At 38.1% G+C, this 107,926-nt stretch overlaps 5 protein-coding genes across 12 annotated transcripts in view; 3 read left to right on the top strand and 2 right to left on the bottom strand.

The window, feature by feature from the left end:
* Positions 1-31,771, bottom strand: part of fcho2 (FCH and mu domain containing endocytic adaptor 2) — a 45,892-nt gene extending 14,121 nt beyond the window's left edge. For all 7 annotated transcript variants that reach the window (XM_079256470.1, XM_079256471.1, XM_079256473.1 and 4 more), the window contains exons 1-17: positions 31,615-31,771; positions 22,140-22,231; positions 18,818-18,892; positions 18,587-18,728; positions 16,190-16,342; positions 15,867-15,971; positions 14,949-15,047; positions 9,779-9,875; positions 6,700-6,744; positions 6,537-6,606; positions 6,419-6,443; positions 6,125-6,181; positions 5,237-5,294; positions 4,914-5,089; positions 2,422-2,446; positions 430-469; positions 218-303 (exon numbers count right to left, since the gene is read on the bottom strand). In XM_079256470.1, coding sequence (XP_079112596.1) covers positions 218-303; positions 430-469; positions 2,422-2,446; positions 4,914-5,089; positions 5,237-5,294; positions 6,125-6,181; positions 6,419-6,443; positions 6,537-6,606; positions 6,700-6,744; positions 9,779-9,875; positions 14,949-15,047; positions 15,867-15,971; positions 16,190-16,342; positions 18,587-18,728; positions 18,818-18,892; positions 22,140-22,231; positions 31,615-31,647 — 1,378 coding nt within the window. In that variant the 5' untranslated portion in view covers positions 31,648-31,771. The remainder of the gene's footprint in view (positions 1-217; positions 304-429; positions 470-2,421; positions 2,447-4,913; positions 5,090-5,236; positions 5,295-6,124; positions 6,182-6,418; positions 6,444-6,536; positions 6,607-6,699; positions 6,745-9,778; positions 9,876-14,948; positions 15,048-15,866; positions 15,972-16,189; positions 16,343-18,586; positions 18,729-18,817; positions 18,893-22,139; positions 22,232-31,614) is intronic.
* Positions 31,772-36,539: 4,768 nt separating this feature from the next.
* Positions 36,540-57,045, bottom strand: tnpo1 (transportin 1). 2 transcript variants are annotated; one of them, XM_079256610.1, is made up of 25 exons: positions 56,935-57,045; positions 56,714-56,825; positions 55,227-55,302; positions 54,435-54,584; positions 52,013-52,119; positions 47,892-48,025; positions 47,435-47,516; positions 46,960-47,082; positions 46,282-46,400; positions 45,885-45,945; positions 45,453-45,624; positions 45,152-45,304; positions 44,830-45,055; positions 44,536-44,707; positions 44,201-44,287; positions 43,995-44,102; positions 42,533-42,691; positions 42,357-42,444; positions 42,173-42,271; positions 41,979-42,074; positions 40,049-40,124; positions 39,052-39,151; positions 38,898-38,972; positions 38,034-38,173; positions 36,540-37,912 (listed from the first exon to the last, which is right to left on the bottom strand). In XM_079256610.1, exons 2-24 carry the CDS (start codon positions 56,816-56,818, stop codon positions 38,066-38,068), a joined length of 2,676 nt encoding a protein of 891 aa, XP_079112736.1. In that variant the 5' UTR covers positions 56,819-56,825; positions 56,935-57,045; the 3' UTR covers positions 36,540-37,912; positions 38,034-38,065. The 2 variants fall into 2 exon arrangements, 1 of the variants encoding a protein (XP_079112736.1); XR_013771655.1 differs by lacking the exons at positions 36,540-37,912; positions 38,034-38,173; positions 40,049-40,124.
* A 1,310-nt stretch (positions 57,046-58,355) lies between these two features.
* On the top strand, positions 58,356-67,102 carry LOC306768488 (MOB kinase activator 1B). The gene is made up of 6 exons (XM_079256866.1): positions 58,356-58,636; positions 60,624-60,790; positions 62,807-62,900; positions 63,314-63,447; positions 64,820-64,983; positions 65,068-67,102. The coding sequence occupies exons 1-6, from the start codon at positions 58,623-58,625 to the stop codon at positions 65,143-65,145; spliced, it is 651 nt and encodes a 216-aa protein (XP_079112992.1). The 5' UTR covers positions 58,356-58,622; the 3' UTR covers positions 65,146-67,102.
* A 1,612-nt stretch (positions 67,103-68,714) lies between these two features.
* Positions 68,715-73,055, top strand: dck (deoxycytidine kinase; the record flags this gene model as incomplete). The annotated part of the gene is made up of 7 exons (XM_079257017.1): positions 68,715-68,805; positions 69,098-69,213; positions 70,823-71,016; positions 71,217-71,364; positions 71,487-71,602; positions 71,796-71,895; positions 73,029-73,055. 7 exons carry the CDS (start codon positions 68,715-68,717, stop codon positions 73,053-73,055), a joined length of 792 nt encoding a protein of 263 aa, XP_079113143.1.
* Positions 73,056-74,084: 1,029 nt separating this feature from the next.
* LOC306768259 (electrogenic sodium bicarbonate cotransporter 1-like) lies at positions 74,085-106,717 on the top strand. Its single transcript, XM_079256536.1, has 26 exons — positions 74,085-74,194; positions 78,394-78,467; positions 79,388-79,549; positions 85,814-85,946; positions 87,049-87,209; positions 87,312-87,491; positions 88,663-88,739; positions 92,094-92,251; positions 92,341-92,428; positions 94,787-94,941; positions 95,995-96,141; positions 96,570-96,744; positions 98,522-98,655; positions 99,535-99,797; positions 100,124-100,176; positions 100,305-100,490; positions 101,357-101,470; positions 102,070-102,231; positions 102,345-102,523; positions 102,840-102,912; positions 103,668-103,736; positions 105,487-105,660; positions 105,741-105,905; positions 106,078-106,171; positions 106,456-106,523; positions 106,636-106,717. The coding sequence occupies exons 1-25, from the start codon at positions 74,175-74,177 to the stop codon at positions 106,497-106,499; spliced, it is 3,240 nt and encodes a 1,079-aa protein (XP_079112662.1). The 5' UTR covers positions 74,085-74,174; the 3' UTR covers positions 106,500-106,523; positions 106,636-106,717.
* The last annotated feature ends 1,209 nt before the right edge of the window (positions 106,718-107,926 follow it).

Below are 107,926 nucleotides of genomic sequence, written 5' to 3'. Positions count from 1 at the left end.
AACTAAGGTCGACTGTACGGCTCAACGGGTAGGGCTAACATGTTGCTCCATTATGCGGCACAGTTAAAGTTTGGTTCATATAGTTTTATTTGTAAAGTAAAACCTGAACAAGAAACTCTGAACATTCTAATAAAGTCTGATAACCTACAGGAAAGACAAAGATCATTTTGAAAGTGGAGGAAAATGTCTGCGCACAATCCTGGACTATGGAGGTTACCTGCTGACGATGAGACAGAGGAGGCGGATCCAACTTGCACGGTCGGGCTCAGTGGGTCCAGAGACAGAAGGTCATTATTAGTCAGTCTGCCGGAGTTTGAGAGAAGCAAGCAAACTTAGTTACATTAGAATAAAAGCAGTACATATGATACAAGGAAAAACAAATCACAAACATTGCAATGAAAAGGCATGAAGGACGAATGTTTGACTCACTCATATGATGGTGGCACTCTGGACTTTGCTAATTCATCACCTGTGGTGAAAGAAACACAAACATAAAGTTTAGACTTTTGCACAAAGAGGGAGATGACTGAAAGCATAAACTTAAGAAAAGTCCCACGAAAAACACAAACATGTTTTTTTTGTTTTTTTTTAACATCTAGGGTGAAAGGGTTTATTTTAATGTGCTTGTTTCAAGTCCTTAAATATGACTTTAAAACAAACCTTTTAAACATAGATGTTAAAAAAAAAATAAAAATCCTGTTTTGGTCCAAGGTACCTTAAACACAAAACACCGACTTTAGAAGAAAAGGAAATAAATGTTTTGTTTTGTTTTGTTTTTTTAACTGGCACTGCATATTTGCATAAATACAGCAGATATGAATGCCAAAATCTGTTATTTCTAGCTCATAAAATAAAACTTTATTTACAAGAAATAATGTGCAAAGGGTTAAGACACAGTTATACTGTGTTTTTATCTGACAGAAGCACTTTAAAACATGGGCTGCAGTGATTTTACAACTTAAATGAAAAAACAGAGAGAGAAATCAGCAATTGATTGTTATTTTATACCCCTTTTTAAAGTGTCACTATTCATCTCAAATATCCACATAATCATCTTAGGCTGTACTTAAGCACCACAGGTAGGAAGATGAATCCGGAAAAAAAAAAACAGATTTAAAGCAACAAGTGTCAGTAAATTTGTCAAACTGAGACTGTGAAAGTTTGTTGTGAGAGGACACAGTGTCAGTCATGTTAGCTGGAGTCGGCTGGCTGCAAAAGCTGCGTGAAAGGTTGAGGGCTGTGGCAGATATTTGGGGTGAAGGAGAAGGCAGGGTTGGAGGCCAACTACGGTAATGAAAACATACTCACCCTTTGCCTTAGAGCTTAATGTGGGTACTCCTGTGATTCCTGAGCGTATGTAAAGTATACATCTATCAATCCAGTTGGTTTGTGTACATTTTTCCTCAGTTGTGTCATTGTTTCAGAAAGTAAGAATTACTTTTATTTTGCTTTATATTTTGTTTCATAAATATTTGTACAGAGAAAAAAAAATTATTAATAAAAAAAAAATCACAGTAACTCAGGATTTTGCAGGATAACTCAGCTGCTTAAATATCTAAACAAAAAAAACAACAAAAAAACAGTAATGTTAATATAATTTGAATATTTTATTTAAGTGAAAGCAAAAGTTTTCTATCTGTCCAGCTAAAGGAAACATTAAATAAAAAATATTTAATAGCTTCGGCTGGTATGCAGATTTGACATTGTAAAACACTAGACAGTGCTCTGTGGTGCTGATTTAAATGATCAAACTAAATTATCATGCTGCTTTTTGCTGTGGTAATAACTGCAGGGCACTGCAGACAAAGCTCCAGAATTTGGTTCAAAACATCCTGCCTGTAGACAAAATATGGGACTAAACTTTAAATTGTTTTTGTTCATTTTCTGCCCCGAAAGGCCAAGATAACCCTCACTGGTCGCTATATTTGGCAAGTTTTTTTGCAAAAAAAAAATGTTTAAGGAAATAGGAAGAGAAAAAAACAAAAATGCAAAGATCCCAAACTCCTTGAATGACAATAAAATGCGTTTTCTCTGAAAACCTTTAATGTCTTATTTATAGAAAATAACTTTTTTCTTTTGAATGGAGCAGCTGAAAAGTTTAAAAAGTTTTTTTTAGGGCAAATCTGCCTGTTTTGTGCAATCTTTAAATAATTCCATTAAGGTTTTCATGAGAGTGTCTCTAACATGTTAAATATAATGAGCTAATTAAACAACATTAATTCCAGCAATGAAGAAAAATATGCATGAAGAATCACATTTACAGGAAATGAAAATCTTTTCTTTTCTTTGGTAAATATATTGATTTTGGTTTAACTTCTGCTGTTTCTTTCTGTGAGACAACCTCTTTATGAACAAGCTGGGCCAAGAAAAATGTGGTTGAAAAGAACCCCCTCTTTCTTTTAGAAAAAAAAAAAAACTTACTGGACTGGTTCCTCCGCATCTGTCCCTAAAAACAAAACAAAAAACAGACATAAATTACTCAACAGGGTCCAAAATGAATTTTTAGACTGTTATTTGCCAGAGATTTGTTAAAAAAGAGAGAAACGACTGCTGAAAGATGTGATAATTCTCCACACAAGGCATTTTAAATGCTTTTTTACTAAGTGGAATGCACCATTTTATGGGTCATTGATCTTCTCTGAGGAACTGTGCCACCTGTTTAAGCTCAAACTTATCAAACTCACACTTTTACACAAGATGTGTTTTTTTTTTATAGGTTTTATAACTCAGGTCCTGAAATTATTCCCATAAAAAAAGGTATATGTTCATATAAAATCAAAAGGAATGCATTTAGGAGCTGAAAATAATTTTATTAATTATTCCCAGTGGTAGAGAGAAGTTTCAACTTCAGAGCTGAAGGCAGTAAATCACAGGACTACTCTGGACTCTCGCATACCAGACATTAAACTTAGGATGAAAAATTCAACAGCAAAGAAGCGTGTACCTAAGCCCACGCAACGATCAGTTAGGGACAACAGAGAGCATGCCCTCAACACTTCACCAACTTCCTACACAGAGCCGTTTTTTTTCCCCCAGACATAAATCTGCCACGTCCTGCTGCGAAACACAAGATATGCAAGATATACTCCAGAGGACGGCCAAACTGAGAGAAACTAAGAGCATCAGTTTTAATAAAAAAGCCATTTCTTACAAGAAGAAAGGTTAGGGGGTTTGTCAAGGGAGGAGGGGGGAGAAAAAGAAACAAAATGGGTTTAAGGAACATAGCAAAACGTTTAACCACCGTAGAGCTGTGAGGCCGGGGTTTAGTCCCACAGGCGCTAAGCGGCAAATGGGTTCAATTACTGCTCTTGCTGGCCACACACACACACACACATATATACACACACGACTTCCATTGCTATTTCAATAAAGGGAACACCATGGAGAGAGAAGCAAACAGGAGGAGAAATGAAAAAGACAGAAAAATGAGCAGAGAGGGAAAAAAAAAAAAAAAAAAGAGAACATCGCTCAATAATTCACTCCAGATGATGCAACAGTCGGCACCACCTTGGAGGAACGTTTTAACTTTAATTCTTAAACTTCTCCATGAATGTAAAATAGGGGGGGGGGGGGGGGGGGGGGGGGGCAAAGACACAAATCTGAGCAGACAGAGAGGAAGGCAAATATTAGCTAATGACAAGGCTGGTTTTTAATTGCAAATCAACGGGGGAATGTTTGTTACTTTCAGGATGAGAAAGTTCTTGTGGTTTTGAATGAAGAAACACCCAAAGCTAAGCTGCAACAAACAAAGTCAAATATTTATAATAAAAAATAAAAAGAAGCATATCCTTAGGTCTTGAAAAAGAAATCATCTTTTAGCTTGTAAGTTAAACTGATCATTTTTTCACCTTGAGAAAAAAAGCAAAAAATTTGGATAAACTAAGCAGCTAACGCCACAAAGAATTTATGTACAAACCACAGAAAAGTTCTGTCTAAAGCAAGTGGGCTCTAGTAGAATACCTCAAATAAGGAGGTAAAATAAAAACAACAAAAGCACAAAAAAAACAAAAAAAGGCAGTGAAAGCAGAGAGAGGAAGAGGCTGAGGAGGAGATGCCGTGACATTAGTTCAGTAAAACCCAGGAGAGTTCCTTTGTGACACCGGGTATGCCCCCTCAGCTGCTCTACAACATCAGCTCAGTGCACACACACACACACACACACACACACACACACACACACACACACACACACACATACACAGAGTTATGTGTGCACACAAGCAGTAGTGGTTTTTAAATTTTAATGACTGCAGCTATTTTCATCGAACAGCAAAGTGTGATTCAGAGATTGAATGATGGTGGAGGACAAGGAGCTGAATGAAGGCCTGCAAGAGTGAGGTCACAGACCAGATTTGGATCAGTGTGCATGTACGAGTGTGTGTGCGTTTTGTGTGTGTATTCTGCAAAAGCAAAAAAAAAAAAAAAAAAACCTCCCTAAAGTAGCTGCACAGAAAGCTGAGAACTTGTGTGCGAGCCCAACGTAAAGGCCAAAATCATCAGATGTTTAACTCTGAACTTGATCCTGAGCTCTTAATATTTGTCTTTAAAGAGTAAGAAAATAAAAACTGATCCAACTTAAAGTTGTTTGACATGAAACCAAATTCTGAGCAAAAACAAAACAAGAAAAGAGTGTGAACAGGACCCTTAATGAATCAGAAACCAGTGTGGCATTTAAGCTAAATTAGACATGACATATTGCGTCTAATGTAAATAAAATCAGCTTCACAAAAAAGCCAACTAATGGCGTATGTCTAAGGCTAAACGGTTTTCCTCCTCCCTGACAGATGTTAGACATTCTCCTGTTGCCCTCTAGTGTTGCAGCGTCAGAGCAGACCGCTGCTGCACCACAGCAAGATATCAACAGGTTTCTTTTTGGAAGTATTCCGTGTTTTCAGGGTGTCATGAAGTCATACCGAGGTCGAAGGCGACAGGATGATATTTCCGATGGAAGCCTTGAGCTCGTCAATATTTGCCCGGTTCTGATGCGTGCCATTGTTTGGCTGCACAGGCTTGATCTGTACGTGAAACTTCCTGGGCTCGTCTTCATCCTCTGAGTCGCTGGATGAATAAAAGGAATTTTCTTTGGCATGTAAGCATCAATGTTAAGGAAAGAAAATACGAAGCGGGGGAATAAAAGAGAGAGATCATGGATTAGTCCAGTCGTCTTTAGCTTCGCCTGGAGACCACAGGTGGGTCTAATGTGCCAAACCGAGCCTGTCATGTGAAAAAAGGATATCATTTTCATTTACTTCTGGCCTGATACAGAAACCCTCCTCGTCAACTTGAGGAACATTCTGCAACAAACACAAGAACAGAGCAATTTTATCAATATGCTTGATCAGATCACAAAGTTGAACTAAGTGTGTGTGTGTGTGTGTGTGTGTGTGTGTGTGTGTGTGTGTGTGTGTGTGTGTGTTTCTCATCTAATTTTAAAGCAGCTAAATAATAACTTTAATATTTATTTTACACATTAGCAAATATCAGATCACATCAGAATTTACAGAGCAAAACAATGTACAATTTAGAGAATATTTATCAAATACTGGTTAAAAAAACAAAAAAAAAAAACCCAAAACATTTTAATGAGTAAAACCTGTTTAAATTCACTGCTTAAATTACACAAAAATTTGTTTCAAACTACAGGAAAATGAAGATCAAGTTACTGAATAGTTTGTGGACAAACCATCTCTTATTTATTGCTTGGATTTTGAATAAAAGCAAAACAATCACTTGCTTTTATTTTATCTACATGATTGCAAAATGAATATTGATTAATTTAATCATCTTACACAGCTTTTACTCAACTGAACTGATGCAATCATCAAAGGCTTAGTAGTACAATGTTTCATTTTTATTGCTCAAATATTACAAAACAAACAAAACAATATTAATAACAAAAGTAATAAATGCAATTTCATATTTTAATAAATAAATTAAATAATTTGCCCAAGGTTGATTAAATTGTGTAAATCCCCTCTTACATTATTTTTAATACATTTTAAAGCAAATACAAAACATTTACTTCCAGTGTTCTGCTAAAAAAATCTGCATGTTACTATTTACTGCATGTGTGTATGTATGTATGTGTGTTTATTGGCAGGTGTAATGTTATTAGCTTGCTTACAGCATTCTGGATGTCTATGGACCCATAATATCCAGGGGGAGCACCATTGGCTGTGTTCTACACGCACAAACAGAGAGAAAATGAATGAATGAGCAAATCTTCAAAACAAACTTGAACAAACAGAGAGAACAAACAAGAGTCACGTGTTAAGCAGCAAAATGCAGAGCAGAATAAACTGAACAACAAGTCTTGTCCACCTCCTGAAGTCAATAACCCAGCTATCCAGTATAAAACAGCTCCAAAGGAGTCAGCTCGAACAATGCAGCCACTATGTTAGACAAAAATTATACTCACAGCAGCTTCAACTTCTGTAGACTCCCTGGAAGTCAAAAAAGGACATGGTGATGAAAAATTTACACATATGGAGTTAAAAAATGTGATATATTGGGTTGTGACTGAAGTTGTCACCCACGTGGAGTCTGTGTCCTTCTCTTTCCTTCGAACTGGAATGCCAAATGGTTTTCTCTTTCTGGGTTTGGCTCCTTAAAACCGAACGAAAAGCATTTTAGAGAGATTAGATTTGTTAACGTCACAACTTACATTCCTTTAATTGCAAATATTGCTTAGAAACCCACCTTCTGTTGCAATAGCTGCATTGCACTCCTCAAACTCGATGGGTCCTAATGAGAGCAAAGAAATTCATTTAGGTTCATTTGGCACAGAAAGGGTCAATGACCCACTACTGCGAATGCTATGAACGTGCATCACGCAATCGTCACACACACACACAGACACACACAGAAAGCACTATCACACAACATGCAGTCTGGCGTGCCGTGCAGAATGTGTGTGCAAACAGGGCCGGTCCCAGAGGGCAGACAGGGTCAATAGCAGAGTCAACTGTTTGTCTGGTGGCCCTCACAGAGACGTGATCGTCCCTCCTGGTGACAAAGCACTAAGATTGTATGTGTTGATTCTGAAGGCAAAATGCAGTCGTGGCATACACGGCAAACTGCAGGCGTGAAGGCGTGGAACTTAACTGACCAACATGAGACATGCAAATCTTATAACCCTATTACAGTAAGACAAAAAAGCCCATGATTACATGCAGCAAAGTGTTTAAAGCCACATGGACAAATCTGTCCCTCTGGCTTAAGAAAAGCCTTTTTTTCTTCTTTTTTGTGGTATGCAAACAATTCCCAGGAAAAAAAAAAAAAAGGTAAAGACTCGAAACAAACAATCTCAATTTTAGGCACACTGACTTACAGATGAATTATCATCTCTTCCAACTGATAGTCATAATATCACTCTGAGCACAACCAGCCATGACTTTACATTAGCATAAAACAACATTTCTTTTGGCTATTCAAGTACATCAATCACAAGACGAGAAAACTGCCAAAAACAACTAAGTTTACACTTAATTTAATGCCCATTAATTATGCATGTTTACCCCCAAGGCACCGCACTTCACTGTCACGCTTCATGTGCCACTTCAGAAATATTTATTGAGGCTTTTCCAAAGAGCGGTGGCAGAAACAAGCTCGCACAAACTCTTATGCTAAAAGTTGCAAGACAACTTGAGGCAAGACATGCGATGTGGATCCAGGATGATTCAGGAGACACGGAGGCTTCTTGCTTCATTTTGTGCTGCTGGTGTGCTTAAAAGCCAGACACCTCCACTATAGAATGAAACAAACTAAGAGCATTGACCTTCGTGTAATTAGTGTGCTTTGCATTTACGCTGCAGCTTCACTGGTGCTGCAGCTACGTCGCTGAATCACGGGAAGACGTGCAGTCTGTGTCTCCAATCAGACCAGACATATACAGATACTCTGCATGCTTTATAGTTCAAAAGCTAAGCAGCGAGATGAGCAGGAGAGTGACACAGACAGAGGCAGAAAGATGGGGCAGAGCCCCTGCGGCATTACTCCAGCTACACTGACACGACTTGACCTGAAAACAACAAAGCTAATGATATTTTAACTCAAAATGTATACAGCAGCAGTGGTTCAATGTGGTGTCCCCAGAGGATGCCAGTCGCGAGCAGAATTGATGCATTGTTTGGCGTGTGCAATGCTGAGTGAAGCGCAGGGAAGCGGCGAGTCACGAGAGGCATGCATCACGCCAAGTGAAGTGGATAAAGTACACCAATGACCGATCTACTCTACTGTGCAATATCCGGCCTCTTCACCACTGGCGAATACACAATGGCAGCACGAACAAACGTGGAGGGAGTTTCATGCCAATCAAAACAAAATCAGCATGCTCATTCAAGAACTCTGTGTCACTGCAGCGAGTGGGACGGACACGGACACTATAGTTTCATCATTCCCGTTCAGGCGCAGCAGAGACAAATAAACAGACGCAAATACTTTGGATACATCTGTGCTCACATGACATCATTTTTCATTATTGCATCCGCTGCGAGATTTGTCAAACAAAGGTATAACAAAAGGTCCCACAAGTGGAAGAATGACTGGAAAATCTAAAGAAGACCCAGGCGGAGCAGGAACCCTTTGCCGCTAGCATCCTGCAATTGCATCTGACAACATTTATGCTCACCAACGGCACACATGCGAATATTACGGAAATCTGGACAGACATTAGGAACTGTTTAAACATCTCCCAAACAGACAGACGACTGTGTTTATACAGGGGAAGATGTTTCTTTTCTTTCTGCTCTCTGTGAGGGAAGCAAGCAGACACGCATGAGGGGAAAATGTTTTTTTTTTTTTTTTTTTTTTTGTTTTTTTTTTTTAAATTGCATATGCTTCACATGGCACTGGGAGTGGAAGAGGGGCGGAGGGGGTTTGCGTGTCTGGCTCACAGCCAGTTGACAGCTCAGCTGGATATCGTTGAACACTCCGAACCCCCCTGCCTCGCAGCGTGTCACTTTGGGATTGTTTCCGCAATAGAAAGTTTATTCAACCTCTCTCTCTCTCCAAAGGCCCTGGACCGGCCATCCGTTCAGCTATTTCATCAGGGGACAGACAGGTTATTTTTCTGACAGGGCCGGAGCTGCTTTGCAATCCCTAATGAACAGCTTGATACGGGAGGAATTTTCTGACCGTTTTTTCAACCTCAATTAATTCTGATGTCCAAACAAATGAAGGCCACCACTCGTTGGATGCAGTGTTTGGACACAGGGGTCACTATTTGTGTACACACAAACACAGTGGAGGTGAACCCTTAATGCTCGTGACCTGACGTAATGTAGTACAAGTACAGGGGGCTGCTGAGTCATTGATTTCTCTTTACATCCTTTAATTTGCTCAGACTAGCATCACAGATATGGATTTGTGGGTGTGTGGAAAACAGGAAGGTGAGGGGGGGGGGGGGGGGGGGGGGGGTAGAGCCAAAGTAGTCTGAGGAGTATTCCCTTGATTATAGCAGCATGGCAAAGTTTACGCAAGAGTCACTGTTGAGCTCTGACCTCTTCGAAAAAGTTGGTTACGCCTGCTTAGTCTACAAGCACAGCAAAGCCGTGTTTGTCACATGCTTACTGGAATGTCAAGCCGGCCTTCCTTTACAGCAGATTACTATGATTGCCTCTGATGGCCCTCTTTTACTTCTAATTGCCCCTCTCTATACACCCCTCCCCACTACTCAAAGCAGGATCAGGCAGAAAGCTTGAACACTTAGACAGAATTTGTTGACACTCAGGACAGACACAGACAAACATCAAACACTGAAGTGATTCTGGCGGCTTACCTGGCCTCTCCTTTCCCGTTCCTTTGCTCTCAGATAGTTTCTGTATTAAACTCTCCACCGACGTATTTTCTATGTTCCTCACAAATTCATTGTGGACCTACAGAGTTTAGAGGAAAACACGCGAAATTAAAACACGTGAATTAGTTCAACATATTAGCCTGAAAGACCACATTTTGGCTCAACTGACTGACTTTCACTGTTATCAGGGTTTCATTCATGACATAGTCACAGGTTTGCCACCTGTCATTATTTGACAAATATAAACTTGTATTGCAAAGCTGCTAAAAAATGCCTTGTTTATTCAAACTATAACTACTGCTGTGATGATAATCTAATGATTTTAAGAGCTTGGTATTAGCTTAGTATTGCTTTCGCTTTTGAGTCTGTCTGATTGTCTGTTTTCTATATAACATAAGCCCCTGAAGACACAATTGTACCACATTTTGTGTGGTAGGTGTCTGTAAATGGATTTTAACAGATGCAGCTTTAAACCTCTGCAAGTGCATAATATTATAAATTTAGATATAAATATTTATATAAATATAATTTGTGTGTTAGTTAGTTTTTTTGTTTCCAACAAATGAAAGAAAATAAGAAAAGAAAAATATACGTACATACCTATACATACATATGTACATACACACACGTATACACATACATATACATACTAATTAAGAAAATAATAATAATAATCACAAATATTAACATTGATAACAATAATAATAATTCCTCATCAATTTGATAATTAAATAAATTTGTGATATAAAAGGAGTGGGAAGAAGTGTACACTTATGTGGTATTCCCACCCCTTTCTACTCATCTAGTTTTCCATTCTGTCACTGCACGTCACAACATACTTATTCAATTTACTATCTACATTTACATTTACATATTTACACTTACACACACATTTCCATATACCTCCATTCATATAAACACATCCACACAGATATACCACATACATGTACTTACAGCCATATCTACAAATATTACATAAATATCCATCTACTTATAATATTCCTCATATCATTTTTTCATCTTTATCCCTCATCCACGTACTTTTTCAAAATGAAATTTTTATACCTCTTTTTGAATATATTAATGTTTATGCTTTGCTTTAACTCTTTATCCAGCTTGTTCCACAAAGTCACCCCACAGCTTGATATGCACATATTTTTCATTGTTGTTCTTACTTTTTGCTTTCTTAATTGTAGCTTTCCCCTTAAATTATAATTTCCTTCTCTTTCTGTGAACATTCTCTGAATATTTTTGGCGGTAAATTATTTCTTGCTTTGTACAATATTTGCGCTGTTTTAAAATGAATCAAGTCCATGAACTTTAATTCATGTGATCTTATAAAAAGTGGGTTTGTGTGTTCTCAAAATACTACTTTGTTAATGATCCTTACAGCTTTTTTCTGCAATGTGCATATAGTTACCCCAGACCTCCACACATTATGATAAATACGGTAAAAGGAATAGAGAATATACAGTGATTTAGTGTTGATCATGTGACTAATATAATATTGTTCCATCTATAAGTACTGATGAAGACTGGAATATGTAGGTAAATCTTATCTTAGACACTGCAAATTCAAGCTTCAGGCTAGTTTTCTTGGTTTAGGGCGGCTTTACAGAGATTACAATTAACAATAAAAAATAAATGGAGCAATCACAGCATCATTCTAGTTGTGAGCTGCTCTTCTGAAGTATCAAGTTCAGCATTTGATCACAATTATGATGGCTTGCCGGTTGTTTAAAAAATGCCTCAATATTTTCTCTCACTCATTTCTGCTTTTTAAATGAGTTTATGTGATTTATGTGAGGTGTTTTGAAACCAAGCCTTTCCAACAACATGTATTTTGTCAATGCTCGGGTGATTGACTACAAAAATCCTTTATTTAACCACTTAAATCGCTGCATTTTCAAACAAATACATGCAATATTTAGCTGTGGTTATAGCACTATTGACACTATTTTGACCTATTAGTATTTCTGTTGTGTCTTTTTCTGATCCTACACTCCAAGAATAAAACACTTAATTTTACTTTTAGAGGTACAAAGGATTCTCAGTGGGGTACGACCCTAAAAGGTACTGCTGTGGTGGCAGTATTGTACCTCTGGAGGTTGTCTTCAACTCTAATTTAACAAAATTGGTCTTAATAGGATACAAACTACAAGGATACAATTAACGATCCACTGTTGAAGGTATGACAGGAACACCTTTAAGAGGCATCACCATAGTGGCAATCGCTGAAATACCGAAAGGTACAACTACATACTTTGTTTTCCGAGTGTGAACTGTATAAAACCTCCAAGATAGCTGAGAAAGAAAGGTAGGTTTCAGTTTAAAAACTTTTATGCAATGCAAGCGATGTAATTCCAACCCAAATTTATGTCTCATCTTCCAACCACTGTGTTCAACCAGTTAATAGATTTTCTTTGTAAATTGGAATATAATATAATTTACTCTTATTGACTGATGAAGCATAAAATATAAAAATCTGTTTATTGCAGAGGGAAATGGAGTCTGACTATCCCCAGCCCTTTAAGCCAGCCGTATGAATACTTCCCAGAAAGCAGAGTTAGTATCTCCTCTTTCTGAGGGATGCGTCATGGAATCAGAAATAGATGCAATTATATGCAGTTTAACTTGAGCTTCTCAGCCTTTTAGTTAATATTTATAACATTTATCTTGCATGTTTGATGTGTGAAAACACACTGAACTTCACTGTCAGTCTACTGTAATTGTTACTGGCACTCTCAGCCCATGGGCACGATCAGATGAGGGTCAACGTTTGTTTGCTTGTTTATTTTTGATGTCAGTGTGTTTAGTGGGGGGTGGGGATGGGGCTATGTATAGGCACGTAGATGAAGAACAGTGGCTGATTGTGCCATCTCAACAAACCATTTAGATGTGCGTGATACTGTAAGCGCAGAGTGACTCCATTATCAAAGAAACACGCACACACATGTATGTCTGCCTAACCCCCACCCCCTGAGCCCCAGTGGTGAAGTGGAGTGCATTAGCCTTCTATGTCCTGGCAGCAGAGGATGTTGGGGGAGGGGTGGGAGTGATGACGGTGAAGCGGCGGGGAGGTTGCCACGGTGAGGAAGCATGCTCAGTGCAGCACACGCAATCTGTCAGGTGCTGCTGCTATGATGGCGGCCACTAATGTCATCGACCTGCCTGGTCCATTCATCCTATACACATACATGCACACACATACACCCACACACACACTGAGAGAAAGACCTCATCCCTCTGAGACTCTGGCCCACATGCTCAAAAACATGCATCTGCCTTGAAGGTATTCCCGCTCACACCCAAATGCTCACTTACAAAAACAAACACAGCACGCACCCTGACAGGCACACCTGCCTCTGCACGACTTTCATTCCACTAAACAGAGAACAGCAGTTTACACCTCGCTCTGCTCAGAAATAAATTACTTTCCTTCATAAGGTGCTGTTCTGCTTTACCATGCTTATATATACACTACCAGTCAAATGTTTGGACACACTTTCCCATTAAATCGAATGGGAAACTTATGACTGGTACTATATATATATATATATATATATATATATATATATATATATATATATATATATATATATATATATATATATATATATATATGTGTGTGTGTGTGTGTGTGTGTGTGTGTGTAGATAGATAGATAGATAGATAGACACACACACAAGTGTTCCCCAAAGATCTCAAAAATGACAAATTATTCTGATTTTCCCAAATTAACCTTATCTGGTACACGTGAGGCAGGACCAACAATATTTACACTGATGATGCTGCTGCCCTGAGTTAAATGCAATCACAAACTGATCAATAAGTTGACTGACACAAATGTGCCTGGATTGAAAGCTCAACAGCTTAGTAAATAATCAGGTGGGGCTTTATTGATCACTGAATACAGGTTATAGTTTTGACTAACACTTAATCTTTAATTATGAGGCCAAGCAATTAGTTTCTCTTTCTAACTCTGCTGCCTAATTCCTTCTACTGTTGATAATTATATATTATCTACTGAGGGAGATAAAAAATTATTTTGCCTCATTAAACATTTGTTATTGTTTATCCATATTCTATCATATAATTATTCTTGTAACAATAACTGTAAAACTACATTTCTAATGCCTAACACCTCTTCCCATCCATTTTTTGTTTGTTTTTAAGCCAATGCACATTGCTGCTATGACTGAATGAAAATAGAGGTTAAATTGAAGGGTTGCATGAATATCAATAAAATGATTCCTGACAAGGCAACTACAGAGCTGCACATGGAGGGCTAAATACGGGAGCATGTGGTTTACATTTGAAACAAAAATGCAGGCAAACGTCTTCATCATTAAGAAAGCTGGCAGGCAGAGCCTCTTCCCTCTGCCTCCTTCCTCCTCCAAACTTAATCAAATAATGGTGCTCCTAATGTTTTATTTATCATTGAACCACAATATCTCAGACACCTCAAGAATTTCTGGTTTAGAAAGTCTAACAAGCTGCTTATCCAAGCAGCATCTGAAGCTCAGAGGCAGTTTCCTGCCACACATCATTCTTGCAAACTTACCACAATAAAGGCAAGACTGAGTTTATTTGGTGGAGCTGTGTCGCCCCCTACAGGCATCAAGAAGCAAAGTGCAGTGAAGCTGCAGACTAATAGAACAGAGCAGCAGGCTGTAGTTAGTCTTGATTTATTCTTTGGGGCAATAGTAAGTATGATTGCTAAATAAATAAATGAAAAGAAATCTCTGGTTAACATTAAAAACTGACTAATGTTGTTCTGAATGATGTTTGAAAGACTTCACAACTGGACTTGATGCAATTTTCTCAAACCTAAACACACTTTTCTAAAGACAATGAGACCATTGGAGAACTTCTGAGTCTCAGACACCAGATCTGGCAAGTAACTGCACTTCTGGAGGTGCTTTCAATAGGCCGAGAGGGAGTTTTGATCAGTTTCTAATTGCTTGGCATAAAAGGATGAATGGAGCATTTCCTGCTTCTCAGTTAAATGATTAGTGAGATCAAAGATGACACTAATTGATATGACACGCAGCGAACCCAGTGAGCACAGGCTCAGGTCAACAAAGACACCTACTCCACCCACAGGAATGTCTGAGAGGACGTATGTGCGCATGTGCGTAGACACGCTTACCTCCCCAATCTGGATGTGCGTTTCGTCCACAGACTGTGAGTAGGAGTGAATTATCTCCTTCATATGGAGAATGTGGTTTTCTTCAATGTCTTGGAATCTCTGGAACACAGATTGATGATATTTACGGTGCTGCAATGCAACAAATCAGTCAATTGAAGGCAAAGTAACTGCATGCCGACACATTTGCATCCTTGTGTCTGTCTTACTAAACTGACAAGAAAACGCGGTCAAGGAACTTTTCCATTTTGTTATTAGGAAGCCATATCTGCCAGTATGGGTGGTCTGTGGCAACCACACAGATAGATAGAGGAGCTTACATGAGATGTTATTTCTCGTCATGATATACGCTGATGGACACTGCAAGGTATTTGAAGGCATTAATGACATAATAATCAAGTGAAGATTAGTTTTAACCATCACAGAACAACACTCCCTTAAAAACTATACCATCCCAGTCTTTTACTAGTTAGATACTCGCATGCTGACATGCTCAAACAAAGAGAACACACATGTAGAAGCCAAGATGATGTCAGAAAGCACATGTGTTCAGTGTTTATAATATATGTCCGCATGTGCGGCATGGGAGATGAGCCGTAGACCGATCCTAGGGAAGCAGAGCTACAATGCCGCTTTCTTCAGGGGAAAACAAAACGCTGGACTAACGGGAAATTCTGTTGATCTGATTTTAATTTGGAGTTTATCTAATCAGCCTTTCAGATGGATCCAATTAGGGTTTTCCATAACGATTCCATTACGGAGGAAAAAACACAATCTGGAGATGATACAGGCCACGAAATGTGGAACAGGCGCGCACCGAACTGGTGGATTACACAAAGTGTTGCATACCACAACGACAGACAATAAGCAGGGTTTGTCAGAGCACACGGAAAAGGGAAAGTCAGTCAAGTTTTATGATACCTGCGCAGTTTCTGCCATCTTCTGTTCAAACTCAGACTTGGCTGTGGCATATTTCTCCACGTAGGATTTGTAAGCCTCTGTGGCTTTTTTGGCTTTCACTCCAGCCTGTAAAGTGTAAACAAGTAGACAATGACTTTCCATTTTTCTGTAAAAGTAAAAAAAAATACCATCATAAAAACAGATCTCCACTAAACATCTAAAGACAAGAAGCTTCCAGGTTTAAATGTTTCTGTCTAGAATTAAGCATTGACACATTTCGTCATACCTTTTTAGCATACCGTGATTGCATTGGTGTGCATGTATGTGTGAGTTTGACCTCCCACCTTGTCCACATCTCTCTGGGTGGCCCCTTCTTTGCGGAGACGTTCCTGCTCCACCGTTTTGGCATTGTAATTCTCCTTGGACTTTTGAAGCGCCTGAGAGATGGTCTGGATGCTCTGGACGGCTTCCAGGGTTGGTGCCACTTCTTCTTTTATCTTAAAGCATGCACGTCTTGTTAATTAACTCATTTAACAACCCAAACAATATGTGCAAGTCTCACCCATTGCACCTCCTCATAATAAACAGACAACACTTGTCCTGGAACAGCCTTTGTTTATTATGAGAGTTTGAGAAAAAAAAAAAAGTAGACAGAGGCCTTTTATGGCGCTAGTAAAATACTACATCAGCTTCTCCGGTTCATTCTCACGCATGTGACACAGACCCTTGGCAAGGCACAGCGGGGAGCAATTAAAACTATATAACAGCTATTAAAAAATGTATACAAGTCACCATTTGATCTGAATGCAGAGCCCTTCATATCAGCTCCAAACATTAAAAGGACATAAAAAGAGATGTATAAACACGGTAATTGCTTACAATTACAGTGACCACACAGTACGCTGAGTTGATTGTGTCGTTTAACTATCAGCATCATCAACTCTTGTCTCAGCTATGACATACTTAAAATATAATGTAAGCATCTCCACAGGGCAAAATATACATTTGGTTATTCACACTTTTTAAACAGATCATGTGTTTGGACATCACTGGAGAAACATTAACCAGAAAAGAACATGGAGTGTGAGGAAGAACTGTCTTTTTTTGTCATGTCAAAAGCTTTAAGACAACACCACTAATCCTGTGCAACTATATGAGTTTGTGTTTTGTGACTTCATGCATGAAAAATAGGCTGATAAAGTTGCTCCGCAATGACAGAAGGGTGAGGTGTAGAAAATAGAAAGAAAGAAACCTCAAAGGAAAACCTCAAAAGACTGCATTGTTATTTGAGAAAACATAACTTTTTCATGCTTCTTGTGTATGCTGTGGTCTGCTGCTTCTGCTCAACAATTAAAAACTGGAGCGGAAAACCACTTGGAATAGCAGAAAAACTATTAAAGAAAAAGTAACTTATGTCGAGGCTTTAACATTTCAATAGGAGCCAGCCAAACCCCACCCCAATCTCCCACACCCGACATAAACCTGATAAAGAAGAAGCCATGTATCGACAATAAATGCCAAAAATCATGAAAAACCAGGATGGAGTGAGAACAATTCTGGGTGTGAATTTTAAAATCAAGTGTCAAAATCTACAGCATATGTTTGGACTTAATAGTGATACATCATATTTGTCAAGTTTTATGAGTTAAGATTTGGGAAGTTTTTGGTCAGATAAATATATATATATATATATATATATACATATATATATATATATATATATATATATATATATATATATATATACACATATATATATATATATATATATATATATATATATACATATATATATATATATATATATATATATATATATATATACACATATATATATATATATATATATATATATATACATATATATATATATATATATATATATATATATATATACACACACATATATATATATATACATATATATATATATATATATATACATATATATATATATATATATATATATATATATATATATATATATATATACACACACATATATATATATACATATATATATATATATATATATATATATATATATATATATATATATACACACACACATATATATATATATATACACATATATATATATATATATATATATATACACACACATATATATACACATATATACACACACATATATATATACACATATATATATATATATATATATATATATATATATATATACACACACACATATACACACATATATATATATAAATATATATATATATATATATATATATATATATATATATATATATATATATATATATATATATATATATATATATATATATATATATACACACATATATATATACATATATATACATATATATATATATATATATATATATATATATATGTATGTATACAAACTAACATGAAAACAGCGAGCAACATTAACCCTGCCAGGACAGAAGTACTGATGAAATCTGACTTACAGAAACAACATAATGTGTAAAAAGGCAACACATTCATATTTTTTAAATCTTAAGTGTGTCACTGATAAATGCTTTGGAAACAAGTGGATCACTTAAAAAATAAGAATGTGCGGCTTATTTTCAAGGAATGAAATAAAATTAGGCGATTTTATTTGAAACAAACAGTGAAAAAGTAAGCCTGGTACTTGTATTTATGTAGTTATGTAAATCTAATTGAGAGAGAATGCTCCGTCTTTTATCAAATTGTTATTTCATCCTCCCAATTCTGCAGCTCCTCACCTTTTTGTGTGCTTTGGCCTGTTCTTCCACATACTTATGAACTTCTTTAATAAGTTCCTGTAGTTTCCTCACCAGCTCCATGTGACAACCTGCTAGCTTCTCCGTTGAGCTCTTGAACACATCCCACACTGGAGCAAATGTCCTGTGATAAGGAACGGCGGAGGAATATCAATATATGTATTAACGAATCAAACATTTTCTTTCTAGAGCTTGTTATATGCACAAACTCACCCAAGTGGAGAAAAGTTGCCCGCCGACTTGGCAAGTTTGGTCATTGACCTGGCATAGGCCTCTTCAATGGTACTCCTACAAGACACAATTTACAGATTATTGTTAGATCTCACTTGAAGAAAGAAAAAAAGCCATATTTTCCACAATGTTCCCGTTAAACAATGAAAACTTTGTCAAATCAGTCACATAGTATTTACAACAATGGTTGTGATCAAGTTTATGAGGACACCAGACAAAGAAACACAGCATGAATGTTTCACCACATAAAACGTGTGTGGTCAAACTCATGTGCTTTAGCTTGTGGTGTGAACCTCAAGATAAATATGACAATGTGAAAACGGATGTTTGAAACTCCTGTCTCCCACAATTTATTCCTTTAATTCTTTATTCTGCAATAAAGTGACAGGGGAAAAAAAAGAACTGCTGCAATGTAACGGCGAATGCCTGAATTATGCATGCCTCCTCCAGCCAGCTCCTCTCTGCAGTTATGTCTCAGGAACAAGGTCAGCCAGGGGGAAACAGGACAACAGTGCACATGCACACATATATCTGTCATAGACATTTGCAAGTATGCACAATCATCCCCCAAATAAACAACCTCAAACACGACCCTGAACAGTGCAGAGGATGTGACAGAGATGCTTCCACCCCCACAGCATAATGGCAGTTTATTTTAATACTTAATCAGGCTGTTAACATTGTGAGAGTTTCAGCAGGAACTTCTGACTTCTCCTCGCCATTACCCTAAATGAGCTCAAATCATCATTTCAAAACACTGCCAATACAAATGTTGATCACATATGTTTGGTGTGGTAACTAACTACTGTGTTATGCATGTAAACTGGTATCATTTCCAAGCAGAGATTGTATATTCAGATGTCTCTGCATGATGTTTATTGGCAAAAACTATGTGTATTTGGCTCTACATATTGTTTGCATGATGAAGTTAAGCGTGACGAGTTTGTTTGCATAAAATTACATAATTATGCAGGTTTGATTTTCAGAACTATTTTTTTTACCACCTGCCAAAAAGCTATTTTGTGATATTTTTGTCTAACAAAAGTGTTAACAAAGTATCTCTCCAGGTAAAACAAGTTCACTTCTACAGTCATTTTTGCAGACGCTTTTATCCAAAGTGACGTACATATATACCCCGATAGGCACATCAGAAGGAAACTTAGGGTTCAGTGTCTTGCCCAGGGACACTTAGGCACACAGTAAGGTGAAGCCTGGAATCGATCCCCCAACTTTCGAGTTGAAAGACGACTACTCTTCCTACCGAGCTACAAATTTTATACGTGAGGGGCTCTTTGGGCATTACAATTGTCTTTTCCCTTTTTGCATTAGCTGACTAAAGGAAACCCACTGGAAATATTAACTTGTTGCACAGAGTATGTTTTACCACCAGAGGGTGCCATAGAGCACTTTTTGAGAGGAGAGACCTCTGAAATGAAAAATCCCAGGAAGCTGAAAAAGCTTAGACTTTGTAGACATGATTATGACACCTCTCAGTAATAGTAACCAATGAGTAAATCACTACTCAACCTTCTGTCTCCTTCATAAATAATGCATTTCATCATGGTATAGTTATAGGTATAGTAGACTGTGAGGTATGTTAATGTTTAAGCAAAATGTAAGCTAAAGTCCAAAAAAAAAAGGGTTTAAAGAGACCATTTTACATCTAGCCCCGGTAAGCCCTGTTGCCTCAAAAGAAGACAGTTCTCTGAGAAGATACATTTTGTGTGTGTGGAGTTAGCTCTCCTCATGCATGCATGGACTGTTGGTACTCAGGTGTCTTCCCACAGCTAAGCAATAAAAAATAGAAGTTAATTAAAGTTAATTAAAGGTAATTTGTCATTTTAACTTCTCCCTAGGAGTGAGAGTGAGCATGTATGTCTGTTTTCTGTGTTGGTCCAGCAACCCGTCCACTGATGTAGCCTGCCTGTCACCTTAAAGCAGTTACCATAAGATCCCCCACAACTAAATAAAAGGAAGCAACCAAACAGAATCACCAGATCTTTTTCCTTTGAAGCCTTCTGCTTCTCAGGGACTGTTAACGTGCACAAGGACAGCTTAATCTAATAAATAAGAGCAACCAAGGAGATGAACAGAACCAGATTTTCGGCAGGATTCAGCCACAACTGTCGTTGCTTTTTACCAATTCTTTAAAGTCTTTTTTTCAAGAACATTTAAATTATTTTACACATTTTAGTTTGCTTATGAAAATGTGAACAATGTGCCTGAAAGGTAGGCAGACATTGGGATTTACTGCGAGATTCCAGTGGCAGACCATGTATCATGTGGCAGGTTATAAACAAACACCTTCACACAGTGAAGTAAATCTCCATGGAGGTGGGAATCGTTTTAAAAGGAAGCTGTCATTATGGTATTATCAAGCAGCAGACACAGATGGTGTGTAACATAATGCCAGGTTGCAGAGGAGCTCACATGTAAACTCTGTTGGCAAACAAATTAAGTTTGCATAATATACACAGTTTTACCAGGGATTTAAAGTGCAGCACTTCCTGTTTAAATTCACAGGCGTATATTTGACTTGCAGTAACCAAATTTTTAACTTTTTGTTGTGAGAGACATATCTGAGATTATTTGAGAATCATAGAGATGATCTGTTGACTTTTCATTTATTAGGGGTGGGAAAATCTAATTGAAAAATCAAAAATTAGATTTTTTGCTTCACAATTTTAATTAGATTTCTTTTAAATTGATTTTTTTTTTCAAATAAATAAAATTAATCCAAAAAATAATAGTTTTTATTGATCTTTTTACTTGTCTTTTTGGGCATTATAGCAGCAGAATGATAGTCTGGCTACTCTGTTGTTTTTTCCTAGTTGAAATCAAGAAAAATGACGAGCAAAAAAAATGAGTTTTATAATTTTTTGGGGTTTTTAATTTACAAAAAAGAGCAATATCGAACAATTGTGAGAATCGCAATTTAAACTGAATTGGCACACGTAAAATTGTAATCGAATCGCATTGGGACAAAAGCATATTGTCACAGACCTATCATTTACTACCAGCAATCGTTTAATTGACAAGAAATAAATCAATTTTAGGTTGCAGCAATGTAAAAATTTCAGCAATTCAGTTCAATCAAGTGATTACTAGTAGTACTGACAGAGAAAAGTTTGACTCTGATGAGAAGCAAAACCAACTGAAACTGCAGGTACTGACTTGTGCAAATTGCACAACATTTAAACAACTTAAAAAACACACATGGACAGGAAAGACTTGTAAGACTGAAATGAAAGTATTCTTTATAGGTTTTCTTGCAAAAACAACAAAAAAGAACACTGTGTCCTACCTTTCTCTGATAAACTCCGTCAGCTCCTTTGTGGAAATTTGGCCATGCTTCATGTTATGATACAGCACATCAAAGCCATTATTTTTTTCTCCCTGCATGTTTAGAGACAAAAAAATTTGGGAAAAAAAACATATTAGAATATGAAAAGCAACAACAAAATATCTCTTACATCATACAATAGTCGCAGATCTCTTTTACCATAAATGCCTTTTCTACCATCAGCATTCTCACTGTCTGCATAGCCTCTAGTTGCATCTGCAACAGCTTCTGGTCAATCATACTCATCTTGGCCATGTTTGAGATAAAAAATCTTTTTAAAAGGATTAATAACAGGAGCAGACTGGTCTAATGCTGGAGCCTACAATGCAAGAGTTTGTTTGTTACCATGACACTAGCTAACAGTGTCCAGTTGCACCAATGCTTTAAAATGCAAATGTAAGCCTAAATAATTAATGTATAAGAAAAACAGTACGGTTTAAGTTTGATAAGTGTTCAACGGCAATAAATACTTTTTTTTCGGCAATAAATACTTTTTATCACAATTATAATTAGTTTTTAATACTGCTGTTCATATTAGATTATTTTTGTTTAGTTTAAAATGTGGCATTTTGGGTAAAAAAGGACACAGCACACTCAATAAAATATATTTTTCAAGTAGTGGAATTATTTGAAATAATAATAATAAAACAATGAAAACATTTTTTTGCCATTTTGCCATCCATTTCTCCATTTATTTTCTTAACCTAGTCCAATTCAGGGCCACGGGAAGCAGGAGCCTATTCCAGCAATCACTGGGTGAGAGGCAGGGTACACCCTGGATAGGTCACCAGTCTTGGGCAAACACAGAGAGATGTACAACCATCCATTCAGTCCTAGGAACAATAAACCTAACATGCATGTCTTTGGGCAGTGGGAGGAAGTCAGAGTACCCAGAGAGAACCAACGAGAACATGGAAACTCCACCGTGCAAACCTCCTCCCAGCTGATGCTCCAACCAGCGATCTTCTTGCTGTGAGCCCAGAGTGCTAACCATCGTGCCACTGTGCTATTTTGCCATTTTCTAAAACATGAGTGAATGATATATTGCTATCAGTGCATTTTAAACTCCCAAATGAATGTTATTGTAATAATTTTGATATGCAAGCATAAATCACAGGCTGTAATATTTTAATGGTCCACCTACAGCTTTGATTATGAGCCACATCGACAGTGAAATCCTCTCATAGGCTTCTGCACACAGCATCCATTTCACAAAGATCCTGCACTGATGACAAGACAGTTGCTGTTAAGGTAGGACTATATAACATTCTGACTTTAAAGATATGTTTCAAAATCAGGCACAATGACATTTATTATGTGCACTATGGAACCATTGTTGTCCAGCAGCGTTCCAACTTCTTTTTTTTTCCCATGACGCTGCATAACTTTACGGCAGCACTTCACTTTATAGCGGCCCTGTCACATGATAAGCAAAGCAGCAGCCTATTTGAATCCACAACGTGGCTAATTCATCAGAGAAGTGCAAAAAGATTATCAGAGGGAGAGAAGAAAAGAAAGGGAGAAGGGGACAAGGCAGAAGATAAGACAAGAGTCCACATCGGATTGAATTTTGCTGGCTGGAGAGCGCTCAGAGTACTGATAGGATGCAAGATGGATGCTGAATTTGTAATCTTTACGGGCACAAAGTTAGAACTGGCCAACAAAAAGTTGGTGCGGAATCACAAGAGACGCTGCCGAACTGGACCCAAAAAATTGTGGTTTTAAATCGTGAACTGTGACAACGTTGATGTTTAAAAGCCGATTTCCTTTTTTTCCCCCACTGTCCTGTCTAACTTAAATAAAAGCTGATTAACCCACACGCCAGAGCGCTGTTACTTATCTTTCAATAAAATGAAGAAAGAAAAATAACTGCCAGAGCACTAATGGCACTCGCTGTTTATAAGAGTTGTATTACTCATGCTGTTTCGATAAAGTCACAAACACACACAAACCACAATGCCAGACCAAATAATCATTAAGCTTCAGACTGGAGAAGGTACGCAGTGACAATTAGAGAAAAGAAAATGGACATGGTATCAAATGTTCATCTTCAGCTGCAGGTCAAACTGCACAGCAGCCATTCCCGAGTATCTCCTCCTTCCCTGGGGTCTTGCCCTTATTTACAGTATGTAAGCTTGTGGTGACATCCTAACATCTCATGAAATTCACTCAGTCTTCTGAGTATATAATTCATTTTGGGAAACTTTGGATTAAAATGAAGCCTGATGACTTAACCATAAACTTTTTTAACAAAGTCTCCAAAGTAATTATGTTTATTTTTGCTAAGTAAAGACTGTAAAGGCCGTACTACTTTGGTTCTGGTGAAACTGGTGTGAAAACAGGGCAGTTCACAAGAAAGCACTGAAGTTCTGACACACCAGAACCAGACCAGAGTCTGTCTGAAAGCACTAACGGTCCATTGGTTAATATATCGGTGTGTATGTATCTGATCGGTTGGTTTTTCATACTGTTTCTCTTTAAATGCTGCTTGTTTGCTGCTTTGTGATAATCTTGAAAAAGGTCACAAGCTTAACTGTGTTAGGCAAACAATCAAGTTTAATATGCAGCACACAAGTGGTGCCAAGGCTCTGACCTCTTCAAGACATGGAAGGCAGGGGTGTCCAGCTCCAGTCCACAATCCTGCAGGTTATCCATGTTTCCCTGCTCCAATACACCTGACTCAAATGATTCATTACTTATGCAGAACTTCATTGTCTGCTGGATCCATTTAATAGAAGCCAGGTGTGTTGAAACAGGGATACATCAAAAACCTGCAGGACAGCGAGGACCAACTGTGGACATGTAAGGTAATTTGTACACAGCATTTCGTCCTCATTCCTTTATAAACTCTTGTTTCAACTGAACCCCTGGCTATCACAGATATTTCCTAGTTCCTGGACTAATCCAATGTCAGCAGTTTGGCCTACAGCCTACAACGTGGCTTTAGCTTTGTTTTTCCACACAGACAAAGATGAAAGTTCAGGACATTTGTGCCAAATAGCTCAATGCTAAATCCAAACAGAACTACAGTATATTTGCTGAGCAAACAGACATTAAAAGGAAAGCATCCTCCTTTACAGCGACGAGTCAGAGGCCTGCATTACCCCGCTGAGATGAGACCACTGAAATGTGCTTCCTGCTGCAGAATGATGACTAGAAGAAGTCAACTGTTACACCCACATGCAAACTACGGCATGGGTTAAATGTCAAAAGTCTTATTTGAGGGCCTGCACTACACTGTAACCCATAATAAACACAATGAGACAGAAAATGAAAATTGGCCAATCAGACCACAAAACAGGGAAGTGACGACTGTAAGTGAAAACACACGGCTCCAACTAGGGTAGAACAGAAACAGGAAGAAAGTCCATTCTGTGCAGCAAGTCTGTTCATGTGGAATGTGATATCAATGGACACAAACGAAAAATAAAAACAAACACAGGAAATACCTAAGGGCGTTTTTTACTTTTCATGAGCTACAACATTGGAATTAATTCTGAGGGGGGGAAAAAATCCATTGCGAAACAGTAGCTGAGTATTTGTAAAGATAACACCTTGAGCAAATTGGAAAAGTCCAAATCTTTGTTCCTAATGAACAGAATGGTATTGTCCATGAGCAGCAGGTGACGGAAGTGAAACCTGTTTCCTCAACATGCTTGTCAAGATACTCGCTGAGGAAAACCCTCATACCAACTGTTTAATATCCAAACCGCATGTGAAGAAATTCATGTCTGGACTAACATTACGTGGGTTAAACTGTCTGCTCCACCCTGAAGGCGGGATAACCTGCCAGGAAGTTACCACACGTCAGTGATGGTTTGTTTGAGCAATAGCTCTGTTTGCAGCTGAGACAGCATTTGACAAAAAGGAAGGAACCATAAACAATGTCAGCTTTCCAACATTCAGACTGTGCCTTTGCTGCTGCAATATGCTGCATTATGTCTGCTTTGCACAGACTGCAGGGTACTCCAGGTCTTCATTTGCTTAAAGCCAAAATAAAAATGTAAGTAATGACCTTGCTACTAGACAGCTTACGTCATGGTTGACGTTTTTGCAACATCAATATTCATAACAAGCAGAGAGAAGAAGAGCTATAACTTAATAAACAGATATACAGCAATTCTAAAAAAATAAAAAAAAATAAAAAAATCCATGCTTGCAAACCCTGTACAACAGAAAGCCAATAATGAACATTTTCCACTAGTTTCTATCATCTAAAACACAGGTGTCAAACTCAGGTCCTCAAGGGCCGGTATCCTGCAGGCTTTTGTTGTCTCCATGCTCCAACACACCTGACCAAAATTAATAAATAGGTTGACAAGAAGCTGGATCTATTTGATTTGAATCAGCTGTGCTGGTAGAGGGAAACAATAAACACCTGTTTGATCCCGGCCCTCTAGGACTGGAGTTTGACACACCTTAGATTAAGGTCCTTAGATAAAGGACCAAATAGCAAAATTACTCAGGAATATAGAGAAATAAGCAGAATTTTATCCAATAACTCATTATTGGAAATACTTTATTAATCCCATCGAGAGTTTTCTGCATTGCAGTCCTTAAAAAGACTCATTAATAAAGATATGAATACCGAATCGATAAATAAGCATACTGGAGCATTAAGCTTTCTCTTAAGCACAAAGGCAGAAGAAAGGACATCAACCAATGGCCTGCAGCAGACTTCATTTTACAGACATATGTTTGCAGGACAAACCTTTTATAGACTTTGCAACTCTTGAGTGTATTTGCACACAACAATGTCAATGATGTGATAATAGAGTTAAAACAAAAACACAACTTGTGACAGAAAATAACTGACATCCTCAATCTGAAACACCACCTTGAAGAAAAGAGGCAAAACCACAGAGCTGCAGTTTATCATCGAACATCTGCTGGGCAGAGCAGGATAGGAATTCGCTGTCTTTCTTTTACAGCACAATGCAAGTTGCAATATCCTGTGTGTAGGGAATCAAGTGTTTATTGCCTGACAGGCAGTAATATAACCTGTGATGTGGAGAGAACTCCGGCTGTCTCTGTTTTTCCCTGTAATAATAAAAGAAAAAACTGCAGTGAACTAAGTTTGAAGCCTCTACTTTATTTCAGAAGGCTTGTTTTTATGACTGTTTTTGCATCTTTTCAGTTTTGGAGCACTCCAGTCATAAACTCTGATGATGCATCTGTTTTTCAAGTTACATAACATAAATAAAAAATCTGATTTGAATTTTTTTTTTCTAAGATGATTGACATAAGTTATCCTGAAAGGTGGGCCATGCTGATCCCACTTCTTATGTTAGGCTGAATGGAAAAATGTGCTTTCATTGGGTTCATTAATTCAAGGTTGTGTAAAATGTATAGAAAAAAGAAAGGTGGGTGTTATTTAGGGGTGTTTAGTCAGACATTTTCCACTCACAGTAGAAAGAACGAGGGGAAAATAAATGCATAAGATTAGGAATGTCTCAGCTGAAATGCCTTTCTCTCCGTTCCGGGTGAATGTTCAGGTTAAAGCAGTGGAAAGTAGATTGTCTGGAAACCTGTGCAGAGGAATTTAGACTGAGTTTAACATGACACCCTATTTGCACAAAATCATAAACTCAAGGATCTTCAAAATGTCCACATAATGGTTTTGTTAAGTTTCTTTTCTCTTTCTTTTGGTAGGTTAAAAGCACTTTGTTTCATGCAAATGGTCTGCACAGTTGTAAAGCTTGAATTCAGGCCAATTGGAATTATTCTGTGCTACAGAGAACATTATGTCTTAACATACTAAAATGCCATTTATGTCGGTCCAGCAGTTTCAAGCTCTACTTCTTTACCTCATTATGTAACACATTCTCAGAATACACACCTAGCAGCCATTTTGGCACACCCTCCAACAAAGCTAGTCAAAGTGTGCAGTCATCGTAATTTCTTCAAAAGAACAAAGCTGTGAACAAAGGCAGAAAAATGTACGTCTGTTGCCTGCAACACACTCCTGGTATCAATGCCAAAGCCATGCCACTAGGAAATGTGGAATTAACCTGTTGCAGCCAACGTGGCTAATGGTTCCCTTTATGTCTGTTTTCTGATTTGTTGAAATCATAGCAGAAACTATGTTAAAGACAAAATGTGAGTTTAGATCCAAAGTGAGAACTTAGGAGTGACTTTTCTGTCCTACAATCCCAGACATATGAAGCTACCTTAACACAGAAATAACATTTGTTTTGATTTATTTATTTTCACAGAGTTAACGCGGCTATCTTTGCCATTAGATTTGGTCATGTTGAAATGCTTGCTGTTGAAATAAGTTTTAACACCAACAACAAGAGCAGGGAATGAGTTACTGTTTTCATGTCATCTTTTGTGTGTTAGAAAATGCGAAGTAAATGTCATGCAACAGTGTATAAATCTCCTGTTGTATTTGCATTTGCTCTGAGTGGGTTCTGTATGTGCAGGACCTGAGTTTTGACATGAGCATATATTTATTATATTTATATACTATATTTATTATAGCATATTCCAATGCTTAAACTGCAGAACAAACCCCTAAAACCATGTCTCAGACCACTTCTACCCTTCATAACCACATGCTAAACATCTGTCATTTTACTTCTTCTCTGAGGTCCAGAACAAGTAACCCAAGTGTGGCTTGGGTTACTTGATGCTGAGTCTGCAGATCAATCAGAGATGACTATCTTTATTAGAAGAAGGGTTTAAATAGACAGACGCCACAACAGGGTGTTTAAAATGCAATGGGATAAAGGTAACTACAGCAACACACAGTAGAAGAAGACAGGTGTGTTTAAAAAAAAAAAAACGTGTGTAAATATATTCTGGAAAACATCTCAAATAATATAAATAACATCTAAATGATCATCATATAGACTCTTAGGCTCATGCAACAGAGCAGAATAAAATCAATGTTACATGTGACCATATATTGCAACTCAAGCTAACAGCAGGCTGAGCTTTGTTATTGACAAGTTACTGTTTATAGAAAACCAATAATGGATACAGAAGACCACATGATGTGATATCAAGAGTTAAGGAGCAGAATAAATCTTAGAAACAGGTTGGTTTATCACAATTTCTTAATCTTAGCTCACATCGTACGTATGTGTTTGAAAAATGGTAAAACAGCAACCTTGAAATAAATCATTTCTGTTTTCACCAAAACCAACAAGATGAACCAATCTGCATGGGTTTTAACAGTGACCTTGCAACTTTGTTCCACTGCAAAAGTTAAGCAACATTTTCTTAGAAAGGACAAAATGGAAAACAACATGGTTCCTTCTACTTGTGTATCACAGGCAACCTGAGGAAATGCATCATCAACATACAACCATGTCTTGCTCCAGTCTGACACTTGTCAAGTCTGACCATAACTTATAGTCTTAATTGGAGACTTGCTCAGTGAACTGTGTGCAAACCTTTCAGACCACACACACAGCAAAGAGACGGGGGAGAAAGGGCTATCCTGTCGGCTGTATCAACACTGTTTGCTTATCACTCTGCCATCTTATTTTCCCATGACATGCTGCAGACTCGCACCCAGCACATTAAACATGAGCTCATAGTTTTATGTAATAAAGTCTGCGACCACACCGGTCCAAATACTGAGACCTTTCTGCACATGTCACATACACTGAACTAAAGTTAGACAGAGAAAAAAAAAAGGGAAATGAGACTGGGCCTGCAAGTGAGTCCACTGAGCAGAAGTGCTGTTGCCAGCAACCAGTCAAGTACAGCAATTTTAACAGAGGAAACATTTCTGCTCCATGTCTGGAACTTGTTTTTTCAGCTGAGGGGAAAATTTACATCAGATTCAAGCCAACAATACAACCTAGGGAAAAAGCCTAGAAAATGTAAAATAATAATAATAATAACAATAAACAGTAACAGCACTGGATTGGGAAAATCTGTGAGTTTTTGCCTCCTTTGCTAAATTAAAACAAGCAAAAAATCCTTCCATCTGTGTGTGTCTGCTTGTGGTGAAGATTTGTAGTCGAGTCAAAAGGGAAATGGATGCATCCACTGATGCCAAGTATGTGTGTGTGTGTGCCCTGCATATCAAACACACAGCTGATCATTGGAATCACTGCATTCTCTTGTGGCTCTCTGCAGGGCACAAAGGGCAGATTGAAGAATCAGGAGTGTCTCATTTCTGCTCTTCAACAGTGAATGATGGAGTCTCCTTTAGTAAAAAAAATAAAAACATACCAGCATCTGCATGAGAAGTTTACCTTAATGTGATTTTCATATTGTATCATATCATCTTTGCACCAGTGGTAACTGTGGTCAGATGAAGCTTAAGTCTCAGTTTTTACTTTTCCATCTTACAGAAGAGCAGCTACAATATGTGTAACTTTTCATTTTCACAATACAATGTAAACAGTGTATACTTTCTTATAGTGTAAAAGCCCAACTAGGGACGGGCATTGAAAATTAGCCTTGGCTAAAATGCTGTAATAAGTGCCTTCATTCATGGAGCATACTTGTCCCTATCAAATAAAAAAAAAAAAAAAAACATATAAACAGAGGTAATTTCTATTTAAGTTACCGGTTAACCAACACAAAGCAATACAGTAGCTATTAAAAAACACAAATTTGTACTATTCTATTTCAATTAACCCCCCCTAAAAAATCCATCCAGTATGTAAAGATGTATTTTGGGAACAGGTAAATGTAATTTACAATCCTGAGGGGCAGAGTTCAGGGCATTTGAATCAGCTCAAATATGGCTTGATGTCAGAGGCATGACGTACACTGGCTATATAAGAGAGAGCTGTTTTCACGTTTAATGGCAGCTTTTCTTGTTTCAATTCTTTAATTAACAAGTAACAAAGGAGGTTTGGTGGACAGTCTGCACGAAGACATAGCCACGTCAAATTATTATCGGCAGGAAGATGACCTTTAAGCAGCACACGGACACACAAGCTGTAATATGCATAAACTCGAGATATGACCAGCTGTATAAATTATATGCCAATGCAGCAAGAGGGTTTCTCAATTTTTAAGGGTCTTCTAACTTACTAAAACATCTGGACTCTCACCGAAACTTTGTTACGGAAGAAAATGACGCGTACGACGAACGTCTGTGAGTGACAGCGGAAGCGTCCAATAGTATTCAAGGAACTGACCGTAAACATTCCAAGCGATCCTGACGCAGCCAGTTAAAGGAAAGAAGGTTGTACGTTTTGAGCTCTCAAGTTAGATTGGTTCACAGAGGCCCAGACCCCTGGGCAGTAAAATAATCGTTGAGGAAAATGAACGATGGCCGCGGGGTTGTTCACCGGTTAGTCTGGCGGCACCGGACAGTGTCATTACTGCAGGATAAAGCCTTCAAAACAGACCACCACCTCTGAGGTCTGAATAATACACGATTCCCAGCTGACATGAGCATGATAAAAAAGAAGAATGAGGAATCTCACCGGTGTAAACACCATGATCACAAAACACCACCTACCCAGAAATTCTCTAGGAAGTAGGGCGTTATCATCTTGTTCTATTCCTGTTTGCCGGCCTTCTTGAGTTGGTGCTAAGGCAACTTTAAAAGCGTAAATCATCCACGTTCTCCCCCCGTTTCTGTCCTGTCTGCCTTTCCCCGTTTTCCTCCTCTCCCCTTTCTTGTCCCTCCCCACCGTCAGACTCCACCTCCAGTCGGCTGTACTGCGCCTCTCCCGACGGTGTCTTGCGACTGGACGAGCGCTGCCAGCGACTTGTCGCTGGATGAAATGCTGCCTTCACGTGCGCTGCGTAAATTTCTCAATATGCATTATGCATATAATATAGGCCAGCGGTTCTCAACCTTTTTTCAACACAGTACCCCTTGTAAAATGTTTTTTCAGCCAAGTACCCCAAAACCCCTGCAAAGTATTTTTGGTTAAGAAAAAACATTAAATAAAGCACTTTGTCATTTGTGTTTATTTTGTTAAACTTTAACCGTGCAAAACATCTCTTCAACCAGGACTTAGTTGTTTGTGTTGTCAAGGAGACAGTGACTGACGGATGTGATTTGGCTTGTTACGTGTGGGGTTCACGTCGGAATGTGGGATTTTGGGAAGAATGAAATGGTGTAAAATCTACATCTAAATTCAGTTTATGAATTTACACTTACATTTATTGAAATATATGAAATATTTATGCAATATTGTATTCATTTTTTTTAATTAAGGATGTTTTAAAGATAAAATTTAAATATTTTTTAGATATTTAAATCTTTTAGATTTAAATATAAAAATATATATGTTTTTTTTTTTAAATTTCATGTACCCCCCTGGAATGCCTTGAAGTACCCCCAGGGGAAAACGGACCCCCATTTGAGAAACAGTGATATAAGCTATCTATTATTGTTTAGTGTTGGGGGATTTCTTGTTGTTATTTTGTTTTGTTTTTATTGTTTTTTGTTTGTTTCGCTTCCTTTTTTCTGGCACTTGCCAGGCAAACATTGCAAATAAAAACCTACTGTTGACGTTTTGCCTAGTAAAATAAAGACTAAATCATAAATGAAGTACTAAAATTGTTTTCATGGAAGGATAGTTGTGGGAAAACAATGAGAAAAGGCTCAAGTATGCCAAATCAATTGGACTGAGAATAAGCAGCCACAAGTTTTATGGAGGTACAAATCCTCTCTAAAGTCTAGAACTCAATATTGCTGAAGCAGTGTAAAATATAATCTTGACAAAAAACAGATGTAATGGGAGTCAATATAGAAAGAAGACTTTTTGGAAATCCTTCAAGTCCAAGACCATTTGGAGTTTACTTGTTCTAACAAAGCCATAAAAAACTGGTTAAACAAATACATCAATGTAAATGAAAATATGATAAAGGTGTGCATTATCATGGCTTTGACCGTACCTAAAGCTAACAATGCACTGCTAAATATCAGCTCTAGCTACAAGACAAGACTAGTTTTACTTGTACTGCAAATTTCATGCATAAGACTATTCAAAGTGCTTTACATAAAACAAAAGCCTTTTCTGTGACTCAACAAATAAAGCATTAGAAAGTACTACGAGGCAGTAATAAACTGTAAAAATCACAATAAAACTATAATAAAATCGTAAATCACATTAAAATGAATAAAAGCAAGAAAAGTTTAAAGTTAACGTGCAGATTTCATGCATAGGCGCATGGGAAAAATGTTTTTAACCTGGATGTAAAAGTGTCCACATTCAGTGAAAGTGTAATCTCCACTGGCAGTTTGTTCCACTTGTTTGCAGCTAAAGGTAACAGCAGAATGCTGCTTCTCCATGTTTAGTCTGGACTCTGGTCTGAACTAGATGACCCAATTCTTTGGGTCTAAGAGCTCTGCTTGGTTTACATCCTCTTAACATGTCGCAGATGTATTCTAGGCCTAAACAGTTCTGAGATTTGTAAACTATGAGAAGGGTTTAAAATCTGGCCTGTGACTGACTGGGAGCCAGTGTAAAAATATTAAAACTAATGTGATGTGTTCATATACATTAGTCCTAGTTAAAGCTCTAGCAGCAGTATTGTGGAAGTTAAATGCTCTCTTTAGAAAGTCCTGTTAAAGTATCATTACAGTAATCTAGTCTACTGGAGATGAATGCATATAGGAGTTTCCCCTGGTCTTTCTGGGAAGCTTTTAATTCTGTTGATGTTTCTGAGTTGGTAAAAAGTTACCTTAGTGACAGCTTTGACATGACTGCTGAAAGTCAGATCTGAGTCTTTCAACATTAAAAGATTACAAACTTGGTCGGTGATTTTAAGAGCCAGAATTTCCAGATGTTTACCAGTGCAGACTCTTATATACCAAACAATAATCTCAGTTTTGTCTACGTATATTTGCAGACAGCTAGCTCTCCTCCATGTGTTTATTTGCTCCAAATACTGACATATTTTGAACAAATCTATTGCAGTGCAGTTGCCTGGTGACAAAGAAAAGTTCTATCTCGTCTGCATATCTTCATAATTCATTATAACGTTCTGTAATATTTGAAAGGGGCATATACTGTATAAATTGATCCACAGTACCAAACATAAACAAACTTTTTCAGTTATTGCACAACAACAAATTTCCATTTTCTTAGAGAGATTCTGCACTGAAAGTTAACAGACCAGTTAACAAATACTGTGATTCCATAGTAAACCCGTGTTAATGTGTGTCTAATTCTTGGCCTGTAAGGAATAAAACTCAACAATAACTGAGCGAAAAAAGAAAAGAAGTCTGTTTCCAACACCTGTGACCAACTCTAAAGTGTACCTTTCCTCTTGTGTAGTAGTTGCTGGGATAGGCTCTGGTCCATTCATGACTGTGCACTGGAATAAGAGGATAGATGGATGGACAATGTGCAACACAGTAGATTTATCTGCTCATATTTCATGTTGATATCTTCAGGGAGATAAATGAATTCATGTCAGCATTTATGTTTACCCTCCTTAAATGACAAATAAATGTATCATTTGAATGATATGCACTTACTGGGTCTTACAAACCTTTAAGAGCAGCTTAAATGCCTATAATACAGCATCAGTTCTCTGAACACCAATAAAAAAAAACGGTGAGGATGCCAGGTGAGCTGGCATTGTTTCAAGACCTTCCTGGTAACACTCTCTCCAACTCTTAAACCTTTAATAACGACCAGATTTATATAAACTAGTAAAAAACAAGACAAAAGCCCAAAGTAATGTAAACAATTTATTGGAACAAATGTACATATTCAAGCAATGGTAACCAGTCACACCCACTATGTCATCTTACAAATATTACAAAATTACTACAGTACAATATAGAGTCTTTGCATGATCCAAAATATTTGGTGGCCCCAAAAGTATTCTTTAAAATTCAGCAGCTTATTAAAAAAAAAACAGAAAAGAAAATAATAAAAAAAATCAAGTCTATCAAAATTATGTCTTTGCTTTTATTAGCAAAAAAGATGAAGGCAGATAATCTAATCAAGTTTAAAGGCTAATTGAGTTACAGAATACAGGAGCTCTTTGACCAGACATTCCTTACTATTGGTGGGTGCTTTATAAAATACAAATTTTCAATAAATCTTAATAGAAATTCAAACTTGTATTTGCAAACATTACATTATTGACTTGTCAACCCATTTCTCTGCTTTTTAATTGAATGTTATTGGTTGTTTAAATACAGTGTACTGTAACTATTGCAAAACATCAATGTAACCTAAGTGTATTAGTTTCCATGGAATTGTGCAGAGATAAAACTACTTGCTGAAATTTGATAACAATCACTATTGATAGAAAGTGGATAAAGTATGTGCAAGTTACCATTTCTGAATTATTCTTACCCCTTGTCACAATTTGACAGCTCACAGTGTTGCACACATCAACACTAACATCGATTAACACCCACAGTTATCCATACCTAACATGAAGGGCAAGTTTTTCTACTAGTCTTCAGTTGTTGAGGAGATGCATAAAAGGCATACACATTGGGGAAATGATGAAAACACTGGAACAAAAGAAAAATCCTGAGGTGAACACTTAAAAAACACATATTCAAGTGATGAAACACGACAATGTATAGCAGCGGTTAAGTCAGAAAGACAGCACAGTAATAATGGGGATTATTTTGCATGTTTTACAGTCCTGCAATCTTCTAATAAAAACAAAGAGCAAGACCTTCAACACGCCCCATCAAGGCATGATTACTCCATTATTTTGCATGCCAAATAGCTGGAATGTGACAGACAAAATCACTTTAAAAACACTAAATGTTGGGACACACAAGTATTTGCCTCTGTATTCCATGATGCATTACATCCTGTATTTTACCTCACTAAATATTAACTCTAAGAGATCAGTTATGCATTTCATATTGTTTAATCAAACATGATGGACTACCTCTACTGTCCAATAACTTAATTGCACCAAGACGCTTATTGCATTAGGTAAATACATTTTAGCAGCAATAAGTACTTAATTATTTGTGTGAGGGTTTTGGCTATGTCACTTATTCAAGCACTTTCTATGTATATATTAGGTCATGTGCGTTACAAAGGATTAAAATACTGCAGTTATTACTCTGGCCAGCAGAGGAAAAATGACTGGCTGGGCATTAATATATATATAAAAAAATAAAAAAAAAAACCAAAGAAAAAAAAGAAAAGAAAAGTTAATATCTCTCCAACCCATCATGGAATACATTCAGGCTGTAACTTACAGTTAGACACTTTTTAAAAATATAACAGCGCAAAACAAGCAGACATCAACATTCTTGTATTTTCACAGTATTGACAAATTACATCCAGCTAAAGGGGGGAAAAGTTCAAGGGGATCACTCCAGCAAGGTTTGTGTGAAGTTATACAAGTCCCAGTGTTGCAGATACATACATGTTTACTATGTACTTCTTAAAACTTTGAATTGAAGCTCCCCTCCCTCCCACAATCCCCTTCCCACTAAATGCTAGGGTGCAAGGGGCCACCAACATGCAAGAGAAGAAAGCATCCAAGTACCCCACAGTGACAACCACCCAAAAACGTTACACAGTCACCCTCAAGATCATGCTTTGAGCACAGGAAGCCAAACAACCAGTAACAAAACTTCAGTACATTGAGAAAAAAACCTATTTAACATTGATTTGAAATAAATATATTGAACACTGATCTAATGTTTTGTGTGGTTTCTGACATAAAAAAGTCACAAAAAAAATTGGATTACGTGTCATTATGGTGCTGAATCAGAGAAACAATGATAGAATGACTTACACACAGGACGCTAACCTGCATTGTCTCCTTCATTTTTCCATCACAAGGCTCGGAAAACATTAAAAAAAAAAGACTGTAAGTAGCTCCAGCTTTGATATGCTTGCTGATGAATATCCATGACACATTCACACCACAAAACCAAACAGATTCACTCAAATGTTACATCACAGCCAAGATTTTACACATCATGAGTGTGTAAACCCTGTCATGCTACATCACAGCCGATTGCTGTAAGTCTCTGGTAGAAGAGGCAAAAGTATAGTAAATGCAAATAACATGATCAAAGAAGAATCTCATCAAATGGCAATGACGGCTGTCAACACATCACTTGTGCTGAACAGCCTTCCAATAGAATAAAAGCATGCTACTTATTTCCAGAAAAGCTCTTCTTAAATTGTGCTTTCTGGTTACACAATTGACTGTTTCTGCCCTGCTTACTCAAAGGAACTCTGAAATAATCTGGCAAATATACTTGTTTTTGGTGATATGCAGTGCGATTAAATAATATTTTCCTTGGCTGGATCCAACAGAACATATTCTTAACATCAGCTGCTAATCATTAGCTTTAAACTCAAATGCATCATAAACAATCGTGAGTTCTATTCGTAGGATTTCTGCTTTTAAAAAGGACAGTTTTCTAATAAATAAACAGAATTTTAGACATAATCGTGTCTCCTCATCTTTCCATCCGATGGCAAATTGACAAGATTTAACAATGATTTTCATCACTTTTACATACTTTTTTTTTTTTGCCAGTAGTCCAGAGAGGAAATGTTTGGAGAATTAATTAAAAGAAAAACTGAAATAAAAGTCATCATTTCAATTATTTGTGACAAAGATTACATGAATTATCATCCCATAAGGTTGCTCTGCCAATCTCTTTCCCCCTTTGCTTCTGCAGAGGGGCACGGAGAACTGCAGCTACTGTCACTTCCCTCCCACCCCGTCCACCAGGTAAGGAAGGGGTGCAGACCCCTTCCCTTCCCTCAACAGGCAGACCCTTCCCCCAGTACAGGGTAACGTGTTCCCTGGGATGGTTCCCTATATTGTCTCCCATAGTGAATGACCTGTGCAGACAAAGAGAGGCCTCATTAAAATGCAGTACAATAATGGTGGGTTTTCTCTTACATTTAAACTGAGCTAAGAGTGTTTTGTATCCACTTTCTTCGAATAGGATAGTATACTGACCCCAGTAATGAGGCACAGTGCTGTGGAAACAGTTACACTCCATAAAAGGTTGCCAGCCGTTCCTTCAGTGGCATTGGGAACTGATCTGAGAAGCGTCTCCAGTTCTCCTCTCCCACCTGGTTCTTGAATCCATGAAGAATCTGAAATAAAACACCAGAAAATGTTTTAAAAGAGCACTGCCCTTGAAAATAGATGTAGTGCACGACAGGATCATCACATGTAAAACTTGCTATTCTTGCCTCAGCCCATTGGGTGGCAGACTATACAACTCTGCTTTAAAGTGCCACTGTGTAACTTTTGACTCAGCCTAATGGGAGTACTGTTGTATGGTTTCTGGAGTCACTTTACAGTGCTTGACGTGTATTGGTGCTCTGATAGGGGTGCCCACTTTGGAAACCAGAAATTGTGACTTTGCAGGAGAGGATCAGTCTCCCGTGGTAACATGTGACCTGGAGCACTTTGCTTTAAGGCTCCCCCTCTATAAACACTATAAACACAAAATGTGATGTATTTTTTCACATCTTTAAGCCAGTTTTAATTCAAAATAATGGCATTAAGTGCCTGATGAGCTGCAGAATGTTACGATACACATCTGTGTCTTTGTTTTGCTGTTCTGTTAATTAATTGACTAGAGACTAAAGCTAACATACTCCCCAAATATTTTGTAAAAAGAAAAAAAAAACAGATGGAGACCATTTAATTTGTGGGTTTTTTAAAAATTTTGCTGGTGTTATGTTACCTATCGGAAGTTACAAGTTTAGCACCCCTTGTGGCCAAAAATTACAAATAATCCCTTTAAATAGGTCACAATTTCTTCAATTAATTCAATTCATGTCATTTGCTCAATATATTTTCAAATGTTACCTTGTAGAACATGTCTCTGAGATCATCTTTTGGATTGACCCAGGAGGCCACTGCATCACAGAAGAATATAAAATCCTGTTCCAGAGAAGAGAGGTGAGGCAAAGTTTCAACTTCAAGAGCCACTGACAGTGTACTGACCACTGCTGGAGCTCACCTGCACCACGCCTCCTGGATTTACACTGATCATAGTGCAAATTCCTCTGAATGCAGAGTCTTTCTCCTCATTGTCTCTTATATTCCGTAGAGAAGTGCACCTGACAACAGGGATGTGGCAAATTCAACATCAAACTCCTCAATGAATCTTACAGTGACAATTTAAGGTACTTGCATAAATCTGAAATAAATGGCTTCCACTATTAATGACTTCAAAATCAAATACAATACAAATAAATACAGCCTGTCTCCCTAAATACAAATCGCTTTTCTCAACACTCCTTTTCTTTCTTAAGTAGCAAAACATCCATGCGAGTAGAAATCTGTGTCTATCATGGCCTGAGATAACTACAACACATTCAGCATGCACACAAAACAGATTAAAGTAAAACAAATCATCTTAAAACACAGCTACAGCGATCTCTAAACAACTTCACTTCAGTCTATGAGCAGTGTGTTCAGCAAAACCTCATGTATAGCACCATGAATATAACATTACTTTCCGAAAGATTGACTAGAGAGGGTTGGGGAAATTTTGGGACAGGCACATGCAGCTGGGTGACTACGAAACGAGAAAGGGATTTAACAATGCTCTTTGGCATTATAGACTGCATCCTTTCTCTGTTGTTGAACCAGCAGGCATGTGACAAATCTGATCCCATGCATTTTATAGGTTGTTAGCGACAGTTAACGATGACAAAAGAAACACTAGAAATTAAACAAATCAATGTATAATACATGAAGGTGCTACTGAGGCAAAAAGAAAAGAGAAAGAAATCACAAGTAGGACCTAAAAGAGGACAGGTTTAGTCACACGGTTGGCAATGATTACAAACTGATAAAAAGAAAAAACTGAAAAAGCCTTTTCTTGACAGGAAAAGTAAGGAAGAGGAGGAGGAGGAGGAGAGCAACAGGGGAGATAAGGGAGGGACAGGCGACAGACGAGAAGAAGAGAGCAGAGAGAAGATGAATTAAATAAAAGATTGAATAATACACACCAGGGTCTTATAAACTGCTGTAGCATGGGTGCCACCTCTTGAGGACAAACGTAACCAAGACGACCAATTGTTATTGCTAAGGTAACGCAATCACGGTTACACACCACCAAACGCCAACCAAGACATGAGCAATGAGGAGGGGAGGAGAAAAATAAAGAAAAAACAAACAACTCAGAGACATAAATCAACAGAATCTGTGTATGATAATAAAACAGAAGATTTTTACTAGCGTTGGTTATTACTGCCCCTTCAGTCATGGGGAGGAATGTAAAATATGACACTCTTAAAAAAATACATAGAGAACGTTTAAGGGAGAACACATTGACAAGTTTGACAGGACATTCATAGAAAAAAGCAAACATGGCATCTGCTTTCATAAATCTTCAACAAACTTTGCAAATCTGATGTGAAAACTTGATTTAAAAAGGCAGGTCTCCAGACACAGGCTAGCAAAGCGTGTAGCATGTGTGAGTGACTGACCTAAATGAAAGCAGCTAACTTGGATCATCTTTCTTCTTCTTTTTTTTTTTTTTTTTTTTTTTTTTTTTGTGGAAATTTCTCCCTTAAACTCACAAATGTTAATTTTCATAAGAAACAGAAATGTTTTTTGCTTTCTTTTTTTTTTAAAGGAAATGATAAGATTACTCCAAGCCAACTACATGGAGGGAGACTAGTATCCAGCACAGCAGGTTCTTATGAGGCAGAGAAGAGGGAGGACCTAAGTTTAAGAGACACAAAACTATGCAACATTCTCATTAACAAACAGGCATTTATGAACAGTCCAATGACACATGCAGAAAGCAGATGGTATGCTCATCAGAGTAAAGTTCAGTGCAGGATCAACTGATTAGAGACAAACTATGGGGCGGCAACACTAGAAATTCACAGCCAAGCCCACCTTAAATTGTGCGTTTTAAAATTTTGTTCCAGTCCTAAACTGGTCGTCTAAAAATCTGGAGCAAACATTGTATTTATACATGGTTGAATATTTGACTTTGCTCATTAATTTAGTTCCTTTTGGCTCACTGTGATGTTTTCAGTTGATACAATGAAAACATGCAACAGAGGCTGGCAATGTTTACTAGTCAGTCAGACATAAAAAAAAAAACAGATACATTTCTATGAGCTTGAAGCAGCTTTAACACTTATAATCATCTTGTATCCTGCATCAAACATTGGCTATTCTTTACAAACATTTAACATCTATTGGCAGATATGCATTCACATTTAAAGAACAGTAAATAAAAGCAACACGTAAACTGACAGCAAACAAACAGGAACACATCTACAGAGTCCCTAACTTGTCTCTTATTTTTTGGCAGGTCACAGTTCACCCTTGCATGCTCGTTTGTGTCAAATGCCAATTCTGTTCATTCAATTGTAGATTTCAATTCAAATAATAAAAACAAAAGCACTTAGAGAACTAAATAATCTTTTATGCTAGGTGCTTTGTGTTTTCCAGTTTAATCATTCTGGATTAGTTTCTGTTCAGATATGACGTCGGTGACTATGTGATCCTATGAAATCAACTTTGTGTCTCAGTGATACCCTGAGCTTTGCATTTGTTATCTTTCTATCACCTGCTCCACCTGTCAGTCAACCCAGATTAGTGAACGCCCTCAGACTGGGCTCTTACACGGCTTTCATCATTTTCAACAGTGTCAAAAATTTTGCACAAGGCTTGAAGAAGGTTTCCCTTCCTATTATCTCAGCTTCGAAGCCTCCGTGCTTGGTTGCAAATCAATACCTGAAATCTCTGGACATACTTTAGCAAAACATGTGGGGCTCATTCTTTAGGAAGACTAAAGGGGATGACAGGCATCTTAGTTAGTGTGGTCAGTACTGTCTGAGAAGGGACCTTGGTGCGTGACAACCTCCCTGTGTGTGTGGCAACCTGGCTGGCTGGTTCAACACTACCACCGTGTGGTACCTGTATTTTCCAGTAGAGTCTTTGGGGTGTTGGGCCTGTTAATGATCTCCACCAGCTGGTGCAGTACCATGGCAATGTACGGCTGCATTTCAGGCCCTGAGAATGGGAACATTAAATTACATTTAGATATAACAATGAATAAATAAATAAACATTGTGACATTGTGAAAATGTGTTGGGAAAAGAAGCACTCACCCATTTGTATAGATATCTCTCCTATTGCCCACGTTGCATTGTTACATACTGATATTAACTCTGGATTTAAATTTGTGCCCAGTATGGGCATAAAATCAGCTGAAAAAATAAAAGTCAACAGCTTAGCGACTGACCAACCACTTACTGCAAATCACTGCTTCAGAGACAACCGCACAGGACATACCGATGCACGGCTTGACATGCTGGAAACAAGCCTTGGTGAGATCCCCAAGCAGGGCAAAAGAACTCTGACGCACTTCTGGCATTTTATCCTAGGCAGATGGAGGGAAGAGCAAAACTTTGAGCAATACATGTCAGCTTACCCAGCTTATCCTGCAAAGCACAATGACAGCTAATCACCTGCATGCACTGGTACATGAGGGTGAGGATGTTGCTGCGAGCAACCAGCTGCTCAATGGTGCCTCCCAAACCCTCAGCCAGTCCACTGAGAAGATCCAGAGCCACAATCATGAAGTCTTTGTCAGGGGCCTCATACTGATCTGGCTGTGACTGATGAAGCTAAGGAGTGAACACACAGTTGGAAAGACAGTAATTTTGTAATCAATTTAATAACAAAAGCAATATTATTGTCACATCCTATTAAAAAAAAAGTCAGGAATATTTCGCAAAAGAACTGGAATAATTTTCCATGAACTGGAGGATTTTAAATGCTTCTTTCCTAGACCACCTCAGCTTCCACACAGAAAAGAGGAGGTAACTAAAATCCCACAGGGATATGTTTCACCCAGAAAAATGGTGCTACTTTTTTAAACCTTCTAAGTCAGTGTTCCCCTTTCCTCTGACTCTTGACTTGCGGCTCGTGAAGCAGCCGCTGGCTTTCTGAAAATGCTATCTAAACAAGTCATAATGATCCTCAACGGTGCAGTTCTCTCCACAAACAAGAGCTGCAGGCTGCTTGCTCAAACTTTGCTGTCGTAGCGGCCTTAAATGACCCTGTCAGAGTTGCCAGTTTGGGCTAATTTCAGCGGCATCAAACTCCGCCAAAGAGCTTCTCCGTCGGTAGCTCAGTTTTTATATTGAAAAAGAAACACCCACATTCTGGAGGCATTATTGTATTTTCACCATATACTGTTGCATAAGAATGCCATTAATCCGTGCAATATTTAGGATCACAATTCCTTGCTAAAAAGCTGAGTGTTACTGATTTGGCAACGTAGCAGGATACGTAGCATGTGAATGCTTTTTTTTGGGGGAGCGGCTCTCCTCTTGTCTTAGTATATTGAGTGTGTCTCTTGTTGAATTAACAGTGAGGATCACTGCTCTAAGTGGTACTTGCACAACTGGTCAATTCTGTTTGGTCAAATTTTCCCAGTCTCTGTCTTTCTATTATAATAATCTCACAATTAATTTCCCCCAAAATGCATAAAATCTTTTAACCTTAAGTTGTTATTATTGAGAAAAGTGCCTTGTATCTGTGAAATAAGTTACTATGCAAAGTCAAAGGGCTAAAGTTCGTCTTTAGCTAATAAAAAAGTCCCAGTTGGTTGAGACATGGAAGTTGGGATTGACAACAGACACAAGTCACTGGTCTCGCCTCTAAATGCTGTTCATGTTGAATGCAGTTCCCTTTCTCTCCATCTGGGGGCAGTTTAGGAGCCTAAACACAATGTTGACCTAGTACAAATCAAGGAAGTTCATAAAGATGTTAATCAGCTCTGAGGAGTTGTGCAGAACCAACTTCTACGTATTTGTCCCTGCAGGTCTTCTTTTACATTCACAGAGTATTTTTTTTCTTTTTTCATTATTCTAAACTTCCTATTGACATTGCAAAGAATATCCTTTAAGAGTCCTACACACTCACCATAGCCTGAGCAAGCGTCTTTTGGACCAGGTTGACACAGCGTTGGTACACAGGCTCACAATAGGGCAGGAAGCCACTCTGCAGGGCTGTGGCTACAGATGACAGACACTGATGCAGGCAGATATGAGGAAAGAGGAAGGTACAGTTAGTGGCCTGTAAAATTAAATCATCGTGATCAAACTTGAAATGAAGCACAGGAAACTCACCTCTAATAACGGGAAGAGATCTTTGTCTTCATCTTTCAGCTGGTTCCACTTCTGGATTAAAGGTGGCATTAACATCTGGATGTACTCCTAATAAACACCACAGATCACAAATTATTACAATGATGAAATTCAACCAAGCACATGCAGCGAAGAAGTGTTGTCAATGCTTTTTTTTTTTTACCTTCTCAGTAGGCTGTCTAAAAATAATGACATCTGAAAATGCATTTACCACTACTAGTACAATAAAATGAGGAAGCAGAGGTGAACGGGCTGCTCTAACGTTAAATTCACACAAAACTGTGAAGTGAAGCTGCACGTGGATCTGTTCTGCATACCGGTTTATTGAGATGATGCCCCACTGAATCTGCGAGCGTTCCTATCGCGTCATACAGAATGAGCAGGTTTTTGTGCTGGTATTTGCTGAAAGCAAACACCAGTGTGTCCAGAATGAATGCCAGATAGGGCACCAGCTCTGTACAAGCCTCTTCCTCCAACGTGGCAAAGGCACTGGTGGGAAGATATTCACAACCCACAAAAAGGAAAACATGTCGATGTCACAAATACAACAGCGGAGCAAAGTTCCTTATATGTTAGAAAATGACATATCTGTGTAAGGATTTCTTCCTTACCTGCAAGCAGCCTCCTGCACACGCTTGTTGCTGTCCAGAATACGTTTCAGCAGCTCTGTCATTAAAGGCTTCAGGTAGATATCTGGAGGTTGGCTGACAACCCAGTGCGCATAGCGACTCAGCGTCCAACAGGTGATGGATCGCACCAACGCCTTTTTGTCAGACAAGCACTGGATGAGATGTGGGATGAGCTCAGGCAGATATGGGATCATGCCTTGCATACAGCCTAGAGAAAGGAAAATAAAGTAATTATTTCAAACATGAATTTCTGCCAATTCATTCTTCTGATCCGCCTTTCCTCCCCTTTACCTTCCCTTCTTACCTTCAGCTATAGCTCCAAGAACAAGGATGCCAGACTCTTTAACCACCCACTCTGGATGGAAGAGCAGCTCTTTGAGCAGAGGCAGGATGTGCAGCAGCAGATCATCCCTGAACACGTTGGCCAACACATCCAGCGCTGCTGCCGAACACTTGCCTAACATTTGGAGAAACATACACACATGCATAGAAACAGAAGTGTGCAGACAAGCGTGCACAAACACAAACAGAAAAACACAAACAAAACATCATTTCTCAGCTCTCTGGAAATGGAGACAGCTCCATATGCACAAGCACCGACTCACGCAGGTTCCAGTCAGAGATAGTATCATCATCGTCATCCAGCTCGTCATCCTCATCTTCCTCTTCCTCAATCCCATCTCCCTCATGTTGCTGGGCAACCGTGCGGGAGCGGTGGAAGCGTGGTCTGATGTCTTGCTCGTTGTCTGGGATGTCCTCGTCCTCCTCAATGTCCCCCTGGCAACGCCAACCATGTTGGAATCATGACTTTTTTTTTTCTTTTTTTTTTCTGAAATAAACACTGGTTGGACTTTGTGTTGCATGTGCAAAATCATAACTATTCTAATTATACAAAAGTGTTTGAAAAAAAAAAAAAAAATCAACACAATTTAAACTATTACAGCCTGGATGACTTCATTCAGCTGCTTGTCATCCTGAGACATGGAGCGATTCGTCAGTTTAACTCCAGGTACACATATTACAGTATATAAACTAACCTTGAGCAGGATAATGTCAATCTCAGAGTACTTCATCCCGTTGACAAGCACAGGAGTGAGCCTGGAGCAAAATCCACAGGGAAAAGGAAATGAAAAAAAGAGCAAGGATAGGTCAGAGCTCACAGGCAATCACTCACATCCGATTCCTACTTTGTGCACAGTTTAATGTGACCGACTGGTGACAGATGTTACAACTGAGGTCAACAAGATGGTGGTGGTGGTGGTGGTGGGGGGGGCTCTTAATCAGCCCCCATGAGGACATGAGGCAGACTATCATTCTGTTACAAGGCCTTCACTAACTCACTGCCAAGGCTGCTATGAATCAACTGCTCATAAGATTACAGCAGCACCAGAATAACAGTTTGTGTATTATATGAACTTGTGTGTGTGCTCTTACTGGGAAAGGTGACCACACAGCACCTCCTTACACACCGGCTGCTCTGCCAGCGTAAGCCAGAACTCACACGCCTCCAAGGCAACGTTCTCGTCGTGGTCCTGGGTCCTCTGAAGCATGTACTGTGATAAAAATCAGGGGGAAATTCAATTTGGCAAACTTTATTCGTCCTGTTTAGGTAAAGTATACCCCATTCAACACACGCATCACATCTGGAGCCTGAGACACAAGCACAAGTCCACAGGGGATCACCAAGAACATCTCAACAGATCTGGGATGTGATATTCTATCTTTGTTACCATGTCAACATCCCATGAATTGATTAAAACCAACAGAGAATTAGTTTCTCAATACTTACTAATACTCTGTTTGTGACCAGAGAAAGACATGTGCACCTTTAAAAACTGGCCTCTAACATGCTGTATATTTTCAGACTTAAAAATGACATCACAAAAAAGACCAACACTAAACTGCAGCTAAAAAACTAATTAATATGTAAGTAGGGTTTTAGGTGAGACTCACTGCTGCTGTTTACCACAAAAACAAATCAGGGTGCATCATTATTTTAAGGAAATGTTTATAGTTAGTTGGATTCTTTCCTTTCGGACACTTATTTGTTCTTTACTTCTCAGTTTCAGTCCCCCACTGTGGGCTGTTTAAAAAAAAAAAAAAAAAACTCACCTCAATGATGTTATGCATGTGCGGCAGGAGACGATCCATGCGAACCTCCAGCAGCATAACAAGAGCTCTGCAAACGTTCTTCCTCACTTCAGGCTCCTCATCTGTCGCCAGTGCAAAAAGGTTCTATGGAAGACACTTATATTATTATATTATCAACTATTTAATTATTAACAGAACCCTGAATGAGACAGCACAGTGTGGTGATACATTACATCTAAATAAGCTGATGCAGATCTTGCATTAATATTTCATATGAGAATGTTAAGCAGGGTTGACATGGACAACTAAACTCTTGACAGCCTCTGGCTGATTTATCGTATCATCTTATGTTTCAGCACCACATTATACTTAAAACCCAAAGACTATTTCACAATGCTTTCACCCTACCTCTGACAGGAAAAACACAAAATGAAGACTTTTAGCATTTTTAAATTGAGGACTGTGTGCCTAAAAGATGCACTGAACTAAGACTTGCCTCAATGAAAGGGTCGATGTGAAGCATAAGAGCCTGAGTCCTGCTGATGATGAACTGATTGACGCAGGCAATGGCATGAGACCTGCAAGACAGTAACCGCCACTTAGGAGTCACACCAGCAAGTTTTTCCTCACATGTTGCACCCTTTGAATGCAGTCTCTGTGTTTGTCTTCGCCCCATTTAAATGCATTTAACTGCCAAATATAGGGAACTCTTTTCTTTTGTCTAATGGCATGAAGCAATATATAAACACAAATGGAGAATTTATATTTAACTTCAAACTGAATTTGGCATAATTTCCAGCAATAAATCTGTCAGGAAATATTTCTTTTTATTTTCAGGATAATAAAGGATGCATGAACATTTCAAATGCAAGGCAAAAAAGAGGAAAAAACTGTAATTGGAGAGTATCTAAAAATTTTTTTTATAAAACTGGGAAATATCATGTTTATGGTACCTAATCTTAGGGCTGTTGTGCTTGAAAAACTGCAAAAATTTGGGGATCATGATGTTTAGAGGACGGTCTAGCATGTCACTGTCTAGGATCTCAGCAGAGTCTTCACAGATCTTCTGCAGGGCTCCAAAAGCTCCCTGAGGGACAAAGAAACAAAAAGCAAAAGAATAAACAAGGTAAATACTGAACAATTATACCATATAGACACAGTGCAAAATATATTTACTGTAGTACTGCAGTTAAAGATGAAAACAGGCAGCTTGTATCCCAAAACAACACTATTCTTTAGAGATTTCTAATAAAGAAACAGCAGACCAGACTACAATGATGGCCTGTGGATGTGGAAGGCATTTGGATTTCTGTTTACTTTTGTGATTTGCCATGACGTTATGACATCCTGCCGTACTTCTCATTAATTATTCAACACCTTTTGACTATGCTTTACAATAGCACATCTTTTATTTTGCAGTCATCCCATGCAGACGGTACATAACGTCTACATCAGACACGGAAGATCCAGATCTAAATTATGTACTAAAAAAGTCCTGAGCTTGATCATCCATAAACTACAAAGAGATTAATATTCTTCTCCTCTAATATCCTGAGCACACACACACACACACACACACACACACACACACACACACACACACACACACACACACACACACACACACAAGAACACACATTTGCATATCAGTTCAATGATATAATCAGTTTGATAAATGTTTAGTATGCATGCTCACAATATCCTGCAGAATTCAGTGTCTCACAGAAATGCAGCCTGGAAAGCAGATACAAGAAACAGCGCAGCACCGACTGACGCTATCTGAAATGCGTTTCCATGGAAACCGCTCCCGTGTCGGCATTCCTTTTAGATGACAGATACAGAGCGGTCTCAAAAAAAAAAAAAAATATGTGAGGGATGAAATGAGACGAAGTGTCAAGGTCACATGAGGAGGAGAAATAAGAAAATTATGGAGTTGTTTCCTTAGTAGAATGTCATGTGTTTATAGGCATGGAAAAAAGGCTCAGGAAATGTTACTGAATAATAATATTTCATAAAATAAATAATTGAAAAACATGTTTATTTGATGTGGATGAGACTAGTAATAATGAAAATACATAGCTAATTGTTTAGCTAAATAAAAGCATGAACAAAAATACATGTAAACTCCAACAAAGCCAGACTGAGCTCTAGCAAAATGCAAATGGAATATAGGCTGAAAAATGGCTCTATCAGAATTTTATCCTACGGGAAAACGTGAGGAGCAAAACAAAAGACTGCTGCCAGTGACGTCAAAACATAATATAGGCATTAGAGCGCCTGTTTGGCAGCGGAGAAGGACAGAGAAATGGGAGTGTCCTGAGTGTAATCCTCCTTTCAACTCCTGCTGCTGAAGGTCAGCCACCATAGGAATGTAAGTCATGCAGATGACTGCAAACCAGCGCGAAGAGAGATATGCATTTGTCAACTAAATTGTTCTGGAAATTTCAAGAACGCTAACAGCACAAGCAAGCCCTAAGGTGACAAGCATTAGCATACATATTTTTTCCCCTCTAAGGAGGGATCAACCTGACCCTCACAACACTACTGCAGCCACTTGCCAGCTGCCATTAATCAAAACAGTAAAACCGTTCAAGCAAAACCTATTTAAAGGCATCCACAACCATCAGACTTGGCATCCGACACACCTGCTTGTTTCTTTTTATAGAAGTAGAGAGGGGTAAAATGTGGCAACACAAGGGGGGGTTCTTCCACCAAACACTGATCTTAAACCCTTAACATTGGATATTTTTGAGTAAAAACAGAAAAGCTTGATGTTACAAATTATATTCACACCCTAAAGCACCATTTTAAGCAAAAATATTACTAAATTTTCATGGTTTTGTTTGCACATGGGCTGAGGACAGTTCCCCAACAGAGCGAAAAGGATCATATAACATACAGAAATCTGCAAATGATGCAACATTAACAAATGACACATGTAAATGAACCTAATGGATTAAGAACAACATCCATTACTCACTGGTAAAATGACAAAGCACATGCAGTTTGGAAACTGTACACTGTCACCAAATATACTCCTAAAATAGATATCAAAGTCCTAGTGACAGTTTGGATGTCGTGGAATCAGCAAAATGACACAAACCACATGTTCAACGTCTTCTTTGCTTGTTTCCCCAACTTTCCAAACAAATTTCACATTGCTTTTGTTGAATTTTAATAACAAACCTTTTAGAAGAATAACTTGTTAATTTATGCTCTTTTCTCTATTTAATGATCTTGCAAATGGGATAAAGAACTCTAGGAATGCATGGAATGTGGAAAGAATCCCAAGAAGTGCGAATAATTTTCACATGGATATGATTCAAAGTAAGGATATGATTGAAGTTGTAAATAAATGTAAAAACAAAACATCAAAAGACTGTAATGAATTTGACATGGTCTTAATAAATAAAAAAAGATAGAGATAAATAAAAAAATTATTCAATGTGCATCATTTGAACAGGAATGTAAGAAAGCAAAAAGGAGAGTTTTAATGACTGCCTGGATTACTTACTGTTCTAATGACACTGCTACGTGGAGCAAGTAGGTCATAATGGGTATTTATTACATTTCCATGGAAGCAAGACTAATGTATGTCTTTTATCTGCAGCGAACAGAAAATTAAGCTGCAAAATACTTCACATATGCATATATTTCAGTACCAAGTCTATGAAATCTGAATCATAGTCTGAATCACATTTTTTCTAAGGGTATAATAAAAGTCCAAAAATAAACAGTTGTTTTTTGTTTTTTACGTATATCTACACATTAAACACATCCAGCACCAACAGAACCATCTTCAGCATCAGACATTAAGAAGCTTTCCCGTCACCAAGCTGCTTTTCATAAACATCAGTACCCTGCTAAGGAGTTTTTACATTTGGTCGCCGCTCAGTGCTAAGCCTCACACACACACGCACACACGCACTTCAAGATCCTCTGCAGTAAATAGCTGACCTAAATCTGAGCTTCTGAACAAGCTTTGTGAGAGAGGCTGACAGTGGTGCCACAAGGGAATACATACTTTTTCTATCAACTCTTTCTTGAATTTCGGCAAATGTCGCTCACTAGAAGTCATGCGGACGCTCCTGCTGCGAGCGCTGAGAGTAATCCTGTCACGACACATTTATATCATCTCTGGATTCAGCTTAATTTAGCATGACACTTCAACATGCTACCTAGATTAAGCATGTTCTCTAATGTAATGTACCCACATCCCTATAGTAGCTCATGTCACAAATCCAGCTGACAGCATATTCACGACCAGGAAGCCTGGGAGCTAGCGTATGGATGTGCCGGCACTGCACTAATCAGATGATCTAACGGCTACAACAAACTACTTCACTGTGATTTATGCTGTTACAGTAAAGGAGTATTTAGTCTCCACTTCAGTGTGCTATGTGTAGAAGCGCTGATTTCATCAAAAATGATGTCATTAAGAGCTTTTTTTTCCTTGATGCAATCAAGTAGAGATGATAAGCATTATACTCTGGAGCTATCAGGTGAGTAATGATATTGTACACAAAACAAAGAAGTGGATAATGATGGATTATAGTTAAAAAAAACACTCATGAATGGTATGACAAAAACATAACTGCGTGTTCTTTTTGCACATATGCGCGGCATAAAAGCCAGTCTGGGTGATTATACGCGACATGCCAGAAAATGGGGTCATATGGTTTACTGGTAAGGACAGAAAGGGAATGATGATTCCATGTTGAATAATCTGCAGTAGCTGCTCCGCCAGCTGTGAGACTGCCTTTAGCTTATCTGGCCAGCAGGATGCCATCCAGATGCTGCTTTATAGATCCCCGCTTTCCACAAGAAATACTAACAAATAAACAGAGACAAATGTGTATCCTGGGCAAGTAGTGGGGCCATTTATAAATTACTGATGGAAACATGTGCATTTAATATGTCTACTCCAGTTTTCCTCTCATTTCAGTGCAGATACCCAACACAATATCACTTTGTGTTGGGTAGAAGGTGCACTGCTGAATCTTTACATTCAGGTGGTCATGCATATACATAGAGTCCACCGCATATGCATTTATATGTGAACTTTCCTCCTTACCTCACATGTATTGTAGTCCTCAGAATCCAACAGCAAACAGAGTTTAGGCAGAAGCTCTGGCCAGTTCTGTAGCTCTCCCTTTGAGGCAATTGTGGTGATGAGGATACCTGTTAAGGGACGGATTTATTAGCTACGTGGGTGTAACAAAACTACCAAGCGTGTAAGTGGTTATTACTAAGTGATCAAAGCTGGATTTGGCAATATAGAAGAGAGAAAAAGGCTTTCCCTCTTCTGAGTCCTAAACCACCCCCACGTGGCTAGTGCAGGTTTATGCACACGTCATATGGCTACATGAACATGAAATTGAATTAACAACAGCTGCTAAGAGCTAAGCTATAATCAACACTGATTAGCCTCTGCTCCGTGTTCTCCTGATGTCACCAGAACCAAGCACAGCATATTTAGGTATGTTAGGTTTGTCATTAACCAGTCCAAGAAATACGCAGAAGGTGTAGAATATCATAAGAATTTAATTTAACTCTTTTTTTGGGGGCGATTATTCAATTCAATTCAATTCAACTTTATTTATATATAGCGTTCAATTCACAGCAATGCCATCTCAAGATGCTTTACAGACAGAAAAAAAAGAACATAATGAAAGCCGAGTGAGTCTTTTCTTAAATGATCTAGTGACTTGTCATGGTGTTGTTGGAGACTTTTGGAAACATAATGAAGGCCAATTCATTATATTGACCCATTTACATCGATTTAGGCACACTGTATGATGTCAAATGTCAATTAATGAAATAAATTTCAAATGTTTTAGCAATTATTTGCTGCACAGAAAAGAAAACAACTACATACATAAACATTTTTCCTTTTCCGAAACAAATTTACATAAAAAACAGCCTGACGGATCATAAATTTCATCCAATTAAATAGTTCTACGCAGCAATAAATCAACATGTTTTTAATTTTCTATTAGAGCAGTGAAATGTGTCGTTTTAGCATTGTCATTGCAATGTGTGTGTATCCAACAGTCACACTGTGGGTCGTGAAATGTAGGAGGTAAATGAACTCAACATGTTTGCATCAGTTTCAAAAGGTAGTGACGCAAAGGTTTGTTTATTGCTAATGGCCATGGTAAAAAACACAACTCACATTTCCACATGATGGAACAAAACATTTACTCAGGACGCAGCACAATGAGCGAGCCGTAAATGATAACAATAAGAGTAACTCTGACATGCAGGCAGAAACCAACATTCACAAAAAGAGATCAAATCAGTGCAGGTTGATTGTAAACAAGACAGCAGGAAGTCCTATTCAAGTCATCTGTTCAAAATTCAGGTATTTAACATCACAGTATCTATCAGAGGGTTAGAAATTGTGCATTTTCTATGTAGATGTATTTTACAGTGGAACTAAAAGGAGCTGTTCTTATTAGACTGGTTTAATTTGAAAGAAATTTGCTCAGGTGGTCTGATTATCTTTTTTTTTTTTCATTTCATATTCAGGAAAATAAAACACCACTTTGTCAACTTCTGAATATTGCTTTGTAGATCATCTAAAGACTTTTAGTCATCCTTAACACAAAAACACGAAAAACACTTGAAGAGCGCAAACCTCCGCCAAGGCCTTTTAAAAATTCCTTGATCCAAACCGTGATCTGGATCATCACCTAAATTAAATCACTTCTTCCTATTCCCATTTCTAACAAGTCCTGAAAATCAAAATCCGTTATCTTGAACACAGACAAACTAACAGACAGATGAATGCCGGTAAAAACATAACCTCCTCGGCTGAGGTAAAAAGAAAAGAATCAACTGTTTTAAAACAAACACTAAAAAGAAAACAAAGCCAGAAGCCCCAACAATGCAAATGCAGACTTTCCATAGTGAAGAAATACACTTTTAAACAATCCATAAAGATCCAATGCAGGAAAATATTGAATACCTCTCAATGAGTTAGAGTACCTTTGTAGCAAAGTTGACATTTGTCTAAACGGCAGGAAATGAGTTATTTAAGTCAGAATGTTCTAGACATAAACACAAAGAGTGTTAGAAAGCTGGCATTCATCATATGTCTTTAAAAAGAATGCAGCATGGTGTTCAGTGTCTGCTCCTGTCCCAAAGAGGACTGATACCAATGATGAGGGTTTTGTCTGCTTCTTTTCAGGGGAAATTAATTATCCTCAAACTAGGAGGTACAAAACCAAACTGCTTCTTAGAATTATCACCGTTCCCAGCTGTCATCTAGTCTCAGTTTTTATTAAGTCCTAAATGACAGAAGTAAGGCTGTTGTATTAACTTTAGGTTACAAGTAGCTGCAGGCTGTGCCAGCCAAAAAAAAGTGCCTTTACAAACCCAATGGATTCCATGACAACCAGCAAACTCGACAAAGACAGACATGAAAAATGCACATTTAACATTTCCTGGAGAAAAAAATGCTGTCACCAGAAAGAACCACGGAAAAAACTTACCCACGGTGGCCCGGATGAGGGGCGAAGAATCGCCAATGTTTTGCAGGCACTCGCTCTTGATGAATTCGGACACGCCATTTGGAAAGTTCTGATAGTGGGCTTTCACATTGTTTTTCAGTATCAGTCCGCTTAGGGATCGAGTCGGTTCGTCTTCGGAGAGACAAAAAAAAAAAAAAATTTAGAAAAGCCGGTAAAATTAAGAAGTTCAACGTGTTCTGATGCTTCATTTCCCTCCTGGGGTTTTACAATTTTCCTGTGGGATTAATAAAGTACTTTTCACGGTTTGTTACTCAGCTGTTACACTGTTCACGTGATTTCATTGTCATCACAATTTGTTCAGACGACACAGCAAAATCCACAAGCAGCAGAACATTTGGCTTGAAAAATTCAAAATGCCAAACTGGATATTAAAATGGTGACTATGGCACTTACAAGAAGGCTAACTAATGTCTGTATTTATTGTTCTTCCTATTTCTATATATTCAATGTATGTGCTTTGCAGCATTTGAGCTAGTAGAAGTAGTGCAGCAGTACCACCCTAAAATGTCTTAACACCATTTAACATTTGGGTCATGTACTGTGCAGACAGTCAAGCCAAAAGTTGTGTCTATGCCAGGAATTAGGTTTAAAATTAGAGTGACCCATATTCTGAGTGCCACATCATCTGTGGCGAAGATGCCATTGGGTCACCCAAGTCATGGCCAAATGGACCTGTCACGGCACAGTTACATACAAACGACAGGCTAGTACACAAACACAGCACGGCACAACTATACACTCATCTCCGCTTACCTTCTGATTTCAATTTTGTCAAAACAAATATCAGGTAGTTGTTAAAGTCTGGGTACTGGTTCAGCTGCTCGAGTCTCTGGAAATAAATGGTTAAGGATACCTGTGCACGCAGGAGATGATGTTAAAGGTTAGTGAGCACGTTACATCTGCAATTTATGAAGTGATAATGATGCCGAAAGAATGAATTGGTATTCACATGAGGGGCAGAAAGAGCAGTATTAATGTGTTTATGTGGTGGTATAGTATAACAGCCTCATGATGCAAGTTTGTACATGTTTGTAAGGGGTCACGAATAAGCCATTTGGCCCGGGTGAAAACCATAAGCACCCAGCCAGATGGCACCTTAAGGGCTATAAGAGCAGCATGCCTATAAGCTAATGATGCAGCACATATGAAGGGTTACATAAGCAAGTCTTTTAGGATCCGAGTACAAACTCACAAAAAACACATTCGGGCAAACTGCGTGAACCATAGAGGATTACCACTTTTCTCTAATACGAAGCTAAGTGGTGTTATGAGTGAAAAACTGAAGGTAATTTGCATCTGACCATTTACTGTGCACAGACTACAGAACGGAAGTAATAAAGCACTTAACATGGTATCAGCTGCAATTAGTAAACATCTGTAAGGCATATTTTATGCCAGTTTGTGCTCAGGCGTCTATACTTTACTAGGAGCCTGGTGCCAAGGCTTGCCCTTTCATCTGGCTCGGGGTCATCAGAGTAAAATGTCAAGCATGTTTGGTTTTTACGATTTGAATGATGATTATTTGTGGCACCCCCTTTGAAAACTGAGACTAGAGTCTCAGCAAAAGCTCAAATAACAGCAGCATCACCATCTGAGTACAGACACACATTTCTTTCCTCCATAATTTGTCTGCATAGTAAAAATGTATTCAGATTTTGTTGGTCATGGACTTTGTGTGGATGCAGCACATATTTTACATATACCCTGATTCTTTTGATGTCTTCTTTTATGAGAATATTTTTGAGTCAAATCATGGTAATTTGTTCAAAATGATCAAGTCCATGTTGTAAAATTATTTAGTGAAGGTCATAACAGGTGTGAGTGGTGTAACTGTAATAATAATAATAATAATAATAATAATAATAATAATAATTATTATTATTATTATATAGTAATAAGAGTATAATGGTTCCTATTATACTGTAGTACAAGCCTTCTTGAATTTGCAAAGCAATCATATGACGCTTGATTTGACAAAAGGAAATTGTAAACCAAATACACTTCTATCTAATGATATAATCGTCCAGACCTAAGCATGGTCTGATCTCCCTGAAGCATGCTGAGGTCATGATGTTAGTGACAAAAAGCAGCCGCCGATCAGCACGAGCCTACCTGTCTGTGACGGTAACCACCCTGGCTAGTATTAGCAATCGCTAGCCTGTTGAGTCTATAGCTTTATTAAGCAATACCAAATAAAAACAGAAGCGTTTTATTAGCACGTGCAGCTCAGGAAAGGATACTTGCTGGACGGATCTCTGAGTGGAAGTATCTGGCGACTGAGACTCTTTCAGCAGCTGTAATATTTGTTGGAGTCCTTGCTCGTCTGGCTTCCACTCACACTCCATCTTGCTGCTACGGATAAAGAAAATAACATAAGCTCAGTCAGAGGTCTTGTTTTCCGACGGATCTTAAATGCGTCCTCTCACAGGGGAAAAGGCGTAGATACAGATAGGCATTTTACCTGGTTCGACAATCCCAACAAACTCGAGTGTAATTATCTTTCTGTTGAAATATGAGCGTCTGTCTGGATTTTCAGACATGGGCCCGTCACAGCAGACACATCCGTTCTTCCAGCCAGACGATAAAGCTTCAGGTCATACGGCTTCGCTTTGATTATAACTGGCTGCGTCGTCAGCTGACAAGCAGCTACTGGGTCCTAATGCTCAACAAGTCAAAGCCAAACCTTTTTACAATTCAGCTGTTTATTCGTCTTTATTATTTGACGTCATGACGAAAAAATAACTACGTACACTAACCCTAACCCCTGTCCAAAAGATTTCAGCATTTTAAAGACATGGGTTAACCTAAAGAAAAAATATGGCTTGAAAAAGAACTACCATTATCAGGTAAATTACAAATTTCCGACAGTACATGAATGCATTATAACAGCATCGCTTGCTCTCGGGGCTTCGTGATTCCCTGCGCAGAAAACAGCGTCACCGAGAGGTTTGTTTTCAGTTCAGCAAACACAGTCGTACAGGTTTACTTTGATAAATAAATCCTTAATGAATAAGCAGCTTGAATGACAAGTGTATTTTGTTGTTTCCTTTTTCTTTGTTTCCTCTCTTACAAATAAATCTACATATACATCAGGAATGTATATATTAGATATATATACTTATTCACATAAATTTGAAAACTTTAGTTTGCAATAGTGCTAACTCGAGTTTGTTTTGCTTTCATGTTGGGTTTTTTTCCGTTTTTTTTTCCTTCTTCTGTTACAATTTTACTGCTCAGTTGCATTAAATGTACCTCGAAAGCTCTACACCTGTTACAAGCTATATTGTTATACAATCTCTTTTTTTTTAAAAAGTTTTTTAAAAAATCCTTAAAATGCTACTTTAATGTTATCCTTTATAGTACATTACATTATCACAACCTTACCGGCGTGAAAGCACGAACAAAGGAAACTCAAATGCAGCACTACTGACCTCAATATTTATAGCTTTAAATAACACATTTTCAGGTCTTTTAAAAAATAGTTTGTTTTATTTATCAGGGAAAAGAGTTAGTTGTATTTAGTTAGTTAGTTAGTTGTATCAGCAGTTTGGACATGAAAGATATAGTTATACCACAGTGTATGTGTGTGTATTGATATTGGTACCACTAGCTGAGAGATTGAAATGTCATTTCATAGTGTATCTTTTACAATTTTTACAATATTATGTAATGGAATGGGACCCCTGGAACACTCTGGACCCAGGGGCCTGTGCACTTTTAGACTGGTTACAACCAATGAAAGTTTTCCAACAAACGCCACCAAAGCAGAATCCCGTTCCCCGGAGACCCAGTGTTGAACATTTTAAATCCACTAGGTGGCAGCAGACATCAGAAATGCCTCTGGTGCGCCTTGAATAGCCAATGAAGAAGTCTTTAGCAATCAGTACGCTGCTGCTTCTCAGCGTACAGAGCAGTAGTCTTTCACTGGAGCCACTGCTGAATGAACCTGTTTTTCTGTAGTCGCGTTAATTTTATATTGGTTACAGTAGTATTAAATTGGGATAATTTGCTCGTGCCGTCAGAGAAATCCAGAGAAAAAACGAGGTCAAGAGCGACTTCGGAGTTTTTGCCTCACAATCCCCTTGGTGTGCCTCCCCTCTGTTCGACTGAAATTTACCAAGAGGGATATTTTCTGCGCACCGAAGAAACATGAGCTTTCTATTGTGAGTTTTGATTGTGTTAAAAGCTTTTTTGTTTTGAGATTTAGCTTTAAATGTAGATCTCGTTATTTTGACTTCAGGGCTATGAGGCTAGCTAGCGATAGCATGTTGGGGCTTCGTCTACTTCCTGGCGTTTGAATTCATATTGGGATTTGCATTAGTTCTAAAAATTAAAAGTTTGGCTGTAGCCCTAATACTGTCTTAAATGTACAAACAGATGTAGTAAGTGTTAAGTCCTGGGTCTTTACATTTCTAGCCTTAAAGAAACCTAACGTTAGGACAGTTAACAGTGCACAGTTTTTGGTTCTGCATATTTGCTGGAGTGTAGACGCTTGACATGAGCTAATTTAGCTTCATTGGGACAAAACGCGGAAATATATTCGTGATTCTGTATTAAAACTACAACAATGCAGTTTTTAAAAAAAGGATATACAATATTCTTTGTTCTGCTTTGCTTCATATTGTCATTCAAAATTATGTATTGAAATGAAATCAGATGTTAGTGCAGAGACATTAGATTGCTCCTGTTGGAGATATCAAACTGTGTTGGTGAATAAGGGAAACAATTAATAGTCGCCAGCAAATCCCTGAAACATTTTTTTTTTTACTATATCACAAAGTATATTTTTCCCTTCTTGTATTGATAGCTAAAATAACTGAACTTTGTTGATGAGAAAATATTGAGTTGACTTGGTCATGCATCTACCAACATCCTCTTTTTGTGGTGGACCGACATGTCCGACCAGAAAGGTTTAAATCCATGCAGATTATCATGTTTTGTTTTGTTTTTTTGTCCCCCCCCCCCCCCCCCCCCCCCTTTTCTGTAAATATGTGTTATTGGTAATAAAAAAAAAAAAATTAAAAAAAAAAAAAGGGGGGGGGGGGGGGGGGGGGGGGGGGGGTTATAGTTCCTACTTGGCTTTATTCTAAAGTTTAGTCATTCAATGCCCAAGTATTGGATCAAGTATACACCATATCATATTTAGAATATCCAGGTTGAAAAATAAAATATCCTACTTCCTTCGTTTATGTCTTTTCAGCTCCTCAGATGTTTTTGTTTTTTTGTTTTTTTTTTATACAGCTTTGGCTGTATGTAAGGTAACATAACTGTTCATGTTCCTTATTTTGAAATGAGGAACAAGGTTTGGCTTTTGGGGCTGATCTAGTCTAAATCCAGAATTTGTTTTACTATGAAGAGATAAGGAACTTTTTCCCATTTGAGCTTTTAACAAATAACTGATGCCCACAGTCAATGGGAAAACACTTTTTTTTTATTTTAACAATGACTTGGCAGAGATCTATGTTGTCTGACAGCTTTTAGTTATTGTTGATCATTGACTTTGACCTTTATATTAATGAAAGAAAATCAAATTGATATTATTGCTTCATGAAAAGGATGTCATAAACGTCCTGTCAGGATTGAAAGGTTGCATATATTTTGCACTTAAAAGCTACATACACATTTTGATGTGTTAAGTTTAATAATAAAAGTCTTCTGTGTAACTCAGTTTTTATATTTTTGCATTGCTACTGTAAGTAAAGTCTGAATATGACTTCTACCAATGTGGTATAAATTACACTGCTCTGTTTCACCTCTTGCATTTGAACTTTTTGTGCCAAAGAAAATGTGAAGTAAATAATGCATTCTCTTCAGATTTTGATGTAGCTTTTTGTTAGCAGATACAAAATATTTTAGTGTCAAATCCATTATACTTCCACGATTAAAAAATTCCTGTTTATTGGGGGAGCAGGAGGGCTGGATACAGTACCTCTTGAAATGACCTCATTATACACAGAGACATACTGTTCTGATCCCCTGCTCTTATACTGTAAATTAACAAACTACAGCTCTTTTGTCAGATTTTTTTTATTTGTATATCTTGACGTTTGAATAGTTTCTTACCTAGTGGTTCTGTGAACTCATGATTTCTCATGTCTGCCTCCTTATTTATCATACCATTTATCTATCTTTTTGAAATGTGACTCACAGTGGAAACCGTTCATCCAAAACATTCAAGCCCAAGAAGAATATCCCAGAGGGTTCTCATCAGTACGAGCTGTTGAAACATGCAGAGGCTACGCTGGGGAGTGGAAACCTGCGCATGGCAGTAACATTGCCCGAGGGTGAAGATTTAAATGAGTGGGTCGCTGTCAACAGTAAGCACTGGCATTTTCCCATATCACCCTCCTTGAGAAATTACTTTATCTGAACATGTCTTGATTTTTATATCTCTTTTTATGGTCCTTAAATTTGCATTCTTTTTGTTAGATTTGTTCTGAAAATGTCAATTAGTCCACATCATGAATCAGCTGATAGTGGACTAAAGGATGTAAGATCTTGGCAGTCCTTCTAATGACCGTGTGCATTCATGCTGGACAAACCGCTATGAATGTTAAATAGACTTTATTGTCTGCACTGTGAGAGCCTTGTTTACTTTCCTCTAAATTGTGACAAATGGCTCAATTTAGAGAAGCTTAAATTCCTCTCACATCACTCTGCCTGTAGGGTTTTAAATGTTCACTGGACCAGTTTGCTCACAAATAATTAGATATCTTGTGTTGTTCTCACTCTTTACAGAAAGACACCCCTCTCTAGCTTAGTTAGCTGTACCACTTTTGCTCTATAATCATTTGATTCTCAAGCTTTGCAGCTCTTTGTTGGGATGGTTTGATTTCCGTCACTGTTGCACAAGCTGCTTTGGCTTTTATAATAAAGGGAAGTCAGAATAGCAGTGCCGAGAGCAGTGATTTCTCCACCAGTGTGTTTAAATGACTTTTCACATGATCTCTGTCCACGAGAAACCGCTCACTTCTTTTTCTTTTTTTTTTTTAAGATTAAATAGATAGTGACATGAGGATAAGGAAGGCATGCAACACAGCTCTCTAAGCCAGAATTAAACAGAAGTTATTTTTGATGCATTCTCGCCATCAGGCTTTGGTTTTTTTTTTTCCCCCACGCGAACTGCAGCCCTGATATTTTCTTAAAACGTTCTGTCGGAGCTTTAGATGCGAATGTCAGTGTCTACATTAGCTTCAGCCTCTTAGAGGTGTTTATCTTGCAAGCTCTGTGGTAATAACTTAGAAAGTGGCCAACTGAGATGGTGTAAATGAATGCAGCAAGTAATTCTCCAGAGTATTTACAGCAAGCAAGTATGTGGGAGTGCTAATGACAGGTGCTGCTTTATTCCGTTTCCTGCTAGCCTGCATGTTTTTTTTCAAATCATATAGTGTTGTAGATACATCTAAGCCTTAGGTGGCATTTATAATGCATTAAAACTGGAATAACATGTTTGATGTTTCTGTATGCAGTTACATAGAATACAGACTTATTGTGTTGTCAAATACTTCTGTTTTGTGGGCGATTATCATCATTATCTTCAACTTTGACATTCTAGTTCATAGGAAGTATTGGCAAATTGTTGGTATCTGATATGTGTCATGACACAGTTAGCTTGTAAAGTTGTTGAATCACTGCAGAAATTGACATACCTCATGGACTATATGGTTTCGGCCTTTTCTCAGTCTGCGTTTGAGTCATTCTCTGAGGCATTGTAACTTTTCCTCAGCTATTAGGCAAGAAAGTAGAAACATTGAGTAAGAAAAGTTTGATTTCAATTATTAGCAGGCCTTGAAATGAATATTTTAAGTACAGTACATTTTTTTTTTCTGGTGAACTAGCATCAGATCTCGGGTGTAACAACATCAACTCTAACTCTGGATTTGTGAATATCCAAATTTTGATCAGCATCTCATGAAAATGACAGAAATGTACTGGCAAAATTCTGTAAATCGAATTAGCCTTCTTCACCAGGTAATGGGATTAAATATTTTTCACAAATATTTAAAAAAAGCAGCTAAAATGGATCTGACTTCTCCTTAAAAACAGCTTAGCAATATATATACCATATCAGCTCTTCAGTGTAGTTCCCTTTTCTCTTTTCATTGGCAAAATAAGCTCTTACATGCCCAATGCTTAAATAGTTCATCACAACTGATGGGAACCAAACCTGGCTATGTGCCTCTGGTGTGAGCTGGATAGTACACTGGTCTACAGTTTGGACTCATCAGTGAGTCGGTAAAGGCAGAGAGAGACTTCATGGCAGCCATTTATGCGAGTACACACTATATCTGCTAATTTGAATATCTTCTTTCTCCTTTCTTTTTGCCCCCCAGCTGTGGATTTCTTTAACCAGATCAACATGCTGTATGGAACAATCACAGACTTTTGTACAGAGGAAAGCTGTCCTGTCATGTCTGCTGGCCCAAAGTGAGTACAGCAGTACAGGCCTGTGAAACTCTTATTTTAATAAATCACCTTAGCAGTAATTTTATTCACTCTTCTTTTTCTGGGAAGACTGAAGGTTTTTTTTTTCTGTGCTTGAAATGAATTCTTGCTATCAACATAATCTTTGTCTGGAGTTCTGCTGTCAGTCTCTGCTGGTGTTCCAAGGAATGTTTAATGTTGACAAATATGTTAAGTTGACTTTTGCAAGGTTTAGTATTTAGTAACTAAGGAGTACAGAAAATGAATTGGTGTATATTTAACTATTTTAAACAGCCAGTTATGTAATCTGAATCTTGTCAACCCATCTACACAAACATAGATTTGTCTTACATACAAGAAGAAGTTTAAAATGAACCATTTTAGATGAAATCCCTGTAAAATTGTCATTTCCGCAGGTACGAGTACCATTGGGCTGATGGAACCAACATTAAGAAGCCCATTAAATGCTCTGCTCCGAAGTATATCGATTACCTCATGACCTGGGTGCAAGACCAGCTCGATGATGAAACACTTTTCCCCTCCAAGATTGGTAAGGTGCACGGTTTGGCAATCATTGTCAGCCTCTTTCTGATTGGCCACTTTAGTGGGAGTGATATGCTTTGGACTTCTCTTTAATGTCTGAGAAAAACTAGGCTAAAATAAGGAACAGGATTATGGTCACAGTTAAGTGGACAAGTAGATAACTTCTCTATGATTTCAACTGCCATGCAAATTAAATGCTAAAAGTAATAAAATGGAAATCCTCCTTTGATGCAGCAATTATATGGCTCATCGGTTTTCCATTTGCATGTCTTTTGGCTTGTCTGTACCAATGTAGCTAAATACTGAATATTTGCTTTATGCATGTATATACAGTCAAAAGTTTGTCACGTAATTCCACCACTGTGCTTACTTTGATGTTTCACATCTTACCATCATGTCACACAACATTCTTCAAAGATAATTTTGGGAATATTGTATAACAGATTTTCAAAAAGATATTGTAATATATAGCCGGTTAACAGTATGCTAACTCACAGCAGTGATGGACAATTTGCATACTTGCTTGCACAGTTGTTTTTACTGGCTAAAGCTTGTGCCATCACAGGTGGAGGGATATTTTTTCCTGACAGCATAAATAAATGTCAGATGGACTGAAGGACTAACAGCATAAACAGAATTTAATTCATTGTACACAATCTTTAGATCTCTTATTCCCTGTGCCAGAAGTACATCATAGCTTTCCACTGGGTTGTAACTAATTTTGTGCAAGATTTTGTTGCACTTATTGAACATATTACAGCCATCAAGAGTTTTTGAGTTGTTTAAATTCTGTAAATGGCCAAATATATGTCAAATTAAGTTAAAGAATTAGTGTCCAGCATAAAAATGTGTCCTTTTTTCTACCTTACTTTGAATAATTGATACTAAGCTGCAACTGTAGGTGGCCGGCTATACGCCTGTACACTGTCGCAGAACCTCCACTGAGCTTCTGTACTTTACAACTGTAGATAACTGTTGAATAGATCAGAGGTTGTTTGAACAAGAGCAAGTACCTTCCTACAGATGTCTACTTAATGTGACTGCCATGAGGTGGGATTGGGCTGCCTTGATGATTGTTTGCACCTCTTCACTGTCATGCTGTAGCCGGCCAATTTGCAGTCCAAGACAATAGTACTGAAGTGCAGCTACATCTAATTCATGCTTGTTTTAAGTTTTGCAAAAGCAAAGAAAATACTATACAGCGCAACATTTAGTTTGTATTTATTTCATGCACAGTATTTTTAAAACCTCAAATTCTTTATATTCCATTTTAATGTTGTGTTATGCAAGTCATTAGCTACAACATTGGCTCTACTATGAGATTGTTTATCTTTATATATCTGATTTATGTGATTAGTTTTTAACTTCTTGTTCCCAAGGCGTCCCCTTCAAACGCAACTTCATGTCTGTGGCGAAGACCATCCTGAAGCGCCTGTTCAGGGTCTACGCTCACATCTACCACCAGCACTTTGACTCTGTCATGCAGCTGCAAGAGGAGGCTCATCTCAACACATCATTCAAACACTTCATCTTTTTTGTTCAGGTAAAGAAACTGAAATATATTAAGAGGTTATTTCTTTTTTTCATGTTTAAAACATGATTTCCCCTATTGTTTGATCTTTTCCAGGAGTTCAACCTCATTGACAGAAAAGAGCTGGCCCCACTGCAGGAGCTTATTGAGAAACTGACAACTAAGGACAGATAAACAGCAATGCAACCCTGATTTTATTGTTCTTCTAGTTTTTGCACAGATACCCACCCCACCCTGGCTGTATGTATGCAGTATATACTATATTTCCATTTGGGGAAATGTTTTTAATAATGCCAGGAAGAAGGAAGGGTTTTTATAGGTTTAAGGCACCGCAACTAATTTTTATCAGGGATTACACACCTAATTGACAAACCATAGAGAAAAAAGATTTAACTGTATGGAAAAACAAATCCCCAGTGCTTATATTTAGATCATTAAAACTCATATTCATTAGTGTTCCACAACAGTCCAGATTTTCTATTGTTTTCACTTGGATTTACAGCAACACAGGGCATTTTCATGCTCTCAGATGCCTATATCTAACCCACTTAAAAGGGAAAATGGTGTTATGCTGTACAAAAGGGTGTAATTGGTGGTAAGAGCATGAATTTAACAGTGGTTTCTAATTATTTTATTTGATATAGAGAGATCAGAGTTTTGGTTTGCTACTATAATTGCTGACATGTCAATAGAAAATAACCCAAGTGCCTAGCATGGCTCATAATTGCCCTATATCAATGAGAACTGTCTGAAGACGAAGGCCATATGTCACTGAAATTTAGCTGACACAATGTTAACATTTCCACCAAACGTCCCTTTAAGTTAACATACTTCTAAAATCCACCCTTATAACACATTTCAGACACTACTGTAAATGGGTTAAATAACTTTGTTCAAAAACTTTCCTGTTTTTGTTTTGTTTTGTTTTTAGTTAGCAAGTCTCTTTGCTGAGTGTTCCGTGCAGGTTATGATAAATGAATGTGTTGAAGGCCATAGAAGTGAGGATAGAATATTGTGACGTCGTAGCAGGGACTAACAAACATTTAGCATTGCCTAGTGACATGTTCCTGTATGCTAGTTACCCCCCCCCCCCCCCCCGAAACATTTAAGTAGAAACATTTCTTTTAGGAAAAGTCTGCAAGGGATCTAAAATGAAAACTGTATAGACGTAGAGATGTGTTGAACCTCCGCTGTTAAAGATGCAAGCATTTTGAATTGGATAATGCTGTGTCCCTTGTTAACTCTATAGCCATTAAGCACTTTGAACTATTTTCCTGACCTCTCTTGCCTGAATGTTTCTTCTGCTTAGGCTGTGCTTTGTGAGAAGCTGTATCATGTGACTGATCATTTTTTTTCCTCCTCATATTTCCCCAAATGAATGTTGAATGGCTTAACCTCTTTTGAAATCAGCTACAAGGCACAAGTGAGGTTTTCTGGCGCTTTTATGTGGTTTGAGTTGTTGCTGTGCTTTTAAGCAGCAGGCGCATGCACCCTTCCCTAATGTCAAAGTGTAGTTTACTATGCAATAATTGACTAAACTAAGAGGGTTACCAGTTGGCTCTTGGATGCTTTATATCCAGTATTTACCGTTTTGTTTATCGTGCTTGGATTTGGGTGTGTGTGACAAAATTGAAATGCTTCTCTGTCAGCTTTAGTTTTAAAATAATCACAAGATCATTTTATACCTAGAATGTGTCGAAGAGGTGGACTACTTTGATGCACACGTGTAAATACTGAGGATTAGTCCTGTCTTGAAAATGATTTTCAGCAAGCATGGAGTGGTAGCTTTTGGTTAAATGAATGCATTGAGTCTTTTCAGCAGCTGCTTTTCACACATTTGAATATCAACACTATTTGTTTGACTTGTTCAGTATCTCTTTTTCGTTTATTTTTTTTTCCCCTCAACTTTGCTAAATATTATGAATGTTACTGGTTACCAGATGTCAGATATTGCAATACGAAAATCAGTCATCCTGAAAGCATCTCATCAATATGAAATGCTCGCAACAAAGCCTACTGCCTACAGTTTTTCCTCTTTATCTGTAATGATTGATGAAATGTTTGTAAATAATGGCTTGGTAGGGGGTTTTCAATGCTACTGAATTGATTTATGCTGTTAAGGCAAATAAAGGTCGTCGTGACTCTTTGAATGGATTGTACATTCGTTGAACACCACAAGGTAAAAGTAAGTATACATAGTAAAGTACTGTCTAGAGTATTATTTTGAGTTTTTTTACTTTTTATTGCAGCAGTTTTATGTACACTAACTGGTCGTGTTATTAGGTTTAACTGCTTGTAAACACAAATAATCATCCAACCACATGACAGGAACTCAACACGTTCAGGTGTGCAGTCATGGTCAAGAACTTCAAACTAAGCATCAGAATGAAGATAAAAAGGTACTTAAGCAATTTAAAACAGGGCATAGTTACTGGGATCTGATACCAGTAACTGGTGTGACTAATTCAGAAACGGCTGATCTACTGGGATATGAAAAGAAAAACACATCTCTATGGTTTACAAATAACGGTTCAAAAACTAAAATGTCCATTGAATAGCAGTGAACAAAAATGCCTTACACATGTCAGAAGTCAAAGAAGAATGGGCGTACTGGTTGGAGGTGATGGAAATGCAGCAGACACTCAAATAACCGGTAGTTATAACAAAGGTATGAAGAAATAAGGTCTAAATAACATGTCCAACCATGAAGTAGATGGGCTTCACCAGCAGAAGACCACACCAGGTACCACTCCTGTCAGATGGTAGGGTTGGAATTTGGTGTACACAGTCTGAAGGCATGGATCCGTCCTGGTGGTGCATTGGTGTGGGGGACAACTGAGCATGGTTTAACCACCACAGCCTACCTGGCCATTGTTGCTGAGCATCCCCATCCCTTGATGACCACAGTGCACCATCTTCTAAAAGTTTACTTTCAGCAAGACAAAGCACCATGCCACACAACTTGATCTCCAACTTACTACCTGAACATGACAATGAGTTGAACTCCAATGATCTCCGCAGTCACCAGATCTCATTCCTAAAGAGCAGTGTGATGGAAGGTGAGATTATCATCACAGATGTGTAGCTGACAAAGCACCAGCAATTGTCATGTCAATATGGAGCAAACTATACGGAATGTTTCCAGCAGGTTGTTGAATCTATAACACTAAGAATTAAGGCACTTCTGAAGGGAAGAAAGGGTTCAACATCAACTAGCAAGGTGTTTTTATAGTGTCAAGTCAGTTTTTTTCCCCTTTTTACTTCATTACAATTTTTGCTCCTACAGTTGCATCTAATAATATCAGTAAGTGTGCGGTATTTAATTTATGTAGCTTTATGACATAACTTCCATTTCAAAGTGATGTAGCTCAGCTGTAACAAAAGGAATAGTTAGAAAATATTTTGCATAATTACAGTGTAATACGCGCTAATCCGAACTATTTCCCAAATAAATAGCTCCACCGACCGTTCATGTATAGCCACATCTGCAAGAATTTATTTATTTATTTATACCTTCGAGGATTAAACTAGTTCCGTGTCTGCCGTGTGAACGTCACGTCGACACGTGACGCCCAGCCGCCGTTTTGTGGGCGGGGACAGCTGTGCGTAAACCTGCCGCCACTTCCTTATGTTTGTTACCGCCAAACTTTAAACAGCAGGAGGAACAAATCGTGTTTAGTTGCAGCTGCTGCAGCCACTTTTATTGATTAATTAACAAAGAAAAAAATCATATATATCCGGAGATGTCTTTTAACTCAAAGAGACCTTGCCCAGACCCCATGAACGACTCCATGGAGAAAAGAATGAAGCGCATTTCAATCGAGGGAAACATTGGTGAGTGTTGCTTTTACTGAAGAGGAATTTTCCTCAACGAAAGCAAACATTAGTCTTTTATTTGATGAAATGCGTAACGTCTTGTGCTCCTGTCATATTATTTATCTGCCAGTGTCGATTTACTCTTAATTGATTTTTTTGTTTTTACCGCTAATAAACCTAGAACAATAATTCTGCCTGCTTCAAATAAACATATTTTTCATGTGAGGATATTCCCAGGACACGTGAAAGCGTCTTGTAGTTCTGCTCTTTGCAGCCTAAAATACTTTATTTTTGCATCCTTTGTGCTTAGCGGCGGGTAAATCCACCTTTGTGCGCCTTTTGGAGAAGCAGAGCGCAGACTGGGAGGTGGTGCCAGAGCCAATCGCCAGATGGTGCAATGTTCAAACAACAGGAAGCGATTTTGAGGTATTTATTTGCAATATTGTCAGACACAAGCTACTGGAAAACCTGCTCTCTTGATAGCTTGAGCTAAAATGAGCTTCGGTTCAACATTACGCTAGAAATGGGGAATAAATGTTTCTTCTTCATAAGCATTCACTACCTTAAGATGCGCATGTATGCAACCCAACTGGATGTATGATTACTAAACAAAGCTTCATGTGTATTCAGAGTGCAGCTACTATCAGTCTAAATATCTGCACTGGTTGCTATAAAGCCACTACCTCACACCCAAGGGAACAGATGGTGTCCAGCTGGCAAACATCTCTGAAGTCCCACACAGCTGCAGGCATGTAGCCTCACCCCAGAAATGAGACTCTTAAGTTCAGCAGGTTCACATATAGGTCTTAATGCAAGTGATGCATTTGAGTCTGTTACAATAGATTTAAATCAGTGTTTTGAAACAATGTCATATAGAATAATAATAGAACACTGTAATGCACAGGCAAATGCTATGACTCTTTAAAAAATATGATTTGTTAATGTACTATTAAGCATTAAGACAAATAAGTTATCCTGAAACCAGCTTGATGAGCCTGCCTGAAGAAGCCAGAATATGTATATAAAATGCAATTTTAATTCCTAAAGGGAAAATTGTGATTTTATTTATTTATTAATTTTTTTGTGTGAGTGTGTGTCTGTAAAATAAGCGTTTGCACATTTGTGCTGTTGCAGTGTAATTTGAGAGCACAGAAGCATTAAAAGAATGCCCTACTTCAGCTGAGCTGTTCAGGAGTCCACTAACAAGCCTTTCCGCTGTTACAGGTCTGACCGGAGTTTTGGCAGAAGCCCTCTGCTGGTCATTGGGCATTTCTATTTATTTATTTATTTTTAAATTAAAATAGATGAACTTTCAAGTAAAAATCCATTGTGGGTCAATATAACCCATCACCTTTCCTGTTTAGCTGTGGTTGAAGATGGTTTTGGAAAAAACTCACCTGCAGTTTAACTGATAAACAGTAGATGGGGATTATAAAGGGGCACATGACACATAATTACATTTTATATGAAAAGCCTGTTCATGTAAACGTTTAAGTAGGGCCTGATCTTACCTTGTACATAAAGGCCTCAGTCTTGCAACACAAAATATTAACAATTTAAAATAATTTTTAAAATTTTTTTTTAAAAAAACAAAAAAATAAAAACAATTAGCATTTATGTGTTGCCAGTGGTTGTAATGTATAATACAAGCAGGTAACTTGCAAGTGTCAGAAAGACTTGCATATCATTACCATCATTTTTTTTTTTTTTTTTTTTTTTTTTTTTTTGCTGCTGTAGGCTGTAACATTACCTGCTCTGTGTATTATACATCTATAAGTAAGGTTGACACGATGGGTATTTATTTAGAAGGTTTTTAGTTTCAGCACAGTTTTATCAATTCCATCTAATAATTTAAAGATTTAAAACGCACATACACACACTGAGTATATTTACTTTCAGCCTGTTTTTTTTTTTTTTTTTAAATGAAAAGCAAATCATTTTCATTCAGCTGCTGTTTTAAAAAGAGAAAAGCTTAACACACTTACATCACTGTATTCAAATAGCCTTTCTGTGCTTTTTTTCTTCTGTTTCTCAGGAGCTGACCACATCTCAGAGGAGTGGGGGCAATGTGCTGCAGATGATGTATGAGAAGCCAGAGCGGTGGGCTTACACCTTCCAGAGCTATGCCTGCATCAGTCGGGTGCGCTCCCAGATCAGATCGGCCAATGGGAAGCTCAGAGAAGCTGAAAATCCAGTGCAGTTCTTTGAGAGATCCATCTACAGTGACAGGTATCGATAACCACGCTACTTGTTGTCTAACTCTAATGTAAATGAATAAATACTTAAAGAACATTGTATGCTTGTCTGTTCATGGTTATGAAATTGCTTAATGGAGGGAAGTCCAAAATAAGTTTTAAACCAAGTCATTCATGCATTTAGCAGACCAGCAGACTCATCTAACTCCTTTGCGTGTGAATGTCACGTTGCAGATACATCTTCGCAGCCAATCTATATGAGAGTGAATGCATGAATGAGACTGAATGGTCCATCTATCAGGACTGGCATGGCTGGCTGCATAACCAGTTTGGCAAGCACATTGAGCTGGACGGCATCATCTACCTCAGAGCTTCGCCAGAGGTATTCTGCCTGGTTTACCATCATCCAGTTGCATGTAAATGGGAGGAATTTGTGATGGGGAATTTGATATTTCTATATTTAAACTCAAAACACCATTTCCTTTATTTGTTGTATGAGTGTAGAGATGTTTGGAGAGATTACACCTGAGAGGCAGACAGGAAGAGCAAGACATTCCTCTGGAGTACCTGGAGAAGCTCCACTTTAAACATGAGAGCTGGCTGCAGCACAAGACCATGAAGTGAGGAAACACACACACACACACACACTTTTGTTGTTTGCCCTGCAACATTAAAGCGTCTTTGTCCTGGATATGGATTTTCTTCATTCAGAACTTTTTCTATAAAGTCAAATGCCTTCAGTTTAGAAGGGAAATGTTGAAATGTGCCATTTCCTGGAAAGAAAAGGATTAACATCTGTGTCTCTGCCTACAGCATGGAGTTCGAGTATCTCAGTGAGGTTCCTGTCCTGACGATAGATGTTAATGATGAATTTAAAGGAAACAAAGTCAAGGGTGCCAACATGATTGAGAAGGTGAGAACCTGCCTTTGTGCTGTTGGTAATAATGAAGAGATAGGAAGGGACAGGAATGCACTAGAGCCAAGAAATACTTCTTGATTTCACAAGTCTTTGTGCCAATTTTCTGATGTAGAGATTTTGTCAATATATTTATTTATCCCATTTAAAAAAAAAAAAAAAAAAAAAAAAGTTAACCTACGTTCCCTATCAGTGTGTTTAAACATAAAAACTATGATGGCCACTACAGCATAAAGCTAAGACCCCCACCATGTCAAAACAACATCATTATGTGTAAAAGAAGTCACATAACTACTATACTACTATATGTACTGTATGCATGTAGCATACAGTACATATAGTAGTGATATAAATGCACAATGGCGTCAAGAAGTCATTGGAGAGCATGATCATTTGGCGGGGCAGCCACTGTGATTATCAGAATAAACCACAGATTAAAAAGAAAAGAGTCTGCAGTTTATCATGTGTTTTCAGATAGTTTAGGCCATTGGCTTTCAGTAGTTTTTAATCACAGTTAAAGTTATATAGTTTGTTCAGTGTGTGTGTGTGTGTGTGTGTGTGTGTGTGTGTGTGTGTAAATATTTATAATAGAATAAAGTTTGGGAAAGAAAATCAAGTACAAAACTGCTTGCAGAGTTTCAAACTTTTTCTTTTTTCTTTCTTTTTTTTTTTTTTTTTTAAACATTCAAAGTACTTTTAAGGGTTGCAAAATTTAATCAGACTTGCAAAACTTAATTTCAAGTATTTAAACACTGACTTTTAAGGTTTCAAAATGTTTCTTTCAGTTTCATTTCATGGCAGGAAATTAAACTGAGTGTCTTATGTAATAATACTTCCACAAATATTTATCATGTTTTCAATCTTTTTAGAGAAACCTTTCAAACGACTCTATGCTGATTTTGTTTTAGAAACTATCAGAAACTGATTGGATTGACATGTAACTCAGAAAAAAAACATTCACACACCAAACACTGTAAAAAGTGCTTACTGAGCAGTTTCCATGTTGATAGTAAACACCAGCACTTATTAAGGTTTCGCTTCAACTCTTCTATAAGCAATGAAATAACAGTTTTGAGTTGCTATCGTTGCACTCGCTGGTAAAGCTGATGAGTTGTTTGCTGTTTTTCCAGGTGAAGGAGTTCCTCAGCACGTTATAAGCAGTTGATGGGGAAACGTGGACAAAAATGGAGTTGTTTTTGTTTTGGTTTTTTTTGGGGTTTTTTTAAACAATGAATTTCCACAATGCTGACCACATTCTTTAGTTTTTAAAATGTGTAGCAGATTTTGTTATGGTGTATATTTATCAACGCTGACATGTGCAAATGAGAATGTAATTATTGTCCATTTGTATTAAAGACAGTAAACTTGAAATACAATAAATCATTTTACCGGTGTAATCTGTTTTGTTTTTTTTCCTGTAAGAATTTATCAGTCTTTGTGCAAATGTTAAGACTTTCTCTTCCAGTAGGTGTCGCCAGTTTCTGTTCCAACCACTCAGCTATTTTTGACTTCCCAGCTTGCCTTTACTTAGTAGTGCCAATAGGATTTGGGTAAAGCTACCTGAAATAGCTGCTTCAATTTTCACATTTAGTGCCTTTAAAAGGAGGTCAAGGTGAAAATTTCCAGACCATTTGGTCGAAATTTATTTGTAGAACGGGGTGTATATAGTTTATAATCACTTTACTGCGACATAAGTTACATGTTAAGTGTTTTTATTACATATTTCAAGTGAAAATGATTAGATTGTGATCCTGTAAGCAGATCTAAGGATGAAACTATTTCCTCAGACAAAGTTAATCATAAAGCCCTTTTTATGTCTGTAGTTAAGACTTTTTATTTTTCTTAGTAACAATAGATTCATCTGTAAAGTTGAAACCTTCGGTGCGCAACCCAGAAGTAACATTGTGACCTCCGCCCCCCTCGTGGCGTCACGCAGGAGGAGGGATGGGACTTAAAATATGGAAAACTACACGCAGCGCGCGGAGAGTGTCCACGCGCTTCCAACGAGCCACTGTCTCCAAGATGTTGCCACGCCACGAGCAGAACGAGTCCGACTAGATATGAGGAGTGTGTGTTATATGTTAAACTTGGTTTGTAGAGTGGAAGAAATCATCCCAGCGAGATAGCCGCGGCTCTTCGGCCACATTTCTTTCACTTTTCAGTCGCTTTGGAAGCAAAGAGGTGAAGATTTCCAAACGCAGCTTGCAAAGGAGCCAGAACCAAAAGAAACTGCTTGCGGACCTTCATATTGATCTGGTTGGAAGAAGGTTGTCACCATGAGTTCCGACAAGAGCAAGTAAGTTCATGATCGCTCCTTTTCTCTAATAAAACGCAACTCTGTGTGTTGGAGGCTTTTTTTTCCTCGGCGCCTGGAATCGAATGGTGTGCGCAGCTTCCCTGACAGGTAGAGGTGTAAACTAAGCATTAACCAGACTATATTGATTTCCACGCGTTTAAAATATGAGGAATTTTTCTCTGTGCGTATAAATTCTGTCATTGGTTTGGTTTACAGGGCCACGGTGGCACAAATAATATATTTTGACTTTTTATTTGACTGCAGATCACGTTGGAAATGCGTTTTATGAATGTTAAACGACTCCCTCAGGTGCGTAAGCCACAGTTCTGGCTATGAATGGACGGTAATCTATTTTCCAATAACCTGTCACTATCAATTAGTGAGAGGGAATTTGAGCGCATGCTCCGTGGCGCATATATCATCTGCAGCGCATCCTTATGAAGCCGTGTGTAAACTCCACAGGTCACGTGTTCTATAAGCTGAAACCCCAAAAATATATGTCGCGGTTCAACCTCTGCGCGCTTATTGTGCAATGGTTTCCAGGGCACGTCATGGTTTCAGTCCAGTGTGGAAATTCACTTAGTCGGAATTGACTTTCCTTGTAAGCACATTGGAGTTCATCACTGTCTTGGCATTTCTCATTTTGCAGGATTAAGATAAGGCTATATATATAAGGTGAGGCTCAGTCCTCCTTGAAAGTGAGTGAAACAAGGGGTGGACATGGGTGGATTCTCCTGTCTACACTACCTTAACTTGGCAGGAAAAACGATTTAAAAAAAACCAATTTAATTCCTCCTTCTTTGTCTTTTGGGTAGATTGAGAGGTTTGTTTTGAAACAAGGAAATGAGTTCCTAATTTCCTTTTGATAATTCTTCCTCTGGGTGCGAAGTAGAAAATGAGAAGGTCTGAGTTATGTTATGGGAAATTGGATATCTTTCCATTTCCTTGTCAGGTCATCTTGGAGGAAATTCTAAGCGAACTTGACAAGATGTCACTTGTTGCATAAAAGTTCTTCAATGATTATTTTTTTTGTTCCACAAACTCAATGTGGGGTTTTTATTTGGCAGTTCTGATTACAATTTATTTATTGTGTTCCATTTATCATTAATGTAATTTATATTTATATTATATATTTTTATATTATAAACATATATTTATATTTAAATATGTATTTTATATTTATTTTCTATTTATGATTTATAGTTTACATTTATCATTATTAATATAATCCAAAAAGCACACCAAAAACTTGTCCTATTCCCAGAAGCTCTTTGCACATAAAAAGTGCAGAGAAATTCACACTTTTTAAAAAAAATTTTTATCAATAAAAACTCATTTCAGCTCAAACTCATCAGCTGCTCAGGATTATACAAAGTGTTTTACAGCTTCCTTCTGAATATTGACACCCATAAGATAAATGTGACCTCTTCAAGGCTCGTAATTCATCACTGTGCTGGTCGTTGCACTTGTTGCCCTCATGGTAAACCCAACTGGCTGCTGAGAATGGGTGCGTCACTCTGTAAAGAGATGGGGATGATCCCTGATCCCAAGCAGCTGATCCTGGCTCCTCACGCGCTGACAGGTTTATCCAGCCTCATGAGGTTACCAGCATTGAAGGAAAGGTGGAAGTTTTGCATTGTGAGATAAAGAGGGGAAAAAAAAGATTTAGGCACAAGCTGTCATAACAGGAAAAAAATCATGCAATGACGTAGTTAAGGAGACATACTGTAAGATCTTATCCTTCACACATGCATGTGTACAAGATATGCATTTTTGTATTGTTTTGCTTTCAGCAGAATGATTTTTAACTCAAGTGAGTAATGTCGGCTTTGCTGAGTAATGAATAGCTCATTTTAAAGTTTCCTTTTATTCCCATATCCCACTTTATATAGCAGTCAGACCCTTTCTAGGAGAACCCCATCCAGAATGAAAATGCTGGATTATTGTGCAACCCTGTGCCATCTTTTTTTTTTTTTTTTTTTTCCCTTGTAATTCACATTTTATTGAATTTTCATATTTTAATCAAACATTTAGAACAATAACAATTATAATGAATAAAAAAATACTAATAAGAAAAATAAATAACTAAAATAAAAAAAAAGGCAGGTCTTTCAGGAGGCAGAGTCTATCATAAATGATCTAAAACAAAATTGAGAGGGTGCAACAATCTGGCTTGGATGATGGGTGTTCAGCAACCCTGTGCCATCTTTTAGCTCAAGAGGAAGAGCAATCCTCTGCCAACCTGAAAGCTGTTGGTTCGGGCAAGCTGACTACATGCCGAAGTGTCCTTGGGCAAGATGCTGAACCCCACGTTGCCTCCAGATGTGTCGAGTTGGTCATATTTCCAGCACATTCTGTTCCAGAGAAACAGAAGATAGATCAAGCAGAACATAACATAGAATGAAATCAGCAGCTGAATGACCCATTCTATTTGGTACAGTGTGGGAACTTGATGTCTTTTTTTTGTAAGCAACAATGATCAAGAACAGGAGGGTACAGAAGCTGATAACTGCATTACTACTGCCTACGCACTTGGCAACAATTTCAGCATCTTCTCATCGCTTATTTGATCAAGTAGCAGCAATAAGTCTGCTATCAGCATTGTACTGCTGTCATTCTCGGGGCCAGATATCATATCCACTGGGAAAATTCAAATTAAAGCGCATTGCAATTGGAGGAAAAAAGTTATATCCTTCCTGACTTTGTTTATTTAGCAGTTTTGTGCACTGACCCCCACCCCCCTCCTTATTTTATAAACTGCGTTATCCACAGCTGAGGAGTACTCAGTCACAAATCACTCGTGTTTATTTACATTCCTGATACGCATCATAAATCAAATATTTTTCTTTATATTTGCTGCATGTCGATGTAGTTTTGGGGACAGTTTGGGGGAATTCATTGAGAATTAGCTGCTTTGCAACACCTTTTGTTCAGTGGATTAGAGCACACTTTGCTGGACTGGTGGGGAGCCACATTCCTTGCAACCTTAGAGGGACCCTTTAGGCAACAAGATCAACTAAAGTAGGACATAAAGCCCAGAATGAGATACCTTTTAACCTTGACCGAAATCTGTGATGTAGTCTGCTTGACCAAGAATTCATGTACATGTACTCACTGTGTACAAGTACAGCATTTAGTTGGGGAAATGTGTTTTTTCATATGCATTCAAATGTGCAGGATTGTTGAAATATGAGAGCAAAATGAGGAATACTTTTAGCTGACTGCTTAATGGTTGAAGATTTAGCAGTCATTCTTAGCTAAAAGAAAAGTCACACTCCTTTTGCGTGTGTTGTACCTCAAGGTGCTGAATTTTATGATGAAGAGAACAATTCTGTGTAACTGGTCAGCTTATTGTTACATTAACTTGCCATAATTGGGACAGTTCTTAGAGAACTGAAAGCGATTGCGTAGCTGTGCTTATCAGGGCCACATTGTTAGATTGTCAAGCTTGCATGGTTGATTCATGAAGTCTTGTTAGAGTGCACAATGCACATCATGTACAGGAAATATTTCGAACAATTTATCTCATTACAGGCGAGCAGGAACTTCTAAAAGTAGATAGCAACCAGCTTTGTTTTCATGCAAAGGATATGGCTAATATTAGCATGTTAGTGAACCTACTGGCACTTAACTGGATATTTTGTCAGTTCGACATTTTCTTCTGTAAAATAAGTTTTTTTTTGGATAAATACTGAAAGTATCATACCAGAGTTGGCCTTGCTCTAGTTTTATATAATACATAGAGGTCAATGAGCCAACAGGAAGTTTTTGTTTTAGCTCTGTTTGTTTCAATCAGTTGAGAATTTTTGCATTAAATTCATCATTGTGTCTTTATTACAAGCCAGGTTTTGCATATGAGAGGACAATGCTGCCTGATACTGATTAGGCAGCTTGCTAATGTCAAGTATCCAATGCCTGAATGTTTATGAATGAAATGACCAAACCTTAAATAAAGCCAAATTCATACAGTGTATGATCGTCTCTCAAAGATCTGATTATATGACAACAGGGAGTTATGTTATGAAATGAAATGATAAAAAAATGAAAATGAAAAATACTTTATTAATCCCCAAAGGGAAATTCAGTATTGTAGTATTGTAGTTGTAAACTGTTACATGTATATTTTTTTCTTTTTTTTTAAAGTGATTTCTTCTTTGTCTCCTTCCCTTTTCTTTTTTTTTTTTTTTTTTGCTGTGGAGAATGGAGGATGAAGCTGTCTTGGACAGAGGAGCAGCTTTTGTCAAGCATGTCTGTGATGAAGAAGAAGTAGAAGGTAAGATTTTCTGATGATCCGTTGTCTGGTGTGTCATCTTCCTTATCTGCACAGAAATGCTCAAACGAGATAAATAATATCCAGCAAATATTTCTGTGCAAGAAGTTTTATCAGATCCTGTCCACTGCTGGATGTCGGCTAAAGCCACACAAGAATCTATCTGGAAACACCCACATGAATTTACTGGGACGCTCACATATTTCTCAAACCACCACTTTAGACTTCACACAATGAGAACCACATCACTGTCCTGGGCTTTATGTTTAGCTGTTTACACACAGAAAACCTTTTGCTTTTTGCATGGAAGTCTGATGATAGTTTGTGCTCTTTTTTTTTGACAAGGTTAAGCACAGTTAACTTTCATACACCGCTTGAGGTATCAGCAAAATCCAAAAGCACCGCATGCAGAGGTGTGTAAAGTAGAAGTAGAAGTAAACATAAGGTAGAAGTCCTGCCATGTTTTTGGATCTACCTGTGCATTTTGAACAGGTGTTTTCTACCTTGCAGGGGAGCTGAGCTAATTAAATTTACCTGGTTTAGTGACTGGTTGGAAAGCACTGCTAGACAGGACTTTTATTTTCTACTTCTACTTTCCACACTTCTGATGCAATTGATTCAGCATCAACTTGGTAAGTTAGTCTCAGTGTTTGCGAAAGTTTTCTCTCACTGCCGTGTCCCTAATCACTTCCTGTAGACGAATGCATGACCAGCTCTGCAGGAAGTCGTTGGCATTACAGTAAAGTGTCGTGTTGTTCCTGAGAAAAAGATAACCGAGAGAAGGTGCACGGAAGTTGTCTCAAGAGAAACAAACATTTCATACAACATTAAATCCACATGGTCTGTGTTGTTTTTCTTCTTCCATGTGAAGACATAGATTACTTCCTGATCTGCATTCCTGATATTATGTTGGGTTGTCACAGGCCACCACACTGTGTACATTGGTGTGCACGTTCCTAAGAGCTACCATCGGAGGAGACGCCACCGACGCAAGTCGAACCACAAAGAAAGGCGGGAACGGGCCGAACAAGCAACAGAAGCATTGAAGTACGATGGAGAGAATGTCGACTTCCTCAAACCTTTAAGTGAGTAATCCTAAAAAAGATTGCATTGTGAAGAATATGATTCATAGTCTGGTGATATTTCATGTCGTTTATTGGATAAATTCCAGCAGCATTCTATAAATCACATCCTACAGGATATAAGTGCTGTTAGAAACAGGGAGGTGGCAGCCAACAAAGCAAGGAGAGGGAAAAAACAAACAAACAGAAATCTCCACTCAACACAAGTATTGGAGCATGGGAATGGGAATGGGAAAATGCTACAAACTAATCTGAAAATGACACTGGATCAGCCTTAAGTGTGTAAAGTTAACACAAAGAGGGGTATAATCTGTCACCTTGGTGATTAGCACTGTGCTCTTCGGGATTTGTGAGAATGGATTCTTTGGGGCTGACGACGAGGTAGATGAGAAAAAAGAAGTTTTTCTCTCAAATGCAGGAATGCACTTGCAAAAAAAAAAAAAAAAAAAAAGCCTGTGGATAAGATAGATAAGCATGTACTAAGAGGAGATTGAGAGGAGGAAAATGTAAGGTTACAATGTGTGAAGTACTCTTTCAGAATGTGTTCCCTTGGACCTACTTGTAGATGTCAGTGGAGTTGTGGCTAGAGATCTAAACACACAGATATCTTATCGTGCATGTTTGCACAAGAAAGTTGCATTGCCATTTCCTAAACTTCAAGATATTTTTAAACTGTAGATCAATTTTAACCTTAATGACATTTCTAATGTGATAATGCAAAAAAATCCATTTGTGTACAAACAATGAGCTCTATACTGTAGCTTTATAGAGAGCTCATGTTGTATTGTTGTTCCAAAGCTCTAGGTTGAGTCTAAGTCTTGTATCACACATGCAAGACATGGAACTGTCTTTTGCAGTGGAGGAGCTTAGCTTAAAAAATAGTTCAGTAAAAAACAGTGGAATAATGAGATGGTCTTATTGCTGATAGAGGTAACTATTAAGATATCATAACAAGCTTGAGATGAGAATCAAGCAAAAGGATTTGCCTGCTGACTCTTCAGGAGATGTGAGAATAACGCTGCCTACCTGAATACATCTCAGATCACGGTAAACAGGCAATTTAAAAATTCTTGAAGTAAGGCTGAATGATCTTTGTATGGAAAGTTCAAACATGTTGAGGCATGGATCTTTCTGACGTTGTACTTAAGAAAAGATACACTACTCACAAAAAGTTAGGGATATTTGGCTTTCAGGTGAAATTTATGGAAAATGCAATATGTTCATGCTACAGTGATATAATATCATAAAAGTAAGACATTTAAGTAGAAGGATGCACTACTGATTTCCTCCTCTCAAAAAATTCATTCAACACAAAAGGTAACAACAATAGTAGTTACACCACAACAAAAAATTTGAACGTCTCAATATCTCGTCATGTGCCCTTGATCATCAATTACAGCTTGACAACGACGTCTCATGGTGTTCACAAGGCAACTTATTGCCTGCTGAGGCATGGCATCCCACTCTTCTTGAAGGGCAGCCCTCAGGTCATTGAGGTTCTGGGGTGCAGGGTTTCGAGCCTCTACACGACGGCTCAGCTGATCCCACAGGTTTTCAATGGGATTCAGGTCTGGAGAGAGTGCAGGCCATTCCATTTGAGGTACACCAGTCTCCAATAGCCGTTCCCTGATGATGCGGCCTCGATGAGCAGGAGCATTGTCGTCCATGAAGATGAAATTAGGCCTGTGCTGTTCATGTAGGGGCACAATCACTGGATTAATGATGTTATTCAGGTAGTATGGGCTTGTCACTGTACCATTCACAAAGTGTAGGGCAGTTCTGTACCAAGTGGACACCCCTGCCCACACTGTAACACCGCCACCACCAAAAGCTCGCCTGGTGACAACAGTGGCTGATGCATAGTGCTCTCCCTGACGTCTCCAACATCGTTGCCGGCCATCATTTCTGCTCAGTGTGAATCGACTTTCATCAGAGAACAGCACTGAGGCCCACTGGTTCCTCGTCCAGCGTAAATGCTAATCCAAATCCAATTCATCACAACAAAGCTGTGATGAATTACAAAAGCACAAGTGGTGAACTGAAAGTCTTTTTCTCTCTCTTGTGCTTCCTTGGGGAAAACCCTCAGGGACATCAGGTCTTTGTCTTCAGAGAGGAAGCGATGAGTTGTTACCGTAAGCACAGCAACTAACAGGCTGTCTGACTAACTTGCACTACAAGTCTTGCTATGTTAAAGTTAAAATAAAAATAATCATATTCTCAGTCACTCCTCCTATTTATGTTAATGACAATAAAAACTGCGGTCCACCACATCCTGTTGAAAGTTGCTTGTCAGCTCCTTTCATTGTGATATTCCACGATGTTGGAATGTTGGTCGAAGGGAAAGTGATCATTTGGATGCATGGTGGTACAAAGGCATGTTGTTTCTGGCACGGAAGTAACTCTCAGTCACCTTCTTGTAGCAGGTATGTCTAATTTAGAAACATCCCATGTGTGGCTGTATTTACCCTCCGGCTTGCGTGTTTGCCTGAGAGAATTAACTAAGATAAATGTGTCAACTGGAAATCGGAAAGTCAGGAGTTTACATGGAGAAATGAGACCAAACGCTGCGGGCGTGTAATATCATGCATCAAAACAGAGCGCCTGGAGGAATTTACAGCTGCTCTGTCACCTAACTGTCTTCGGTGTGTGTAGCAGCTGTTGCAACCTTTTGCTGTGACACAATTGCTTCAGATAAGTATGTGAAAGAAGACCTACTCTTTATGGATGTTTTTTGTTTCAGATGGACAAAGAAAAGTAGAAAATAAGCTTTGATTCTTTACTCTCTGAAATAGTGAATCTTTTTCTGACTTTCTCAATCATGCTGACATCGTGTCAAGCTGTCGTTTTAGCCTGGGCGTTGTATACATGCTCTTGAGTAATCCTCTCTCTTCTGACGCGATAATCCTCTGTTGCTCCTCGTGCCTGGGTGTAAACCAGCGTGTGTGCTTAGTCATCCACAGGAGCCTTGATATGATAATTGGTTTGCTCCCATTAATCTCTCTCTCTCTCTCTCTCTGTCGATGTCATAAACCCTTTTAATAACTTTAAAAGTCTTTCAGAGTTTAATGTGTAATTGAAAAGTAATTGGAGTGATTATTTGTTTGATTGAAATAAAATATTCAAAGCTATTTATTGCTCAATAGGGCGATCGCATCTGATGGACCTGCCATCTTCTAGTTGGTCTCAGGCTTTACAGATATTTGTTGTGTCATGAGTAACTTTCAGATCTTTGTCATTTTAAACTGACTGCCCTGATGTGCCCCGTTGCTTTGTGTGTGTATGATTCAAACACGCCATCGTTTATCCAAAAGCCAACAGCGTTGCTCAGTCTTCATCCGTTAAATCAGTCTTGGACAGTGAACCAGTGGGTGATGGGATAACCAAGTGAAAACAAACCAAATAGAGATTAAAACTGAGCATAAAGTGCCGTCCCAGCACACGAATGCACACTCGAGCGGACACAGACTCACATTTTCTCATCACGCCGTATCGCTTTAGGAAATCTGAAGTGTAAACAGTCTTGTAAGGTTGAATGAGAGGGCAGACCCTTGAGTATGGTGAGCCCATGCTAGAATAAACATTTTTTTCTGCTTTGGAGAAGTAAACTACTTATGTGACCCCATGGAAATATTTGTATGTAGGTTTTGGCCATGTTGCCTTTTCCTGACATGCATTGTTTGACAGATGCATTTGCAGGGCTTAACCTGCCATGGCAGACCCTTGAGCCTGCCATGGCAGACCCTTGAGCCTGCCATGGCAGACCCTTGAGCCTGCCATGGCAGACCCTTGAGCCTGCCATGGCAGACTTATGTTTAACGTGATGGTCATTGAATGTCTCATGCCGATATGTATAATGGAGTTGTTCTCTTCAAACCTGTCTAACCATAACAAAGCCCCAGCTTTCCTTTTAAATACCACCAGTGCTGGAACACGAGATGCAAATCATATTAGTTACGCCTTAGAGTGTCAATATTTCTTGTCTGGTGCATGTTAGCATATCAAGAAAAGGACACCAGAGATGTTCAGACTATCATGTGTGTCCACTTTGGTGGGTGTGTGCTGCACAATGATGCCCGCATACAAAGCTGTCTCTATGGCGCTAATCTTGACCTTCACTTAGCTTAAAATTAGATTTGCTCGCAGCAGTAGAACAGCTCCAACTGTACTAGTTTAAAAACAACCAGCCTAAATTAAGCATCGGTGCATTTCTGTTTCAGGATTAAAAGGTTTTATACAAACTGTTACGCTCTGAATGTGTCAATCTGCAGTCTCCTGAATTAGACTGTATAGAGAGAAATCTTCATAAATAACCTGTTGTACTTCTGCACTTAACAGAGTTGCACAACTTTGCCAGAAGTCTTGACCAAAATAATTATTTCCTCTTAAACTGGACAAACTATTAAGTTATAAAACACAAAAGCTTTTGACTTTATCTGGGTCTAATAGGGAAAAGGGAAGTGCAAGCTGGAGTTAAAGATTTAGTGTAAGCCAATGTTCTCTGACAGATTCGCTGACTCAGATCTCGGCTGTCGTTCTCATAAGGAATGATGGAAGGAAGAGTAAACGCTGTTCCTTTTTAGGGTGATTATTTAGTATTTTTCATTTTTACCTTTTTGTAGTTCAACTTTTAAAACCAACTGGGAGACTTGGAGACCAAATGGTGCCAAACTGGGCCAAATGGACCATTTTGAAGTAGTTTGAATAGTCTGTACTGAAACCTTTCTAATTTTGCTTTACTTTACTTTATCAGTTAGTTCATAGAGGAGCAGTTCAAAACTTATTTATAGATGGAAAAAAATATTACAAGGTATATTCAAGTGTAAAATAAATGTACATATTTTGAAATGTTTTTTTTACACATCTGGATTAAGAAAAAAAACAACTTGATTCTCTTCTAAAATTTTTCTACACATGATTTTAGTGTATTTGAGCTAAATTATACAGAAATTCTGCAATGTTAATAAGTTATTTAAACATAAAAAAAAAAATCAATGGATGTTTTACTCTTCTTTGGAGAAAAGTACCAACAGCTTACACAAGTTCTTGCTCACTTTTTTCATGCAAAACCCTTTCAGTGACATGATGCACGTACCGCCTGTTTCAACCCTCCCACCCGCAACATTTGAGTAGGATTGAAATCTGGCCTTTGACTTGGCCACTCTGTAACCCTTCATTTCTTCATTTTAAGACATTCCTCGTTGGATTTTCAAGTGTTCTTAGGATTATTGTCCTGTTAGAAGGTTCACCTTTAGTTCAACTTTCAGTTAGATCATGTCAGTATCTTTGAGTAGCTTTAAGCAGTACGATGGAAACGGTTTTGCAGTCAACACGACACTTTTTGCCCGCTAAAGCAAAACTTTATCACCACGGTGCTTCACAGAGAATAAAAACTTATTTTGTTTTGACCAAATAAACTGAAACAATTGTCTTTAAATCATTCTTTCAGATGATATCATTTCATAAGCTCTCTGCAGATGTTTGTGCACAGCAAAAACCTTCTCCTCACAAATCTCTCATCTAGGTCAGATTTGTGCAATCTCAAGTTCCACATGTGTGTACTTTGACAGTAATTGCCTGTAATGAAGTTTTGGCAGTTCTCTAAGATGTGCTGGTACAGCCAGTCCTGGATAAAGTGATAATAGTTTAAATCTGTGCCACTCATGGCGAAATTATTGATTTAATGTTTTTTTTTTTTTTTTTTTTAAATCCTTTAAATCCTTTTGCCAGACTTCTAGGCATTCAGAAATAATGTTGTTTTGCGTTGATGTTGAAACACACTGCGGCCCTGCATGTTTGAGGTTTAAAGGAAAGAGGTTCAACATGTCAGTTCATGTTTCTGCTGGCATCAAACCCAGAATCCCAAATACGAGGAGCTTGCTCTATGTGTCTTCTCTGCTTTGTATTCATATAAACACTGAAATGACTACACAATGTTTCCTTATTTTTAATGTATTGATGTTCATTGCTGGTTCTGTATCAATGCTTGCATGAAGCACATACTTTGGGTTGATGTCCACCTTTCTCCAGCTTTCATGCAGTGATTTGATTGAGTGACACATGATCTAGAAGTCAGTTTTCCTGAACATTTAGATGTATTTAAAGCAGCACTTATGACTATAACCCATTCAGGATTGTCTGAGGGAAAATGCATGTGAACCCTTTGCAGAGGAGATGAAGGTTTTAACAATATGCCATTATTTTTTTGTGTGCGAAATTTGTAGAAAAGTGCTGAATTGATTAGTTTGTACCCAAATTTGTCTCCTGTAGTTTCTCCAGCCGAGAGGATTCGGTTTATCTTGGGAGAGGAAGACGATGGCCCACCGCCTCCTCAGCTCTTCACCGAGCTGGACGAGCTTTTGTCCGTGGATGGGCAGGAGATGGAGTGGAAAGAGACGGCCAGGTGAGTCACTAAGCTGAATGTCTCATCAGTCATGCCTTCTGTCAGCTTCACACCAGGAGTCGTAGTCCGTGCCGTCAGAGGTTGTCTGCTTCACAGTCATGAAACTGGAACACAATCACCTCATGCTTTTGTATTTGTACTCCAGCTAACACCCAGTACACCCTTATCTGATTGAAATTTGTACGACCTACCCCGTGCGACCAGGAAAAAGGCAGAAACTTCCACATGATCAGAACAGGACCAATTGTTACCATTTACATTGGCGTGCACAAACTTTTAGCATCAACATGTGGAACCATTAATCAGTTTAATGGTTCTGCCTGTTGATGTGTGTGTATGTGTTTTCTGTGTATTTTCACACAGAAATAAGTAGTATGTAATGACGTGTCTTAAACACATTTGTTTTGCTATTCCTGGAGTAGCATTCATGCAGATAATGAAAAACCTTCAAGTTTCTAGAAAGCTGCTTTTTTTTTCAATGATAGTTCTTCTAATTCTTCATCCTCCTTTGGGAAGTTGAGGTTGGATGAGGTCGAGGGTAAATGAACCCCACTAAAGTCCACAGTGTCTCCTCTACCACCAAGACGGCTGATCACAGGCGTGTGGACTACAGCCAGAGGGGAAACTCTATCTCCTGAGGAAACTCCATCCTCAGGCCTCAGGAGAATGGCTCTTTTGTAGTAGTGACATGTGAGGCATTGTTATTAAAAAGAATCCTTGTCCCAGAGTCTTACTTTCAGGTCAAAGCTTATCCCCGTTGGCAACAAAAGCCCCGTTTCTACGACTGATCCATGTGTGGTCTTGAAATTTCCGGAAGACTTGACGCCATTCCGGTGCCACTTGACTGCTTTTTCTAGTAATTTTTAGTTTTTCTTTCTAAGCTGTCATGCATTCCATATTCTTACTGGTGAGGTGTGACTAAAACAACTCTGGGTTATTTTGTAAAGTCAAGAGGAATGAGCCTGCAACTTTTTGTTTGTTCCAAATCACAAGGAGAAAACATTCACTGTGATTACTTTATTTTCTACATTATAAAAACTAAATGGTATATTGCCATGAGTCACAGACAGCAGAATAACACCTTCCTCCTGCATCTGTGCAGATGGATCAAGTTTGAGGAAAAGGTGGAGAAGGGCGGTGAGCGTTGGAGTAAGCCTCATGTCGCCACGCTGTCCTTGCACAGCTTGATGGAGCTTAAAACATGCATTGAAAAGGGGACAGTCATGTTCGACCTGGAGGCCTCCACTCTGCAACAAGTTGTTGGTAAGTGGGCTTGACTGGAGCCAGAACTTGAGCACACAAACTCTAAACGGTTTTTTAACCCAAACGCGACTGTCTTGATCTTTCATGTCTACCCTCTCACAGAAATGATCACTGACAGCCAGATCGAGACTGGTCAGCTGAAACCGGACCTGAGGGAGAAGGTCATGTACACGCTTCTGCGGAAGCATCGCCACCAGACCAAGAAGTCCAACTTGCGATCTCTTGCAGATATCGGCAAGAGTGTCTCCAGTGCTAGTAGGCTGTTTTCAAGCCAGGAGAATGGTAATTTAATCCAAAACACTTTTCACTCTCTTCTGACCTTGTACAACTTCTGTCCTCGCTGACACTGTTATTCCAGCCTTGTATTTACTTCTCTTCCTTCTTTTCCTTTCCAATTTCCATTCCCTTCCAACCTCCTTTTATTCCTCCTTCTTTTCCACTTGGGGTCTTTGCTCTCACTTCCTACGTCTGGGTTGTAGCAGCACGCCAACCCCTCGAGCACCCTGTGCCTTTTTCAACTCTACAAGACGCTGCGGAATCATGTGAGGTCATGAGGAGCTCCAGCATGGGACACCTCTGTGAGTGAGGTCATAGCCCTCCAGCTGAAAGCCGCATTGTTGCCACATAGCCCCCCCTTGTAGAAAAAAAAGAAAAGAAAAAGAAAAAACTAGCTTGCACGAATAGGAATACAAGCAATACACTGCAAAAAATGAAATCTAAGTAAGATTAAAAATCTTAAATTGACACATATGCTTATTTTTTTAAAGGTAAGATAATTCTTAGTTTTTATGCCAGAGAATTCCTCTTCTTTAAGAGTATTTTTACTTGTTTTGGGTAGTCTTAACAAGTCAAATTTTCTTGTTCTGTTGGCAGATAATTTATCTTATTTTAAGCAACATTTACCACGTTTTTTGTATATTTTTTCCTTGTTTTTTAAGGCTGAGTTTTTGCAGTGTAATGTTGAACTAACATTGTGATAAAAGACTGGTTTTAGATTTATTCAGCGCTACAAACCGAAGCAGATGTGGAAACACTCTTCATGTGCTTAACTAAATATTTATTTGGCAGGAAAATGCTGAATTAGTTTAGACTTGGCGCTCTAGCATGGCCAATAAGAGTAGATGAGTAAATGGACTGCATCAAACTCAGTTCCAAGGTTTACACTTCCATTCATTTGCCGGTAGTTGCCTAAGCATGTGTCTGCTCACACAGGAGACCTGACATGACCACAAATTCCAGCTCTCCTCTCTGGAGAGGGACTGAATGAACAACCAGCTGGCGTTAGTTCTAGAGTTTAAGCCTTGCCACATTTAGCGGATGTTTCTGACTCTCATCCTGTACTTTGCTCATGCTTTTCTATTCTTTAACCTAACCCCCCCCCTCCTCAGCCAATAATGGCTCATTTACTGCCTTGCTTGATCTCTGATCCTAACATCACCTCACCTTTCTGCAGGTAGCCCAACTACTGCTCACCGGAACCTCACCTCTAATAGCTTGAGTGACTTCTCTGACAAACCAGAGAAGGATCAGGTAATATGTTCACTTGTCTCGTCTTCATTTTTCTATGAAATGATAGAAAAAAAGCGACGTTTTTTTGTGATCTCCACCCACAAAGCAACAGCAGTACGTCCGTTGGGATGAGTACATGCTTGACCTCCGGTGCATATACGCACTTATGACAACAAAAGCTTTGTTGTGTGAGTTTCTGTTGTCTGTGCAGCTTCTCTCGCTGTCGAAGCTCAAGAGTGATTAAACAGCTTGTGAATTGTCGGCCTGGGAACTGATACGCTGCACACTGATAAGGAACATCACAGAAACAGTTAAACTGTAACAACTGTTAATTAAACATTAGATAAGTCAGAGTGATCTGGGGCCTCATTTATAAAACTGTATCGGAAAGATCAATACATGTTAGAAAAACAGGAAATGGGGCATGCAGAAGCTTACACTTCTTTTTGTTTATAAATAAAAATCAGCTGTATAGTTTGTGGATGTGAGGTAGCGCATTGCCCTAAGGTTGCATAAATAGTAGCTGAATGTCCCTGATAAACGTTCATTGAAGTTTTTTTTTTTCATGATGACTCAAGCAAGGAAAAAAGTAGCAGATTTTGTTCTGAATGAAAGATGGAGCTCGTAGGACCACGGTGGGCAAGACGTAGGCATCAGCAATGCCACAAAGCATTGCATCACTTCCAGATGCCAAGATACAACAGTAGCATTTTGTTTAAACACAAGGGGATAGGGATGTAGGTCAGGGACAACATGAGGCTGTGGTGGCGGCGGCACATTCTCCTTTAGTGCCATGAATGTAGCGTAGTGCCTCCGTTCAAAGGAGTTGGTGACCGTTGAACAGTCAATGTAAAAATGCTCTCAGGAAATGACTTGTTCAACAAAAAAATGGGACTTGATTTTCACCTGGCCCACATCAGAATGACAACCCTGATAACTTAAAGCTGGAGAGATTGTAAACCAGGATAGATAAGTCTTTGCCTTGTTTTTAGCCTAGTGTCTAATATATGCTATTAACCACAAGCTTCTATACTTCGTCTGCAACTTGTCCCAAATACGACTCCACTTCAGAACGGCTGAAAGAAATGATTTTAGACTTGCAAGACTTTTTCTGGATGATGCTGCCTGTCCATAGCTGTACACTTTTGCTAACGAATATCTCCTAAATGGTAATAGTAAAGTCAGACACAAATAGTCTGAAGCAACTATCAGCATCTGCTGTTAAAAGTCAAACTGAGTTCATTTGAACACATCAAGGTATCTTTTTGCCTCTGAATAATCACTATGAAGTTCCAGACACTACAGTAGCACAGCACCTGCTATCGCTATCTTGCACAACGCTGCAGGTGTGCAACGTACATTGCACAATCAAGGAGAGGGCTTGGCTGGGTAGTGATAAGCTGGGAAAAGGAGCCATTGTCACATGCAAGTTTGAAGAACAGGTTCGTTACTGCAGTAGTATGTAACAGCAACTTTTACATGAATTATCCTTACCAGAAGCCTTGCTGAAGTCTGCATCCCACACTGCTGTGTCTTTTAGTTGATTCGACCCTGGCCAATGAGGCAATACTATGTAATGCAACATGTATGCATTAAAATGAAAATGCTTTCAGGTTATAAAGGCAGATTCATTTTCATTTGGTGTCCTTATTGTGCACCTCCGGTACTCCGGACTGAATCAGTCATTAAACACAACCTAATAGGCAGAGGGATCCATTTAATGCAAACCGGGTGTTTTGGAACACGGATATATTGAAAACCAGCAGGATAGCAATCCTAGAGGACCGACTTTTAACACCCCTGCTTTATTTCAACATGAGTGCAGACATTAGCACCGTTTACTCTGGAGAAACTGGAAATTGCTGTAAAAGTCATTTTCCTTTTTTTCCCCTTTAGTTTACTAGTAACATTGTGACAAAACAATGATATTGTTTAACATATTTGACATAATAATACAGCTAAAGGTTGGCTTTGATATTGCCGACTTGTCTGTCAGTTCCTTCTGGAAGGTGCTATTTGCAAAAAAAACCAAACCTGTATTGTCAGCTCTTGCAGGTGGGCTGGCATGGCATGGTTCCTTCTGATTGGTCTTTGTAACGCTAGGCCTAAAGCATCACAGAGGTAGAACACAGCATGTCACAGTCGAGACTTGGTCATGAGCCATTCATCATAGTGAGCCAATGCTGGTCTCTCTAAAATCTGCTACCTTCAGAGACTCCCATGCAGCATGCCCTCCAGCAGTATCAGATGAGCGATCATGTGTCTTTAGGCATTGGATTGCATGCCTTTTAACTAACCATTAGTCAATTTTCTGAACTGCTACAGGCAGGGGAAATAACCTAGTTGCAGCCTTAATGACAAGCCTGATGTGACTGGATTTCATATAATATGTATGTATGTTTTGTTTTTTTTGTTTTTTTTACATTAACTGGATATTTTAGCTGTACAGGTTTAATAACACACATCTCTGTTTCTATATATTGTAAATCTTGATTTTTTTTTTTTTTGTACATATACCAGCTTTATAAATAAGTCCCCTGGCCTTTGACATTTTACAAATCAGCTGTTAATCATCTCCCAGAAAGGGAGTCTTTATCTCCTCGGGGGTTTGCATGACTCACCCACGATACTAAAACTAGCCTTTTGATAATGTGCCGCCAAAAAAAAAAAGAAAAAAGTTTGAGTTGTTTCCTAGATTCAGGACTTTTTTGTGTCCTGTGACATCTAACATTGGGATAAACTGGAGAAACTGGAGAGGATGGAGGTCGGGTCAACTCCCTGAGCTGTTAGAAGTTTATGTTGTGTGGTGGAATACATTGTCTGTCATTAGGGGTTGATGTTGCCATGATGTGGGTGTGTTTGGATTGCAACAATGTTTAAGAGAGTGTTATGCGTCAAAGTTTTGTCCAACTGAACACCAGGATCCAAGATTTCCAGCACAGCATTGCACCGTATCAGTGGTGTAAATATTGAGGCTTATCACTGTGTGGTCTTTGTGCTTATTCTTTTGCCAAGTCCAAAATGAGCACATTGTAGACTTTGGATACATACTGTAGTAAAGTTTGTTTATTAGATGGCACAAAATCAAGCTGCTCCTTATACATAATTCAAGGAAAGGGCGGGTACTACCTGTTCCTACTTGCTATAGAGACATCAAACACACCATGTCAGTCTCTGCCTTATTCTTTATATATTAATTTTTTCAGTCGCATTTATCTTTGATCATTAATACAAAAAGTAATTGTTTATGTGCAGTCAAATCTTCTTGTCTTTAAATAAGCATTTTCAGGAATGTTTACATTGCTGCCTGATATTTACATGCACTAATTCGATCTTTTCATTCCATTTCCGCCCTGCTCCACCTTGTCGAAATAGCTGAAGAACAAGTTCATGAAGAAATTGCCCCGCGATGCTGAGGCATCAAATGTGCTAGTCGGGGAGGTAGATTTCCTGGAAACACCCTTTGTGGCTTTTGTCCGTCTGCAGCAGGCTGTTATGCTGGGGGCCCTCACTGAAGTTCCCGTACCCACAAGGTATTCCTCTGTAAAAGAAAAGCTCACACAGCCTTTAAAAATGCACCTAAACCATCAAAATCTAATTTTTAAAAACATTTTCCATGTAGATTTCTCTTCGTCATGTTGGGCCCCAAAGGGAAAGTAAAGTCTTATCGTGAGATTGGAAGAGCCATTGCTACCCTGATGTCAGATGAGGTGAGTTGTTGTTGTGAAAGGGACAAAAAATGACTCTCGCTTCATTTTGCTCAAACCGATTGATCAGATTTCTTTTAAAGACATATATCATGAAAATGTTTCCATGATGGGAAAAGATCAAATTATTGTCTGGCTGTATAAATAATTCAACATGATTGTCTGATTGAAATCACATTACATCAAATTTCTCGATATCAGAGTAACGCGTTCAGTGCTGAATTTCTCCAGCATGTACAGTACATGTTTAACTGGAACAAAACCAGCCCAGGCGCTCTGAGCATCCTCTGCTGTTTTCTTACCAGGGTTTGACCTGGAAGCAACTAAAGAAGCCAGAAAAACAAAGAAAAACCTTGAGGGATAGGGTTCCTACAAAGAAAAGCATAAAACACGTAAAGGTTTAAGTTTGTAATGGGTCACCCAAAGAAAACTCAACACTAGCAAGCTGAATTTGAGAATATTGCCACCTTTTTTGTAAGTATGACTTACTTAGTCAATACAGGAATTCTCTCTCATGCTTCTACACCGTGACATCCACAGTTAATAAATTAATTTAATACCCTAGCGGAGCTTTTATATAACTTGCTTCTGCATCAAGATTTATATAATTGGCTTATTTGCATGTCCAAAGCTGATTTTATTATTTATAATACAAAGAAACATGTGTTAAAATGAGCGATCAACTGTACGGATTAAAAACATTTCCATTCACATGTAACGTCTCGTGTAATCTCTGATAGGATTAAGTCAGCTCTGTGTAGATGTTAAGCTTGGATAAGAAATATCTTCAGATTTATTCACAGTAGGGTGACTAGTTCAGTAAACAAGTCAATTTAGATCAAAGATTCAAGTATTTAAGGCACTTTAAGGTAGGGGGGTATGGTGGGGTGGTGAAGTTCTTTGTTTAGGTGCTAAATAAACATATTGAAGGGAAGGAGGCAAAAATAACTAAAACAATTTTTAAATCCTAGCGGCTTGGTGTCTGTTGGATGTGAACACTCAGCTCCAAACATTCTTAATCTCACGAGCACCTGGCCTGCATTTTCCCACAGGCCTCAACTCTTCCCAGCATATCTCATGTCAACATGGTAGGTTAGGAAGGGTTTTTCCTAGATTTCCTAAAGTTAAACTTTACCCTCTCAACAGTCGTGGTACAGCTTTATCAGATGTTTGTGTGTTGTACGTCAGTGCCTCGTGTTTCTCTGTGGAAAAGGTAGTGACAGTGCAGACATACACAGATTCAAATTTAATTTCTAAAGCACTTTTCATTAAACAAGTAGCACAAAATACTTTGCATAAAAAGAATTTGCTGCTCATAAAAGAAACACTTGTCTTCATTCACCCAAATATATGACTTAACAGTTTCAAAAACACACACCTGATCGTAATATCTCATCCAACACTGGATATAAAAATGTTATACAATGAGACCAAATAAAAGCAACAGATATAGAATATAACTAGATGATGAAGGAATTCATAAAACAATGTACTTGGGTAAAACAAAACAGTAAAAACAATATAGACAATAAAAAAGTATACAATTATCCAGAAAAGCACTCGGAGAGAGCAAACCTCCGCCAACGCCTTTTAAAATTCCTGGATCCAAACGGTGATCCTCATCCTCACCAAAATGAAATCAGTTCTTCCTTTTCATATTTCCAACAACTCCTGAAAATTTCATGAAAATCCGTTCAAAACTATTTGAGTCATCTCAAACACAAACAGACAGACAAACAAAAAGATAAACGCCTGTAAAAACATAGTCCCCTCGGCAGAGGTCATAAAAAGTAAGAAATTCTTTTATAAATGATAATGAAATAAGAAAGATTAAATAAAATAGGCTAAAAGAAAATCAAATAAAATTTTAGTTAAATACCAGGTTTGAAATCTTTTTAAAAACATCAATGTTCTCTGCAGCCCTGAGGTCCTCTGGCCTCGGGTCGTAGTGGTGGACCCAGGCCTCACCACAAGTTTGGGTTCTGACTTTAGGGGCAACTAAAAGACCTGTACCAGAAGACTGACCTCAGGGTCCATGAGGGTTGAGGATTTAAATGAGGTCAGATAAAGAAGAAGGCCATGAAGACATTTATAAACAACAAAAAGAACCTTAAAATCAGTCCACGTAGTGGCACCTTGTTTACACTATAAAAGAGTTTTAAATTTGTTTGTTTGGTTTGGTGGTGTGTTTATTTGTGATCATTAATGTCCAGCACTCTTTGTTCAAGTAATCAAAAGTGAATAGGAAATATTTTCCAGTGCAGCGCTGTAGCTGAGGATTATCTGCTCTGGAGGAATAAAGGGCATGCTGCATTATTTATAAGTTTATTACTAATGTTAATCATGTTTCCTTGCCAACAGGTTTTCCATGATATCGCCTACAAAGCAAAGGACAGAAAGGACCTGCTGGCTGGCATTGACGAGTTTCTGGATGAGGTGATTGTCCTGCCACCTGGCGAGTGGGACCCTGATATCAGGATAGAGCCACCCAAATCGCTGCCATCCTCAGACAAGAGGTACGCTCTAATCCACCCCATAATCCAAATGAATGAAGTCATAGTTTTATAAATCCGTCAAAGCTACTGTTTATCTAATAGCAAGAGCATTAATAAGAACGTCTTCCCAAACACGATCTCACCCTCTCTTTTTTTTTTTTTTTCCTTTAAAGCTTGTTCACCTAAATTAATAATTACAACAAATGTGAAGCATTAACTGAAATGCTAATTTGCTGCATGATGTGTGAAAGACTGGTATTCAGCAAAAGTAATGGTTTGCTGACATAAGCAGCCAACTTTAAAAGTCAAACCATTTTAAAAAGTTCAACATCCAGCATGTAAATGATTAATTTAATTTAAAGAAAAAAACAAGGATTGAGAAACAGTGCTTTTTAGCAACAAGCGTGGAAAAAAACCCCACAAATGGAGCCAAATGTACGCTCTTGTATTGTGGATGTCTATGACAATGTCCTGTGTGAAGCACCTTTAAAAGTGGCTTAAATCTCTGTATGTATTATGTTATGGACATTTTCTCAGTGTAAATCATTTCTACCAGGATTCCTAATTTGTTTTCTGGTTTTCCATTGCTGTGTTTGATTTGCATGTAGAAGGTGGGATAAGAAAAATATGCATATATGCTCTCTTTCCAAGAAAATCTTTTCTCCGTTATAGGTAATTGAAACAAATTTTAAAATCACATCTGAGCTGGTAAAAAAAAGAAAATTCTCCAAAATATTCCCAAAGATTGAAAGAATTCCTAAATAAGAGCTCTTTCCATTTGGTTCTTCCGGATGTCCTTCCTTAAGATTTGCTTCCTGTGCAGCAAACAACTATTATCACATTACAAACACGAGCATCCAAACAATTTTTACCGACAATTTTTTAAAGAGCTCTTTAAGAGTCACTTTACTGTCCTGTTACAAAGTTTTTGTCATTTGATGTTGATGTTCGAAGGTTTTTTTTTTTTTTTTTTAATGATCCAAACACAAAAATAAAAGTTCTCCAATTGACTTTATGCAAGTTCAGTTTCATTCTTCATTTTACTGTATTTGCTTTTTTTTTTTTTTTTTAAAGGAAGAACCTATATTCTGGATTAGAGGCACCACAGTTGAATGGTGACACTCCCCATGATGCGGGATATGGAGGAGGAGGAGGAGGAGCAGGAGGAGCAGGTGGAGGAGGTGGACACGAAGTTGGAGAGGAGCTTCAGCGTACAAGAAGGTAATTAAAAAAGACATACTTCTATAGGAACCTGTTGAGAGAATGATAAACCAATATGGAATAGCAGCTTACAAACAGATGTATGTCTTTGTTTCTAAAAACCTTTTACTTTGAAAGGTAGCTCGGGTGAGCTTTGCAGGTTAGGACTCATCATGCTGTCAACTGTGATGTCTATTGCGAAGAAAAGTCAGACAAAGAAAAGCATTTAAACTTGAAGCCTCACCAAGTTTTCTATGAGGAAATGTTCCACAAGGACTTATAGAACAAAGAAGTGTTTCATTGTGAGCAACATTTTGCTTGTCTCCTCTTTCTTACGCAACTCTGGAAACGATCTTTGCGAATGAAAGACTTTGCCACTTTACATACATCATGTGTTACTGAAAGACATGAGAACACTGCATTCACTAACTCGGTTGACTCTCTTTAAGGTTTTGTGGAGGTCTCATCCTGGATATCAAGAGGAAGCTGCCATTTTTTGCCAGTGACTTCTACGATGCGCTGCATATCCAGTCTCTGTCCGCCATCTTGTTTATCTATCTGGGCACAGTCACCAATGCAATTACATTTGGAGGCTTGCTTGGGGATGCAACAGAAAACATGCAGGTAACACCATCATTTCCGTTGCTCACCATGATGTATAACTTCAAAGTACAGTTAACCCTATAAAGCCTAATGTAACACATTTAAAACATAGTTTTTGCATCTCTTTATGGTAAAAAGTTTGCTCAAAATCCTGTTCAGCAAAATCCGTTACTGGTCTTCTGCCCCCTAAGAGACTGCAGGAAGCAGAAGATTAAAACTATCATCATTTTGACATATCACATGGTAATAAATGGTAAAAACCCCGTCCCCAAAAAAATGAATTGTTTTGGTAGCATTTTGTTAAAGGGCCAAATAAAGATCTCATACTCAAAAAATTTGAGTTTTCTTGGCATTGTTTTATTGGTCGGGCTTTAAAGGGTTAAGCAAATGAACTTTTAGATAAAATGGAAAAGCAAGCACAGAAGTACAAAGGACAAAAGTATAAATAAAATATAAACTTGCTGATTTTTTATTATTCAGGACAATTTTTAATGATAATTTCATTCAAACAGAAAATTTTTGTTTCAGTACCAGGTAAATATATGTATACAGTTTCTACTAATGCATGGTTTTGCTTTAAAAAAGAAAGGAAAAAAACTTATTTAGCATACATAGCATACATACACATGCATAACATTCAGCATTCAAGTCGGAATTTGCTCTTGAGTAAATCTCTGCAGGTGCCATGCAGCACTCTGGAAAGATTAGTAAAGATAAAAATAGGTGATTAACTTTGAATCAATAAAAGATCTGCGTTTTGACCTGGTTTGCATCCAGGTGGAGGCCACTATTAACTTATTTTTGACTCACCTAAATCCTACAGTACTAACTCTATGCAATACATTTCAGTTAAATTAGGCATGTTAAAATATTTTAAGGTATACTTCAAGGCATTTTCTAGAACTCATATTGTGATTTTGAGTCTTGTTATTGTGGTCGCAGAGGATTTAAAAGTAAAGTTAGAGCTGATGTGGTTTTGCTGTGTATGCTGTTGATCTGCTGTGGACACGTAAATAGCAATGAATGATTCCTGTGGGCAGGGCAGCAGATATAGCCTTTCCACAACAAATAACCTGAAAGGGGGATATTTGTGTCACAATGTAAGTTTTCATCTCCATCATTGTCCTTCATGTTGAACTAATAGTCTCTTCAGCTGATAAGCTATTCTAATTCAGAGCTTAGGGGCTCGTACTGGATCCATCTGTTGAACCAACTGTTGATCCCTTTTTAGAGTTGTTTCTACCTTTTTTATTATGACAAATGTTTCTTGCCTCCAACTCTGTGAGTGAAAAGCAGTGTAGTGATGGAGGTTCTTGTTTGGGCTTCTCTTGTGACAGACCTACATTGTAGCAGCCTCAGGGATTTGTCCACACTGTAAATAACCACAGATCCAGATTACTCAGCCACTGTAACCTCAGCACACTGCTGACCCCCTTCCCCAACTCTCTCCCACCACTACCTTTACCCCTCCCCCATCATCAGCGAAGGGAATTCCTGCCTTCAACAAACCCTTTCAAAGTGCCCGTCTTGGAACAACCACCCACATGGTTGTTAGTCATCCAGCAAATTGACATGACTGGAAACTCAACAGGCCTGTCCTGATGGGTTAGTGCTGCAGCCGAGTGCATTGAAAACCAACTTTCCATGCGCGTAAGCAGAATCGTGTTATTGACTTGTGAAGGAGAGCCACATAATGCTGATGAGAGATGTTTTTTTTTCTGAACAATGCCGTCTACAGCTGTGTGTAAAGACTGATATGTGTGTTTTGGGTGTGTGTGTGTGTGTGTGTGTGTTGCAGGGTGTGTTGGAAAGTTTCCTGGGTACGGCACTGACAGGAGCAGTGTTCTGTCTACTGGCTGGACAACCCCTGACTATTCTCAGCAGCACAGGCCCGGTGCTTGTCTTTGAAAGACTCCTCTTCACTTTCAGCAAGTGAGTAGCTCCTTTTATCAGACTCGGCCACTTGAAAATGAACGCTTATAAGTCAGGGCGAAAGCAGAGGGAGCAGACTCGGGGATATTTATAGGTCGCTGTCTTTCCCCAAAGGACAGATGCTGTTTTTGTTTACAGAGACGATGCTGTCCTTGTGCGTCCCATAAAATCCTAAGGAATGGAAATAAATGATTGACATTCAGAGTATAGGCGGGCGGCTTTGCATCGAGCTTTATCACACTGGAACTGTTTGTGCCTTCTGTATGTCTCTTGGTGGTAACAGATTGCAGTTGTGTGTATTCAGGACATCATCTTCCTGTTTTGATTGATTTGGGGACAAGAACAAAACTACTCATCTTTATAGAGAAACTACAATATGCATTCAGCAGAAGATGTGGTCTTATTATAGATGTGTGTGTATAGGCAAAAATGGAAATGTTCTTGCAGAGCATAAAGATATTAGTAAGCAGTGAAAGGAGATAGATGAGGGGTCTGATGCTGTGCTGATTGAATTTTACAATAGCTTCTAGCATTACCAAACACCACGCTGATTATGTTCCCTTATCAATAATTCATTCTCGTTTAATTTTACTCTGAGGAGTGAAGAATGTCGCGTACGTCCTCAATGTTTCCAGGCCCTGACTTGGTGGCAGCTGCTAGGCAGTGCACAACTGTCTGACATACTGTGCACCAAGTGCCATTTAGTTAAAAGCCTAGACTCTTGTTGCAAGGCCTCAAAACGATCATTTTACAGTCAGAAACTTTGGAGCACAAATTACATTTGAAGAAGTGAATTCTTTCAAATGAGACTTGATCAAACAACTGTTTAAGATCAAGATGTGTGTATCCACTTGATCACAAAGTTTTCTTTGTTTTCAGAGACAATGACTTTGACTACCTTGAGTTCCGGCTGTGGATCGGCCTGTGGTCCGCTTTATTCTGTCTGGTGCTGGTCGCCACTGACGCCAGCTTCCTGGTGCAGTATTTCACACGTTTCACAGAGGAGGGGTTCTCTGCTCTCATCAGCTTCATCTTCATCTATGATGCTTTCAAAAAGATGATAAAGCTGGCCCACCACAACCCAATCAATGTGGACTTCAATGCCAACCTCATCACGCAGTACGACTGCCGCTGCGTACCAGGTATATTCAACAGTTTTGCTGCAGTGCAAGAGTTAAACAGAGTTAAACGCCACGTAGAAATCTGTAGTAGTTAAAATGTAGTTGTCATGACATCAAACACTCAGAGCTGAAGTCATATTTGTTGTTGCCACATTTGGCAGGGAGCTGCTTCTGTATCTTAAACTGTGTTTCTACTGGAAATAACAAATGATACTAGTATGTGTCATTGTTTAGATAGTGTTTACTTTCCCAGCAGAACCATCAGTATGTGTAGTAAATGACTTTACACTGTTGTGTTATCAGAAATATTCTCATTTTCATGATTACATGTTGTTTCTCTTCTGTAGGCAACTTGTCAGGACCTCTTGATATTTCTGCCTGGACAAACAGTACCGACCTGGTATGTTTTGTTCTTGTTTTGTTTCATTTGCAAGCATGGTATGAGTAACTTTGATCTGAAAATTACCTTTTTAAAAATCAAAGTATTGTAAGTTTCAAAGTAAAAACTATCTTTTCTTGTATGTCCAGCCAGAAAATGCCACCTGGGCGTCACTCACCAAAGACCAGTGTGAGAAGTTTGGAGGGCTGCTGGTCGGAGACGCCTGTAACTACGTGCCTGACATCACCCTGATGTCCTTCATCTTGTTCTTTGGAACCTACGCCTGCTCCATGGGTCTGAAGAAGTTCAAGACCAGCAGATTTTTCCCCACAACAGTAAGTTATGATTTCTGTTTTTAGCTTGTACAAGCTGGCTTTGCTCTGAAACAAACAAAAGAACATTACATTGTGGGGTTTTATGTATATTTTTCCAACCTCTACAACTAGAAAACTAAGACTTTACATAAGTTACTTCAACTTTACTGGCTGTAAAGGTTCAGTTGTCTGTAAAAAAAAAAAAAAAAAGAAGAAATTAAAAATTAAACCTATTTCTGGATGGCTGCTCCACAGATGCCATTGGTGTAGTCATGTATACAAGACTTTTGTCCCCTGGCTTTTACCTGTTATTCAGTGCGTCCTCCTAGGTGGCACGTACAGTCTGATGGAATGGCAGCAAATCTGGGGGAAACACTGATTTGAGCACAAATGAAATGAACAAAATCCCTGCTCTTGTTGTTTAATAACAAACTATGGAGCATGCACCAATGCTCCAGACACTTACTGCTCCATGCAATGGGACAAGATCAGTGTTTAAAGATTAATTGCCAAAGATATTATACTTGAATGTGTGAATTTGGATTAAAAAGAATAAATTAAACACCATCATTTCAAGTTAAAGGTATCCACAGAAACTTTGGCCTTATATACCATTCATGCATTGAACTACTAAGATGCAATATTTCCCTTTGGATCAAAATCATTGGTTGCATTTAAGGCTTTTTTTTTTTTTTTTTTGCAGATGCTGAGATCAGATACTAACATTTTCTCTTCTGGTTGTCAAAAATGAGTTAGTCAGTTAATAGTTCTTTCTATAAACAACAAGGGGATTTAACTTGTAGTTCTTTTGTCCATCACAAATAATACTGTCGCTCGTTCTTTGAAAAGACACCATCAAACCTGTTTTAAATATGTCTGCTGTCCAGGTGAGGAAGCTCATCAGTGACTTTGCCATCATCTTGACCATCCTTCTCTTCTGTGGCGTGGACGCCTTTGTTGGTGTGAACACCCCAAAGCTCATCGTGCCTAGTGAATTCAAGGTAAACACCACACTTTACAGGAATGCAGATAAAGATACAAAACCTCCATCTACATGTTTTGCTGTGTGTGTGTGTGGAGCTTTGAATAAAAGGATTGTTGTCAGCTGGGTGTAGCTTCCTTGATTTAATGATTCATGTTTCAGCAAGCAAGCCTCTGTAATTCCGTAAATCCCAGTACAATGCCCTCTTTGTAGTTTGCACTGCAGGATACATATTACCTGAAACTAAGACACTGACATTTTTGGAGATTGCTGAGCTCAAATGTTCCTCAGCTGGCAGCCCCACAAGCTCGACCTTCGGTAGAAGAGCTGGTAAAACCTGATTACAGGTGATATGAGAACAGATGCTCTTCCAGTTGCTTGTACAGAACCAGCATTGTTTGACCACAGAGGTTTATTTCACCGCTTTCTGTCATGTAATGATGCATCAGTAATCTCACCCTCAAATCAAATAAGAAAAAAAACTCAATCTAAAGGTGCTACATCAGCACCCTGAGTAAGTTTTAACCTGTATTCAACAGTATGTGCACGCAAATAATTTAAGATTTAATCAAGTTTCTGCATTTGCCATTAGATTCTAACCATCTTTTATCTGTGTAGCCCACAAGTCCACACAGGGGCTGGTTCATTTCTCCCTTTGGAGGAAACCCCTTCTGGGTGTATTTGGCAGCTGCAATCCCTGCCCTACTGGTCACCATTCTGATCTTTATGGACCAGCAGATCACCGCTGTGATTGTCAACAGGAAAGAGCACAAACTCAAGGTATTGTAAGGTTTTTAAATATTCATCTTCACATGGTGTTTTATTCTTTGTAGCTCTGTAGATCGTTCTGTTTCTCCTGCTCTGCTCATCGCTTTACTGATGTCTTGGTTCAGAAAGGGGCAGGGTATCACTTGGACCTGTTCTGGGTGGCCATCCTGATGATGGTCTGCTCTTTTATGGGGTTACCATGGTACGTTGCCGCCACGGTCATCTCCATCGCCCACATCGATTCCCTGAAAATGGAAACCGAGACATCAGCACCCGGAGAGCAGCCCAAATTCCTGGGTGTCAGGTGAGTTGACGAAGCATCAGCATGATTAGATTTTTAGAATTTCTAAATTTTAATGTTCTTTTTTTTTTCCCTTTTTCTACATAAGTTACTGTTCTTTTTTTTAAGCATGTGAAACTTTTTCTGGCATCACGGATTTCTATAGATGACTGATTTCTATTATGAAGCTCCAACGCTTACAGTTCCTGCTTAAGGAGTCCTACTATGTCAAGACATTTTATGTTAACCGTACATTCTGTCTATTTATGAAAAGGAAGTTTGTACTTCTCCGATGGAGTGCCGTTGCCTGATTAGTTTTGTTCTTTTTCCAACAAACCAGGGAGCAAAGAGTTACTGGTATCTTTGTGTTCCTGCTGACGGGACTCTCTGTCTTCATGGCTCCTATCCTCAAGGTACAGCTCCAACTTTTTAATTCCTCCTTGGAAATGTGGATTACTGTCTGCTTCTTTCAGGACAAACTCTTGTCACCTCACTTAAATTTAAAATAATTTAAAGTCTTTCATTCATCCGATTAGAAAGTGACATAGCTGAAGTAATTCAGTGAGAAATGAGCATGTTCATCAGGATTTCAGGCTTCATTTGCTACAGAGTAGCTTCTCGAGTTTCCATTCGCTCATTAAGATGCCAAATACATGAGTGAAGCAACTGAGGGTGGGTTGTTGGAACTGCTGCTCCCTCTTGTGGCCATTTTATGCCATTGCTTCTAAAAATACTTTTTTTTTTTTTTTTCTCTCACTTCTCTTACCTTGCACACTATAGCTACTTGAAAAATGACACTGATGTCTCTTCATTGTTCCAGTTTTATCTCCTTTTGTTGCCATTTTAATGAGCAGTTTCTGTCCTACATTTTTAAGGTTGCCAGGGTTAATTTTAGTTTTTTTTTCCTCTAATGATGAAAGGCTAATGTAGGTAATACTGAGAACTTATAAAGCTGACACCTGTGCCACCCAAGTGACCGGTGACCGTGTCCATCCACCTAACAGACCTACTTAGAAAAGCTGCTTGTGGGCTATTTTTAAACAAAGTAATGATTCTGAAAACACAAATACTTCTTACTTGTAATGGGAACTTGCATTAAACTATCTTCTCAGCCTTTACAATTACACTTTTTTTTTTTTTTTTTTACTATTATCATTATGTTCCGTAGTTCATTCCCATGCCTGTGCTGTACGGTGTGTTCCTCTATATGGGGGTGGCATCACTCAACGGTGTCCAGGTGAGTAAGTCCAGCCTGCTTTTTTTCTTGTAAACTAGGCAAATTACTGGGTCCATTTCCACAAAAAAGTGGAATATATGTATATATATATATATACATATATATGTATATATATATATATATATATATATATATATATATATATATATATATATATATATGTGTATATATATATATATATATATATATATATATATATATATATATATATATATATATATATATATATGTATATATATGTATACATATATATGTATATATATGTATATATATATATATATATGTGTATATAAATATGTATATATATATATGTGTATATAAATATGTATATATATATATGTATATATGTATGTATATATATATATATATATATATATATGTATGTATATATATGTATATATATATGTATATATATATATATATATATATATATATATATATGTATATATGTATATATATGTATATATATATATATATGTATATATGTATATATATATATATATGTATATATGTATATATATATATATATGTATATATGTATATATATATGTATATATGTATATATATATATATATATATATATATATGTATATATGTATATATATATATATATATATATATATATATATATATATGTATATATGTATATATATATATATATATATATATATATATATATATATATATATATATATGTATATATGTATATATATGTATATATATGTATATATGTATATATATATGTATATATATATAAAGTTAAGTTTATTTATAAGGCAGATTTAGAACAACCACACTTGACCACACATAGCAGAACACACAGTAGAAGTAAAAATTAAAAGCAACACAAAATATCCAGTGAAGGTTAGTTAAATGAAGGACTTAATTACAATTAAAAGCTAATATCTAAACATATCCAAATGTAGAAACCAAGGAATGAAAACCAGTTTGTCAATAATGATTTATGCACACTTCATCCCCCTTAGTTGTTATAGTAACACACACTCAAACACACACATATGCATTCAGACATGAACATGATGTTATTAACCATATGGGCCTGTGAGAGTGTGAAGGCTTTAAATTTGCTTCTAAATGCAGACAAAATTCTGACTTCAGGCCAGCAGAGCTGAATTATTGTCATTTACCCCACACCTCATGATCAGACGTACAGATGGGCTGACCTGTTAAGTGTTTTACGGACTACCAAAGCATTTTGAAGCCATTTCTGTCATAAAAAGTGAGCCAGTAAAGTGATTTTAGTGCTGCATTCTGCCTGCTACATTTTGAAGAAGCTGAAGTTTTTCCCAGTTCAGTTTCATGCAGTGTTCTAGCCAGGTGACTCCATATGGATGAACCATGTGACCCTGCATAGCAGATTGTTAAATAAATCTTCACACCATGTGAAACCAGCCGTCTGTTTGCTAAAATGCAGCACTTACATTAAGACAATGTCCTAGTTGCTTCAGGATGTATTTGTCTTCTGTAGATCAATGTAATCTGCATCACAACGCTTCTGCTGTCACTCATGAGCTGAAATCTGCCCTTTGAAGGCAAACTACTGTGACAAACACTGAAGGCAGAGCCTGAAAATGAAATGTGCTACTCCAACTGCAAGTTGTAATCTCTGCAACTTTATATTACAAGACAAAATAGCTACTAGCTGGGAGACATGTGTGGGACTGCTGCTTCATGTGGATGTCCTTTTTTTTTTTTTTTTAATTTTACTTTTTCTGATTGCTTCTGTCAGTTCATGGATCGTCTGCAGCTGCTCCTCATGCCTGCCAAACACCAGCCAGACCTGATTTACCTGCGTCACGTCCCTCAGAGACGCATTCACCTCTTCACCTTCATCCAGGCCCTGTGTTTGGCCCTCCTCTGGATCCTCAAATCCACTGTGGCTGCCATCATTTTCCCTGTCATGGTGAGAATCGGGCAACATGTCGCTCAACACAAACAGAGCTCAGTGTCTGACCTTGAAATGAACCACCTCTCCGTCTGTAGATTTTGGCGTTGGTTGCCGTCCGAAAGGCCATGGACTACGTTTTCTCCCAACACGACCTCAGCTATCTGGATGACGTGATTCCAGAGAAGGATAAGAAAAAGAAAGAGGATGAGAAGAAAAAGAAAAACAAGAAGAAGGGAAGCATTGACAGCGAAATTGACTTTGTAAGTAACCAACACTTTGTTTTTGTGCAATCCAGAATAAATGCATACCATTTTTTTTTTTGTTTCCACTTTTCAAGTGTTTATACAACCGCCTGTAGATCCTCATCTTAAAAAGGAAAGAAAAAAAAACACTTTCTGTGAGTGTTAATGTTGTCCCTCCCTCATCCCACAGTCTGACTACCCCTACCATGAAAATATCCCCACTATAAAAATCTCTTTGGATATGATGGAGCAGGAGCCCATGTTGGGGGATAAATCTTTGGATAGTGAGTACTAGCCAGGGTTTGCTTTGCTGTAGCTCCAGGAGCTGCTCAAACTTTGCTTCTAAAAGCTTTGTGCTCTCATTTCTCCTTTCGTACTGACCCGCTAGCACTGACCACTAACCTGCCACTTTCAACTCTTTAGCAGTCACTTCATCATCCGTTCTTTACATTGCAACTCTAAAAGAAGCTTTGCAGTGTTTGCTTTTTTTCTTTCTCTTTCATTCTGCTGTTGAATTTAACTTTCCTCTTGCTTTAAAATTTGGTGTTTTCCTCCTCTTTTCCACCAGGACATCAGTCGGAAACTTTCCTTAACCCCCATTCACCGTGCTGAACGCTATTTTGAGTCTCCCAATGTGTAAGTGAGTACCATGTGGTGTTTGTGGACTGTGTTCACTCCAACAGTAACTCACACTGTCTGATTTTGAGCTCATTACACGTTTACATCAGCATGTCTCTTTCTCTTTCAGTCTTGACAGAGGTTCATTCTCATACTACGGTTCACCTCGGATTCGAATCGATCGAGAAGATTGCGGGTTCCTCTGGAAAAAGGGCTCTGAAAGTGAGCTGTGACGGAACTTTCCAAAGATGCAGCACAATATTTGATAGCCATCCTTTTATCCTTCCACCACAGTGCCGCCTCATAACGGATTTTTTAATATCATTGATGCAAAGTTAAATCCAAATAGTTGGATGAAAATGTCTTAACAAATTTAACGAGGGCTCAACTTAGATCCGTTTGACTTTAACTTGTCTTTGTTTTTTTTCTTTTTTTCTTTTTTTTCAGAAAACAAAAAGGGCTATTTGAGGTCATCTCTATGCAGCTTTTGCAGATTATTAATGTCTTATTAGTCAATTTATTAACCATCTCTATTAAGATGCGCACACATTAAATTAGTCCACGATGCAATAAGCTTCTTTATACTGTCTCCACATTTATTACTTTATACAAATTAGCAGGAATTCCCCAGAGTTTTCAAATGAATCTTTTTTTATTAAAGTATAATGAATATTAAAATATGTCTTCTTATAATGTTTTTGTTAGTGTGATGCATTCTGTTGTTTTGAGGCGGTAAATCAGAACTGCTTGAGAGACCGTGGAGGTACTGCATCTGGACAAAATCACAGGTCCTCCTTTATTTCTTTTTTCAACAAAAGGGCTACACAAAGTCATATATGCACAAAACCAGACCTTCACTTTGAGTTAATGGGCATATTTATAATTGTTAAGTATTCGTTTAAGGCTACATATTCATATCTTGAAGGTTTGTGTCAGTTTAATAACATACTGGAATTTCTATTTTTGTTTTTCCTTTCCTCTCTTTTTAACTGTATTTATTATATTTAAGCTCACAGCAGAACACATTGTTGGTTAATTTAACGAATGGCTTTAACGTCACCAGTGGGTATTCTGAATATAACTTGTCCATAGTTGCTTTCCATTCTGTTGTCTTTTCCCTGTTTAAGGGAGTTATAGATGTATGATACCTTTTATGTAGCTCTACCTCCTATTCTACGTAGGTACCAGGCATAATATGTTAAATACATCAGTTGTGAAGTATGTGATCAAACACTGATTTGAGTTTGTTATTGCTTTTTAAACTGGCTCTGTGGATCTCTGAATCTTCAGTTCCAGTTTCGTTCTGTGACTCTTACCACATTGTATTTTGGTTTCTTTGTCAATATGTAATAACTGAAGTTCAACTGCAGTGAAAGGTAATTCAAGGGCAATCTTCACAAAATTCTCAGAAGGTTTTTATG

Source organism: Telmatherina bonti (genome assembly GCF_933228915.1).
Source record: "Telmatherina bonti genome assembly, chromosome: 17".
In the NCBI taxonomy this organism is placed as follows: Eukaryota; Metazoa; Chordata; class Actinopteri; order Atheriniformes; family Telmatherinidae; genus Telmatherina; species Telmatherina bonti.
The sequence above is the reverse complement of the archived record's forward strand: the minus strand, read 5'-3'. Positions and strand labels throughout refer to the sequence as shown.

Bases quoted from the DNA above. Each gene is read 5' to 3' on its own strand.
- tnpo1 (XM_079256610.1), bottom strand. From the start codon at position 56,818: ATGGAGTGTGAGTGGAAGCCAGACGAGCAAGGACTCCAACAAATATTA. The intron at 52,120-54,434 runs GTAAGTTTTTTC...GTCCCTTAACAG, and splicing joins CCTCATCCGGGCCACCGTGG to GTATCCTCATCACCACAATT. The intron at 38,174-38,897 runs GTAACATTTGAA...GTTTTATTTCAG, and splicing joins TCAGAGACATGTTCTACAAG to ATTCTTCATGGATTCAAGAA.
- LOC306768488 (XM_079256866.1), top strand. The intron at 60,791-62,806 runs GTAAGCACTGGC...TTTGCCCCCCAG, and splicing joins TGAGTGGGTCGCTGTCAACA to CTGTGGATTTCTTTAACCAG. The intron at 63,448-64,819 runs GTAAGGTGCACG...CTTGTTCCCAAG, and splicing joins ACTTTTCCCCTCCAAGATTG to GCGTCCCCTTCAAACGCAAC.
- LOC306768259 (XM_079256536.1), top strand. From the start codon at position 74,175: ATGAGTTCCGACAAGAGCAA. The intron at 74,195-78,393 runs GTAAGTTCATGA...TTTGCTGTGGAG, and splicing joins ATGAGTTCCGACAAGAGCAA to AATGGAGGATGAAGCTGTCT. The intron at 102,232-102,344 runs GTATTGTAAGGT...GTCTTGGTTCAG, and splicing joins GGAAAGAGCACAAACTCAAG to AAAGGGGCAGGGTATCACTT.